Source organism: Coptis chinensis, chromosome 3 (assembly GCF_015680905.1).
Source record: "Coptis chinensis isolate HL-2020 chromosome 3, ASM1568090v1, whole genome shotgun sequence".
Taxonomy (NCBI): Eukaryota; Viridiplantae; Streptophyta; class Magnoliopsida; order Ranunculales; family Ranunculaceae; genus Coptis; species Coptis chinensis.
In genome coordinates this window covers 6,478,753-6,622,931 of record NC_141458.1, presented here as the reverse complement: position 1 = coordinate 6,622,931, position 144,179 = coordinate 6,478,753, and the positions used below count along the sequence as shown (strand labels likewise).

The 144,179-nt window shown below is 36.8% G+C and overlaps 9 protein-coding genes, 4 long non-coding RNA genes and 1 pseudogene across 26 annotated transcripts; 7 read left to right on the top strand and 7 right to left on the bottom strand.

The window, feature by feature from the left end:
- Positions 1-6,930: 6,930 nt before the first annotated feature.
- On the bottom strand, positions 6,931-7,554 carry LOC147507578 (uncharacterized). The gene has a single exon (XM_086596335.1). It carries the CDS (start codon positions 7,552-7,554, stop codon positions 6,931-6,933), a length of 624 nt encoding a protein of 207 aa, XP_086452461.1.
- A 6,342-nt stretch (positions 7,555-13,896) lies between these two features.
- LOC147507577 (putative F-box/LRR-repeat protein 23) lies at positions 13,897-15,723 on the bottom strand. The gene is made up of 3 exons (XM_086596333.1): positions 15,604-15,723; positions 15,044-15,494; positions 13,897-14,087 (listed from the first exon to the last, which is right to left on the bottom strand). Exons 1-3 carry the CDS (start codon positions 15,721-15,723, stop codon positions 13,897-13,899), a joined length of 762 nt encoding a protein of 253 aa, XP_086452459.1.
- Positions 15,724-16,004: 281 nt separating this feature from the next.
- On the top strand, positions 16,005-20,220 carry LOC147507576 (uncharacterized). The gene is made up of 2 exons (XR_015217708.1): positions 16,005-17,763; positions 19,749-20,220. It is a non-coding gene; the product is annotated as an uncharacterized LOC147507576 (long non-coding RNA).
- Positions 20,221-21,999: 1,779 nt separating this feature from the next.
- Positions 22,000-27,729, top strand: LOC147507574 (F-box protein SKIP19-like). The gene is made up of 2 exons (XM_086600295.1): positions 22,000-23,155; positions 27,471-27,729. Exon 1 carries the CDS (start codon positions 22,069-22,071, stop codon positions 23,041-23,043), a length of 975 nt encoding a protein of 324 aa, XP_086456421.1. The 5' UTR covers positions 22,000-22,068; the 3' UTR covers positions 23,044-23,155; positions 27,471-27,729.
- On the top strand, positions 23,150-27,458 carry LOC147507575 (putative F-box/LRR-repeat protein 23). The gene has a single exon (XM_086600296.1). The coding sequence runs from the start codon at positions 26,715-26,717 to the stop codon at positions 27,432-27,434; it is 720 nt and encodes a 239-aa protein (XP_086456422.1). The 5' UTR covers positions 23,150-26,714; the 3' UTR covers positions 27,435-27,458.
- A 34,477-nt stretch (positions 27,730-62,206) lies between the features above and the next one.
- On the top strand, positions 62,207-62,782 carry LOC147507573 (uncharacterized). The gene is made up of 3 exons (XR_015217476.1): positions 62,207-62,313; positions 62,489-62,540; positions 62,653-62,782. It is a non-coding gene; the product is annotated as an uncharacterized LOC147507573 (long non-coding RNA).
- A 3,562-nt stretch (positions 62,783-66,344) lies between these two features.
- On the bottom strand, positions 66,345-69,690 carry LOC147507572 (P-loop containing nucleoside triphosphate hydrolases superfamily protein). The gene is made up of 12 exons (XM_086600294.1): positions 69,149-69,690; positions 68,357-68,751; positions 68,141-68,220; positions 68,011-68,062; positions 67,890-67,931; positions 67,729-67,807; positions 67,554-67,585; positions 67,401-67,469; positions 67,235-67,309; positions 66,993-67,109; positions 66,849-66,899; positions 66,345-66,657 (listed from the first exon to the last, which is right to left on the bottom strand). The coding sequence occupies exons 1-12, from the start codon at positions 69,435-69,437 to the stop codon at positions 66,514-66,516; spliced, it is 1,425 nt and encodes a 474-aa protein (XP_086456420.1). The 5' UTR covers positions 69,438-69,690; the 3' UTR covers positions 66,345-66,513.
- A 7,201-nt stretch (positions 69,691-76,891) lies between these two features.
- Positions 76,892-83,765, bottom strand: LOC147507571 (cyclin-A2-4-like). Of its 4 annotated transcripts, none has more exons than XM_086600290.1 (12): positions 83,628-83,765; positions 81,698-82,033; positions 81,044-81,410; positions 80,682-80,809; positions 80,206-80,298; positions 79,584-79,717; positions 79,181-79,256; positions 78,221-78,297; positions 78,077-78,110; positions 77,836-77,985; positions 77,614-77,748; positions 76,892-77,390 (listed from the first exon to the last, which is right to left on the bottom strand). In XM_086600290.1, the coding sequence occupies exons 2-12, from the start codon at positions 81,971-81,973 to the stop codon at positions 77,331-77,333; spliced, it is 1,530 nt and encodes a 509-aa protein (XP_086456416.1). In that variant the 5' UTR covers positions 81,974-82,033; positions 83,628-83,765; the 3' UTR covers positions 76,892-77,330. The 4 variants fall into 4 exon arrangements, with proteins under 4 accessions (XP_086456416.1, XP_086456418.1, XP_086456419.1 ...); XM_086600292.1 differs by lacking the exon at positions 83,628-83,765 and adding an exon at positions 83,386-83,606; XM_086600293.1 differs by lacking the exon at positions 83,628-83,765 and adding an exon at positions 82,870-83,594.
- Positions 83,766-84,904: 1,139 nt separating this feature from the next.
- Positions 84,905-106,196, bottom strand: LOC147507570 (transcriptional corepressor LEUNIG-like). Of its 11 annotated transcripts, none has more exons than XM_086600279.1 (18): positions 105,860-106,196; positions 105,452-105,549; positions 105,260-105,369; positions 102,773-103,108; positions 102,587-102,648; positions 102,349-102,433; positions 102,195-102,270; positions 101,879-101,928; positions 89,931-90,239; positions 89,616-89,807; positions 89,187-89,429; positions 88,944-89,055; positions 88,695-88,804; positions 88,396-88,545; positions 87,360-87,515; positions 87,141-87,260; positions 86,002-86,208; positions 84,905-85,495 (listed from the first exon to the last, which is right to left on the bottom strand). In XM_086600279.1, exons 1-18 carry the CDS (start codon positions 105,889-105,891, stop codon positions 85,352-85,354), a joined length of 2,592 nt encoding a protein of 863 aa, XP_086456405.1. In that variant the 5' UTR covers positions 105,892-106,196; the 3' UTR covers positions 84,905-85,351. The 11 variants fall into 11 exon arrangements, with proteins under 11 accessions (XP_086456405.1, XP_086456407.1, XP_086456410.1 ...); XM_086600281.1 differs by having other exon boundaries at positions 87,141-87,257; positions 105,860-106,056; XM_086600284.1 differs by having other exon boundaries at positions 87,141-87,257; positions 89,187-89,414; positions 89,616-89,810; positions 105,860-106,029.
- Positions 106,197-107,400: 1,204 nt separating this feature from the next.
- On the top strand, positions 107,401-110,700 carry LOC147507569 (uncharacterized). The gene is made up of 6 exons (XM_086600277.1): positions 107,401-107,572; positions 107,950-108,108; positions 108,917-109,084; positions 109,190-109,344; positions 109,501-109,673; positions 110,274-110,700. The coding sequence occupies exons 1-6, from the start codon at positions 107,482-107,484 to the stop codon at positions 110,326-110,328; spliced, it is 801 nt and encodes a 266-aa protein (XP_086456403.1). The 5' UTR covers positions 107,401-107,481; the 3' UTR covers positions 110,329-110,700.
- A 1,763-nt stretch (positions 110,701-112,463) lies between these two features.
- Positions 112,464-113,179, top strand: LOC147507568 (uncharacterized). Its single transcript, XR_015217707.1, has 2 exons — positions 112,464-112,757; positions 112,911-113,179. It is a non-coding gene; the product is annotated as an uncharacterized LOC147507568 (long non-coding RNA).
- A 3,117-nt stretch (positions 113,180-116,296) lies between these two features.
- Positions 116,297-117,226, bottom strand: LOC147507567 (protein FAR1-RELATED SEQUENCE 5 pseudogene; annotated as a pseudogene).
- A 3,512-nt stretch (positions 117,227-120,738) lies between these two features.
- On the bottom strand, positions 120,739-125,681 carry LOC147507566 (casein kinase 1-like protein HD16). Its single transcript, XM_086600276.1, has 16 exons — positions 125,283-125,681; positions 124,853-124,978; positions 124,675-124,748; positions 124,507-124,576; positions 124,317-124,372; positions 124,140-124,211; positions 123,924-124,018; positions 123,764-123,830; positions 123,557-123,686; positions 123,217-123,435; positions 123,013-123,143; positions 122,668-122,842; positions 122,477-122,567; positions 121,981-122,138; positions 121,690-121,878; positions 120,739-121,228 (listed from the first exon to the last, which is right to left on the bottom strand). The coding sequence occupies exons 1-16, from the start codon at positions 125,679-125,681 to the stop codon at positions 121,169-121,171; spliced, it is 2,112 nt and encodes a 703-aa protein (XP_086456402.1). The 3' UTR covers positions 120,739-121,168.
- Positions 125,581-126,476, top strand: LOC147507565 (uncharacterized). The gene is made up of 2 exons (XR_015217706.1): positions 125,581-125,714; positions 126,336-126,476. It is a non-coding gene; the product is annotated as an uncharacterized LOC147507565 (long non-coding RNA).
- The last annotated feature ends 17,703 nt before the right edge of the window (positions 126,477-144,179 follow it).

Genomic DNA, 144,179 nt, shown 5'->3' with positions numbered 1-144,179 from the left:
ACAACCTTAAAGAGAGCGTACTGATCCGTGCCTCAGCCTACTTATATTCACTGTTTGTTCTTGTTGAAGAAATTACATTCCAATAATTCTAATTGGGACGATGATGAGGCATTTGCCATTGCATAAAGCATGCCTCAATTACGCTGTCTTAGTCTTTTCAAAACCACACTTACAAATAATGGGTTGCGAGCCATTCTCGATGGATGTCCCCACCTTGAATATCTTGATCTGCAGAAGTGCCATGGCGTTGAGTAGGAAGGGGATTTACTAAAGAAAAATTTAGAAAGAATCAGAGAGGTAAGGCTTCCAAATGATCCCCGTTCCTGATCGAGTTTCATAGTTGGTGTGTATAAGAATTTTAAAAAATGCGTCGAGAATGGACACAAATTTCTTGAGAAATTAACTTATTCTTAAGCATTAGAGCATATAACAAAAGAACAACCATTTCTTGTATCTTAGAAGTAGGGAGAGTTTAGTGCATATTGCATCAAATTAGATAACTTTTGTACTGCTAGTTGTTTTTCAGTTTTAATTGTGTGCTTGATTCTTTGTTTGTTTGATTATTCTATATTTTTTACTTTTTTTTTTAAGATTAAGGGGTTGTTTGTTTTTTTTTTTAATTCAACATTCAGAGCCTCTTAAACTTAAGTTTTAAGCATTCAAAGGCTCAAAACTTATTTTTTTTTTAGTAGTTTAAACATTCAGTGGTACTTTCACCATTCAGCACCAAAGTTTCTCTTGATTGCTAAATTCTAATACTTGAAACGAGGAAGTTCTTTCTTGCCCTTTCTTAAGAACCCAATCTTAAGAACCCATCTAATTTCTTACCTTAACATTTATGGCTTCAAAATAGGTTATTCAAAATTTGATGTTGGCGTCACGGGTTTTTTTATTTTTTGGGGTGAATGATATCCACTTTGTTAAAAATAGAATTACATATATATTTTCTGAATGTAAACAAAATATGAAAATAAACCGTTAAAATATATTTGTGAAGGCATATTTTAAATAAATTTATTTATCATTTCTTTTCTTCGATAATCCATCCCCCCTCCTCAAATATAATATATATTTTGTTTTACAAGAAATCAAGTTAGTGTTTAAAATAGATAGTATGGGTAAAATTGTCCGAATAATTTATATTTAGTTTTTTTTTTTTTTTTTTTGATATATTCAGCATTCAGAGCCAGGTTATTCTAACAGGAAACAAACATGTTTTTCAGAGTTCATCAATCAGCATTTAGCATTCAGAGGCTACGCCAGCATTCAACATTCAGAGGCTCGGAAAAACAAAGGACCCTAAGGATAGGAAGACCCGCGTCCTCTTTTACAATCTATATTGTCATTCATATTCGACGGTACAAAACACACACGATGATGAAGGCCTTTACAATCTATATCTGCAAAGGGAGCTTTTCCATATTCAACTTCCATAAGCTCAAGGAAGAAGATGTTGGGGATCTCCATATGGCTGGTTGTTTACCGTAGGCATTGATTGCAATATTCATATGTTAAATCCATTATCCCGGATCCAAATATCTTTTCCATCGCGAACCACCTTTCGATACCAATATGATTTTGATGCTGCTGGGCCTGAGCATTTATGTAGGGTGTTTGTTAAGAAATTCGCCTTGGCGTCCAATCCATGTTTTTTAACTATTCCACCTGCCCTGGAGTCCGACAAAAGTTCTGTAGTCATGGCTATTTATGGAGAAGGTTTTAGACTTGCCTTTGCTTCTCCAGGGGACGAAGCTTGGACAGATGTAGAAAGTCCGATTGGATGTTATGATGACATCATGTTCTTTAATGGCAGTTTCTATGCTGTTGATACTGACGGAATGCTAAGGATTTGCGTTATCACCACAACTCCTCCAAAAACAGTAGATATTGCCATGTCCCCCGGATGGTGTTAGGTCAACAGACTAGTTTTATCTTACTGAGATATCAGGGGATCTTCACTTGATTGCACGAGTTTTAACTGCTGATGATGACGCACCTGCATGCGAGTTCCATTATGATACACTATGTATCGGACTCTTCAAGTTTGATTTTCATGAAAAGATCTGGATTGAGGTCTTCTACTTGGGTGACCATCTGTTTATCGAATAATACTGGTTTTGTGATCTAAACTTCAGATTTCCCTGCATTAAAGGGTAATTCTATCTACTTCACTGATGACCGTTACGAATGCTACTGTAATAATTTCTGTGACATGGGAGTCTATGATTACAATGAGGAAACAAGTGAGTCATTTTATTTGGGAAATGAAGATGATATATTTTCCAAGTTATCTCGGTCGCTTTTCTTTATGCCTAGTTTGTATGAATCTAGTATCGAAAAACAGTAATAAGAAAGGAAGTAAAACTTATCACTGAGGATTGTGCTCGGCACAATTTCCTTAAGACGAAAAACGCCGCCGGTATGGTAGCTGCCAGCCTCAAGCGTACGTCCCCAGGATACAACAGTGGATGAGCGTGTCACCAGCCAATGACCAGCTCTGCAGGAACTCTCAGCATACTCCAGACCAGTTTTTAATCAGAGGAAAATAATGTTGTGTTCTCGTATTATCTAAAACAGGAGAGACCTTAGTTTTATAGATCTGAAAAAACGCAACTTCAGGCTATTGCCTTTATTGTTTGACTCGAATCAAGGAAAGATCTTACGGTTTCAGTTTGGAAAGAAGACCAAAAACGCAAAAAACAAGCCCGATGCTTTCGCACCCGCCACGCGAAGCCCATTGGGTGGATTTGCACCCCCTAGCGGCGGCGTGCACTAAGGTTTCGGGCTCCCACCTCCCGAGAGCCCCCAAACCAAGGAGGCCTTGTGTGCTTGCGAGCACCTCCTCCTATATCTCTACACTATCCCTCCATAAGGACACAACCAATATAAACTTAAGAGTCTTAAGTTTAGTAACCAATGTGGGACTAAAGCCCCCACATTAGAGTGTAGTAGATACAAAAGGTCATGGGTTCAAACCCATGAGGACACAAATTCATTCACATTTCCAACAATCCCCACATGAATGGAATTATTAAAGAAACGAAGAAAAGAAAAACAAAACAAGAATGTGCGGAGTATGAAGAAGTTATGAATGGGGTCAAGGTGTCATACGACTTGAACCTTCGCTTGGTGTTTGTTTAATGCATCGGGATTACTAGTTGACCCGGTGACCTTAGTCTTGAACTGTTCAACCTATATGTAAGCCTAGTCAACAGGTAACACACATAACTTCATAAATCATCATATAGAGTTCCCTCGGTTGTGCTCATTATAGCCATGAGCTTCCTGTTTTCATGAGTGCTCTAGAGAACAAGCCTATAAGTTCTCATAGGAAGGCGGCTTTTACTTCCTCACTCATATAGGTGCCTCTATCGAGGAGTGTAATCGTATCTTTACACCCCATTTGGAAAAACCAGCTATAGAAAGCATTAAGAGTATTCACTCATCCTTTAAATGATCTGAAGGTACTACTACATCATAGGGATGGAGTACGAGTTTTCACTCTAGGTGTAGTACCCCCCCACAAATCACGCAGATAACTTGTTTCCCCATTGAACCTTGATCCGGGATCTCCATTCCACGAAGGTTGGGTGTCGGTTATCGGTGATTTAATTAAATAGGCAATTAGTCTTTAATAGACTTTAGCCCCATCCCACTCGATGTACTAAAACCCGACTCTCTAGCTAGGCCTTTAGTTAAAGGATCGACTAAATTTTCTTTTGACCTCACAAAAGTCAATAGCTATGATCCCATCTCTTAACAACCGTCGCCAATGTTATGTCTTCGACGAATATGTCGAGATTTCCCATTATAGGAAGTATTTTTGGCCCTCAAGATAGCGGCTTGGCTATCCGCGATGAATAGAGAGCAGTGGGAGCGGGTTTAGGCCAAAGCGGGATATCCATCAAAAATTCTGATCCACTCTGCTTCCCTCACTAGCTTTGTCTAAAGCTATAAAAACTCAGATTCCATAGTGGAACGGGCAATGCAAGTTTGCTTAGATGATTTCCAAGACACTGCACCCCCTGCCATAGTGAACACATAACCACTAGTGGATTTAGATTCACGAGAATCAAAGAAATCCAATTGGCATCACTTTGTACCCCTCAAAACCTGGATATCCGCCATAATGAACACCATAATTTGAAGTATATTTCAAATATCTCAATACCGATAAGAGCATCCCAATGCTCATTCTTTGGGATTTATGGTGTATCTACTAAGTTTGCTTACGGCGTAAGCTATGTCGGGTCTAGTGCAGTTCATAAGATACATGAGACTACCTATAACCCTAGAAAACTCTAAAGGAGATACACCTAATCCAATATTTTTTGTCAAATGTATACTAGGATCATATGGTGTTCTGGCAGGTACACAGTCAAATTGATTAAATCTTTTAAGCATTTTCTCTACATAATGAGATTGAGACAAAGTAATTCCATCAGAATTATACACTATCTTAATGCCAAGAATGACATCAGTGATACCCAAATCTTTCATGTCAAAATGCTTACTCAAAAAAGATTTAGTCTTATTGACGGTCTCTAAACTGGTTCCAATGATCAACATGTCATCCACATATAAACAGATAATTACACCAGATTGTTCCTCAAATTTGCAATAAATGCATTTATCTGCCTCATTAATATTAAAACCATTAGAGATTAGCACACTATCAAATTTCTCATGCCATTTGTTTAGGAGCTTGTTTGAGACCGTAAAAAGAGATTTCTTTAGCCTACAAACTTTTCTCTCAAGGCCTTCTAAGACAAACCCTTCCTCGGGTGATCCATATATATCTCCTCTTGTAATTCCCCATTTAGAAATGCCGTTTTAACGTCCATTTGGTGAATTACGATTAGATTAATAGAAGCAAAGGCTATTAACATTACGATAGATGTAATCCTTGTCACGAGAGTAGGTATCAAAGAAATCAAACCCTTCTCTCTCTCGTTTATAGCCTTTTGCTACTAATCTCGCTTTATATTTATCAATGGATCCATCTGCCTTAAGTTTCTTTCTAAATAACCATTTATTCCCAATAGTTTTACAACCGGGGGCAACTTGAAACCAAAATCCCAAGTGTTATTGGTTATAATGGACTCATATTCACTTAGAATGGCCTCTCTCCAAAAATCGCATCGAGGAAGATGACATGGCCTCTGAATAGGTCCGAGGATCCTCCTCTACTAAGAAAGTAAGGAAATCAGGTCCAAAAGAGGTGTTAGTCCTAGGTCTCTTGCTCCTCCCGAGTTCAATTTCATCTTCGAGAAAGAATCTTCTCGAACTCTAGGAGCAAGTGTAGAAGAACTTCGGAGTCCCTCCCCGATCTCTCAATAAATGGGAATTTATCCTAAAAAAAGACAAAGATCCCTAGACTCAATAATGGTATTATCATCAACAAATTTATTTTTAGATTTGAAGACTAAAAACCTCAGAGGCACCTTTGCTATTACGTGCATACCCAATAAAGACACAATCTACAGTTTAGGGCCAAGTTTAGTCCTCTTGGGTGTTGGTATAGATACCTTAGCCAAACACCCCCACACTTTAAAGAATCTATAAGTCGGTTGTCCTATTTTTCCACATCTCATATGGAGTTTTATCTGTGTCTTTAAAAGGTATCTTATTCAGAATATAACAGGCCGTTAGCAAAGCCTCCCCCCATAGGTTCATAGAAGCCCCAGAGCTATTGATCATTGAATTGATCATATCTTTGAGAGTCCTATTTTTCCTCTCTGCTATCCCATTGGATTGGGGAGCATAAAGGGGCGATGGTCTCATGTACAATACCATTATTTTCACAAAATTTATTGAAAGGACCGGAATATTCACCTCCTCCTCTATCGGACCTAACTATTTTTATTTTCTTGTCTAACTGGTTCTCAACTTCAGTTTTAAAGGAAATAAATTTAGCTAAGCTATCATCCTTACTCTTAAGAAGATAAACATGACAGAAAACGTGAAACATCATCAATGAATGTAACAAAATATTTATTACCTCCTCTAGTCATGTAACCTTTAAGATCACATAGGTCGGTGTGAATCAATGCCAACAACTTCGGTGTTTCTTTCTACCTTTTTGAAAGGTTTCCTAGCATATTTAGATTCTACACATACTTCACATCTCTTATTTTCAGAAATAGTATTCTTGGATATGTTACCTAGATGCATCGGTTTTTAATTGAAACATTATTAACGTGTCCAAGTCTACTATGCCACGATCAAATGACTCAACCATATAATAAGAAGTAGATGCTTTATTTAAATCAAAATCAGTTACATTGAGCTTAAACAAGCCTTCATCTAAATAACCTTTACCCACAAAGGCTCCCCTTAGTCGAAACAAATTTGTCCGACTCAAAGACAAGTTTGAACCCCTTCTTACTTAAAAGGGAACCCGAAAACCAGATTTTTTCCTAATATCGGGAACATAAAGAACATCCTTCAAATTAAGAACATTTTCGAAGTGAACTTCAAATTAACAGTCCCTTTTCCTTCAACTCTAGAAGCGGATGAGTTACCCATGAACGGACTTTCTCCTTCTCCCGAGGAGGAGTGAAGGGCGCAAAATGCACTTTTAGTGCCACGGATGTGTTTGGTAGCCCCATCTCCCCCACCATCGATCATGTTACTCACCAAGTTAACCTCGGTAACCACAGTGAAAAAGTTACCATCCCGAACTACATTTGCTTGTGCCTTGTCTTTCTTCCCATCATTCGGACCTTTTTGAATTTACGATCCGGGCTATATGACCTCGAGATCCGCATTTTTACAGCAATGAATTTCGTGGATTGTAAGGTTTCTTTTTAAAGTGAGGTTGGGGCTGTTTATTCTTGTTCGCATATGGTTTCTTTTTGACGGGGAATTTAGTTGATTTAGACTTAGAAGAACTAGCAGCGTTACCTTCCACCAGGTTAGCCTTAGCCTTCATTTCTGAAGTCTCCACATTGAGTTCGACCTTCCTGTTATCCTCCCTCGATCCGAAGGTTGACGATCGAGATCTTCTAGTGTCATCTCTTTCTTCTTATGTTTGAGACTGTTTTTGTACTCCTTCCACGAGGAAGGGAGTTTCTCAATGATGGAAGCAACCTGGAAGCCTTTGCAGATTTTATAACCTTCCTGCAAAATCTCATGAATAATTATTTGCAGCTCCTCCACTTGAGAAACAACAGATTTCCCATCTTCCATCTTGAATTCCAGAAACTTTCCTACAAGAAACTTCTTAGAACCTGCATCTTGATGCATACTTCTTATCAAGTAAACTCCACAATTCAAAAGAGCGATCATTACACAAAGATAAACATCATACAAATCAAGGGAAAGACAATCAAGTATATAATTTCTACATAAATAGTCTTTCTTTTCCCATCTCTCCACACCACCAGAATGACCAGGTTCATCTTCATTTTCATTGTAAACGGGTTTCACAATCGAAATCCATTCAACCAATTTCAGAGTAGTCAGATAAAACCGCATTTTCATCTGCCAGCGCTTAAAATTTCTGCCATCAAAAATCTCAGGTTTGACAGACTTACCACTAGGTTTTTCCATCTTAGCAGTATTAACAACAACGAGCACAATACTAGATAATAACAGATCGTTATTAGACAATCGTTTTTTCGTCTTAAGATTGTATGAATCTAGTATCGAAAAACAGTAATAAGAAAGGAAGTAAAACTTATCACTGAGGATTGTGCTCGGCACAATTTCCTTAAGACGAAAAACGCCGCCGGTATGGTAGGTAACCTCAATTATTAGATTCTCGGGATAGGAATTGGATGAATGTGTCACCAGCCAATGACCCGACTCTGCTAACTCTCGGTTTACTCCGGACCAGTTTTAATCGAGGAAAATAATGTTGTGTTCTCATTAAGATCGCTAAAAACAGGGAGAGACCTTAGTTTTATAGATCTGAAAAGCGCAACTTCGGGCTATTGCCTTTATTGTTTGACTTCGAATCAAGGAAAGATTTTGAGTTCGGTTTCAGTTTTGGAAAGAAGACCAAAAACGCAAAAACAAGCCCGATATGCTTTCGCCGCACGAAGAAGCCCAATTGGGTGGATTTGCACCCTCACTGCCGGCGGCGTGTGTGGGCACACCGCAGCACTAAGGTTTTCGGAGCTCCCACCTCCCGAGAGCCCCCAAAACCAAGGAGGCCTTGTGTGTGCGCGAGCACCTCCTTATATCTCTACACTATCCCTCCATAAGGACACAACCAATATAAAACTTAAGAGTCTTAAGTTTAGTAACCAATGTGGGACTAAAGCCCCCACATTAGAGTGTAGTAGATACAAAAGGTCATGGGTTCAAACCCATGAGGACCTAAAATTCATTCACATTTCCAACAATCCCCACATGAATGGAATTATTAAGAAACGAAGAAAAGAAAAACAAAACAAGAATGTCCGGAGTATGAAGAAGTTATGAATGGGGTCAAGGTGTCATACGACTTGAACCTTAAACGGTGTTTGTCTCCGTCGGGATTACTAGTTGACCCGGTGACCTTAGTCTTGAACTGCTCAACCTATATGTAAGCCTAGTCAACGGGTAACACACATAACTTCATAAATCATCATAGAGTTCCCTCGGTTGTGCTCATTATAGCCATGAGCTTCCTGGGTTTCATGAGTGCTCTAGAGAACAAGCCTATAAGTTCTCATAGGAAGCGGCTTTTACTTCCTCACTCATATAGGTGCCTCTATCGAGGGGAGTGTCTTCAGATCTTTACACCCCAATGGAAAAACCAGCTATAGAAAGCATTAAGAGTATTCACTCATCCTTTAAAATGATCTGAAGGTACTACTACATCATAGGGATGGAGTACGAGTTTTCACTCTAGGTGTAGTACCCCCACAAAATCACGCAGATAACTTGTTTCCCCATTGAACCTTGATCCCGGGATCTCCATTCCGCGAAGGTTGGGTGTCAGTTATCGGTGATTTAATTAAATAGGCAATTAGTCTTTAATAGACTTTAGCCCCATCCCCCTCGATGTACTAAAAACCAGCTCTCTAGCTAGGCCTTTAGTTAAAGGATCAGCTAAATTTTCTTTTGACCTCACAAAGTCAATAGCTATGATCCCATCTCTTAACAACTGTCGCACAGTGTTATGTCTTCGACGAATATGTCGAGATTTCCCATTATAGGAAGTATTTTTGGCCCTCAAGATAGCAGCTTGGCTATCACAGTGAATAGAGACAGGTGGAACAGGTTTAGGCCAAAGCGGGATATCCATCAAAAAATTCCTGATCCACTCTGCTTCCTCACTAGCTTTGTCTAAAGCTATAAACTCGATTCCATAGTGGAGCGGGCAATGCAAGTTTGCTTAGATGATTTCCAAGACACTGCACCCCCCCCATAGTGAACACATAACCACTAGTGGATTTAGATTCCCGAGAATCGAAATCCAATTGGCATCAACTTTGTACCCCTCAAGCCGCAATTTGGATATCCGCCATAATGAACACCATAATTTGAAGTATATTTCAAATATCTCAATACCACGATAAGAGCATCCCAATGCTCATTCTTTGGGATTTATGGTGTATCTACTAAGTTTGCTTACGGGCGTAAGCTATGTCGAGTCTAGTGCAGTTCATAAGATACATGAGACTACCTATAACCCTAGAAAACTCTAAAGGAGATACACCTAATCCAAAGATTTTTTGTCAAATGTATACTAGGATCATATGGTGTTCTCGGCGCACACAAATTGATTAAATCTTTTAAGCATTTTCTCTACATAATGAGATTGAGACAAAGTAATTCCATCGAAATTATACACTATCTTAATGCCAAGAATGACATCGGTATGACCCCGAATCTTTCATGTCAAAATGCTTACTCAAAAAGATTTAGTCTTATTGACGGTCTCTAAACCTGGTTCCAATGATCAACATGTCATCCACATATAAACGGATAATTACACCCAGATTGTTCCTCAAATTTGCAATAAATGCATTTATCTGCCTCATTAATATTAAAACCATTAGAGATTAACACACTATCAAATTTCTCATGCCATTTGTTTAGGAGCTTGTTTGAGACCCGTAAAGAGATTTCTTTAGCCTACAAACTTTTCTCTCAAGGCCTTCTAAGACAAACCCTTCGGGTGATCCATATATATCTCATCTTGTAATTCCCCATTTAGAAATGCCGTTTTAACGCGTCCATTTGGTGAATTACGAGATTACGAGTAATAAACAAAGGCTATTAACATTCTGATAGATGTAATCCTTGTCACAGGAGAGTAGGTATCAAAGAAATCAAACCCTTCTCTCTGTTTATAGCCTTTTGCTACTAATCTCGCTTTATATTTATCAATGGATCCATCTGCCTTAAGTTTCTTTCTAAATAACCATTTATTCCCAATAGTTTTACAACCAGGGGGCAACTGAACCAGCTCCCAAGTGTTATTGGTTATAATGGACTCATATTCACTTAGAATGGCCTCTCTCCAAAAATGCGTCGATCAAGATGACATGGCCTCTGAATAGGTCTGAGGATCCTCCTCTACTAAGAAAGTAAGGAAATCAGGTCCAAAAGAGGTGTTAGTCCTAGGTCTCTTGCTCCTCCTGAGTTCAATTTCATCTTCAGCAGAAGAATCTTCTCGAACTCTAGGAGCAAGTGTAGAAGAACTTCGAGTCCCTCCCCCATCTCTCAATAAATGGGAATTTATCCTCAAAAAGACAAAGATCCCTAGACTCAATAATGGTATTATCATCAACAAATTTATTTTTAGATTTGAAGACTAAAACCTGTAGGCACTTTGCTTTATTACGTGCATACCCAATAAAGACACAATCTACAGTTTTAGGGCCAAGTTTAGTCCTCTTGGGTGTTGGTATAGATACCTTAGCCAAACACCCCCACACTTTAAAGAATCTATAAGTCGGTGTCCTATTTTTCCACATCTCATATGGAGTTTTATCTGTGTCTTTAAAAGGTATCTTATTCAGAATATAACAGGGCCGTTAGCAAAGCCTCCCCCATAGGTTCATAGAAGCCCCGAGCTATTGATCATTGAATTGATTATATCTTTGAGAGTCCTATTTTTCCTCTCTCTATATCCCATTGGATTGGGGAGCATAAAGGGCGATGGTCTCATGTACAATACCATTATTTTCACAAAATTTATTGAAAGGACCCGGAATATTCACCTCCTCTATCGGACCTAACTATTTTTATTTTCTTGTCTAACCGGTTCTCAACTTCAGGTTTTAAAGGAAATAAATTTAGCTAAGCTATCATCCTTACTCTTAAGAAGATAAACATGACAGAAACGTGAAGCATCATCAATGAATGTAACAAAATATTTATTACCTCCTCTAGTCATGTAACCTTTAAGATCACATAGGTCGGTGTGAATCAATGCCAACAACTTCGGTGTTTCTTTCTACCTTTTGAAAGGTTTCCTAGCATATTTAGATTCTACACATACTTCACATCTCTTATTTTCAGAAATAGTATTCTTGGATATGTTACCTAGATGCATCGGTTTTTAATTGAAACATTATTAACGTGTCCAAGTCTACTATGCCACGATCAAATGACTCAACCATATAAGAAGAAGTAGATGCTTTATTTAAATCAAAATCAGTTACATTGAGCTTAAACAAGCCTTCATCTAAATAACCTTTACCCACAAAGGCTCCCCTTAGTCGGAACAAATTTGTCCCGACTCAAAGACAAGTTTGAACCCCTTCTTACTTAAAAGGGAACCCGAAACCCGATTTTTCCTAATATCGAACATAAAGAACATCCTTCAAATTAAGAACATTTCCATAGTGAACTTCAAATTAATTAATCCCTTTTCCTTCAACTCTGAAGCCCGGATGAGTTACCCATGAACGGACTTTCTCCTTCTCCCGGAGGAGTGAAGGGCGAAATGCACTTTTAGTGCCACGGATGTGTTTGGTAGCCCCAAAGGTCTACCCACCATCGATCATGTTACTCACCAAGTTAACCTCAAGAACCACAAAGAAAAAAGTTACCATCCCGAACTACATTTGCTTGTGCCTTGTCTTTCTTCCCATCATTCGGACCTTTTTGAATTTGATCCCGGGCTATATGACCTCGAGATCCGCACACATAGCATATGATGAATTTGAGGATTGTAAGGTTTCTTTTTAAAGTGAGGTTGGAATTTGCTTTATTCTTGTTCGCATATGGTTTCTTTTTGACGGGAATTTAGTTGATTTAGACTTAGAAGAACTAGCGGCGTTACCTTCCACCAGGTTAGCCTTAGCCTTCATTTCCTCAAGTCTCCACATTGAGTTCACCTTCTGTTATCCTCCTCGATCCGGAAGGTTGACGATCGATCTTCTAGTGTCATCTCTTTCTTCTTATGTTTGAGATCGTTTTTGTACTCCTTCCACGAGGAAGGGAGTTTCTCAATGATGGAAGCAACCTCGAAGCCTTTGCAGATTTTATAACCTTCCCGCAAAATCATGAATGAATAATTATTTGCGGCTCCTCCACTTGAGAAACAACAGATTTCCCATCTTCCATCTTGAATTCGAAACTTTCCTACAAGAAACTTCTTAGAACCTCGTGCATCTTCAAGAGAGCATACTTCTTATCAAGTAAACTCCACAATTCAAGATAGCGATTATTACACAAAGATAAACATCATACAAATCAAGGGAAAGACAATCAAGTATATAATTTCTACATAAATAGTCTTTCTTTTCCCATCTCTCCACACCACCAGAACGACCAGCTCTGCAGGAACTCTCAGCATACTCCAGACCAGTTTTTAATAAGAGGAAAATAATGTTAAGAGGAAAATAATGTTGTGTTCTCGTATTATCTAAAACAGGAGAGACTGTTACAATTTTGGAAAGAAGACCAAAAACAAGCCCAGTACTCGCACCCACGCGAAGCCCAATTGGGTGGATTTGCACCCCACTAAGGTTTTCTGGAGCTCCCACCTCCCGAGAGCCCCCAAACCAAGGAGGCCTTGTGTGTGCGCGAGCACCTCCTTATATCTCTCTACACTATCCCTCCATAAGGACACAACCAATATAAACTTAAGAGTCTTAAGTTTAGTAACCAATGTGGGACTAAAGCCCCCCACATTAGAGTGTAGTAGATACGAAAGGTCATGGGTTCAAACCCATGAGGACACAAATTCATTCACATTTCCAACAGTTTCATCCTTTTGTCTTATGGTTGTTCAGTTTTATTTGGGAAATGAAGATGATATATTTTCCAAGTTATCTCGGCCGCTTTTCTTTATGCCTAGTTTCATCCTTTTGTCTTATGGTTGTTCAGTTGTTGCTTGCTCCTGATGCAGCAAGTTCTATACTTTTGAGTTGATTTTTTTGCTCGTTGGCTTGTAATCCTAGTTATATTTGGCGCTTCTACCGCCATGACTTTTTGTTCCTTGAATAAATGCATTGATAAGTTACCTTAGTTTTTGGTTACATTACTTTTGCTTTCATTCCACTATATCATATCTTGTTCGAGAGTATTTTGGTTAATTGTTTGTTCCATGTACTATTAATAATATCAAATTGATTTGTATCAGTTCATTGTTATATATTTAGTACTACTTTGCATTACTTGAATTAAAGATTATTATTGTTTACCGAGCAGCATTTGTATCAGTGAGAAAGTTTTATTGGCCTTACATGGGCTAGACGCTAGAGGCTGGGTAGATTGGCGCTTTTAGTGTGTCCAGAAATTCAAAGTGCAACATTCTTTATTAGCAGTTATCTATTTATTTATTTTCTCATTAAGCACAATTTTTGTAAAAAATAAAAATAAATAAATAAAATGGACGAAAAGAAATTGTACAAGAGTACAGGGGACACTTAGAGTCTACTAAACACAGTACCAAAAGTGATTAACAAAACCTATAGTAAACATTCCAAGGGACCTCCCATTTGGTCATCCATTGGGTGTTACAAGAACAGTTACAAACTGAGAACCTTGTAGACTGGCTACATGCTTTGCCAGTTGATCTACCGTGAAGTTGACCTTTCTCCAAGCTGGAGGTAACCTGCAGTAGTCCAGTTCCTTGATGCATCTTTGCCTCATCCACCATGGAACATTAGATTCCTCAAATGCATGAATAGCCGCTGTAGAGTCAGACTCCACCCAAATTATTCTCTAATTTCTCTGTAGACCATATTCTACAACCTCTAAAATAGCTAAATACTCTGCAATGAAATTAGTCTCATGACCGACACTCCTACAAAGCAAAGCAAGAGACTCACAGTTACTGTTTCTGAAGCAAGCACCATAACCTGAAGGTCCCGGGTTACCTTCATTACGTTCCCATGTACACATTGCATCTTGGTATGCTTTGAACATATAGAGACTCATTTCTATAGGTGTGATCAGTTGGCAAACTTTGAATTTTTTTGATCGATGTGCATAAATATGGTAACAGCCAACAGAGACCATTGATTCTATTTGTGATGTGTAAGAGGGCGAAAGTTCCGAAGTTGTATTGGATGGCCATGCATCTCAAATCACACTGTAATAATAATACGATTGCTGCAATGCCAAAGCTACTTTATTCAGAGGTTTGGAATTCAAATTGGTTTAGAAAATCAGTTTGCTCGTGTAGGACTAAATACTAGAGCGTAACAGACAACCAAGAAAAATATGCGTCTAAACTCTAAAGACATAAATGTCTCGAGCCTCAACAAATATGTTCACTAGCCTCAGGCCTCAACAAGTAATGTTGCCTTCCAGACGACACTCGTGAAGATCCTACTTTTAAGATCATGGAAATTGATGCTTATATTGATGACTTTGTAGCAAGTAAATTATGCATGTATGAAGGACCGCGTGCAGAGTAAAAGAAATAAATTGCAAATACCTATGAGTGGAATAGGAGGATGAAGGCCATTACCATTTTAATTACTGAAATAGAGCGTGGAAGATGTTTGTACGTATTATCAATGATGGTCCAATATCGCTAATTTTCAAAATCGAATTTACATAATAATAAGTAGAATGACTCAGAACCTTAAGACTTTGAATCTGTCTACACATTTTTTCAGAAATTCCCCTTCTAAATGGATACCAGAGCATTGTTGAAGATCAAGAAATTCAAGGTGGGGACATCCATCAAGAATGGCTTGCAATCCATCATTTGTCAGACTGTTCGCGAAGAGATTAAGACGACGTAACTGAGGCATGCTTTGTGCAATGGCGATTGCATCATCGTTACAGTTGTTTTTGTCGTTCAGATGAAATTTGTTGCTCAATCGAAAATACTTCAACTTTTGGCAATAGCGACCTACTTCTTCGATAACTTTTCCCGAGTAACAATACCAGCAAAGCTCAAGCTCTTCAAGTAAAGGAAGTTTTCTGGCAGCTACAATCAACCCAGCTTTAGATAGTTTGATGCAAGCTTCTAGACGGAGATATTTCAGTGAAGTCGATCGAAAAGCAACATAGAGTAAAAGCTCGTCAGTAACCCAGCCATGATAACAGAATTCCACCAACTGTCCAGAGCTTCTATTAATGACTTCCTTTGCGAATTTAAAAAGGATTATACCTTGTAAAGTATCCCCCCGTCCCACATAGTCTAAAAACTAAAGAACTAGGCCCTTTGACGAGTTTTCTCCACGAAGAACAAACCATTTGAGCATTTTGCAGAAGTTCAATTGTTTCGAGTTTCATAAAGATGAGAATTGTAACATCTTCAGGCAAATCAAGCCAGTCCCTCACTTCTTTCGAAAAAAAAATTCTTTGTATCATTGTCATAATACACAGTTACTTGAGTTATTGATCTCTTTAAAAATAAATTTGCCCACACATTGTACCTCTAGTTACTAATCTCATTTAAAACAGACTTGTCATTCAAAATAAAATATATATATATATATATATAGCTGTCAAAGGCAAAAGAGAAAAATAGGAATGAACCCGGCCTACAAAAGGAAGCTTCCTATGTTTGCAAGTAACTCATTTAAAAAAGGGCAACTTTAAAGCGTTTGGGTTTGGGATAAACATTAAGAAACACCCAAAAAAGGGCAACTTTAAAGCGTTTGGGATAAACATTAGAGGATTGCTAGCGTCCTGCTTTTTAATGGGGTAGGACGGTCCTGACCCACTGATTGCCAAAATAAGTTACTTGTTAACCTTTTAACTAAGCTTTTTCTTTCACAAAGAAAAAGAAAACTGAATCTCAATCACATTTGACTCCACTCATCTCTTCCAACGCAGCCAAGAAATCCTAGCCATCTAATTCTAACACCCCCAACGACACTCCACCACCAGCTACTTGATAGAATTAATCGTCGACAACTACTAACTCGAAGACGCCACTCATGACACCAACAGTTGTTTGGTTGTCGAATCCGATTTTGGAGTCACAACCCATCTTTTCTATATTCTTTTAAATTTGAAAAAAAAAAAAAAAAAAAGGGATTGAGACGTTCTGTTTTGGTGGAAACATAATTGAGAGTTGAGGCATTATAATTGTTAAGAAAATCATCAAATTCAAGCTTAAGTTGGGAAAACCAAAGTGGGAGAAAGAAGCATTTTTAGGAATCCATGTTCAGACGTTCAACCCTTAATTACTGGTTCAATATTTTCCATTGTTGATGAAAATTGATAAGTTTATGCAATGGATTTGCTAAATTTCATGCAAGAAGGGAACCTCTAGTTTATTTATTTGTGGATTGTCTGCAATTTAATTCTCTGGTTTTGCAAGGGGAAATAGTGATATTTTTTTATACTCGTCAAATTTCAAAATAAGTGACCGGTTTGGTCATTATCCTCTCACTTTATTTTGTCCATTATTGGGGTAGAACGGCAGCCTCTAAACATTAAGAAACACCCGAGAAGTTTCCTAACAAAAGAAAACTAATCCATTGGAACCCTAGAAACTGCACAGGGCCGTTGTCTTTTATTTTTCTACAATACAATGAAAGAAAAGAGTGAAACAAGTAACTGGCTTGATTTGCCTCGAGATGTTATGATAATAATTCTTTCGAAACTTCATACAATTGACATTCTCTACTCTGTTCAAAGGGTCTGTTCTTCGTGGCGTAAACTCTGCAAAGAGCCTCAGTTTTTTTGTCGTATTGTTATTCCAAGTCGATGGGAAGATTGTGCACGATTAGGTGCTGATGGTTTAGCTGAGTTAGTGAAGGTAGCCATGGATAGAAGTTGTGGAGAGTTGGTGGAATTTTCTTTGGAAACTAGAAAACAAGTAGTTCTCATTGACCTGTTATTCAATGTTGTCGAACGATCGAATACGCTGAAATATCTACGACTAGATACTTGTTTTACGTTCCAGTCCCGTAGTCTGTGGAAACAAATCGCCAGAAAAATACCTTTGTTAGAAGAGCTTGAAATTCACTACGATTCTTTCTCGGTGATGGCAATCGAAGAAGTTGGTCGCTCATGCCCAAATTTGCACTACTTCAAATTGAAAGGTGAATTGCCTTGGTATTCCCGAGGGGACTGTAACAAAATGGTGTTCGCAATCGCAGAAAGTATGCCACAATTGCGTCGTCTGAGTCTCATAGAAAATGGTTTGACAAATGATGGATTGCAAGCTATTCTTGATGGATGCCCCCACCTTGAATATCTTGATCTTCGAAAGTGTCTTCGTGTCAATTTGAATTTCAGTCTGCTGAAGAAAAGCTCAGACAGAATTATAGATGTAAGGCTTCCAAAAGATGCCATTGATGGCCGTTTTAGGACTCGTGGCAATCGTGTGATGGCAGCTTACAACTTCAGTTCCGTTTGATTTTATCTTGAAGAATCATTTTTTTGCTTTTGTCAGGGGTAAGGTGATTAGATTACTAATGCATTTTGCAATATTTACTTTCTACTTTTCTAGTTTTCTTTAATAGCATGTTTTTTTTTTTAGGGTAACTGCATTTTCTTTATTTATTAAACATTGCGGAGAGTAATGTTATATCATTGAAAACTAGATTAGCAATACTAGGTGGTGGTCTATTACACCATACAAAAGTATGCCCTAGAGACATGAGTTGTAGAGCGTCCGGCAAATTTGTTCGAGCTATCGTAGGTTGTAACCACCATTCATTACTCTTATTCTGAGTAGAGCCAAATTTTGCAAGACCGTCAGCCACAAAATTTCCATCTCTGTAAACCCATTGGAGGTTTAGGCTGTGTATGTTTTGACGGAAAGACTATGGAAAAAGGAAAGGAAAAGGAAAAGGAAAGGAAAAAAACAAGAGAGTCGAGAGAGAGAGAGCAACGCCCATCTCCAAAGCTACGTCCTCTTCTTCACTCATCTCTTCTCTGGTCATTCTTGTTGCTTGTTTCTCTTCACAAGCCAAGTTTTTCAGCGCTACAAGGTATCGATCAATCATTTGTTATACTATTTTTTTTGGTTTTTGGATTTGTATTTTTTTTTTTCTCTTCAAAGAATAAATTTTTTTTCGAATTATCAATGTAGAATTCGGGACTAGTAACTAAGAATTTGAGATATATTTCCTAATTCTATCAATTAAGTGACGTCATTCCTCGTATAATGGGAACATGCCTTTTTCTGCTTAACTATGGACGTATGAGTTTCTAGGGCTTTACAGACAATGAGGACATTGATTACTGTTGGTTAGTAATATAAATATGCCACCACATTGCATACTAATAAAAAGCAAACAATCAATTTCATTCAATGCACTAACTGTTCTTGTGAATTTTTGGTGTGGTTAGAACAATTAGACTAATGGCTGGTAAGTTTAGATGAACCCCTTATATCAATTTAATTTTTTTTTCTTGTAGTCCAATTGGAAAAATCACAATAGTATAATGGGGGATTAGTGTGATATCATAGTTCTTATCGTCTTACGTTAAAGCAGTCCCTCTGCCATATTGTTTTCTGTTTCACTTTGCTGTAAGAATGTCCTCGAGAATTCTGGTATGAGTTATAGGAACTGTATAGTCAACTTCTTGTATTATGCTACCTCAACTTTATTAGTTACTTCCTTACGTTGTCATATATTAATCTCGTTTTACTTTCGTTTATTGTGAATTATGTTATATCATGTCGATATCGCATACATTTTCATATATTAGTTAATATTATATTTGTTATTCTTAATATTTTATTTGTGCTTAATCTTAAAACAGTTTATAATACATTCTATTAATCATTGTATGTATCCTTGGTAGTATTAGTCACCCTTTATGTTTGCACAGTAAGTTACGATTGTTCTAGTACAAAAGGATTTATCTGACGATGTTCTGTGTTTGGTGGCATTTTGTGTATTTTCTGTTGGGAACCTGCTTTTATGGTCTGAAGGTTAGTTGTAGATAATCTAGTGTAGTTTCATACCCAATTTACCTTGTACTTATCCAAGTTATACAAAAAAGGTTACAACTGTTTTAGTATAGAGAGGTCAGCCAGAATTTTTCTGACGAAGTTCTGTGTTTACAGTTAGGTTAAGTAAATTTCTAAGTCGGATTCAAGATTTTGAGTGTGAACAAACATTGTAGAGCTTGGAGTGTAGTTTCTGACCCATTTGGATTTCTGTCAATCCAACCTATATAGAGAAAGCTAGGATTGCTTCAATACTGTGGTTAACCATAATTTTATTCTTGACTATATATATGTTGAACCGATTGATGAGTATTTTCCTTTACAATACGATGCTCGTTAGATTATTATTTTAAAATTGTGGCATGACATGTAGTTATAAAAGTGTTACGAAATATCTTTTGCTTTTGTGAATATGACTAACAAGTTTAACGGAAAAAAAAATATGACTAACAAGTTGTGTGTTGTTTTATGTCGTCAGGCAAACCCGAAAAGGAAAACCTATAAAGGTAAACCAATACCTAGGTTGTTGAAGTGCTTAGAGACAATATTACTTGTGGTAACATACAAAAAATTGGTCTTACAATAGATGAGGACGCTAGAGCGACAAGGATGGTGTTGAAAACATGAAAATGTTTTTTCTCAAGATGAGTACGAACAAGCGTGCTAGTTGGTTATTGAAAAAGCTTGCTGATAATTGGGTGGATCATTTCTTAAGACTTTTGTGGGTGTTTTAGATACACTTTAGGTATGCTTTGATGATGTTCTTTTTTCTTTTTACAGTGGAGTTCTCAAGTCTTTTTCTGGTGTTTTAGATGTATTAAGTGTTTTGGATGTTTGGGGATTATAGTAGCTTTGTACTGGTGCTCTAGTGAGTGCACAATGGTTACATGGTTGTAACAGGTCTCTACTGTTATTGATAGACAATATTATATATGACTTTGCAGGTGTCATAGAAGTGTTTGTACTTTATGTTGATAAAACATGGTAGTTTATGTCATTTTTTTTCTATATGCTAAATTTTTTTTTTTTTACAGCTGTCATGTATGTCAATATCCACGGAAAGGTCATGCCAATTTTTATTTTTATTATTTTATTATTATTATTATTATTATTTATCCCAAAAACTATGAGTTTGGAGAAAAATGATAAATAATATGGATGAAATATTCTATTTCAGACTTTCTTTTCCTTTTCACAGCTTTTGCATAACAAACATGATTATTTTTTCCCCAGTTTTACTTTTTTTTTCACAATTTACCAAATTGACACCATTTTAAAACTGTTTCCATTATTTTCTTTTCTTTTTTCCATTAGTAAAAATTTAACAAACGCAGCCTAATTGATAGCATGTTGTATTTATTTAATTTGTGGTAATATATGTGTATGGGGGTGATGGCTGGTAAAATTTTATGGAAAATTAGGCTAGAAGGGTTAGTTAAGAATATTTAGTAGTCTTAAGACTCGGGTGAAAAAAAATTAGGATTTAATACTTCAATTTGACCAAAATAGAAAACTGACACATGTCACATAATTTTACAAGAAGTAGACGAAAATATCCTCATATTGCAAACAACAAAACCGATTAGCTACTCAAAATGTAATAGTTCTACATAAAACGAAACCTTTTGAGATAAGAACAGTTACTAAATTTAGACAACTAAATTCTGGAACTAAAATTAAGCTTGTAAAGGAATAAAAAAGAGTAGTGACCTACTATTGTGACTCACTATTTGAATAACGTTGGTTTGTATTGCAATACACACTAATACATATTTCTATGTAAATAAATGATTATGACTTTTGACACATTAGGTCAAATAAGTCAAATAAGTGTCGGTCTAGTATTACTAAATAAAAAATGAGAAATATATCAATTCTGAAAATGTAAACAAACATTTTAAAATGTGAAATCATTATTCAACATTTTAAAATGTAAAATCCCTTGTCGTACTCCAAATTTAGAAATACAAATTTATATGTTGTTATACATTTAAAAATGCAATTCACCCATTTTGTATTTCATTTTAGCAATGACTCTGACTTTGATGATGATCCAAAATATAAAGTACAAAAGAAGATTCCAATACCAATAGAAGAAGATGAAGATTTCAATACTAGTAGAAGAAGATGTGTATGCCAACAAATTTAAACAATACAACACCTAATAAAATTTTAACAAAAGAATTGAGGTAGAAACACATATTCTATAGCAAAAAATAATCTAACATTTTCTTAGTCAATCTCCAACAATAGAATTTAGAAGTGATTAAGAGAATGATGATTGTAGAGAAAAAAAAAAAAAACATATAAAGAAGGAAACAAATATAGGGCGGTTTGAAATTTCTTATCTCCCCGTTACAAAGAGAATAAATTATATTAGAAAATAACACGTTGTGGGCAGGTGTCGAGTAAAAAGTCAAAAGATTAGATTTTCAAAAAAAAAAAAAAAAAAAAAAAAAAAAAAAAACTTAACTTAGGCAGATAAAAACAATGCATGGGTATTAATATATAGAAAAACGAGGGGTTGAGTGAATAGTGAATGTGCGTGGATGTAGGAGTATTTTGGTAATTATATATATATTTTTTATTAATATTTTAATTTTTTGAGGGGTAAAATAGTATTTTAAAATTTATAAGTTTAAAAAAAAAAAAAAAAAAAAAAAATCTATGGATCCCACGTGGTACCACGTGCACAGTAGCTAGTGGGTATTAAAACCCAAAAAAATTATTGATCCTGCCTATTTCCACACCATCAAAATCATTTCGTAGTTTCGTACCAAACCAAAAAAAAAAAAAAAATGGACACTGAAAGCCAACCAGCAATCACAGACCTGGAATTGAGGAACTGGCTCGAATTACCCCGTGACGTAATATCACTAATTTTGATAAAACTAGGAGCAATAGGCATTCTATGCAACGCCCAATCAGTTTGCTCCACGTGGCGTTCCCTTTCGAAACAACCCCATCTCTTCCGCTCCATCGATATGCGTAGTCATCGGGATTTCCCCGACGATGGTGATTACGAAAAAATGCGGAAATCTGCAAAGGAAGCTGTTGATAGGAGTCGTGGGGAATTAGTTGAATTCTCAATGGCACGTTTTGGTAATGATGACCTTTTACATTATATTGTTGATAAATCTAGTATGATCAAATGTTTACGTCTTGTTTCTTGTTATATTTCAAATGAAGCGTTAATTGAAGTTTTGAAGAAGACCCATTGTTTAGAAGAGATTGAATTGTGTTATTCTACGTTTTCGAAAGAAGTTATTGAGGAAGTAGGGAAGAATTGTTGCGAGTTGAAAAGTTTTAGATTGAATTGCCAAGGGTATAGGTATCCCCGATTAGAGAGTGATGAGGAAGCGTTTGCGATTGCGGAGAATATGCCACAGTTACGTAGTCTACATCTTTTTGGTAATAAGTTGACTAATGTTGGTTTAGAAGCGATTCTCGATAAATGTCCTTATCTTGAGTATCTTGATCTTCGAGAGTGTTTTGGTCTTGATTTAAATGGAGACTTGGAGAAAAAATGTGTGGAAAGGATTAAAAGTGTACGACTTCCTGATGACTCGACTGAGGATTATGAGTATGAGGAATATCAGTATATTGATGACAGTATGGATGGCTATGGGTCATATGATGATTTCCTTTCTGAAGCATACTCAGAGGATTACGATGGAATGGCCAATTTCTCTGAAGGCGACTTGTTTGATAATAATGATGATGATGATGATTTAGCTATTGATGAATGGGCATATTCTTTTAGCTTCTATTGATGAATGGGCCATTTGGGCATATTCTTTTAGCTGCTATTTTACTGAAGAAGATTTCTCCAACGGCTTCAGTTATGTCAGGGATTGCTTTGGAGTCGCAAATGGGCAGTCAACTGTAAGCTTATCATTGTAGCAAATTTATATAAAAATTTATTTTGTGTGTGAATGAATCATGTAGGCACTGCATACATTTTGTAAATTTTTGTTTGCCATATTCTGAATGTTGTCTGTCTTAAACAAACAATTCCTGAAAGTGATGTTTGAAAAATTGTTTGAATGTTGGTAATGTGAAATATGCCTTTGTTCTGTTTTGAGTTTTCAGATTCTTTTATGTTGAAACTTGAAAGCACTCTATTTGTGTTGTACTGTTGTACTGTGATGCTGTTTTTCAATATTCGCCTGGAAAAGAACCATTGGATTTCAATTATAGACGCCCTAGTGAGAAGATCTCGAGAGTTTTTTGGCAACTATTTGAACTTGAGTTTCTCTTACACCTGGAGTATAGGGCTTAAAGATTTGAGAATCTCGTGTTGAGGGAAAAACCAAAATGTTGGCTAAACATCTTTCAGTTTCTCTGTTTATGCAGTAGGACTATTTTTGTGACATCATTGATAAAATGTGGTTCTGTTGTGTAAGCTTGTATGTGTCAATATGTTTGTGTGTGCTTGCTCCTTTTTTTTGTCTTTGTTTGTGTGTATGTGTTTATGTGTCTGACTTCTTGGACACTAGAGATAGGGTAGTTCTGTGTAGAGTGTAAAATTAGTGTGGTCTGGAAAGTAGATTATAGAAGTGTTTCCAGTGTGAGCTGAACATGTTGGTGTGTGGAAATAAGTTGTACCATCAGTGTGATGAAGGTTACTTCTTGGATGGCCATGACAGGAACACCACCAGGAAGTTTGTTTAGAGCTTAGTAAACGTTATTTCTGATCTTCATCTTCTTGTATGAATGAAGTAACGACTGTCGAACCAAGATCTTCATCCAAATGTGAATTTTATTGGTAATCCATAAATAGAGATGTGAAAGAAGAGGAGAATTGTTGTGGATGAATATGTCTGGATTTATAATGTAATACTGAGCAAGGATAAGTGGATCTATTGCTATGTGTCAGTTATGAGTCTACTTCACCATCGTCACACGTGTTACACATTATATTTTGAATTGTCAGAGTGCATTTTGAAGTTTATTAGGACACTCCTAACTTTGAAGCATTCAATGTAGCTAAGTGCATAGGTTCAACAGTGATGATGTCAGTCTCTTTTTCTTTTTTGGCTAAATCTGATAATGTTAATATGAAGGGTTAACGAGTACCCCCAACCCCCAACAAACATGAGCCAATTAGGATTCCCCACCCCCCCCACTAGATGGGAAATTAGGGTCTCCCCCAAAAAAACTTATTTCCATCTAGTTGGGGGGATCCTAATTGGCTCATCTAGTGGGGCTAATACTCGTTAACCCTAATATCAATTGTGGTTTTCTCAGGAGCGTGGCTTTGATGGACTTAAATGTAAAATCAGTTCTTGGGCACGAAAGCCGAGTAACTGAAAAAGGTCTTGAGTTAACTGTGAAAATAAACCTCATGCATGTTCAGCATGCATCTCGCTCAAAATCATGTGGTAAGTTTTGGAGATCCCCAATTGGAATAAATGGAAAGAACATGAACAGGCAACCTCCAACTGTTCTGTTGAAGTGTCGACTGTACAATTTAAGTCACACATGCACTGAAGCTAGTTGCATCCAATCTGCGCAGAACCCATGCTCCTAAAAAAAATACTTTCCAAATAGGCCTTCCAAATATATTGTACTATCGAAGACATGCTTCGAAATATAGATTATCGAAAAAAAAAAAAAAATAAATGGATAGCGAAATATAAAATGAAGAAATTTTGTGCCTTTCGAATCTCACGATTTATAGCGGAAACTGAAAACTTTCTCCCAACTTCGAAACCTAAATTTCCAAATATGAGAGCATGAGAGGGCCATATTGGTACTATAAAATTTTAAGTAACGCACCGTGTTTTAGGGGCTATTTGTTTTTTTGGGTTAAGTTATAAGAGGGTCTTATAAGATCATGTGTTATAAGAGGGTCTTGTAAGATGGTCTTATAAAGTGGTTTGTTTTTCATTTTAAGTTTCTCTTACAAGTACTTGTAAAAATAGAAAAAACAAATACATGACATCTTATAGATGGTTATTTGACAAATATAACCCTACTTTAAATCACATTTAACTTGAATAGATTAATTTGAAACAAGCGTATAGTTTGATTTTCGATTTCAAATCAATTTTGATAATTAAAATATCGATTTTAGAAAACTACTTTAATTGGCGATAGTGGTAGTGGTCTTAATAGTACGGTGGTGGTGGTAGTGGAGGTGATGATATTGGTCTTAATAGCACGGTGGTGGTGGGGGTGGTAGTAGTAGAAGTGGTGAATGTCTTAATAGCACGGTGGCGGCAGTGGTGATAGTCTTAATAGTACGGTGGTGGTGGTGGTGGTGGTGGTGGTAGTGGAGGTGATGATATTGGTCTTAATAGCACGGTGGTAGTTATAGTGGTGGTTTTAATAGCACGGTGGTGGTGGTGGTGGTAATAGTAGTAGAAGTGGTGGATGTTTTAATAACACGGTGGCGGTGGTAATAGTCTTAATAGTACGATGGTAGTGGTGGTGGTGGTAGTAGTGGAGGTGGTGATATTGGTCTTAATAGCACGGTGGTAGTGGTGGTGGTGGTGATAGAAGTGGTGGTGGTTTTAATAGCACAGTGGTGGGTGGTGGTAGTAGTAGTAGTAGAAGCGGTGGATGTCTTAGTAGCACAATGACAGTGGTGGTGATAGTCTTAATAGTACGGTGGTAGTAATGGTGGTGGTGGTGGTGGTGGTGGTAGTGGAGGTGATGATATTGGTTTTAATTGCACAGTGGTAGTAATGGTGGTGGTGGTAGTAGTAGAAATGGTGGTGGTTTTAATAGCACGGTGGTGGTGGTGGTGGTGATAGTCTTAATAGTACAGTGGTAGTGGTGGTAGAGATAATGATGGTGGTGGTGATGATGGTGGCAGTAGTAGTGGTGGTGGTTTTAATAGTTTGGTGGTGGTGGTGGTGATAGCCGGTGGTGGCTAGGGCAATAGAGTTATTTGGAGAAGAAGATAATGAAAAGAGAAGAAGAGAGATAAATGAGACTAGAGGTATATGGACGGGGGTGTTTGAGTCATTTTTCAAGTTATAAGACTTTTAGAATTGAAGTAGATCCAATTTTGGTACTTATAGAATTGGAGCCTCTTATAAGACATTTCTAGTAGAATGTCTCTTATAAGAGGCAAAAAGCAAACCAAAAAAATGTCCAAAATCACTGGGCCACATCTTATAAGAGGTTATAAGACCTCTTATAAGAGGCAAAAACAAATGACCCCTTAGTTCCACAACAAAACCCAAGAAGTGAAGTAAAAAGTGAACGATTCGTTTCCAGAGCCTAAACCCCAACTCCCAAGTCAATGGATTCTGTAGTTCCAAAACCTGCAACCCTTAAAGCAAAAAAAGAAGTGAAAACTGGCTTAACTTACCTCATGATGTGATCTTTTTGATATTCCTAAAGCTAGGCCCATTCGACATTATGTTCAGTGCACAATCAAACTTCATGGCGATTGCTATCGAAAGATCCTCAGCTCTTTCGCTGCATTGATATGCATAGGCTGATTTGCAGACGCGATGAATCTACACTGACAAAACTAGTCGTCGATAGAAGTTGTGGACAATTAGTGGATTTCACATTGACAAATACGGCGGATGAGTTTCTTTTCTGCTATGTCATTGATAGATCCAATTTGCTCAAATGTTTTCGACTTGTAAGAAGTGAAATTTATGGTGAAGATGTAGCTGACGCTGCAAAGAAACTTCCTTCACTAGAAGAGCTTGAACTATGTCATTGTATGCTCGGCCGTAGTGATATCAGAGATATAGGTCGTTCTTGTACACAACTGAAGCATTTACGATTGAATGGTCACAGTGGCAAGGAAAGGCCATTAGAGCGTGATGAGGAAGCTTTTGCCATTGCGGAGAGCATGCCTGAATTACGCGGTCTTCATCTTTATGGAAATAAATGTATGACAAATGAAGGACTGCAGGCAATTCTTGATGGCTGTCCTTATCTTGAATATCTTAATCTCCGGAGGTGTACGGGAATTGATACAAGTGGAGAATTGCTGAAGAATCGTCTAGGGAGAATTAAAAATGTGAGACTTCCTGATGACCCAACTGATGATTATGAGCTTGACGATGTTGACCATGTGTCTGATCCTTATTTTGATGATTACCCGTCCCCGCCCAATTATGACGATGAAGGAAATTACTTGTCTGATTATGATTATGATTATGATTATGATTATGAGCAGTTATTGCAGTGAGGATTTACTCCAGTATGTGTTTCGTTTCTTTTTTAGGAAGAGAATGGGAGCTGCGAAGGTCCTTTGGATGCAGTAAGCTGTAAGCCTTGGTAGCATTCTTAATAAACTTTGTTGCTTGTTTCATTTGTGCACAGCAAAGCATATGCTTTTAAGTATCCGGCTTTGATTTTATTAGTAGTTCTAAAATAGTTGTTAGATTTGAATTAAAAGGTGCTTATTATATAGTTTTATTTTGATAATTGTTGAACCTGCTATTGTTGGAGATTTATCTTATGTATATTCTCAATTTCCACCATCGATTGGGGAGTTGTAGAATATCTTATAAAAGCAGAGTATATGTCACTATTACTTTCATTTTTTGTTTTCTTTTAATAATAATACAGATAAAACGTAATCAGTAATATGTAGATCCGGAAGTGAAAGGCAGAGGTGGAAGAATTGTTAAGGATGAATGTGGGTGGACTTACGCCATCTAAGAGCAATATGGAGCAAGATGACAATTGTTCACTTTAAGTAGATGCTACAACTCTACAAGTCTATCTCGACTCAATAACCTCCACTGTGAGGCATGATCTAAAACAAAAACAATAATAATTAAGCAAACAAACAAACAAACTATATTAATCCGAAATTGATATTCTCATAGTAAGGAGTTTTGTATCCACAATCCAGGATATCATTTCGTATTTTATCTCAAAGCTCCCAACTTTTTCTTTTTTTGGATAATTGACTTTCTTCCATTTTTTTAAAATCTCGTAAGAGGAGTTACAGTGCATATCTTGCTGCCCACTTTGTTAGTTCATGGGCATCTCTATTGGTATTACGTCTTATCCAAAATAACTCAGTATTGGACTCATTATTTATATTACAAACTTGAAATAAATTAAAGATTTTCTTCACATGTTTCTCAACTTGCCAGCCTAAGCTTTCTTCATTCCCTGCAAGCACTTCCATCAACTGAAGATTATCTCCCAAGACTATAGAAGCTCCCAACTTAGAATCAGCCAATGTAGGCGAGTCCATGCCCATGATGCCATACATTTTTAGGCTTGGGATATATATACTTGCCAATTTTCTCAGTTTCTGCTTTCCGGCGATATTTGTAAGGGATTCCACATTTCCACTCTGACAGTCTGACCCATTTCCCAGACTCCTGGTTTTCGGTATAGGAAACGATATTTCAGTCATGATTTTTCAGCCATCGATATCTACAAAGCCCTCCTATCTGGTCTGTCGTCACTTGGCGCCATGAAGCAACAAACATTGGAATCTCCTCTTCTGAAGCGTTGCATTCTTCTTTGGATGTTGGTTAAACTTATTGCAGTACTCCTTTTTTTTTTGGCAACTTGACGTTGACATATATGGTGCTGTATTAGGATTTTAAACTACTAATTTTTTTATTTCTTGAAACTTGGATATATTAATATCTAATACAAACTTGTCTAGTTGGATTATCGTTTGTTTATGTTTCACTATAAACATTTTGGTTGGTCTTGACTGTGGTGTATTATGTTGTCTTGCTTAGTAGTATATTATTAAGAATACAACACACCCTTGATGTATTCTGTAATGCAATCTGCAACTGTGGAAGCAGAAGTGAGAAACTGGCTTGAATTACCTCGAGATGTGATGTATTTAATCTTCCTAAAGTGAGGTGCGTTTGACATTCTCTACAATGCACATTATGTTTGTTCATCATGGCTATCACTATCGAAAGATCCCTATCTCTTTCCTTATAGCCGCTTATTTCTACCCTATTCGTGGCAGTTTGAAAAAACTGGTAAAACAAGCTGTTGATAGAAGTTGTGGACAGTTCTTGGGTTTCACAATGACATTTACCAGTGATGGTGAGCTTTTGATTTATGTCGCCGATAGATCCAATTCGCTTTAACATCTTTGACTTATTGGTTCTCAGAAAGTTCATGGTTATGATTTAATTGAAGCTGTGGAAAAACTTGTTTTTCTGGAAAGGCTTGAATTCAGGAGAACAAATTAAAGAAGTAGGTGATGTGGAATAAAAAGAGATTTAGAATAAAAGATGCGGAGATCTTTAAAAGGGATAATAGATTTAAGGAGGAAAAATATTGAATAAAAGAAGGGTCCTGTTAAATACACGGCACTCTCCGACCCGGGAACCAGTTTTGGTAAAGAGTAACCCAACCGGTTCACTAAAAAATTAGAAGGGCACGCTCCTTGAAACCGGTTGACTTGGTATGCAGGTTTTTTTTATAGGTTACTAACCGTGTAAGCCCTTCGACACTTTCTTTTCTCTCCTCCGCGCCTCTTTTTCCATTTAGATCAAGGAAACGAAAAATCGATGAAAGAAAGTGGAAGATAAACAAAAAAATGGGTTTTTGAGTTAGATGTCACTCAATTGAGTTGCAAAAAAACATCAGTTGACTTTCGTTACATTCCTTGAGTAACCTTAGTTGAGTTCAGGATCAAGTAAACAAAGAATTGGTTTACACTGCTCGTTGCAAACTAAATCAAGTGAGTTTTACTTTATACTTGAATGTTGTTTCCTTATGAGATTTTTCGTTGTTTGAATTTAATCATTAGAGATTGGTTTATGGATAAATTTCTAGCTAGCTTAATTACAAAAATTCAATTGCTAGTCATTGGATACAATGGTAGAGTTGCTGTCTTACTATGTTGTACCAAAATCATAGATATAGCGTATATGATTTTCGAAATGAAATTTAACTTATTGAATTGTTAAAAAAATGTGTTTTTTGTAGATCTGATGTTGACTCTATGCTTTGATTCGTATTTAGACAAGTGGGTATTGGAAATTTCCTATTCAATTTGAAGTTTTAAGTGTATGGTTAGTTTAGAATCACGTTAGAATACTTTAATTTAGCATGTTGAAGACAATTGAATAAGTGTAGTTGGAATTTTAAGTTGCTGGTGTTGATTTGTTGATGAAAAAGACTTATTTTTTAGTTCTGAATATTGTTGGAAGTTTTGTTGTCATTTGTGTTGTGTTGATGAGTGATGATCACTATTATTTAAAGTAGAAGTATATATTACATTGTGCTTGTTTGGATTATGTTTGTGTAAAGACGTAATAAACGACTTCGTTTTACGCCTTCATGCATGTGTTGTTGTTGTTGTCATTGATTTTTTTCTTATTAGGTTTAAAAGTTGCTAATTAAGTGGTAATAAGTGTTTAAGTGTTGTTGTTGTTGTCAGTTCAATTATTCAACTGTTGTGTTACGTCGCTTGAGTTCTTTTTCTCGGATAAATCCCATTTTGTGTTATTTAAGTTTCTTTGAGCAAGTGTTAGCGAATCTTTGCACCCTTCTTTAATTCATTCAATTTTAGTCTACTACTTGCCTATCTTAAGAAATAATAATATATAGCTTTTATTAGTTTGACTTTTAGGCTCGAACCTTTACGGATTTAGCATATATGTGACAGTGGCATTGCTAAGGTTCCTAATAAGCTTGAGAACTAGATTAAGTAGGACATCAAAGAATTTTTTCCATTTCATGATCCATGCATATGGTGTTTGGTGAGGCATTGTAGTGGGTTCAGTTTATTGCTTGTTTTGTTTTCAGCCTCAACTTTAACTATTAGTTTAGTGTTCATCTTATGATTATGTTACAAAGCACATAATGCCTTTAAAGTTTCCTTAAAAGAAAGTTGATCCTATTGGGTGTAGGTCCGGTTTTGATTTACCTACTACCGAAAGTGCAATGTGATTTGGGTTTGAGGACATTTTAATCTTGATGGTCCTTTGGTCGAAGTCGATGAAGTTGTCTTTGATTGTGTATTTTTTGCTTTGTCTATAACATTCTTACTTCCCAATCTACTCGACCTTTTGTACTTATTGGGTTATTTATTCATTTTCAAATGGGCATAGAAGAATTTTGAGCGAAGATTAATGTGTTGGAATTGCACCATGGAAATCCATCAAGGTCCATGTTGAGGAGCATGTCTGGGAATTTACAAACTGTTTTTCCAAGTTTGTCTTCAGTTGTTCCTTGTGTCATGTTGTAACTCTTTTCTGTAATGTTATTGTTTAGCACTAATGGAGCTTGAATTGGCATAGGTAGATTGACATATAATTGTCAGCTTCAGAGTTGTTACTTTGATGAATGTGTAGAATGTTCATATGGCCTATCAACTTTTAAGAATGTCTCCAGTTGCTATTTTTTTTAAGAATGTTAAGAATGGTATCCAATTGTTGAAAACTGCTACAAACTTTGGTGTTCAGTTGCTGAAAATTGTTAGTTAGTCAGGTTGTTTTTTGTAAATTGGTAACCAGTGGTTAAAACTTAAACTCGGTATGTAGTTGCTATTTTGACAAATGGTATCCAAACTTAAAACTTAAACTCGGTTTTGGTGTTTAGTTACTGAAAATTGTATTTGTAAAGCGGTAACCAGTTATTAAAACTCAATTTCGATCTCTCTAATTTGAGAAAATTGCTCAACATTTTGGTGTTCAATTGCTGAAAATTGTAATAGTAAAGCGGTAACCAGATACCAAAATTAAAACTCAATTTCGGTATCCAGTTGCTAATTTGATAAATGGTATCTAGTTGCTGAAAATTGCTCAAAGTTTTGGTGTTTAGTTACTGAAAATTGTATTTGTAAAGCAGTAACCAGTTATTAAAACTCAATTTCGATCTCTCTAATTTAAGAAAATTGCTCAACATTTTGGTGTTCAATTGCTGAAAATTATAATAGTAAAGCGGTAACTAGTTACCGAAATTAAAACTCAATTTCGGTATCCAGTTGCTAATTTGACAAATGGTATCTAGTTGCTGAAAATTGCTCAAAATTTTGGTGTTCAGTTGCTGAAAATTATATTTGTAAAACGGTAACTAGTTACTAAAACTCAATTTCGGTCTCCCTAATTTGAGAAAATTGCTCAAAATTTTGGTGTTCAATTGCTGAAACTTGTAATAGTGAAGTGGTAACCGATTCAAATTAAAACTCAATTTCAGTATCGAGTTGCTAATTTGATAAATGGTATCTAGTTGCTGAAAATTACTCAAACTTTTGGTGTTCAGTTGCTGAAAATTTTATTTATAAAGTAGTAATCAGTTACCGAAATTAACATAAGATTGGGAAGATTACAACATTCTACATTCTACAATTCCTATTTTTTTTCCTTCCCTTTAACAATAACTTTTGTCCCAAACCCATGACATATGTTGTCAACTTCCACTTCCACTTCCAATTCCAATGTAAGCTTTTAATCTGCTTAAATTAGACTTAAATTCAACAAAAAGGAAATAGTTAAACATATACCCAACTTAAATAAAATAATTAAAGTGGAGAAGAGAAGTCCTTGTAAGTGTGTGGATTGGGTGAGTTTTCTCCTATAGTTTTGAATTTTTATAAGTTTCTATATTAGGAATGGAGAAGAAGTGTTTAAAGAGAAGTAGATTTGAGGGTGGGGAAAGAAAGAGAGTAGAAAAAAGGCTAAAATTTGGGTTTGAATTTCAGTTTGAATTTGAGGGGGAAGCAAAAAAGTTGAAAATGAGTTTTGAGTTTGATTTTGAGAGAGAAATTCAAATCAACCTAAAAAGAGAATAAATTGATTTCGAAATTTCATAAAAACAATTGGGCAAAATATTGAAATAGTATTGAATTATTGAATAATTGGTCGAAATATCAAAATTGTTTTGAAATATTGAAATAATTGGTCGAAATGAAAACTCAATTTCAGATGTTGAGATATCGAAATAATTGAAATATTAAAATATCGAGATGTCTAACCTTAAACCATAAACCCTAAACTCTAAATTGGGAATATCGAGGAATCTCAAATTTTGATACTATTACAAATTGAAAAAATAATAATAAAATAGGTGTTAGATTAGATAATGAATATTAACTTCCAAATGTATTAGATGTTAGATACTAGATTCAAAATATAGTTAGAACTGTATTGATTTTTTTTAAAAACATTATTGTTAGAACAGGTTTGCTAAACATAAACATATCTACATATCAATTATGAAATCATAAATAATAACCAAAATGTTTTATTATGGAATGGAAAATAGGTTTAAATTATATCATTTAATCAAACTTTAATTTGTTGGTAAAAATTTAGATGTTAAATCGATTCAAATAAAATCTAGTTAGAACTAGGGGTGACAGTTTTGTACACGACCTGCTAACCCGACACGAATCCGACATGAAATTAGCGGGTTTGGATTAGGAAAAAAGGCTTTTGGGTCATTTAAGGGTTGACCCGCCTAACCAGTCAAATAAATGGGTTGGGGGGTCACATATGTTAACCCGAGTTACCCGTTGGTAGACTCGATTAGTTCTCGGGTCTAATGGGTCGGGTCATCAACCCGTGATATGTATAACCTGTTTTAAGACAAGTGAATTATTTTTTAAAATCTCATTATCCCAACAACTTAAAATAAACGACTAAAATGAGAAGGATTAGCTGTCATATTGATTCATTCGATAAATACATGTTTCGTTATTCAATTTTCATTGATATGTAATTGAATTATGAATGATTCTTGAGAATTAATTTTTTTATATATATTTTTGATAAATAAAATTGTGAAATACTAAATATTTTGCATATAGGTTGTCTGTGAATCCGATCCGAAAATGATTTGAAATTGACCCGTTGGCTTAGCGGGTCACCTGTTGGGTAACCCATTATATAGGCGGGTTGGGTTTGGGATTAACAAACTCGATACGATTAATAATTGGGTGATTTGGGTTTGCTCTCCTAACATGTGACCCAGATATGACACAACACGAATCCGACCCAACACGTACGACCAATTGCCACCCCTAGTTAGAAATGTACTGTTTCAAACCTTAAATCCTAAACATAAGTAAAGTTGCTACTAATTCTGAAATAAAAAATTACAATCCAAACGTTTTACTATAGATTGGATAACGGGTTAATTTAAATAATTATATCGTCTAATCCAATTTTAATATGTAGGTAAAGTTTTAAAGTGTAGTTAGAACTGTACTAATTCAAACCTTTTCCAAAATAAAAAATTATAATCTAAACGTTTTATTATAGATTGGAGAATGAGTTTAAATTATATTATATAATTCAATTTTAATTTGTTGATAAAAATTTAGATGTTAGATTCAAAGTCTAATTAGAACTATATTTATTCAAACACTAGAGACATGTATAATTGCTACCAATTCGAAAATAAAAAAATATAACCTAAATGTTTTCTACTAAGTTATCATCTAAAACAATTACAAATAAGTTAAAATATACTAATTATTAATCAAATTATTATCAAATAGATGATGAAATATTTAAATATTAGAATTTGACAACACAACAACAAGATACCGAATGGTTTAAGAATTTTCGGTATCTATTTGTTGTATCTTTACTTGGTAAATGGTAACCCAACACTGTAATTTATGGTTATGTTTCAGCAACCCGTTACCGTGGTTTATAATATTTTACGACAATGTATTACCGTTCATCAAAATAGCACATACATCAAGATTACACAAAATTTATTTTGAAATCTAAGATTCAAACTATCATAATTCATTTAGTTTCAATTCCATTAGGCAATTTCAATTACATTAATCTCCAATTTATTTATTTTTCATGTTCAATTGATTCTTCTAACATCATATGATCTTCAATTTATTCGACATTGAGATGTGGGTATTTGTAGTGCGATAAATCGTTCATTTGAGAGTTGGATAATGATAAATACTTTATTTTAGAGTTAAAATATAGAGGTATTGAGAATTGAGAAGTAGAGTAGATGGAAATTGAGTTGAAAAATTGAGTTGAAGGAAAAATTGAGTTGAGATAATTGGAGAAAATTGAATTTTGATGTGTATAATTGGAGAAAGAGAGTGTATTTTTATAGTGTATAGAGTTTACCACTATTTTTTTTAATTAGTTAGTTAAAAAAACAATTTTAAGAGGTTACCACTATTTTTTATGGAGAGTGCCGTTGGAGAGTGCCCTCTTAGAAATGGAGAGTGTATTTAAGAATAGCCTAAAAAAATTTTAAAAGTTGAGGGGAAAAGTATAATAGGTTTTGGAGTTTTGATAATTGATAATTGAATTTCTGATTTGAACAAAACTGCCTCTTCATATAGATAAGTCCTACTTGATAACCAAGAAACCTAAACTTCTATATTTAACATACACTTCTAAAGCTAATTAAACTCTAAATAGAAAATACTAATTATTTTAAATACCTAATAAATAACAATTCTAATTTGAAAATAATAATTTTAACACAAAAGAAGGAATTATAGTAAGAAAGAGAGGCTAGTAATCCTATATCAATAGGTCATTTATGTACACAACTGAAATATTTTCGATTGAATGGCCATTTAGTACCGCCAAACTTTTTAGAACGTGATGAGCAAGCATTTGCGATTGCTGAGAGCATGCCTGCGTTAGGGGTGGTCTTCATCTTTTTGGAAATAAATGTTTGACAAATGAAGGACTCCAGGCGATTCTTGATAGCTGTCCTTATCTAGAATTTCTTGATATTCGGGGGTGTACTATAATAGATTTGAGCGGAACATCGCTGAAGAATCGCCTAGAAGAATCAAAGATTTGAGGCTTCCAGGTAACTGATGGTTATGAGAGTGATGTTACTATGCGTGGTTTTGAAAAGTACCCGTCACCGTGTTCGTTTTATAATGGATATGATGATAGTTCTGAATTTTATTACTTGTCCGATTAGGAGAAATTCCCATGACATTCACTAGAGTGCTTTGTTTTGTTTCTTAGGAGGAGATATAGAGGTGTGAAGGTATGCAATCAACTATGCAGTAGGTCCATCTTGCTAGAATTTGTTAAAAACTCTTTGGTTTGTTTCATTTGAACACCAAGACATATAATTTTGGTTTTGCTTGATACCTATTGTAAAGTTTGATTTAATGATTTGTGGCCGTTTCGGCTACCACAATAGTGTATTCCATCACTCCCTGTTCCTGGAAAGTAGTCACTACCTGAGCCACAGAAGATGCTTTTTGCCCAATAGCTACATAAACACATATTACATTTTGACCTTTGTTTTCAAAGTCAGATAAATTATTTCATGTATGATTTATTGTAACAAAACAATAAACGGCCCGGCTAGGTACTTACCGAGATCTTGACCAGGCCGGGGAATAAAAAAAGCTTTAAATGCGAAATCAAAGAGGTATTCTTTACCTTCATTTATTTTTATTTTTATTTTCTATTTTCTATTGTGGGTATTCCCGTTATCTAAATGTAATTCAAATTAAATTGCTGAAAAACGGATAAAATTTGTATCTGTATCTATAGAATAAAGAAAGCCTTTTTCTTGGATGCTAAGTAACATATTTCCCTTGATTTGTGGCCAAGTGGCAACAACTTCTCCATGTGTCTGTGTCTTTGTGGCGTGGATATCTTTATGAATTTATGACACTGCCCTCTTTTATCTACTGTTGCTTTGTTAAGTGAAAATTAGGCGTTGACAGGTCTGCGTGCGCATAGTGCTCCTAGGATCCCAATGAGAGGATATCTATGCCAAACAGAGCTCTACCCAGGTCCAAATCCCAAATATTTCAAAAATTCTTCAAGATATAGGGTAACTTAAGTATTCTAACCAAGCGATCTGGTGCGCCTATATTGCCTAAAATATAATTTTTAGAATAGATTTCGCAATCCTATCTTCTACTCATTTCATTTTTTTCCTATTCTGGGTAGCTTCCGACCAACTGAGAAGAAGATTTTTGATAGCTTTCTGTCTATCTTTTTGATATGGCATCAACCTCCACTTCCCCCACCCCCTTCCACCTTTCCTTTGGAGTTCACTGTTCCAGAACTTAAACCCAACTTCTACAGCTACCACGTCTCTAAATAGTTATTCACCCATCATAGAAGATGGCGCTGCAGTTGTCCCACAAGATCTAATTGATGAAGGTATCAGTGAATAGAAAGATATATTGGTAGGGTATTTCTTAGATAAGAGAATGTGATTTTCTTTTGTTAAGAATACTCTGGAAAGAACCTGGAAGATCAAAAGTTCTATGGAAATAACAACGGACAGAGATTTGTTTTTCATCAGATTTTCTATGATTGACGATAAGCAGATGGTGCTAGAACGTGGTCCTATCTTCATTGCAGAGAAGATATTTGTAGTTAGGTCTTGGTCACCAGAGATAGAAGGGCAAAGGAACAATATAAACACCGTACCAATATGGGCAAAAATATTCAAAGTCCCAAAAGAACTCTGGACAAAGAATGGTCTCTCATACTTGGCCAGCTTGATCGGTGAGCCATTCTGTATGGACGGAGCAACTTTGGAGAAAAAAGACTTCGACTTTCGCGAAGGTGTCATAGAACTATTCCCTGTCTTTTGAATTTCCCAAATTGGTAAAACTCAAGCTCAGGAGTACCCATGGAAGCCACCCTCATGTACTATATGTTGTCGGTTTGGGCATGCAACAACCAAATGCCCTGCTACCCCCACCTCAGGTCTAGGTTCCTAGGCCAAGAAATGGAAGAGTTCAAGAAAGGACATCACCAGCTTTAGTTATGAACTCTGACAATTCCCACGAAAGCTCTGACTCACGAACTCGACCGATCTCCGACGAAGGCTGCTTGCTATAGTTGCTAGTCCTCCTGATGCAGATGTTGCTATAGTTCGCGAAGTTACGCCATTTCTCCCGCTTTGCTATAGTTGCTAGTCCTCTCGATCATATTTCTTTGCTATAGTTGTGAGCTCTGTTAGATGCAAGGAACTGAGGAGAAGCCCAACAACTACTGTTGGAGCAGGAGATTTGGTAGCGAGAGAGCATAGTATACCTACTGTATTGGATCTACCAATACAAAGTCACCAGCATAGAGTTACTCTTCTTAACCAACTCCCAAATAGTAGAGAAATAAACATGTATGAAGGGTTAGTTGTTGGAAATGAGAATGTAGATGACGATCTCTCAGAGAGTGAATTTGAGTTGTTTGGGGATATGTATATAGGGGCTACAACGCTTGCATTGCCTAAGAGCACATCAAAGTATGTAGCGCCTTCTGAGAATCAATGGACTACTGTGAAGCCAAAAAAATGCAGAAGGATCCAAGAGCGTTCTTCAGGAGAAATAGAGCCTACACTTGCAATGATGAAGAAAGTTAAGTCATTAACCAAAAACAAAAATATGAGATATCTTGAGGACTACACAAAAGAGTTTTGGGATGACACATTGGGACTCACTTATGTGTGTTGTGCTTGCGAAGGTTTCTTTTGTAACTATGAGAAAGCGCAGACTCATCTTAGGAAAAATCATCCTAAGATTGTTAAGGATATCATGACTAGGAAGTAGGATTCCTAACTCTACTTTCTTAGGGTACGATTATAGTATGTCTAGTGATCTTAGGTATGTTAGGCTTATAGCCTGTCGATTTTGCGTCTTTGTGTGCCTCCTTTTAAGGATCTAACTCATAGGGAGGTTTGTAAGGTTTACCCCTTTGCAATAAAAACCGGTGGGGTCTGCCTTAACCCCATAACTTTTTAAAAAAAAAATTCTTCAACATGAATGTGTTGTCATTCTCGAACAGACATAGGAAGGCTGATTCAACATGCACATCTCATGGCTGAATCAGCCAAGTACAATATTCAGTTATCTTGTAAATGCCTATGTCTGTGAAGTCAAGCTTCAGTAGAGTCCAAGACGATTTGTATCAACTTTTTGCTATATGCTGATGAAATGATCTGTTTTGTGTCAAACAAAAAAATAAGCAATCCAGCAGCAAGTAAACAAGCAATCTATCACTCATTCGATTAACTTCCATATCCATATGCATAATCTTCAGAAGATGAGTCATACATATAATATTCACAGGGAGATGAATCATAACCAATTGATGCATCAAGCGTACTCATAGTGCCAAAAGATAGCATTTGATGTTGCTCACATTACACAGTTTTTGATATGATGTAAACAAAGTCACAGATTTGTTGAACAAGCCAAAAACCTGAAATTTTTGGTTAAATTTTCTGGACTGCCGATGAAATTGATGCAAATCATAGCAACCAAAAAATATGGAATAGTTTGAAACCTCGAACTATTTTACATATGAATAACTTGTGACTACGATGTACATAATCATGCTCTTGGAGCCAAAACAATTGTCAGTGTCATTATCTACTATTTCACCTATGAAGAATTTGTGACTACGATGTACATGCGTGACGATCATGAATTTATATGAGTAGTAGTGTGAACAGAGAAGGAATCTCAGCATTTTGCTATAGAGAAGAACACTTTTAATTTGAGTTGCTAGCAAGTACTGAAGATGACGTAGACGAAAAGTCTATTGGGGGCGCAATTGATCAAGTGATACTTGTTCTAGAGACTCAAAAGCAAGTGGATAAGGAAGCTCAACACATTCTCAAGTGGGTCAAGGCTCGAGGGTGCCAGGGAAGAAGATGAAAGAGAATTCACTCCGGATGTGTCGAACAAAAAGAAAGCAAAGAAGGCCAAGAGAACTAGTGGGTGGAAGCAGTCCCATGTTTCACTACCGAACACAAGATCTATGCAGATAGAATAGCTATGGAGGGAACCAATGCTACAGAGTTGATAGCTAAACTAGATGAAGGAATCCCGCATTGGCTTGAAGTTGGATTTTTCCGACAGTGCATTCTTAGGCTCACTACCTTAACCACTTCATAGTTACTTACTACAGAAGTTAGCTCAATTAGCAAAAAAAGTGACGGTCATGCTCCTGGACCCAAAACAATTGAAAGTGTCATTACCTTGTACTGAAATTCACAAAATTCTTAGTAATTTAATTAACATGTATCGGTGCCGATTCTTTACATTTCGGCATAAACTTATATGCCGGCATTATTTCAGCAATTGATGCACTCCGAAGAGGCTTATCTCTATATATATTTAATAGTAGTCCCTTTTCCTGGTCTGTGAGGGTGTCCACGTAGGCAAATTTTAAGTATCTTTTTTACTCATGAAAAATTAGGAGAGGGAAAAAGTACAATTATACGGTGAGTCCCCCACAAATAAGATTCTAAACCCCACGAGTCCTCCGAAAACCTTCTTTCTTCACCTCTGAATTCACGTAGAAAAGCTCCAAATTGTGAATTCCCTGCGGGCAGTCTGTCCACATTCTTGGTGGAACTGAAGTAATTGCTCTACTTCAGGCCTAGCACCAGAAACTTATGATCTTTTTGATGATATTATTCTACTTTCAGACGGACAGATCGTCTACCAAGGTCCTCGGGAGAACGTGCTCGAGTTCTTTGAAGCCAAGGGTTTTAGATGTCTTGAAAGAAAGGGGGTTGCAGACTTCTTGCACTCGGCAGCATATTCAACATGAAAGTATAGCTGTTAAATGCAAAGCTTTTCATAATATGGTTATCGTAGATGTACTTATCTTTTACTCTCAACACGACTACTTTCTTTTGTAGAGGGAGTTCGAGGGTATTGCAAAACAGTTTCAGAGTCACCCTCACATTTGATTAACACTGAAGTATGATGAGGCTCTCTCCCATTCCATATATGCAGCATCTGACATGTTCATTATCCCATCAATTTTTTAGCCATGTGGTCTTACACATGTATAATCCATGGCTCCTTGCACTCTTTGGCTAAATTTTCGATAGGTTGAAACTGTATGGGTAAAGAACAAACAATAATAACAGTTGATGCATCATATCCTATGTGGTGCTTGAGTTTATTGGCGATCTGCACAAATAGTGAAATAGGTATTGTCCAGAAAAATATAATCCCATTTTGTTTTCACTGATGACCATTATGTTGGAGTTATCCCTCACATGAGGAGAGAAACAGAGCTGGAGAGAAACGGAGCGAATTCTACATCGAAAATGTCGAGGCTGGCGCCAGCATCATATAAGCGCGACCAGCTCGAGCTCCAAGATGTTAGCGCGACCACGCTCATATGGGGCGCGACCCGTGCTTAGCCTCCAGTGTTTTGGCGCGACCACCACCAAAGCGCGACCAGCGCCAGTCTAATCTTTGTGGGCTTATTTACGATAACACCAAAATTTGGTTTTTGGATATAAAAACCAAAATCAAGGTTTTGGAAAACCGATGACTAAGAACCAGACTAAAACAAAGAGAGAGAAACCCAATCTTGAAAGCTATCAAGATTGAGAGATAACCTTTACAGAGATACAACCCTGTAAAGAGATAAGAGTGATCTAGTAAGGTGAGAGACTGAAATGAGAGATTGTAATCTTCCTTCCCACTTTATAAAGAACTAGCTCTTGTGGAAGTAGGCATCATTGGCCGAATCACGGTATATCTTTGTTTTGTGGTTTGCTTTTACTGCTTTACATTATTATCTGTTGTTAATAGTTGTTTAGCGAGTTGGGCATGTTAGTATAGGTTCTAGTTGATATTTAGATTTTGTCCGGAGTTGAATTGTGTTCAAATATAAGTTATCTGTGTAGTGGGGGAATCGATTGGTATTGGTATAATCCCCAACAAGTGGTATCAGAGCCTTGGTTGGAATAGCCTAGGGTGTTATCTGAATCTTAGTCAGAAGGTGTTTGACGAAATTCCTGAGAGAAGATTTGAGGTTAAATAACTTGTAGAGATGGACCATTCCGTGAACACTCGCATGATGAGTCTGAATAGGAAGAACTACACCATCCGGAAAGCCAAGATGGAAGACTTGCTATACCATCCTTGGAATAGCCAAGATGAGAATGAGGGGAGTAAAACCGAAAAAAGATCGATGAGGCCGAAAGTGGAAAAAGCTTGACGAAAAGCGATTGGATACATTCGACAGTGGATTGACGACAATGTCTTTCACCATGTGTCCCAAGAGACTACAGCCTTCAGTCTGTGGAAGAAACTCGAAGACCTTTATGAAAGAAAGTCGGGTGGAAACAAAGTGCTAGTCGTTAAGAAGTTTGCAGACACGAAGTACCAAGAAGGTTCTTCAATGTCTGAGCATCTTAATGAAGTACATAATATCATCAATCAGATGCATTTGATGAAGATCAATTTGGGAGACGAAGTTGAGGCTTTGTTTCTATTAGGCTCTCTACCCGAAAGTTGGGAGACATTAGCAGTTTCTCTACATATAGCAGCCAAGGATGGAATTGTTACCATGGAGATGGCTACCACGTCTTTGTTGAATGAGGAGACTAGAAGGAGTGCAAGAAGCGGCTCTTCTCACTCGAGAGATCCTTTTCACGAGATAAACGGGGAGAGGTCGAAGCGAGAAAACCATCTCGTTCTAGAGGTGATGACGTAAGTAAATCTAGGGGTGAAGCTAGAACTCCTAAGGCGGAGGCAATGTTATTATTGTGCCACCAAAGGCCACTTCGGATATGAGTCGCGAACACGAAGAGGGATGAGAAGAATAACCGTGTACATGAAGACATGGTGTGCGAGGAACGGAAACACGGTGCGCAGAGATACTACCGCGACTAGTCGGCGACCTAGTGGGAATTGTGTAAGATTGTGGTGTGTGTTTGTCTTAGTACCTCATGTCGATACTGAGAGTGGGTGATAGATACAGGAGCATCCTATCACGTCACACCGCACAGAGGATTCTTCACTACTTACAGCTGTGGTGAATATGGTGAAGTGAGGATGGGTAACAGTGGCGTCTCAAAGATTATAGGCATTGGAGATGTTCATATAGAAACCAATGTCGGCTACACCTTGACACTCAAAGATGTAAGACATGTCCCTGACATACAGTTAAGCCTAATTTCGGCTGGAAAATTAGATGACGATGACTTTGTAAACTCGTTTGGTAACGGGGTATGGAAACTGAGCAGAGGTTCCATTGTAGCAGCCAGAGGAAAGAAAACTTGCTCTCTTTACAAAACACAGGCTAGTTTGTGTAAAGCAGAAGCGAATGCGGTAGAAGAAGAAGCTTCATCTGAACTGTGGCACAAGAGACTATGTCATATGGGCATAAAAGGGATGAAAGTTCTTGCTAAACAAAAGGCCGTGCCAGACATTAAAGGTACACATTTAAATACATGTACTCACTGTTTGGTAGGAAAGCAACATAGGGTGTCTTTCCAAAGATTCCCGTCTCACAGAAAGGACACTGTCCTTGAACTAGTGCACACAGATTTATGTGGTCCTATGAGAGTAAAGTCCCACCAGGGAGCTTCGTACTTCTTGACATTCATTGATGATGCGTCAAGAAAGATATGGGCCTATAGTTTGAAGACCAAGGATGAAGTACTTGGCGTGTTTGAGAAATTCCACAGCATGGTGGAAAGAGAGACTGGGAAGTTGTTGAAGTGTATTCGCTCAGATAATGGGGGTGAGTACATTGGGCCATTTGAAGAGTATTGCCAAAGTCATGGGATTCGTCATGAGCAGACCGTTCCCAAGACACCGCAATAGAATGGAATAGCAGAGAGAATGAACCGTACCATTGTAGAGAGGATGAGATGCATCCTATCTCACTCTAGGCTACCTAGAAGCTACTTGGGTAGAAGCAATGCGCATAAACCGTGTATGTGATCAACTTGTGTCGCCCGACAAAACCTCCGAATAGTGATTATCCGAGAGAGTATGGTCGGCCCGAGAGATGTTGATTATGGATACTTGAGGGTATTTGGATGCGGGGCATTTGTGCATATTCGAAGGATGAGAGATCCAAGCTTGATGACAAAGCCAAGCGGTGCATTTTTCTGGTTATGGAGATGAAAAGTTTGGTTACAAACTCTATGATCCGATTAACAAGAAGGTAATCCGAAGTCGAGATGTTGTGTTCTTAGAAGACCAAACCATAGCAGACTTTGAGGAGGGTGAGAAGCTACGAGGCTTTCACCAATGATCTTGTTGATTGAACAAGAAGTTCCCTCTTGTGGAACGTCGCGAAAGGCATTGAGAATCTGCAGAGAACCATGAGTTTGAAGCTCATGATGAGAATCTTATTGCTCATGATGGGATAGAACCTATTGGTATAGAAGATGCGGATGAGATGCATGAACCACCACTAGAGCAAAAGCGAAGCAAACCTCCCCGAGGCACCGGCCGATGGGGCAAGGAGGTCCGACGAAGGAGACTAGCTTCAACGGTATCCACCACATAATGCATGCGCTTACTATCGGATGGTGGAGAACCTATGTACTATCAAGAGACACTTGAAGGTACGTACAAAGAAAAGTGGTTGAAGGCCATGCATGACGAGATGGATTCTTTGCATAAGAATCACACTTATGAAGTTAGTTGAGAAACCCACGGGAGAAAAGTTCTCAAGAATAAGTGGATATACAAAGTCAAGCATGAGGAAAGAATCCCTCACCCAAGGCACAAAGCTCGCCTTGTTGTGAAGGGATTCGGTCAAAGGAAAGGGATTGACTTTGATGAAATTTTCTCTCCTGTAGTGAAGATAACTTCTATCCGGGTGGTATTGGGTATGGCCGCAAGTATGAACCTAGAGGTTGAGCAGCTAGATGTTAAGACAGCTTTTCTTCATGGAGACCTTGAAGAAGATGTCTACATGGACCAGCCAGAGGGGTTTGAGGTCAAAGGCAAGGAGCACCTAGTATGCAAGCTGATAAAAAGCTTGTATGGGTTTAAGCAAGCACCGAGACAATGGTACATAAAGTTTGACTCCTTTATGGCGAAGCAAGGATACAAGAAGTCTGCTTCCGATCATTGTGCGTTTGTTCAAAGATTTCCGGATAGGGGATTTCATAGTACTATTCTTTGTATGTGGATGATATGTTGATAGTTGACCCAAACATCAACAAGATATCCAAGTCAAGAAAGACTTGAGTAAGTCCTTTGAGATGAAGGATTTGGGTCAAGCAAAGCAGATACTTGGGATCACGGATCACTTTCGTGACGAAAGAGTGGGAAGTTGTGGCTTTCTCAAGAAAGCTACATTGAAAGGTGTTGAAGAGATTCAACTTGGATCAAAGCCGCCCAATCGGTTATCCGCTTGGTGGCCAGTTCCACATGACCAAAGAGATGTGTCCTAAGGGTGAGCATGAGCGAGTCGGATGGAAAAGATTCCTTATGCATCCCCAGATTAGGGCGGTTTGATGTATGCCATGGTGTGTACTAGACCGGATATTGCTTTTCGCCGTTGGGGTTGTAAGCAGATTTACATCAAATCCGGGTAAAGAACATTGGGAAGGTGTTAAGTGGATATTGAGATATCTCAAGGGCACTTCAAAATCGTGTTTGTGCTTTGGTGGAAGTAAGCCCTTACTTGAAGGCTACTACACCGACGCATGGCGGCGGTAATGTTGACTCGATGAAGTCCACCTCCGGTTATCTGGTTACTTTTGCGGGGAGCAGTTTCTTGGCAATCTAAGTTGCAAAAGTGTGTTGCCCTCTCCACCACAGAAGCCGAGTATATTGCAGCCACTGAGTGTTGCAAAGAGATGCTATGGATGAAGAGGTTCTTTGACGAACTAGGGCTAAAGCAGAAACAGTTTGTAGTTCTATGTGATAGACAGAGCTCCATCCACTTGAGCAAGAATCCGAGTTTTCATTCTAGATCCAAGCACATACACGTGCGTTATCATTAGATTAGAGAAGTACTCGAAGACAAGCATTTGTGTATCGAAAAGATCCATACCGACAAGAACGGGTCGGATATGATGACCAAAGTCTTACCAAAAGGTAAGTTTGATATTTGCTGTGCTACCGCCGGAATGGTAGCAGACTCCTCTTGTTGATTTGGAAATTGCATGGAGGTATCCCCCCTCACTGTTCGGGAGGGGGAGATTGTTGGAGTTATCCCTCACATGAGGAGAGAAACAGAGATGGAGAGAAACGGAGAGAATTCGACATCGAAAATGTCGAGGCCCCAAGCGCTGGCATATATGAAGCGACCAGCTCAAAGCGACCGCCAGCAGCGCCATCTAATCTTTGTGGGCTTCACAACAAGAATCAAAATTGGTTTTGGATATAAAAACCAAAATCAAGGTTTTGGAAAATCGAAGACTAAGAACCAGACTAAAACAAAGAGAGAGAAACCCAATCTTGAAAGCTATCAAGATTGAGAGATAACCTTTACAGAGATACAACCCTGTAAAGAGATAAGAGTGATCTAGTATGGTGAGAGACTGAAATGAGAGATTGTAATCTTCCTTCCCACTTTATAAAGAACTGGCTCTTGTGGAAGTAGGCATCATTGGCGAATCCACGGTATATCTTTGTTTTGTGGTTTGCTTTTACTGCTTTACATTATTATCTGTTGTTAATAGTTGTTTAGCGAGTTGGGCATGTTAGTATAGGTTGTAGTTGATATTTAGATTTTGTCCGGAGTTGAATTGTGTTCAAATATAAGTTATCTGTGTAGTGGGGGAATCGATTGGTATTGGTATAATCCCCAACACATTAAGCACCAATGGTGAGTGGATCCTATGCTCCACACCGTGTTTCTTGATCAATTTGTGTGTAGACGCACAAAAACAAGAACGCCACTTTTTGCACTAGTGAGTTGTCTTTGCTTTTACATGAGATATAATTTATCTAGAGTATCTTGGAAATCCTTTTGTATATGATTTCCATGAGATATGGAGCTGTAACTATTGCAAGAAAAATCGGTGGCTTGAATGATAGGTATATAATCATTGTGGCGCTCCCATTTATTCTGTTGTTGAATACTTTGAACATTTTTTCCTTTATAATCTAGATAAATCTTTTTCATTTTTCCTTTTTGTAGTGTTTTTTATGTTGACGATGATGCCATTCCGCTTCAGTTTTGAAATGGTTTTACCTTTGTGACGACTGATGAGCAGGTATCGTTTATCATTGGTCGATAATTCTTTATTTGATCTCTAGATTCATGATTGTACTCCCAATAACATGTTAGTACGTACAAGTCATTTTGATTCCTCTTTTTTCTTACATTTATTTTCTATTGAACTTTTTTTAATCAGTTGATCATTTTAGATCAATAATCAGTTGATTACCTACTCCCAAAAACACCTCTCTTTCTCTTCTCTCATCGCCATCACTGAAGAAAAAAAAGAAAGCCTCTCACACCTTTATCTCTTGCTGCAACTCTCTCAAATGGTTTCAATGTCGGCAAGTTTTTTCTCATTCTTCAAAACCCATTAATTTTCATCTCTGTAAGTCAAAGAAATAAACTAAAGTTTTGATTTTTATTATGCTTATTATTTTATTTGTTTGTGTGACAGATCTTTGAGCGCAATGGAAGTGCAATTGTTGGAAAAAACTGTTTCACAATCGTAATGAGATGTAGATAGAATTTACATCAATTTTGTTGAGCCTCCCTATACATTCTCCATGAAGTTCTTTAAAATTAGCAGGTGTTTTCTCATTTAAGTTATGTTGCAGTCTTAACAATAAAGAGATGCACAGATTTATAGTACAAGTCTGCTGATTTTCTTTTCTATCATGTTTTGCAGGCATCATTATCCCGAAATTGAACAAAAAGTATTTCACACTTGAAGCATGGGAATAAGGCGCATTCAATCCTCATCTTTCTTGGACATTGTATTCTTTGTTTCCAATATTTTTTGATGGATATCTATGGGCCAGAGTTAGGATTTTTGGTGTGAGTGCTTTAAAACCTATTGTATCCATCTTCCTTTGATTTTTTTTTTTATGAGTGCCTCAAGCCTGTACGTATGATTTTATCTGATTCAAGAAATATGATTATTAGTAGAAGCATGTGAAGTAAATGTCACTTTAATCTATGAAAGAGCATGACTTATATCTTCTTTTGCGTTTTATTTTGTCGTACCCTATTATTCTAATGACAATGCTTTGTCCACTATGAATGCTTTTGTACTTTACTGCTTGGTTTATTTGGCTTAGTATTGTTTCATTGTTGTTAGTCCTCATTTTCTACTAGAAACTGCGAAGCGGTGCAGACCGATATTTTTTTAACAACTTCTTCATGTGTTCTCTTCTTTATCTCTAATTAGTAATAGTTATTGATTGTGTTGAATTAAATTGATTTGGGGCTTTAAGTGTTTGTACATTGTCTCACTGAGTCTGTTTTCTCCACTTTAGCAATAAAATGGCCAGAACAAGTAGGCAGAAGAAGAAAAAAATATATATATCAATTTGAACTAATTGATACGTACTATGTCCGCCAATGTCTTCTACAAAGTGAAAATTCTTTCTTCTTCTACTTTTCCAGTAATGTATGCTATTAATAGATTAATTATTATTGCACCACCTAAACTTGACATAGCAGTCATTTTTCAAGCTCTCTCAGCCTATCCACGTCGACAGGAGTATTACGAAAAAATAGGAGAGCAAAAGAGAAGTTTACGTAGCCTTAACCCAAACAACCAACTTCGTCACAAATAAATAAAAAAAGATACTAAAAATTTGGAGAAAACCCAAACATCGGTGCACAACTAAAACTCTAAAGTTAACTCCGTGCACGCCATGTCGTATTGCAGAACAAGGGTATTCCTTAAACCCTTGGCGAACGGAACAAGGACGAATAACCTTTATAGGTATAACTACTTGATTTGTTGGTTGTTTTAAATGAATTTATCTGTTTTATGTAAATCTAGGTGTTGGGTTTGTTTGTTGTTGTTGTTGTTGTTGTTTTTTTTTTTTTTTTTTTTTTTTTTTTTTAATATTGATTACTTTTACCAACAATTCAAATTTGGATATGACAGTTAGATTGGTGGCAATAGTAGTTTAGTGAAATCTATTTTGTTGTTTGTGGGGGAGTTTCAGCTCATAATAGTTCGATGTCTAAATTCCCAAATATCATTTCTAAAGATTTCAGATTAGGGAATAAAACATGTTTAATTGCGTCGAGATTACTCTTCTACCTATACTTCTGAGGAATCTTATTTAATCGAGTGTATAATGTATAATAGGTCTGATCGTATTTCAATCTTATGTTATAGAGATTTTGTTGGAGCAAAGAGTCGAAGATAACCAAAGTCCTCGAATTCTACTCAGTTTTAGATACGCTAAGAGCAGAGCAGCAAGTTTTGTTTTAGCACTTAGCAGTGTAACAAAATGGATTTTGAGTTACTGCATACTGCTTAACTCGACAGATAAACAAACTTTGTCCTTTGTCCCCTTTCTTCACTTTTCTTCACTAAGTAACGTTTTTTTCCCCTATTTGTAACCATCACAGAAGGATATCGATATGTAAAATCCTGAAAATTGTATTCAATTGTTTGGTAGTCGCTTTTTTATTTGAGTGTTCAACTGTTTTTTATTTGATCAATGTAATTAATCAATCATATGCTACACCAATGTAATAAAAAAATGCACATTTTTTTCTCATTTTCTATATATTTTGTGACTGTCGCTTTTTTATTTGAGTGTTCAACTGTTTTTTATTTGATCAATGTAATTAATCAATCATATGCTAGACCAATGTAATAAAAAAAAATGCACAATTTTTCTCATTTTCTATATATTTTGTGACTTTTGTTTTGTCAAGTCAATCTATATCATTATTATAGAGTATGCGTAATACTTAAGGTTGTTAGTGTGTCCCGTAGGATAGAGTTCTTTGATCACTATGCTATCCTATTCCACATATACTAAACGAAGGATAAAAAGGTATCAAGATAGATGAATGTTTCACGCCTAGGCGCAACCACTACTGATGAGACTTAGTTCTTGAGTCTAAATATTAGATCAAATTGATCCTTTGATTAGAGATCAACTACCAATAGTCTTTTGATTATAGACTAAAACTACCTTTTTCTATAATATGAATTCAATTAATCGAATTAAAGAACAATCCTACGACCCTTATATAGGTCCAAACCCTAACAGTTTCCTACTATAACTAGGAAACAATATTCAACAATATTCTTTAAATAATAATTTACTTAAAATAAACTCTTAGACCACATATGTGTGTGATGCGCGTAGAGCTCTAGCTGTCTGTCTGGTGAATGGTCTGGCAGTTAGAGTTGGTGTCTCAACATCCCCGCGCCCATCAAACAAGGCTTGACCGCAAGGCTTAAGCTGAGGAAAACACTGCAGCAGTTGTGAAGAATCTTCCCAAGTAGCCTCGTCTGACGAAAATCCTTCCCATTGCACTAACCACTCTGTTGTACCTTCATTAGTGAACCTCGTCTCTAAAACTTGGTGTGGAATCCAAGTTGTACTGTCTGGCTGAACTGGTAGGTCATCTGAAACAGGTTGATTTTCCCCCAAGGACCTCTTTAATAAAGAGACATGAAAAACTGGATGAATCTTACATCCTGATGGTAATCAGAATTTGTATGCCAACGCCTCCAATTTTCTGGATAATTTTAAATGGTCCGTGAAACTTTGGAGATAGTTTAGTATATGCTTGAGAGGCAGTAGTTGTTTGCCGATACTTCTGTAATCTTAAGTAGATCCAGTCATCTAACGCAAACTCTCGTTCTGTTCGCTTAGTGTCTGCCAAAATCTTCATATGCTCTTGAGCTGCAATCATATTTTTCTTTAGAATCCTCAAGGTTTCATCTCTGCTACGTAGGTTTACGTCTACTGCATGAACAGCGGTTGTGCCTGGTATGTGCTGTAGAATCGAAGGTGGAGTTCTGCTATAAACTGCTTCAAATGGAGTCATCTTGATTGTAGCCTGATAGGTAGAATTATACCACCATTCTGCCCATGGAAGAAATGTAACCCAAGTAGACGGTCTGTCACCCGCGAAACATCTTAGGTAGCATTCCAAAATTCTATTTGTGACCTCTGTTTGACCGTCAGATTGTGGGTGATATGCTGAGCTGCGACACAACTTTGTGTTTTGTAATGAGAAAAAGGACTCCCAAAAATTACCTATAAATATAGGATCATGATCGCTCACAATTGACCTAGGAGGTCCATGAAGCTTGACAATGTCTCGAACAAAAATCTCAGCAATCTTGCTTGCAGTATAGGGGTGTGCAATAGCGCTAAAATGAGCATATTTAGAGAGCCTGTCAACCACCACAAGAATGACAGTTTTGTTGAGCGAACGAGGTAGACCTTCGATGAAGTCCATAGATAGGTCAATCCAAACATCTTCAAGTACTGGTAGTGGATTAAGTAATCCCGGAGGAGCCACGGATTCTGCCTTGTTTCTTTGACAAATATCACAACGAGCAATAAAAGCTTTAATTGAAATCTTCATTCCTTGCCAGAAAAAACTTGTTTGAAGTCGCTTGTAGGTCCTTAGAAACCCAGAGTGTCTTGCGGCAGGAGAGGCATGGAATTCTTCTAGCAATTTTTCACACCACTGAGAATGTGGGGCTACTACCAATCTTCCTTTATAGCGCAAGGTGTTAGCCTCATAAGTGAAGAACTTACGTGAAGATGGATCTTGCTTGATGGCTTCTATTAAGGCTTGCATGGCAGGGTGGAAAGAACATTCTATTGCTATTTCTGTCAAACTGTCCAGTATAGGGCCGGAGAGTGTGAGTACTGCACTGACTTGAGGGAACCTTGACAAAGCATTTGCAGATTGATTGTGCTTGCCAGGGCAAAAACAAATCTCATAATCGTATCCTAAAAGTTTGGATACCCACTTTTGCTGCTCTAACAAATTTAATAGTTGCTCGTTGAAGTATTTCAACGTTCTATGGTCTGTGAAAATCTTGAAATGTCATCCCAGCAGGTAGGGTCTCCACTTTTGTACCACGGCAATGACTGCCAGCATTTCCTTGTCATAGATAGGTAGAGATAGATTTTTCCTGCTAATGCCTTGCTGAAATAAGCAAGTGGCCTTCCCTTTTGCATTAAAGCTGCACCCAAACCATGTCCTAATGTATCGCATTCAATATAGAATTCCATGGTAAAATCTGGTAATGCCAACACTGGGGTTGTTGTAAGAGCAAGTTTGAGGTCGTTAAATGCAACAGTGGCGATAGGACTCCATTCATACGAATCCTTTTTAAGCAGCTGAGTGAGAGGCCGCTAATCTTGCCATAGTCCTTTACGAATTTTCTATAGTACCCTGTCAACCCGAGAAACCCACGTAATTCTTTGATGTTGGACGGAAGTGGCCACGAAGTCACTGCGTTAATCTTTTCATTGTTAATGGAGACACCAGTTGCATCTATAATGTGCCCAAGATAGGCAATAGAGGGTTTTCCGAACGAACACTTAGATGCATTGACAAATAGTTTGTGTGTCTACAATATTTCCAATACTTTGCGGAGGTGTAACACATGGGAGGACTCGTCCTTGCTATATACCAATATGTCATCAAAGAAAACCAATACGAACTGTCGAAGATAGGGACGAAACAACTCGTTCATCAAGCTTTGGAAAGTTGTTGATGCGTTAGAGAGGCCAAAGGGCATGACTAAGAATTCATAGTGTCCGTCATGGGTCCTAAATGCTGTCTTAGGAATATCACTGTCATGTACCCTAATTAGATGATAGCCAGCCCTTAAGTCGAGTTTAGAAAATATTGTGGCATTGTGAAGTTCATCCAATAACTCGTCCACAACTGGAATTGGAAAATGATCTTTGATTGTGATGGCATTAAGGGCTCTATAATCGACGCATAAGCGCCATGAACCGTCTTTTTTCTTGACTAGTAAAATGGGTGAAGAGAATGGGCTGGAGCTAGGTCGAATAAAACCTAACATGTGGAGTTCTTTAACAATTTTTTCGATTTCGGCTTTTTGAAAGTGAGGATATCTGTATGGTCTGACACTGACAGGTGAGGAATTTGGTTGGAGGGGTATGCAGTGGTCATGTGTTCTAGGAGGTGGTAAGCTCTGTGAAACTCCAAATATATCCGCAAATTGAAGAAGTAAGCTTTGTAAGGATACCTGATGTGGTTGGAGATGAATTTTCTGAGATGCTCCCTCATTCAAATAAGTAACCGGTGCGTCCAAGGAAAGTAGGTATACTTGTTTCTCTTGCTGGATTGCCTTTGTCATTGTTGGAGAGTCGATGAGCTTGACCAATGGGGAACCATTACCCATTATTGTAAAGACTTGGTTATTAGCAGAGAATTTCATGACTAACTGCCCAAAGTCCCATTGTATACAGCCTAGTGTACGAAGCCATTGTGTGCCAAGCACAATGTCGCAACTTTTGATAGCAAGCACTGTGAAATCCGTGGTGAAACTAAATCCTTGCACTTGGACTTTAACGCATGAACACACGCCTTTACTTGGTAAATATCCACCATCGGCGATCATTACTTGGAGTGTGGCATAACTAGTGATAGACAGACCACAACGGCGAGCTGCTGTCGGATGGATGAAATTGTGAGTTGATCCCGAATCGACGAGCACGGAAAGAGGAGTATGCTTAACTAGCGCTGAGGTGCGCATTGTGCTAGACCCAAAAGATCCCTCGAGCGCATGCAGAGATACTTGAATGATGTCTTCTTGGTTCGTGGACTGGTGATCATTAGTGAAACCCTCTTGGTCTTGCTCTGGTGAGTACGCATCCAGTAGTAGCAATTGAGTTGTCATACAACGATGGTCTGGCTTATAAATTTCGTCACAGTTAAAACATAGGCCTTTTTCTCTCCGTTCTTTCTGCTCAACCCATGAAAGGCGTTTAACTCCCATTGGCAGTGAAGGATTCGAGGAGTTAGGTTTAAGGATACTGGTCGGGTTGGGGTGTTTGGTATATTGGCGATAGGGAGTGGTTGTTGCATGGAACGACTTAGTAGCCTCTAGCGCGTCCTCTTGACACAATGCTAACTCAAAAGCATGGGACAAACTTGTAGGTGTTAGAAGACGGACTCCTGCCTGAATATCAGTTCTTAGTCCCGAAAGGAACATATTGACTTGGTGAGCCTCTTGTAAATCCGGAACCAAGTTAACCATTGTTTCAAATTGTAAGATATAGGTAGAGATTGTACCTGTTTGTACTAATTTAGATATTGCACTCATAGGATCCAGATTTTTTCTCGAACCGAATCGTTTACAAAGGGCCCTAGAAAATTGATTCCACGTTAAATCTCCCATCGAATTATGGAGCCACCTGTACCAAGGGACTGCGCCTCCACGAAGATGAATAGAGGCCATGGTGACCTGTTGCGCAGGAGGCATAGGATTCAAACTAAAAAACCGTTCCACCTGAAAAAGCCATCCCTCAGGTTCCTCTCCTTCAAAGCGGGGAAAATCCAAGCGAAGTGGTCGTCCCTGGATATTGTTCTGCTGTTGAAGTCGTTGATGAGGGTTTAGCGGAATAGGATTAGGATTATCAACCCTATCAAGCAGGCGCTGCATGTTTGTGGTGAGATCGTTGAGGAGGGTGGTGTGAGTGCAGAGCGTGGTGGTGTGGGTGGCGAGGGTATCCTCATGTCTTCCTGTAATCTCCTCAAATTCTTTTACCGTCATGGTGAAGAGAATTTTTTTTTGAGAGAAATCGACTGACTCTGTTACCAAGATGATGAGACTCAGTTCTTGAGTCTAAATATTAGATCGAATTGATCCTTTGATTAGAGATCAGCTACCAATAGTCTTTTGATTAGAGATTAAAACTAACTTTTTCTATAATATGAATTCAATTAATCGAATTAAAGAACAATCCTACGACCCTTATATAGGTCCAAACCCTAACAGTTTCCTACTATAACTAGGAAACAATATTCAACAATATTCTTTAAATAATAATTTACTTAAAATAAACTCTTAGACCACATATGTGTGTGATGCGCATAGAGCTCTAGCTGTCTGTCTGGTGAATGGTCTGGCAGTTAGAGTTGGTGTCTCAACAACTACCTGCTCAAAACACATGCTAATTGTAGTGCTTTATATGCGAGGAATTTATGAGAATTCGTTTCTTTTGGTTCCCCTTGATTCCTTATGTGTTTGCAGGTGTTTGATACATACTGTGTGGCCTGTTTTTTGCAGAAAACATGAAACTGGTAGACATTGGACTGACAGAGGACATGCTATATTTCATTAAGTTTGAGAAAGAAGGAGATCCTACGTTGAAATGTTTGGTTTATTGTCTTCCTTGAATCTCTTACTTGCACATTTGCAAATTGGAATCTTTTGCCTGCCACCATCTCGGTTCATTCTACTGCACAGCCATCCAGGCATGACTATGTTCAGGAAACTTCTCTTTGGTTCAATGCATATTAAGTCATATGACTGGGAAACTGATGCACCCCTCAACTCAAAGGTGTAAGTTCTTATTTCTTCTAAGGTTCCCGTCTATTTGGTGATATTGATTGAACTATCTTGCAACTTCCCCAAGTCTAAGGAGGATAATTCCGATAAAATACAATAGAGAAAATCATTAAATTAGGCATTAGAAGAGTTATTCTTAATGTCTATTGAAATGACGTTCAAACGAAATAGATGTATATCCAAATCTTAGATCATGTTTGGTAAGTCTTATTTAGCTTTGTGATTTATTCTTTTAATATGCTGATGTATATGTAACTTACATTTCTGATGAAGTGTTTAATCTCATATATTCAATAACTGTTGTAGATAAATTATCGATATAAATATATAATGAATGAATATATAATGCAGAGTACATGTTTATGGTAGCCTATGCCACTATTATACCATAGCTATTATAATGGTAAATGATGATCATCTCCTCATAGTTTGGCTTAATAATGCCTTTGATAGACTACATGTTTGAAACCTATATTATTTTCCGCAACATAACATTCTACTACATATTTTTTGTCAGTAAAAAACAAATTTAGGTAATTTATAGTCCTCCCCTAGACCATAAGCTAGCTAAAATATTGGAGATGGAATGTAAAAGTACTTTGTATTTGAGACCATGATCTATAAAGGTTGAGGTACCCTTAACCTCCCAACTTAAAAAAAAAAAAAAGGTATAACGGAGTTTATAAACATAAAAATACATTGTCTATTTTTTTTTTTAGTATTCTACTGTGGTTTTGCATTAACTTGACTGTGGACATTTATTTGATTAGTTGACTGTACATATACAATTAATTTTGTATTGGTAAAATAATTTATTATGGGGTTTGGTTTAATTATACATGACATTTTGACATGAAGATCCACATAGAGTTGATCATTATCTATGCCTTACCCATATTCAGTGATGCGTGGCTATTTTTTAACTGCAAAGCATTAGACTATGTATAGTTGATATCACTTTTTTGTTTTTGCTATGTTAATACCACTTTAGAGTATTCAAGTTTGTATATCTTTGATGTGCAAGGAATTTTGGTAAAGTCGCTTCCAATGGCTTCGAGTAAACCATCCGTTACTGAACAGTTCCTTCTATGAGGATTAGATTTACAAGAAGTCAACCTTAAAGGTATGTTGGACATCATTATGTCTCAATGATTTTCTATTTCTTTGATGTTTGGTGTTAAGAGGTTCGTATTCTAACATCTGAAACGTTTGTCTTAAAACCATAAAGGTCGAGGAAACTTGAGTATCAAATGTTAATATGAATAACTTTATAGGAGAACTTTAATTTGTCACACCTCCAAGAGCTTCTTAGTGAAAAGTTGTATGCATATATAACATATAAGGTAATAGGTTCTTGAAATCTCATTAAATATTTTATTTGTTTTCTTTTTCTGAAGGTACTAAAGAATTGGTTGAGAGACATGGTGCAATGAGGATGAAATACTTTTCATATAGATGCATGATTTTAATATAAATTTTTTAGGATTTTTTAATTATGACTATGTTTTTAGACAATGATACATCTATAAGGAAAAAGAGCATGCATCGAAGAGGAGCTAGAAGGTGATCAAAACTCTGCTTATTTCCATGCAAAAGCAAGAATCCGACAATCCAAATATTTTATTGAGGAGATTAAGACAGAGGAAGGCATCATTCTACAAAAGCAATGCCTCATCAAGGAATACATGGTACAAGCCTATATAGCCAAGTTTGAAGTCATATAACATATAAGGTAATAGGTCCTTGAAATCTCATTAAATATTTTATTTGTTTTCTTTTTCCTAAGGTACTAAAGAATTGGTTGAGGAGACATGGTGCAATGAGGATGAAATGCTTTTCATATAGATGCATGATTTTAATATAAATTTTTTAGGATTTTTTAATTATGACTCTATTTTTAGACAATGATACATCTGTAAGGAAAAAGAGCATGCATCGAAGAGGAGCTAGAAGGTGATTGAAACTCTACTTATTTCCATGCAAACTCAAGAATCCGACAATCCAAATATTTTATTTAGGAGATTAAGACAGAGGAAGGCATCATTCTGCAAGAGCAAAGTCTCATCAAGGAGTACATGGTACAAGCCTATAAAGCCAAGTTTGAAGTCATATAACATATAAGGTAATAGGTCCTTGAAATATCATTAAATATTTTATTTGTTTTTTTTTTCCGAAGGTACTAAAGAATTGGCTGAGGAGACATGGTGCAATGAGGATGAAATGCTTCTCATATAGATGCATGATTTTAATTTAAATATTTTAGGATTTTTTAATTATGACTCTGTTTTTAGACAATGATACATCTGTAAGTGGAAATTATCAAGTAATTGGAGATGAAAAAGAAGACCCTAAATTTTGTGAACAATGTGGAGTCGAATTTGTTGATTCTCAGGTACGAAGATATCAAATGGTCCCTAAAATGGACTATGTAATGTACTTTATCTGTTGGGTTACAGGCGGGCATTTTACCAGAGGTTTCTATTGTATCAATCTACCCCTATGTGATTCCTGTTGAAGTATATACTCGGGGGTGGGTGCAGGGTAGCTCTCTTAGGGTGTCCACGTTAGTTTTTTACTCACGAAAAATTAGGAGAAAAAAAAGAATATTACTAACTTACTTCTCTAAAACATATTCCTTTTGAGCCTTGAAAAAAAAAAACCTTCGGTTAAACCCTACACTGGAACTCTCTCAATCTTCGCCGGTTACTTTGAACTTCAAATTTCTCTCTTCAACCTCATTAAACTCTAGGGGTTTGGCAAGGAATTTTTCAGGTGAGATCTTTTGCTCTTTTACAATTTTTATTGATTGCTTGAGAAACCTACACTACAAAAGTCTCCATCCACCGTGCCTCAACAATAATTCTTGAAACTTAAAACCATCAAACAATTTCAAGCAACTATAATCGTGCCTTTCGAAGCTAACACCAACATATATACAGATTTATTATTGTGAGTTCTTACATGATTTCTTGCATTCTCTTAAAAATATGATTTCTTCCTTCCTCTTACAAGTTTTTCCTTTGTTCATTGGTTAATTCCTTTGTTCTTTTAGCTTAAATTAAAGTTGACAATTTGGCATTGTATGGAGTAAACATTACTGGATTCTGCTTCAAGTTTCCTTTGCCTATGATGCATGTTTTATAAGAAGTTTGAATTGTATCAAGGCAACTAACTTGATCGACACATGAATTGGAGCCCAAAGAAATTAATTTTCAGAGTTAGAAGTGGTGACTTAATTGAGCAAGCACACTAGACTTCGCTGTTCTATCATGACAGAGAACTAGAAGTGACCATAAGATGTTTGAGGTTTCCTAATGCTTATGTAAGTGCTCCATTACTATGATTAATAAAATAATAATGACATGTTTTCGACATTAATTGCTTGAGTTTAACATGTTATAGCAATTGTGAGTTTATCATCGAAAGCTTTGCATGTGTTAAATACCATATAAATTAAAGCATTGTTGGTGTAATGTGACTATTATTTAATAGACCCCGGGGGCAATTTTAAGCTTGAATATATAGACTTTATAGTATGTTCTCAACTTAGAGTGTTCTCATCTTTTTTCCAGTTTTAATCAATTGAAAATACACCAGTGATACATTTTTGTAATTTGGTTATGATCTTTGATGGAATTTTATTGATTTTGGTTTATGAACATTTTATATTCTTTCTTCTTTTTGTAGAGAAAGAGTTGTGATGAAACTTTGCAAGTCATCTTTAAGATAAGTTTCTATAAAGCCATGCCAGAAACTTAATTTGAAATTATTTTGTAGAAAAATGTCATAAAGTCATGCCATCTTGGCGGTCATACAAATTAGTTCAAGGTATTAGTTTTTGAAATTTAGAAGAATCAAGTTATTGTCAAGTAACAATTAGATGTTTGAAGTAGTTCATGTCTTTTAGATGTTGCCATAGCATCTTACGTTGATGTGGTTTTGATATCTTTTCGCAGATATCACCGACATGAAAGTAAAAGAGTAAATCTTTGTAGTGTTTTATGTTGTTTTACATGCATATATGCTGAATATACTAACTATTGAATCAGTGCATATCACTGAAATGAACACTAGCAAAATTAAAGGTGACCGGTTGATTTCCTTATGGAAATGTTTCTTGGCAAATTTTGTTTCTTTACTCAATTTTCAGTAGTAATAAGTGGCATCACGAATATAATTGACACTAAGCTTTCTACATAACAGACCAAGGGCAATATGGCTAGCACTGTCAACATTTGCAACATAGGTAACATTTCATCCTTAATAAACATTGGTATTTTTCTTTTCAAGCTATAAGTAGTTGCCTTCCTTGCAACGTTCTTTTCTCTCTCCTGAACATTACGAATCTCTCTCTCTCTCTCTCTCTCTCTCAATATTTGCCGCTTACTTATGTAAGCTTGACCACTGCATAAGCGAATCAGACACCTAGAGAAGTCCTTAATTTCTCTATTCAACCTCATTAAACTTTTGGGGTTTGGCTAGGAATTTTTTCAGGTGAGATCTTTTTGCTTCACACCCCACCCGGAACTCTATCGTCTCAAATCAAGATGTTGAGAAACCCTAAACACAACTTCCATGATCATGAGGTAAAATCAAGTTATTTTATTATTAATATTATTTTGAAGTTGTTCTATTAGGAGTGTTGATTTTTATTTTTTGGGTTTGGTTCTGAACTTCTGATGGTGAAGATTAGTTCCTCATATTCGTTATATATTTCCAAAAACGGAATTTGAGATCTCTGCAATCGAAGGGTTTCCAACACTAATTTTATTGTGTTCAATCTTAGAAATTTGGTAAGTTGTCTTTTCTTTCGTGAACACCGTGATTCAGTTATTATTAGAACTACACCGGTTTATTTTCTTTACACTGATTTTAATCAATGTGTTCTAATTTCTTAAAGCAATTTATCGTTTGTTAATTCGCCACACTAAACCACTAGAGTCTATTGAAGTGTAGTTGTGTGATGAGTCTTCAAAAGATTAGAAGTGAGGTTCACCATAAATTGTTTGGAGCTAAATGATTGGGAGTTTTGAATTACTACACAACTTTTGAATTAGTTTGTTGTTTCTAAATCAGTTTGCAGTGGTAGTGGGTATGTTTCCTGCATTTGATGAATTTGATTTTTTTTTTCACTTGAAACCAAGCCGCAAAGATATTACAAACCATATCCAAGACACAAAAATACATAAAAGCAAACCCTTTATTTTTAGCTTGGCAATTGAAGAAAATTTAGGCACCATAATCTATAGTAGAATATGCTTATTCATTAATATACAATAGGCAAGTTATGTTTAATCATGTATTATTAGTCTTCTTTTGTTCTTTCAAATTATTAAGAAATTTAACATATTTGTTAGTAGATAATAGTGATCTCTATGATGCAGGTCATTCAGGGGATCCGCTATGGATTTGGCTATAGAAATTGTGGTCACTGTAATGAGCAAATGGTCATTTGAGTGTGTTGGATTTCAAGATGTTTAGATTGTTATCTTTTCTGCTAAGTGTATCAAGTAGTGCAGCATTCCAGCCAAGAGCTCGAGAAAATCTAATATGCAAACAGGCAACTCCAAGTACTAATTATCTAGGTACACTGTTTTTATCTCAAATTTTTCTTACCATGTACCTTTCACACTGATCTTATTTCCTTTTTCTCATGGTTCTTCTATAACTTAAAATTTTCGAAAGATTATGTAATAGCTAATACCAGATGAGTAGTCATTAGCCTATAACATGGATATGATATTTAGAAAGACTTCATCCGTAGAGGGGTCATAGTCTTGCAGTGAGGATGTTTATATTGATGGATAGTACCAAAGGGGATTTTTTTTAAGGGTTATTTCAGCGTCTTATGTGTTGGGTCTCCTAATTAATTATAGGATCATACTTAGAGAAGAAGTCACCGTTCGAAGCTTTTTGACAATTCTTCTAGGAAATAAAACTGTTTCTACTTGGTTTATTGGAAAGATTGTTGATAATGACCCTGATGACTAAGCTTTTGTGTACTACGCTAATTATGGTGGTCATGGAGTGCTTGGTTAGTATTAAAATAAAATCTTTGATAAAACAAGTAGGAAAGAATAGGTGAATGATCTTGACCACGTAAAATGAATTGACTTGGATCCAGTTTTCCTACTCCTTTACGGTTGTTGATTTCCTATTTTAGTCGCGCTGAGCCGTTCTATTTTCAAACTTGAAACTACTAACTAAACAATTAAATGGTGTAAACCAATTTTAATTGTTCTAAATTATTGTTTTACTAATAGAATAAAAGATAAAATTGTGTAAATATGACTTCTCTATGGGTTTGGATGTAATTTGTAGAAGGGGTTATTTCTTAGTATGTGGTTGGGAATTTGTTGTAACGAAATAGCAGGAAAGCTTAGAAATATTTCTATTAGAAGATGATGTCACGCGAATTAGAAGAGTAAGGACACAAGTTAATACTGATCATGAAACCATATTAAATGGATTAAAGCGCATTAAAATTTTCGCTTGACAATATGCAACAATGCACATGATCTGCTAAGGTGCTTAAAAAAGGTACAAAAAGAGTATGAGACTTTCTATAGGACCTCTATTTTAGCATAGTCTAAGTATAAAATGCAATTATAGAACAACTACATCTTTCCTTCCTTTTTTTTTTTAATTCTAGCATCCAGTACATTATGATTTCTCTTATTGGTGACCAAGCTTAATTACTTAAATATATATTTGAGTCGACTTCATTATTGTTGATTGTTATATACTAAAAGAAAAAAACGCCTCACAACTTCCCAAATGGCGGATAGGGGCATGCGTCCAATAAACTCTTCCGAGGATCTTTCGAACCAAAAGAACCTTACTTTTGTTCCAGTCCAGAGATGGGTTGAACCTTCAACCTCCCCACTGGAGTTCAGGTACTACTTCAACTTCTTGCCAGTTTTTGTTGTCCGCTTATGATTTTTCTTGCATGGGTTAATCCATCTTAATTCATATAGTAATTATCTTTTCCTTCATAGTTGTGCATGGCATTGCTCCTATTTCTATTTATGTATTACTCATTGCAGGTTATTCCTTTGTCTCTATGAGAAGGTGTTGCTGCATTTGGACCCATGAGGAAGAATTCAATGAGGAGAATATAAAGGTGAATAAGATTGTTTTTGGTCTTTGTTTTACTTATTCTAAATATTCAATTTCTTATTCTCTTCAATATTTATTACGTTTTGTACTAACTCTCTTTAACGGTGTTAAATCAGGCAATTACCTACTTCAAGATTAAGTTTCCTCAAGGAATGAGATTTACAAATATGACGCTAGACATTGGAAGTGTGATTAGGGTCATTTTATGGGGTTTATGGGAAAGTTATGATCGTATACAATGTTGTGTACTCTATCTACTGTCTTTTTTTTAATGTTGTATTGAGGGCATACTTTGGCGGTTGCTCTTACAATGTGCCCTTTTTGGTACCGTCCTCACTTTTGAAACCAGGAAAGACTGTTTATGTGTTCTCTTTCTCATATTCTTTGTATTTCATTTGGTTGTATTGATGTCTTTCTATGTTTAAGTCTATTTAGATTATGGCGTCATTTTGGCATCTCGAATTACCATTGAACACATTTGTGCAGCTACGATGCCTGATTCAATGAATGAGAATTGTCTTTGCAGCCTTCTAAAAAATAGTGGAGATATTCTTTCCTGATTTCCTACTTATAATGATTTTCGTTTTTGGTGTTTATAGTTAGTGTCGAACGAACGTCGAGTTTATGTGTTTATATGTGGTTGAATGGAAAATATAATTTGATGCGCACTAAATATGTTTTTTGCAGTTGTTTATTTGATTTAATGTACGTATGTGCTATTTAATGTAGCAACTCCCAGTCACAAATTTGTGTAGTTTTACACAAATAATGGGTTTAATTATCAACGAAAAAGGGAAAAAAGTTTTGACAACTAAAATAATTGAAAGGCCCAAACCAATTTGAAAACCCAATACACCTTAATAATAGAATTGCATTTTCTTTTAAAATGGTTGGGATACTTCAATCAGTTGATCACCAACTATATATATGTAGCAAGCCAAAAGAATTACGTTCATAGATATGTGTGTTACGTACTAATGGTACTAATAAGAATTACATTGAGTAGATGGCCCTCAATTACTAAACCATAAAGAGGTGTTCTTGAGTTCTTTGGCAAATGGGTCATTGGAACAATCTTGATGGATTAAGGTACTCCACATTACACATATTTTATGTACTCATGTTTTTGAATATACCTGCAGCATCATAGTTAAAGTCACTACTATCTATCGTCTTTCAGATGTTCTTACAATCGCCCATTTTTTTTTAGACAATTATTGAACTAACCTCAAATAATAACTAACGGGAAATTGAAAACTAGATGAAAATGCATTGAACTAACCTTAAAGAAAAATTAACGGGAAATAAAAAATTGGTCGCAAATGTATTGAACTAACTTCAAATAATAATTAACGGGAAATCGACAACTGGATGCAAAAGCATTGAACTAACCTCAAAGAATAATTAACGGGAAATGAGAAACTCGATGCAACTACATTGAACTAATTTCAAAGAATAATTAACGAAAAATTGGAAACTCGGGCAATACAAATGCATCGAACTAACCTCAAAGAAAAATTAACGGGAAATCGGAAACTCAATGCGAATTAGGGGTGGGCAATGGGCCGGGTCGGGCTAGCCCGGCCCTAAACATTTAAAGCCCTTCAAATATTAGGGCCGGGTCGGCCTGGCCCTAAAGTCAGTATAGGGTTAGGGTCGGCCCGGGTCACAAGTCTAAACCTCAAGCCCTTACCCTACCCTAAGCCCTCTTTAAAGGCTTTAGGGTCGGGCCTATATATTTTCTTTTTTTTTACTACATCAGTTTTAAAACTCATTTATATTACAAAAATGTACAATAATCTACAAACTCAAAGTCCAACCAATCTAGTAATAATCCTGTATAAGTCCAAAAATTTAAAATGCACATCCACAATCTAATGAACTGAAGTACATCGAGAGTTCGGAATTTGTTCTTCTTTGTACTCAAACCTCACTAAAATTACATTTTAAATTGAAATACATAGCCAAATAATTATATTATCATTTTAAAAGAAGAAGTAATAGATATAAAGAAGAAACATAATAGTTTTAGTTAAGGGTTATGGAAGTTGTTAAACTATTTGTAATATTATAAATTATTTCTATAATAGATTCAAACAAATATAATATTACCTTTCTTCTAATTTAAAAGTGATTCAAGCTTTGTATATGTAAATGAAAATATTGGCTTTTGAACAAGTGATGGAGAAAGGTTTGAGATTACAAATGTCATTTTTCTGACAAAGGTTGTTTTTTGGTTTATATGTTACAAATGTCTGCTCTGTATTTTGCTTTAATGGTGTGGAAGGAAATCTTTAGTTTTAGACTTGGCTTGGATGTGAATAAAAATATAATTTATAAGAAATAAGTGAGAAAAGAAATTGAAATAATAAGTTATGGACTTTGACTTGATGATCAAAGGAATAAAGTCTTATTTTTATTAAAATTTTTCATTCATTGTTCACTTAAGTTGTTGACAAGTTTTTGTTATATAAGACAAGTTATTGGAAGTACCCTTGTAAGTGATAAATTAAAGGGACAATGTTATTTTAATTGAAAATATTTAACAAATACTTGGACAATTATGGTATATGTATTTATAGTGAAAGTGTGAAAACGAGGCGGTTAGGGCTTGGTTAGGGTCGGGCTAATGAGGGAATTAGGGTCGAGCCTATGTTTTAGAATCTTAGCCACTAGCCCTTTACAAAGCTGAGATAGAAGGCATTAGGGTATTTAGTCGGTGGCCGGCCCTAAACTCTGTGAGGGCTTTATAGGGCTTAGGGTCGGGTCGGTCAGGGCCGGGTTAGGGTCGTTAGGGCCAAATTCCCACCCCTAATGCGAATGCATCCAACTAACCTCAAAGAGTGATTAACGAAAAATTGAAACTATGGATGTAACTACATACACATTGAACGGAAAATTCTGGATGCAACTGGATAGAACAAACCTCAAATAATAATTAACAGGAAATTAGAAAATAAATGCAAATGCATCAAATGAACTAACCTCAAAAATTAATTAACGGGAAATCGAAAATTATATGTAACTACATTGAACTAACTTCAAAGAATAATTAACTGGAAATTGGAAATTTGATCATTGAACTAACTTTAAAAAATAATTAATGGGAAATTAGAAACTTGGTGCAAATCATTGAATTAACATTGAATAATAATTAATGGGAAATTCTTGATACAACTGCATATATAGAACTAACCTCAAAGAATAATTAACGGAAAATCAGAAACTAGATGTAACTATATTAAACTATAAATTCAAAGAATACTTAACGGGAAATTAAAAACTTGATGTAATTACATTGGACTAACATCAAATAATAATTAACGAGAAATTGAAAAATGAATGCAAATGCATCGAACTAATATAAAATAATAATTAACGGAATTTCGAAACAGGATACAAATGCAACAAACTAATCTCCAAGAATAATTAACGATAAATTAAAAACTGGATGCAACAATAACAAACTAATCTCAAAAAATAATTAACGGAAAATCGTAGAAATCGTAAACTGGAAGCAAATATTTAAGGAATAATTAATAGGAAATTGGCAGCTAGGTTGTTTCTTTTATGGGTTTTCACACTGCAAAAAAATTGAATGAGTGATCACTATAATATAACAGCACCCGTTCCTAAGACGGGTTTGAAAACTAGTTAATACAGATAGACCTCACGAATATATCCGTCTCTAATGAGTAATTTGTTGGCATTCATTCCTCCATCTCTGCTAACTGGCATATTTACTTTATGTTCACCAGAAATAGTATATTGAACAAGCTCATAATCTCACATTTACACGTTCAGGGGGTAGTAAAAGATCATAAGAAGCATTCATTTCGTATAACTTTATTTTTGCACATTTAACCTTTACATTTAACAAATTCTAAAATAGATGTTAAAATAATGCTCATACGTATTATAAAAAATAAAAAATAGTCTCCAGTTCTGACTTTAGTCTTCTAAGTAGTTGCTGTCAGCTAGTTTCCTAGGATGGGATTTCTTTCATCGTCAATATCAACAACTAAGAGATGCTCTGGATCAGAACCAAGCGGTCCTTCGGAGTACAGTGTGGGAAGATAAGCCTTGTATGCTGGAAAGTAGCGTGAAACAAAGTCCCTAACCTGCAAAATTTGCAGAAAAAAAAAGTGTCTTAAACCCTCCACAAATTAACACTTCCAAAATCTAGGAAGACAAAAATCCAGAGCAAGAAAGTTTTCAATCAGGTGATCATTGCAGCTTTGAGGCAATAACGTTCGGGCATTCATAATTCAATCAAGCCAGGACGACTTAAATAAAACAGTTGCAGACAGACCTCCTCATCGGACATTCCGGGTTTGCCTTCCTCTCTCATAGCAATCTCTGCCTGCAAAGTAACCACGAACTTATGTTCACAATGCTGAAAATAATGTTCCAATGCACAAAGGTTTCAATAAGTTTTCGAAGGATTTAACCATACCTGTAATCGCCATTGGTAGACGCAGCTTGGCTCCTTAATCTTGATAACTATCCAAGCATTAATGAACTTGTCCCATGCATCATAATAAGCTTCAAGGTTTCTGTTTACAACCTCCAGCTGGAAAGTGAAGCATAATTCTAATCAAAATCCATTTGCATTAACATGTTGAAAGTGTTCTGCTCCTATATGCACTAACACAGTAAGTTACTTTTAATGTCAACCTAATCTCAAAGACTCCTTACCTGTGGATCGACAGCTTTAACAACTTCATTTGGAACAGGTTTAAAACCAAGCATCCAACCTTCGAACAATACAACCTGAATTGACACCCAAAGAGCAAAAGATGTGAGCATAACAGGCATGATGAAATTCAAATTTACATACAAGTCTTGCATGTTGCTATCTTACTGTTAGTGGCCCTTTAACCTCTGGCCATGTTGAAGGATCGGCTCTGTCTCCCTTCCCACCATATGCAGACTACAGAAGAATTCACGAATAAGTAACGTTGAAATAATGTGTATCAATAAGCAAACAATAATAGTGTTGTTTGTTAGTACTTACTTTATTATATCGTGGCAGCTTCATCTTCATGCCTAAATTTCATAAGCATAGCATAGAGTTAATACTTGAAAGATCTGTGTCTATAAAGAAGATACCAGTTTGAACTTTTGTAATTGAATTAGTAGATCAGAACTAATGCGGAGTACATAATTAACAAGCATGTAGGGAGCATTACCCTTTTTAGTCATTTCAGTTAGACCCTGAAGTGTTTCAACTGATAATGGTAGATCATGGCTTCCAGCATTTCCTCGTAACTGAGAATGCAAATTCACATATAAAACAAAAAAATCATCACAGTTACACGTATACAAGGATTGAGAATGTTCATATAGATACCTCCAAGAGAGTATTTCCTGGATTTTGCTCCCTCATCTTAGCCTGCAATGTATACGGATTGCATTTAGAAAACAGAGACATAGAGAAGAAGAAAGTATATCAGAACTGCAAGTATCTTTACCTGATCCTCTGCAGTTAAATAAAAATCATCGATCGAAACTGTGGCAGACTTCCTGTAATACAAAGTTGTCAGAAAATCCATGGTTCTTCAAAAGAAAAGGAAATTAAAAGTCGCTAATTCTTCAACCTACCTGCCACTTAGTCTGAAAAGGTAATCTAAGGCAAAGACTAGCGTAGTCTTTCCACAGCCTTGTGGTGCACTAAATCCAATCTGCGCAAAAGGTTCAAACGTAAGTTCCACTTAACACAGACGATTTAAACACAAAAACTTAGCGAGACTACGCTGGTATCCTCTTCAAGTGAAAGCTAATAGTAGAAACTGGCAGTGTACTGAATAGTTAACATACCAGCAAAGGAGGAATATCTTGTCCATCTTTGAACTTTGACCTGTGTTGTGAGATTTGATCTTCACACCAGAGGAACACCGGTACATAGTAGTGAAAGAGCCTAGCTTTTTGCGCTATAGTCATGTTCAACTCATTAATTCTGAACAACTTGCACAAGTGAAGACCGCACTCTATCCACCTCTCAATGTTATCCTCCAACATCTTTGGTGTCAAACTAAGTTTCTCTATAAGAGGACCAGAGCATATATATTCATAAAGGTCCTCCACAGACGAAACCACCGCAGGCGCTGTGGGAAACACAGAATGCAAAGGCCTGCATCCACTATTAGTGCTAATGTTGTAACATGTAGAATTTTCTTGCATCCAAGAATTCCTTTGAGACAGAGGGCAGAATCCTGAAATTCCGTAGAACAAGAGAAACAAATTCGTCAGCTCTATACTAAAATAACAAATAGACCAGCGATGTAATTGTAAAATTCAGCACTCTAAGGTACAAATTAAATTTTTTAAATTTCCTTCAAATTAAAATTTTCAAGTTTAACCTGATGGCCTGAAATGTATGAATTTATTTGGAAGTGAATAAAAACATAGAGTTTTTAGACTACATTTTATATAAGGGAATAAGATATTAATAGATTCAAGAAGCCAGCTAAAAACAAAAGCTGGAATACTCGATATACTCAATGCAACAAAAGCAGAAAACTAATAAACATAAGTTTTGGAGAAACCCAAAAATATCTTTAAAAAAAAAAAAAAAAAAATCTTTGCCACTGAAACAGAAGAAGAAAATACCTGATTTAGTTGTCTGGGTCGGCATGGTAGATAGCTTAGAAATGGAAAACGAGGCTATAGTACAAGAAGAAGAAGAAATGAACTTGGAAAGTTTTTTGGTTGTTGTTGGTGTTGTTGGTGTAATGAAAGAAGGAGAATGAGACGTGTGGAACTGGTATTTATAGGGAAGAGAGAGTGAAGAAGATGTGGAAGTAAGAGAAAAAGAAGAAGAAGAAGAAGGAGAAGAAGAAGTCGGCTGAGATAAGATCATGGTGGAAATGTTGTTCAAAATCCCAAAAGTAGTCATCATCTCTTCTAACCAAGTAACCTTCCTTAGAAACTTCCACTCTCTTCTTTTCTCTTAAATTGCGCGCAAAACCAGCGCAAGAGTTTTAACGGTTGGGCTGACATCAATCCAACCTATGTGGTCTGTGGTCTCTGTTTTCTTTTCTGAGTTTACTTTTGTACCCTTTAACTTTGTTGCCAATTTTAGACACGTTTCTTTTGCTTCGTTTATAGGTGGCTTGTATCATTCATATCGCTATGCTACATTAATTGGTGGGAGAAAATTTTGAGCAGATGAAGAGTTATTAGTATGAGGCTTTTTACAGCGAGTGGTCCTATTCAATATTTCAAACTGCAAAGAGTGCGCCCGCCCTCAGAAGTGATACATGCAACTTGTTCTGTTATTCATAATAATTTTCCATACACCAAATCACCAGCAATAACACTATGAACCACATAAATTCATCTACCAGTTCTTTCAAGCAAGTGAATGATATTGAGCAGATTCAACGTCAAGCGTCTGACTCTCTACTTAATTGCCGGTTCACGTGCAATAGAAAGGCGAATTTGATGTAGACCTCAACGGTTATGAAAAGAGGATAGCATCTTCTATATGTCATAGCTGCGAAGGTCAATTTGATTTATCTTGATATCAAGTGGTTTTCCACTTGGAAGTTAACTGCCACCACTAATCCACTATACAGTATACACATACAATTATACAAATGAGATCACAGCAAGTGGGTTTTACTTTTACGTCCCTAGAAGAGTGATTACTTACAAAAAAAATTAGTCGAGTCTATTTCACGGTCATCCCAGGCCACCTAAATTCACTTACTACTAAAAGCTCGACAAAAAGTTGAATCGCAATGTTGCCGACACAACAGAAAGGTGAGCGTTCCGCTGCCACCTAACAGCATGTACCCAATATTGTATACATGAAGATTTTAACACAAGTATAATGTAGTAGTAAGAATTGATTTTTCTAATAAATATGCAAAAACTATTACTTAAACTTATTCTTTGAATGGTACAGTTTAGTCATTCAGAAAAAAGAATCGTTAAAATATAAACTCCCAACAAGCACTTATTCAAAGTTCAAACTTCAAACTTCAAAGACAGTATGGCAGATGGATTTGGGCGGCTCAATGGCTAACTACTTAGTCAAGTGGTCGTCAGCAGCGTTAGCATGAATATGGGTGGCCATACGCGTGTGACTGGGATCCTAACAATAAACAGATAAACATGAGGTCTGCTACAATATTCAAAGTTTATACGCTAAGAACACTAATCAATACTGTGATATAATTATCTATTAAATACTTTGTTCTTCCCACCTGGTAAAATGAACGCAACGTTTTCTACCAGGGGAAGGTAAGACTAGTAATATGACAACACGGTCACAAGAAAGTTGAGCCCTTCTACTGTTTATCACGTAAACAGTGAAAGCTGTGATGATGACCGAAAGTTGAAACCAGAACGAAAGTGGTAACCATGATGACAAAGCTAGGCAGGGTCACAGCTCGAAGCCTTCAACAATGTCGTTTTAAACTTGTGATCACCAAAGGATGCCTGATGGAAGTGTGGAACAGGGACCGTGATACATCAGGCAAAATCACCTCATGTTTCGTTAAACCAAAGCATTGTATATCTTTTAGCACCCCTCTAAAGTCTATGCAAAAATTGAAAAATTGTAGTTTCCAGTCCAACACTCCCTAAATCTGTGAATTTTTTAAATTTGTTGCCACTCTGCCCACTCACACTTCACTATCGGATTATTGGTTAGTCCCAGTAGGGAATCCAAACACATTTGTGAAGTGCCCGAACGAGGCATCAAAATCCCAGTTGACTAAGCAAAATGAGCGTGTTTAAACCAATGGGCGGAAAACAGTCGAGAGGCCAAATTAAGCATAAAAGTCTATCGTTACTGAAAGAAACAAACTCTGGTGTAACCACTGGTAGTATCTGACATCCAAGAATTACTAACAAAGTTTAAAGCCAAAACATAGATTCAAAGGCTTTCCAAAATAATTGGTAGTGAGAGTAAAGTTTAACGACCTATAATCAACATCCATAGCAAGAAGATTGACAGTATCACAAAAATGAGTATGCTCAATGTTGGGTTGTTGGAACCGTCGAGCTTTGCTCCGGTGTCCGTTCACCACTCTCCGCTCAAAACCGATGAAGAGGGATAAGAAATTGTAACCTATTGATGATAATAGAAGGAGAAAGCTTTAGGCCACCTAAAGGGCGGACTCGGCGCTCAAGCTCTATGAAGAACCAAGTATGGGGCGCTTCAGCTCATAAGCTCGAAATTGCGGAACATAATGTACACCTATAAAAGGAAATAGATTAGGGTTTTGAAGAACAACTTTGAGAAATTTCTAGGGTATTGTAGGATCTGTTGATTCCAGGCCTCTTCTTATTGATTCTTGATCTCTTGTAAACTCTCCAATCTTTGTTATAAAGGAAACTTCGGCTCTTTGTGTGGATGTAGGTAATATTTACCAACCACCTAAATCTTTGTGTCTCTTTGCATATTTACTTCCATTATTATTGTTCTATGAAGGGTGATGATAAGTTAGTGGTTTTGCTTTGTTGAGGTTGTTGTGATAACTACCAAAGTCTTGGGTGGGTGATTTCCTTGGTGTGAGCTCCAAGTTGAAATCATTTGGGATAGAAAAATAACTAGATTGAGGTGTGACTTTCTAGTGAAATCTCCCAATAAGTGGTATCGAGCACGGTTTTGAATCATTGGAACAAGGTGTGTGAGGAAAGTTTCCACCTTTAGCATTTGAGGCTAGGTGTTTGAAGAAATTCCTCCGAGAGAGTCTCCACCGTTGTGTTGGTTCAAGTGGAAGTCATGGCGGACAAAGGAAAGCTACAAGATAGAAGTTTGTGGAACAAACTTGGCTATTGGAAGATGCAAATTGAGGATGTTCTCTATCAAAAGGATTTGATGGAAACGTTGATAAGTGAAGCCCGAGGAGATTCCGCAAGATAAATGGGATTTGCAAGATAGAAAGGCCTTGGCCACAATCCGATTGAGTCTTTTCAAGCCTCGGTAGCCTTCAATATTAAGACCGAGAAGGCGGTCTCTCATGGAGGCACTTACTACGATGTATGAACAACCCTCGACGCAACAAAGTTTATTTGATCACCAAGCTATTTAGTATGAAAATATTGGAGGGACCTCCTTCAGGATCACCTAAATGAATTCAACCAAACTAAGGACCAATTGAGTCGGTTGAGATTACATTTAGTGATGAGGTGCTAACTTTGGCGATACTTGGACAATTGCCTCCAAGTTGGAATCTTAACTATGGCGCTATTAGTGGCTCTGTTGGAATGACCAAGTTGAAGTTTGAGCACGTTGTTAGTATGGTACTAACCGAGGAAACCGAGACGGATTGTCCGTCATCGTCGGGATCAACCGTGGTCGGCATCGAATACAAAGTAAAACAGAGTCGTAGTAAGAAGAAGTGGAGGGGGGAGATCGAAATCTCAAGCCTCCCAATTGCAAAGCAAACTAACAAACCTCGAGACATGAGTGAAGTGGTGTGCTATAATTGTGGTAGGCCGCCACTATAGCCCCAATTGCCCTAGGAAACAACAACAACATTAATAAGAACAGGGAAAAAGAATCAAGAAGCTAATGTTGTTGAGATGGTAGATGGCGCTTTGATATGTTCGATGGAGCACAAAAGAGTCTTGGGTACTTGATTCCGCGATCTTTCCATGCTACCTCACATCGAGAGTTCCTTGAGAACTACACGAAGGTGACCTTTGACGGTCTTTCGTCGGTGATGACCAACCTTGTGACATTGTCGGCAAAGGGTGATGTGCATATCAAGATGAATGGCTCGTCATGGTTATTGAGGGGCGTCGGACATGTTCGGTTGAGGAAGAATTTGATTTCCAATTGGCAAGCAAGGATTTGTTCTGATTTTGCCTGTTGATACTTGGAAGGTCTCGGCATTGATTGTTGCAAATGGTAAGAAAGATGGTACTCTACAACACATGGTTGTGAGATTGAAAAGAGGATCCGAATGTTTGGCAACAAACTTGGTCACATGAGTGAAAGGAATGAAAATCCTTCACTCTTTCGGTAAACTCCCAAAGTTCATGGTCGGTTGAAATTGACTTCGCGGAGAACTGTATTTGGAAAGCGGCAAATGAGTTTTCGTAGAATGGGTCGGACTCAAAGCTAGAAGGCTTGAGTTGATACATCTGAATCCATTGGCGGAAAGTCATATTTTGTGACTTTCATTGATGATTACTAGGAAGGTGTGGGTCTATTTCTTGAACAAGTCGGCGTATTTGAAGTTTCAAACTTTCCATGGTTGAGAATGAGACAAGCTTGAAAGTAAAGAATTTAGATCCGGAATGATTGGAATATGAGGATTCAGGTTTTAAGAAGAACTTTATCTTTAATGGCATCAAGATGGAAAAAGACTTTGCGAGGGGACACCTCGTTGAGGGGTTCATGAATAGAACAACGAAAGAGCTAGGTGTATCTCATCCATACAGGCTTGCCCCTGGCAATTCCGGGCAGAAAGTGTTAGCAAAGCATGTTTTACCCCGATCAATAGAGGACCATCGGTGCCTTTGGATTTTAAGATTCCGGTAAGGTGGGGCGGGAAGGATGTGAACCTTCCCATTTGAAGGTGTTTGGTTGTGTGTCCTATGTCCACATTAGTGACCAAGCTAGAAGCAAGCTTGATGCTAAGTCACTAAAGTGCACCTTCATCTCTATATGGGTGATGATTTTTTTGGTATCGCTTTTGGGATGATCAAAATCGGAAAATCATTCGTAGAGTAGATGTTGTGTTTAATGAGAAGGTGATGTACAAGGGCGAGAAGATGAAGCACAAAAGAAGGAATCGGGTACAAAAGAGAAAGTATGTTGAGTTGGAAGACTTTGATGTAAGTCATAAAGCCAAATCAAAAGAGGATGACATGTAGTGACTCGAGAGAATAATGAGGATACTACACCAAAGCCACCTGTAAATTGCGGAAGACATCCAGCCACATGTACCGAAGTTCGAGATATCCGCCCTCCACCTATGTGAATTACTTGCTACTTTCATGGTGGCGAGCCTCAATCTTATGATGAAGCATTGGAGGTGAGTGATGCAAGCAAGTGGGAGCTTGCTATGCAAGATGAGATGAAGTCCCTCATCTCTTGTGCACGTGGGGAGTTAGCCAAACTACCCATGGGCAAGAAGGCTCTGAGAACAAATGGGTGTATAGAGTCAAAGAGGAACATGATGGTTCCCGGAGATACAAGGCAAGGCTAGTAGTCAAGGGTTTTGAAAGCGATTGACTTCAGATATTCTCCCCATGGTGGCCGAATACTATTCGATGGTGTTGAGTATTGTTCATAATAAAGATTTATATCTTGGCGGTTGGATGTTAAAACCGCCTTCATGGTGACCTAGTTGAGGAAATTTATATCAAAGAACCCGAGAGGGTTTCATCAAAGGGTAAAGAGAATATGGTATGCAGCTCGAAAGAGCTTGTATGGTTTGAAACAAGCCCAAAAAAATTAGTACGAAGTTTGATAACTTCATGCAAGGAAATGGCTACTATAAGTTACCAAGCAACGACCATTGTTGCTACTTGAAGAGGTTCGACTCGGCTACATCATCCCGCTGCTATATGTTGATGATATGTTAGTAGCGAAGTTCGATATGTCGAATTGGGAGATTGAAAGAGAAGTTAGCAAGTGAGTTCTCTATGAAGGACTTGGGTGCGTAAACAATTCTAGGGATGAGGATCGAAGAGATAAAGGCAAAAAGGTATTGCGAGTTGTCTCGGTGAATATATTGAGAAGGTATTGAAGAAAATTTCGGCATGGGTAGTCTGAAACCAGTTGCACACCTTTGGCGATCCACTTCAAAGTTGTCGAAAACACTCTCCCAATGTTGTTGAGGAAAGAAACTTCATGGCTAAGGTACCATCGCCTCGCCATTGGAAGTCTTATGTATGCCATGGTTTGCACAATATAGCCCAAGCGATTTCGATGATTTTTATGTCTAATCTAAGCAACATTGGGAAGCCGTGAAGTGGATATTGAGATATCCGAGGAAACTACTGAGAAATGCCTATGTTATGGAAGGGGTGTTGTGAACCCGCAAGGGTATGTGGATCTTGCGATTTTGCAAAAGTAGATCCTGAGAAGAACTAGTGTCTTTTACAATAAAAAGTTAATTTCTTCCAACTGAAATTGTTGCTTTGTCTACCACGCAGGCGGTATGTGGCGTTCTGAGAGGCAAGCAAAGAGATGATTTTCTGAGGATTGATGGAAGAGCTTGGGATGAAGCAAGAGAGAAGTGTGTTACAATAAACAGATGATAGTCGAGTGCTATACATCTTGCCAAAATTCCGCCTTTCATTCTAGGACCAAACACATTGGTTGGTCTCGGTATCATTTTATCCGATCTGTTGGAGGATGAGGTTTTGCACTTGAGAGATCGATCGAGGGAGTGAGAATCCGGCGGATATGTTGACAACACGCCTCATGAAAGTTGAAGTTGTGTTCAACCCGGTTGGGTCTTCTTGCTTGAAGACCATGATGGATGGCCAAAGTGTTTCTTTAGTATATTGGATTTGGATTGAGTGGTTACAATTGAGATGTGATGTGCATGAAGAATCTCGAAGGTTCCAAGTGGGAGATTGTTGGGTTGTTGGAACCGTCGAGCTTTGCTCAGCTCACCACTCTCGTTTGCGAACCCGATGAAGAGGGCGACCAGCCATCCATTCCAACACCTGAGAAAGTATCTTTTAGCACGGACTCTAAAGTCAAGCTCTATTGAAGAGGCTTCATACAATAACTCTTCCTCTCGAGCTCAAATTGCGGCCCAAAGCCCATTTTACTTCCACTTTGTCTATGTACACCTATATAAAGGAAATAGATTAGGGTTTTGAAGAACAACTTTGAGAGATTCATTTCTAGGGTATTGTGGGAACTCTGTTGAGCTAGGGTTTGAGTGAGGCCTCTTCTTATTGATTCTTGATCTCTTGTAAACTCTCCAATCTTTGTTATAAAAGGAAACTTCGGCTCTTGTGTGTGGATGTAGGTAATATTTACAACCACCTAAATCTTTTTGTCTCTTTGCATATTTTACTTCCATTATTATTGTTCTTTATGAAGGGTGATGATAAGTTAGTGGTTTTGCTTTGTTGAGGTTGTTGTGATAACTACCAAAGTCTTAGGTGGGTGATTTCCTTGGTGTGAGCTCCAAGTTGAAATCATTTGGGATAGAAAGTAACTAGATTGAGGTGTGACTTTCTAGTGAAATCTCCCAATACTCAAAACCTCATACCCAATCAACGTGAAAGAAACTTAATTGAACATAAAATAAAAATACAAATCTGAAACATGATTATTCCAGTATGTTGGCAATCTTTTTGTGCTAATACTTTAGGTAGAGCTGAAGGCAATAATAACCTGCGTAAAACAATGGAGCACCCACATGTTGAACAAGATCAAATGATGTATAAAAAAGTAAATAATAAAAAATCAACGGAGTTTGGCGTGCAACGACAATCTTCACATTGTTTAGTGTTTACACACTGCTGCAATCCAACAAACTGATAATGGTCACCAAGAAATGACCTTACATGGATGAGAAATTACTGAAATAAATAAGCTTCGGATTTTGAAATTCCTAACTTAGTGCCTGGCGCTCCATTATGCACATATTCCCACGTTGAAAAAATAGGTCTGTGAGAACCAGACCAGTTAAATAGCTACGCTCACGGAAGCAGAACAGAAGGGGGAAAGGCAAAATAAATGAAAAAAACAATAAGGTTGTGTGCCAGAATATCCTCTTATAAATTACTGAAACCATAGGAAACTTCTATCCAATGATCATTGTTAGGAGCCTTGGCAAGACAAGACCAATTGGCATTGTTAGGGTTGAAAGAGCATCTGGAACACTTCTGGAGATGAAAGAGCTGCAACACTTTTGAACTGACAGCAATAGAAACATGTCAGAAAACATTAAATTATTCTGAAATGAACATCATACAAAATTGCAAATCCATGGCATTGAGGTTGTTGATTAGTAATGCAATTAGGTTTTAAACTGTTCTCCATTATGAACTTTTGGATGTATATCTACGAGGAGATAAGATCATTTGAAATCTATTGTACAATGAATACTGTCCTACATAAGATATTCAGTAGTTTTTACCTTCTCTTGTCTGTACTTGTCTCGTATAGCATTTAAAGGACAACCGCTATAATTCATTTGCAAATTTTGAAGAGCAGAAACGGTAGAGTTTAGATCTAAAGCCTTGTAACTAGTATAGTGCTCAAGAGTTGGATTCTGCAAAATATACAAACAGTATGAGGGTCCATCACATATAAGGATAGAACCAAATGAAGGGGAGAACAAAGGGGGAAGAACACAGACCCAGGGATGAGATGATTGATCTAGCGTCCATCTTGCAAGGAATATAGCAGATGCAGCGACGAGAGAAGGAAGAAACTTCAGGAAGGCATACTCTACCATAGTCAGCTCTGCTAGATAGTTAGCCAAATATTCCAATTCGACACTTGGTGCCTGCACTCCAGAGTAACTTGATAAGTCAATTCGTACCTAACCAAATAGAAATTCAAATCTTGTTCCTTCAACAAAACAAAATAAACTGTACCTTATAAGAAGCTTGCGCAGCACGAAGAAATCTCCTGCAGTAAAAAAAGTCAAGAAAAACAACAAAATTATGAACATCTTGATTTATACAAGCTGAGGAACTCTATTATTTTTAGGGAGAAGTTACACATAAAATAACTGTCACCTAACAAAGGTTTTTATGGTGGGTGTTGATATTTGAAATTCCAAATTATTCAGCACTTTACTCTCCATTTCCAACACCTGTAAGTTCAACCAGTTAGATGACTTCATACAATAATGTATTTTAGCAGCAGTAATACGATTAACAAGCACTCGAGCAGGACCTGATTAGACATATATATTGCATTCTTTCCTCTAATTGTCAAATGTCAGAATACTATTCGAACCCAGACGTCAGCATGTGAGGAATTTGCAATTTCACAAAAAAAACATGCTGAAAACTACGGATAAGATGCCGGAAATTTGAATGAGAATAAATCATTCTTCCAAATAGTAAAATCATTACATAAAAAATTGTATACTTGGTCATGACAATATACACGTAAGGAGGACCGAAATATCAATGATATCACAGAAACATTAAATCCTATATATCCTGGTTTGAGAGATGCTCGACACCAATTTGTAAATGTGTAAAATATACTACTATTTAGACTGTCAAAGTCATGGGGAATCAAATCACTTAAACTTGTTGAAACTATGAATTTCTTGAGAACTTGTGGATCTATTGATCGAACCACAGTCAACTTTGTTTTGAATCTTTGCAGATGAAGGTCATGATATAGTTTGTATAAGTGTGGCATAGTCTGCATAGATACCATCAACTAAATAATAACCCATATCGTAGTTATGATTATTTAAGTCTCCTTCACGTTTTTCCAATAGCGATCCTATTGATCCACTTCAGCATTGCTCAACTTTATTCAGTAACTTTGTTTGTATTGCTTCTAAGGCATATACAAAAGTAGCACAAGTAAATAAATGTACCAGTAGGTAATCAAGAAAGGCGAAAAAGTTAACATTTGTTTTAGTGTCTGTCTTTTTAACTAAAGTGTACTCAAGTAGTCAAAACGAAAGATATGGTTCATCCACCCAACTATTCAATCTACAACGGAGACTTTACCTCCATTCTTGTGTAAGTGTTGTCTGTGATAAAGCAAAAATCTTCCACACGAGGTGCACATATCTCTTCGTATTTCCTAGAAAAGCCACAAAAATTATATGCAATTAGACCTGTTTAGACAAATTAATGCAATACATTTTCCCTTTCTAAATATCATGACCAACTTGTTCACGGAACAAACAATTTGGCATAATTATAATTATTCATGGAACAAAAACTAAAGATAGCCAATGAGTGTTTTTTTACTGGTTAATGGTAGAAAATGAGTTGATCTACCTTTACCATGTCTAATAAAGATCTGAAATTTTGAATTTTCAAAATATCCATGGAGCAGGGGGAGTAGATGCTTCAAAAAGAAAATATGGTAGCACAAGTACCACGAAGCACAAACAGAAGAACTTACGAGGCAATCAGCATGCAAGTAATGCCAAGCAGCTGAAGTTTTTGTCTTACTATATAATTATGAGACAGAAAACGATCAATCAGATAAACTGTCAAGTAAAGGGTGTCTGAGGTAAGCTTATATTCCTCGGTGACCTGAAACCAACAATTGAAAGGATTAGTAGCCATGATTTGTGCACGAAATAACAATCTGTATCAATGAAAACTTTCCAACTACCAATTATACCATTCATAGGCCTTTAAATTTGTCAAGTTGCATATGTTACATTTATCTAATATTTAATGAGCAGCCTACAAAAGTTGAACACTTGAACTTGAACAAGTGATGCATGCAAATAATTACAGCATACTGCTGGAAGGAAAATTTTCAGAAAGCATCAGCAGATTGTTTCGAAACTATGAAAGAAAAACAAAAGGAAAAGTGGAAGCTACAAAGCGAAATATATAATTACAAAAGAAGGCCCTCTTCATAGAAAGAGTAATGTTGTTCATTAATTTACCAACCTTCATCTCAACAAACACGCATTTTTAATACTTGAGTCACATATTTTGCTCATGGCCATCAACAAATTTTCAAATAAACATTGAAAATTAAGCACATATTTGAAACAAACTAAACTTACTTCCACAAGCCAATCAATTAGTATCCCCCGCATGGTTTGAGTGATGTCTCTTTGCATTGTTTCCATGAAATTAGAAGTAGGTCTTCTGATAAGCTGAGGAAAGAAATGGATCAGGAGTAAATAAAAAGTTTTCTGTAAGTAATATAAACAACAACCAAAACAACAACAATAACACCCTAGTCTTAGCTGAGGATATAACAACTTTACAAGAAGTTCATTTTTAACTTTTAAGAATTTTGTGACTAGGATGCTAACTGTATGCATTGAACTTATAAAGGTGCATAAAAGCTTGCATCCTAATCATGAAAATGAGACATCCCAAAGCGACAGATAAGGTTCTTTTGTTGATGTGTGTACGGTGTACCTGACATTAGAAAATGGTGTGCAAAGCATGCATAACAAATAATGAAAATGAATGGTGAAGAGAAGAGTGCACAACTTCAGCGAGTAGTATGAACAATCTATTTAATACCAACCTCTGCAACACGTAAATTCTTATAAATATCAGGGGCATAAAGACTGCACATCAGGGGATCTTGGTGATCAGAATCGATGTTTATAATTTTCGGACCACCTTCCGGATTCTCAGAAAAATTGTCCAAATCTGCATTATCCAATCAAAATAGTGTCACCCTTATGTAATCCTATTGTCCAAAAAGCCAAATAGACAGTATCAAAGGATATATAGGCTCTAACTCTGTTTTAGCTTCACATTTTTTCTTTTTCTTTTCTTTGTTTGTGCACACATATCATATTCTTTTAGCTTTATGTTAAACAATACCTAACTTAGAAAAGTATTTACTATAATATTCAGAGGAAACTGAAAGTGAACACAGACCTTTATATGACAACACCAGGTTTTCTACAGGCTTCTCGGAGGCCTGTTTCCAGGGTTGAGTATCAGCTACATGGCATACTGTTATGCTATTTTTGACATTCTGCACTGGTAAGTTTTCTTCCTTTCTCACTGAGATCATTATTTTTGGAGACTCAACAATCCCCATTTTGTCACTTTCTTCAGCTGTCTTCATTTCCACATTGTCTTTATTCTGTTCAATTTCCACAGAAACAGCAGCAACATCTGTTTCTTCAACCTTCTCTCTTTCCCCCTTGTCTTTAATCTGTTGAGCTTCCTCAGAAACAGCAGGGGCCACTCTGGAATCCTTCTTTACATGACTTTTTAAAGCCTGCTTACAGTTCCGAGGCTGAAGACAAGCAGCATTAACAGAAACCAACTTTAGATTATGAAGCACAGAAGAATGACATATAACCTGAAACTATCAACTGATAAGATATGAAAACAGTAAGATTTTTTTAAAACACGTTAAATAAAAATAGTGATCAGGATGTTCTTAGCCTACTGTCAAAGTCCAAAACTGAGGTGCTTACTCGTTTAATAGTTTGGTTGATAAGCAAATGTCCCATTGTTTACATTTTCAGAGACAAGAGCTAAGAAAACACTCATAAGATAACCAAACAATGGGACTGCTACCTGAATCTTGGCTACATTCATACAGCTCTTGTATGAATTTTCACAGAGGACGTTAGTAACATCCTTCAGAACTGTCCTCCTTTTATTTTGCCCTGTGACAGGAACAGAAGAGTTCTCGTCCGAGGGAGGTCTTTTTGAATTGCCTCGCAAACCCGCCTTCTGAACTTGTCTTGTAGATGGTTTGGGAGGAAGCGCTATGCCAGAAGCATGACAGGCTGCAGCACGAGCTCGAGTAATTCGAACAGTAGGTTCAAAATCCATATTTTCTTTCCTCATACTTTCTCGCCTTGGAGAAGAGCTACTAGAGGCCTTAAACTCAATCAGAATTCATCAAACCTGCGCAAAAATTAACCATGAAAATGTCATTTACAAAACAGAACAAGCTCACAAGGTGAAAAATGGAGTCAGAAAGGCCATAATTCAGAAAGCTAATGGATCAGTAAATCTGTTAATATGAAAAAGCAACCTGAAAGCACGTAAAAATTAGTCAACCAAAGATAAAATAAAGTGGTCATTACAAAATGTCTTCCCAAGTGCATAATAATGAACTCCTCAAGAAAAATCCAAACCAAATGAAATCTAAAAGAGACAAACATCACCCAATTTGGAAATCAAGACAGATTTAGAGAGAAAGAGACTGACAATAAAACCACTTTAACGTGTAAAACAGCACAATGTGGAACACAAAAAACGCTCCATCAGATAGCTGCATCATATAAATGCAACATAATGGGGGATCCAACAAATATAAGCCATTCTGATAAGAATGTGATAGCGATACGGACAAGACATAACTATTACCTGACAATTTAAGCCGTCTTGACATACTTGAAGAGACAATCAAACCAATAAAGTGACTCTCAACCAAGTATTGTTAGCTTGTAATTATCGTATGTATAATTCCTTTTCTTTCCTATTGAAACTGATGGTGTGGAGAAACAATCTTAGCACACATTATCTTGTTAACGCAAGAGTATTCTCTTCTCCACATTCTAGTCTACACCGCAGTCTATCAAGTCAACAACACAAGCTTTTTCCTGGCTACATCAAATTCTCAGTTTTTTAATGCAACTAAGGAAGGTAAGGCTACCATGTAGACGACTAGTAAAAGCTTTATAATTCAAACAACAGGTATAACACACACATAATGTACGTTTTCAAATTGATTTTACCCTCTTACATCCTTGCATAATCACATTTATCCATTAAAGCTGGCAATGCCGGAGAAACGACAGATTCAATAGTAACTCAAAGCTTTTGAGTATAAAAATGACGAGTTCGAGTCAGCTTAGATACATAATAAATTACAATAACTAGGAACATTTTTAATTTAGATCTACTGAAAGATCTAACAAAACTGCAAAATCTAGCTAAACAATAAATAACAAAAAGATTTTGAAATTTCAAACATTTCCCCAAACACCAAATCAACTCAAAAATCCCAAAACGAAGAACACAGTCAGCAATAAAAAGCAAAGAAAAGAAATACAATTTGGGCACAAAACGTGAAACACTCGAATATAAAAAAAAAAAATAAAAATTTGAAACTAGTTACTCAAACGTCCCAAAACCAAATGAAGTAAATCAACACAGATCTATGTTCTAGAACTTGGAGATTATGACAAATCTGGAGGAGAAATTTGAAAAAAAAAAAAAAAAAAAAAAAAAACGGTAGAGAAGCAGCTGACCTTTGGTCTAATAATATATATAATTTGAGTGAGCTCGAAGACCTTATATGATTTTAATATATATAATATAGGTATGAAGAAAAGATTAGGGTTTGTTTTGTACAGAGAAACATTTGAAGAAGCAATTTAGTAAGTGAGGTGTGATGAGAGGTGAGCGGGCTGGTTTCACAGTTCAAACTTTGCGAAAATAATGAAAAATATTTTTTTGTATTTTGGAAATCAAAGTATTCACGAATATTTACCTCTCTTCTACTCACTTGACACGTGTTTGTTTGGCTGGGTGCGGTGAATAAATTGTTGTATGTGTGTATAAACGGATCTGTTTTTAGGGATGAAATTACGAGAGGGGGGTTTAAGGTTTGAAATTTTGAAGAGTGTGAATTGAAGTGGTCTAAGTTAGTTGTAAATGCATTTATGGCAGGATAACTCTTATATTTAAAGCATTTCACTCTTTTTAGGGGAAGAATACTTGTAATAGATAAAATTGGTATGTGTTCAGTGAAATTTCAAAAGAGTAGGCGTTAGAGTATTCCACATTTCCTGATCCAAGTTCACAGCACAATACAACACTCTACTAGGCAATGTGGGTTTATCACTGTGCATTACTAAACCACTCATTTGAAATTTGAGCTGCAACAAAATAATGTACAAATCTCGCACACATAACAAACTTGGTCGTATTACTGGCTTTATAATTTTTAACCTTTTAAGTAATTAATATATCTAAAATTAGATGCTACAGCCTACAGCAGTAGGTAAAATATATTTGACAACCAAAAACAAATATGTACATATTTGCTTGCGGCTTGCAAACATTTATTTGGTGAAAATAATTAAGAAAATAGCTAAATGGAAAGTGACAATTTCGAGTTGTGTTGAGTTGTCAAAATTCAAAAATACATAATCATGTGCAACCTGTCCACTCTGACAAGAAATTCGAATAGCTCATTGAGTACTGTGATTTGTATACATATATAAGTATATAACATAAGAATCTTCTCTTTCAGCTCAAATTCTGCTTTTCCACTTGGTCTGCTCCACCAATTCCCACATGTTAATGCTGATTGAGGCCGCATCATCTACGGCATCCTCATCCACACTGGTTCAATACACAAAAGAGGCCTTCACATTCGAGGTTCCACTTACTATAACGCAATGGATGCCCAGGAAACTAGGTTGATGCTTGTCATCAATTTACTTTTAACTGGGTAGACCAACAACTAGATGCAAACTGTATTTGTCTTCAAATATAAAATATCACAACATGGACTTCAATCTTCATATCGCCTCATTCCAAATTTTGAGGCCGAAAATCGTGCCCCTCCATATAAAATTCTTCATACAACAGAATATAAGTTCATTAGACCCATAAACCTACAGAATTCCAGTACATCGAGGTCGTACATAGGTACAAATGTACAATTGGACGGGGAACGTATGTCTTGCAAGTTGCAATCAACCACAGGACATCCGGAACCAAACAAAATTTCGGTAAAACAATGAATAAACACTCACAATGTATAAAAAATCAACCAAACACCTCATGTGATTACTAGTATGGTTAAATCCATGATATTAATGTAACAACAAAAAGGCTGTGAGCGTATGACGCACAGATCAAGTGATACGCATTTTGAGCAACAGTAAACAAGCGCCTGCATTGCGCATAAAGCTACAAACTAAACATTACAAAGTTCATGCGAAGAGCTTCCATGTGTTTTGACAAAATGGATGTTTCTGACGAGTCCCACTAATACAGCATAGTCAACTATGGCACATTAAAACTTGATGTTAGTTGGGTAGTTGGATCCAAAAGATAACAGAGGGGGGTCTAGCCATCCCTTTTCCCAGTCGGAATCTGCTCTCAATACGATTGACGACCACAGTGAAATGTCATCCCTGAATCTACTGGCACAAAAACCAATTCAGAACTTCCAGCCAAAGCATACAGCGCCTGAAACAAGAATTATTTCCAAAGCTTGACGAATCTGTCGTGACTAGCTGAAGCGACCAAACCTGTCACGTTTGACACTGCCAAAGCAGCGACCAGCCCATCATGTGCAGGTAGAGTCATGGTCTTGTTCTCGGCCATATTCCAAAGTTCAAGGGACTGCAGAAACAGCCACATTTCAAATACAACATAATAAAACAGCAAATTAGAAATCTATGTTGATTCAACCCGTGGACTAATCCTTGGACAAAGACACCAATTCAGACAAAAGTGGGCACTTCTATCGTATTAAATGAAGAAGCAGCTGGAAATAAGATCCTCATAGAAATAACATGATTAGGCTACACATCATCCAGGAGTTGACACCTTGGGTTTTCACAGTACTTCCCATTCTAGAAGCACAACCAGCATAGTCATACCAAGAATGGATGTAATAACAGGACAACCCAAGAACTGTCCTGGCTCAAGCATTCAAGACAGTCAATCAGAACTCAGAACCATTGGCACTATGATATAGTTGTTTGTCTCCCCATTAAAAACAAAATCTAGATTCTGAAGTTTATATCCTAAAATAACCTTCCCAAACTTCAGTGAATTTAAGAGGGATAATCGATTAAGAAAAAAAGGCTAGATATATAATTTAGCAACAGTAGTAAAGCAGGTACCTGGTAGCAGCCAATGACCAGCAAAGAAGAATACAAGGGATGGAAGGCACAAGAGTGGAACTTGTTGCCATTACAGTTCAACTCGTGAACACATTCTCCTTCGCTGCCAGAACCAAATGTCCAAACTCTAACAGAGTCCTCACTGGCAGATGCCAAAAGTTCACCTGAAGGATCCCAACAAACAGAGTGGACAGGATTTGTATGACCCTACATCCATGCCAACATGAGAAAGATGAAGAACATACAAATATAAAAGAGCCGGTGTGAAAGCATATAAATATAATATAACAAATTAACAACCATAAATTCAACAAGTTGATAATAATGGACTTTTACATGTCTTAGCTCGGTAACAAAAGTAAGGGAGCCATGTTACATAGACACCACAAATTGGTATCTGTTTCACGGTCAGACGCTTCGTTTATACAGTATCAATCGGTACATCAGCCATGTATTCATCATCATCATACATTCATACCCATGCAAAATAGGGAGGAATACAGCATCTGTGGTTCTAGTCTTCTAGACCCTGTGTGGAAGAAAAAAAACTAATCCATAATAGAGTTTCACCTCATACTAACAGAGAGTCTGTGATTAAAGTTTTTTTTTTTAAAAGTGCTTGAAATGTCATAGAGATAACAATGGTTGGTCCTACTGTTCTTTTGGTAAAAGATGGCTCAAAAAGTTACTTTTAAAACTTTAGCATGAATGCATTTATCAGGAAGTAAATATTGAAGGAACTTTCCAGTGGTTATCAACTATTACAAGGTTGTCAAATTGCCATTTGGTGATATTGTTATGATGAACAGTTTGAACCTTGTGTTGGTGTTATTTAGATGGAAAGGAAAGTAACAGGATACTCAGGTCAACTCTCGGAATAATATTTGCCACGGACTTCATCTTTACTCATTAGGACAAGAACTTCAAGGATTCATAATGGAACTAGATGCAGAAAGATTTTGATAAAGAGTTTTTCTGCGCAAATTATTCCTTCCCAACTAATACTTTTCTATGAACCAATTCACTAATTGAGAATTATCTAATGTAATACCAATGGTGCAGATAATTGCACTCTGGAAGTTGTTTTCACAATCATCCCCTGACAAGTAGGTGAGTAGGATAGTATAGCAAGAGCAAACCTGCAATGAATGTCGACAAGCTTGCGTTTCAACATCAAGTATAGAAACAAGATTGTCTGAAGCAGCTGCAAGGTATCTTCCCACCCGGGGTTGAAATCTCATTTGGGTTGTTCCTCCCTGCTACAGATTCATAAGACATAAAAATAAATACAACATGACACCAAGATACTTGAGATCTTTAATAGAAACAGATAGCAATCCAGAAAAAAGATTTTATACCTTGAAGACCCTCGCACAGCTACCATTATTAATACTCCAGTACCGTATCTCACCATCTCCATCACATGAGCAAAGAAGATCCTCTTTAATAGGGTGGAAGTCAAGCGACATAACAGCAGAGGAATGCCCTGTAAATGTGCGTAGGGAGTAGCCTGGCTGCACAGCACAATCATCAAACCATTGAAGAAAATTAAACCGATTTCGACAGAAAGAGCATACACAAATATAAAGGACAAGTTTACGTACTGTTACAAGAAAAGACGAAATTTGGGTTCTAAGACTAGTAAATCAGTAAACAGCATGAAGTCATTCACAATAAATAGAACACGGAGTCGCACACTAAAGTAGAACATTACATATGTGTCTAGCTCCTCCCAGTGTAATGATTACCCAATCTTTCAGTTGATATCAATTGCATAAAGAAAAAGACGGGTGCAAATTTCGCACGCCAGTGTAACTATTTTCCCACAGCTAATATGAACTTTCATGTTTTACTGGAAGATATAGGCGCCCTCTTTCTTTTTGATTCATCTAGCTTCTTGGGAAAATGGCTTCAGAGATCCAAGAAAGCGTCCAAGTTTTAAAAAGGCATCACAGGCCCTAAATATAGTTTAACTTTTGTGTAGAACTACACGTTCATTTGATCTTATGGTGCAGGAAAGCGGAGGTGCAACTGTTATCACCTAAGCTTTGAGAGTAAACTAACAGTCAAATGGGAAATATACTATGGTTTGCTTTTGATTGGATACCTGATGGAATAGAAACCCTTTGAAGACATTTTCTTCTTGTATTTCAAAAGCAAGTTTTCGAAATACAAGATCAATTAGTAAAGAGGGCGATCATAGAAATTCAATTGTAGGATGAACTCATATGAAAGGAAGTCAATCATCAGCCTTTGCTACTCTACAGAAATGATCTAACTAGACCTAGAGAGACAAATAAACTTCAAAGGTACCTAAAAAGTTTCAACATTTGGGAAATATCAGAAGGTCTTAAATTCAGTGAACCATGAAAAAGGTAAGCATGTTTCACTAACGTTATCAGCATCCCAAACCCGGACGGTTTTGTCAAACGAAGATGTAGCCAAGCGTGGCAGGCTGGGACTGAAACGAACATCAGTAATCAACAAAGAATGTTCTTCCAGAGAAGTTTTTTGCTTTAGAGTATCTGTGTGCCACAATACAGCCTGCATAATCAAGTTATCAAGCAATTAGGTAAGTCTTATTCCAATAATTATTTTAGAAGTGAGAAGCATAAAGTGATAAAAATCAAAATAAAAATAAAAACAAATAAAATCACCAGAATTACTTCTAATATAGCATATCCGGTTCTGACCTTTTTATCGTGCCCACCAGTGGCCAGAAGCTTTCCATCAGATGAAAAGTGGCAACAGACAACTTTATTTGTGCTCGCCCGAAAATACCCAACCTCGCTAAATGTGAACCCTAATGTTACACACAAGTCACATCTTCAATGCAAATAATATCATGACTATAGTCCTCAATTGAATGTGAACAAATTAACAGATTATACTTGCGAGTAGTTTGAATGTGCATGCAAATTTAACAAAGTGAAAAATCACACCTTTGCTGACATCCATTCCACGGCCAACCATGTCTCTAGGATCATTATCATCAGGAGCTATAAATGATTCAATGTTGTCATCAAGAGATCCATCAAGATCTTTATCATCCCACTGACAAAATGGAGTACAATAAAAACATGTAAGATCTTTGTGCTCTTGCAAACACAGATAACATGTAACAAGAAACATAGAATAATAAATTTTTAATTTATAAGAACCAAGCGAAGAAAGATCTTTCTCACCAATTGATTAGATGGTGATGTAAGAGTTCCAGTACCATCACCGAGTACCGCCAAGGGCTTTGATGAACTACCATTGTGCGGCAAAGTGGGCATGGAGATCACGTCTCCAGGGGTATGAGTTGAGGGTGTTGAAGGCGCTGAGCTTGGGGAGGGCCCAGCTGTGTTTGCAGTTCCGGAACTGTTGGCAGGACCTGAAGATGAGCCATGCTGCTTTCTCTTCCGCCCATTCTGATTTTTTGAAGCCTTAAAATGCATTAACAACAAGTTATGCAAACTAACCACAAGATAAAAAAAAAAAAGACAATTGAAGAACTACAATAATGATAAGAACTGGTTAGATTGAGCATTGAAAAGGAATGCACTGCAAGAAATAAAGAAATAAAACATAAACCTCAGTGTCCTTAGGCATGCAAAGGAAAAAGAACAGACCTGATCACATCCTCGCAAGGAATTTGACATGCTACCATCTGCTGTAATGCTGACAGCACCTGCAGCTTTTTCTTGCTGGTGAAGGTGGTGACTGGAATTTTGTGAATGCTGACTTGAAAGCCCATGCTGCTGAAGCTGTTGTTGTTGATTGCTGCTCTGCTGGTGCTGCTGCTGCTGCAACTGAGCTATTTTCTGCTACACAAAAAAAGTGTAAGGAAACTAAAAGTTCAATACCTCAATATGGGGTATGATCATGAGCAATTGCATATAGACTTGGTAATGCAGATAAGGAAACTAAGCGAAGGTAAAGTCCACCTTTATTAGCATATCCGTTTCACCACGTTGTAAAACGGGGCCTGCAGATTGCATTGGTGAACCAACATTTGAAACTACATCACCAACCAAACTCAGTTGGCCATCCTTCCCAAGACCCTGATTATTAAGAAGCATTCTCAATCTTCTGCTATCAACGTCACTAGCTGATGGCGACGTCGAATTTTGTTGTGCTTGAAGAAGAAGCTGGCGCTGCTGTGGTGTAAGCATTTGAAGCTGGTGAAAAGGCTGAGGCGATGGTATAAATGGCTTTTGCTGGTGAAGAAGCCCAGATCGTAGCTGATCAAGACCCTAAAAAATAGAAAAGTAAATAGATAATTGAGTACATTTGTCCAAGTCTATTCGATCATCATAGGCAAGCTTAACAATAATGGTACGATAAAATAGCACAGATTAGTGTTCAGTTGTTCGTTGGCCTGTCAACTCGTCAAGTGTAATAGCACGGGTTGGTGTTCAGTTGTTCTTTGGCCCAGCACGATAAATGGGTACCTTGTAATGGTAAAGGATATGCGGTCCTCCAATCTCCAGCTTAGCACCATCTACCCCACCCTCAAAGGAAACAAAATAAAAACCAGCAGTGGCTTGGATGACATTTTTTATTGTTATATTTAAGAAGCCATGTCGAAGTGATGTCCCAAGTGATCTTGTCCCCATATTTCACTACGGTACAATGGGCCCCACTTTTCAAAGAACTATAAATATCCTTGAAGAAATATGTATGGGGGTACTACAAACCTATATGGCGTTACTGCATCTACCCGCACGTGCATGAAAATATGTCTTCGGAAGAGTCTTCTCCTTAATTGCAAATGCTTCTCCACAAGGTGCTCTCAGCCTCTCATACTAACAACCTCCAATTCTTTCCCATACATTGAAAGTTATTTGACTAGTACGACTCCATTTGTAATGTGAATGCACTTTCCTCCGGTTATATAAATGATGAGAACTTGATTGAGATGCATATTGATTTTTTTTTTCTCCAAATCCAACTTGGGCCTTTGCAGTAACCTCTTGATATGATGTAGCTAAATATAGTGAGACAATAGTGTTAATAAAGGCATGTATTAAACCTAGGGGTGTCATTTTTTTCCAAAAACCCGATTTTTCCAAATTCCGATCCGATGTTTTTCCAAATTTGGCAAGGATATCTGTGTTCCGATATCCAAAATTCCAATATCCAATTTTTCCGAAAAATAATTGGATCGGAATTGGATGTGTTTTCAAAATCTGATCCGATCCGATTTCCTATTAATTTCCGAATTTTTAAGATATATTAGCCGTCTATTTCATAAAATTATTAAATTAAAATTACATATAGTTTACAAACCAAATAAAAACCCTAGAGAAGTAGAACCTTGTCTCTCTCACACCTTCAAGAAATCAAGATTGTCATTCTAGTACATGTCTCTCTTTCTCACATCTTCCTATTTATAGAATTAATGCATTAACATGACAAAAAATCTTACTGAATGAATACATTTCAAAATGATTGTTAAATGAATATATTAGCTAGATAAAAATGGTTATCCCTAAAAGAGAATCCGATTATATAATTCAAATTTCCAATTTACTTCCGAATTTTGCCGATTCTGAAATTCGATTTTCCGAATTCGGAAAATAAATTGTCATCCGAAAAATAATTGGATCGGATTTGGAAAGAATATTTCCATCCGAAAAAAATTAGAAAATTTTCCGAAATCCCTTTATCCGATCCGAAGTCACCCCTAATATTTAAACCATATTCCTAGAACTAGTACTCTTTAGAACGCTTCTATGACCAAAAATTCCCAAAGATAGTTGGCAAGCCATAAAAGCTAATTTGCATTGACACGGATAAGTGTATCTGACACGGATATGAAGTGTCTGACAACAAAATAACAAAAATTGAGGTAAATCACATACAATGTGTCCGATATGTGTCCGACACGGACACGTGGATATATATCCGACACGGACTTTTTTCAAAATATGGCGTGTCTGTTGAAATTGGAATGCAGAGAAACTTAAAGTAGCTGGAAGGAATCCATCTTATTTGATCAAAGTAAATTGGGGCTATTTATAGCTTTTACAGAAACAGAAATGAAATAACTAACCACGTTTTACAAGCCTCTAGATCCTCCTGAAGACTAGGACTTATCTACTAACTGAAAGACTAATTCAAACAATTATATCTAACATTCCCTCCCTTAAGCTAATGCATCTTACTTAGCTTACTTCAGTCACTCCAAGCATTCCACGAAGCTTCTCAAATTGCTCTAGCTTTATTGGTTTTGCCAAAATATCTGCAATTTGATCCTGAGATTTGCAGTAGCTCAGCTCAACGACTCCCTCGTTCACCAAATCTCTTAAGAAATGGAATTTTACATCAATATGCTTGTTTTTCCCATGAAACACTGGATTCTTAGACAACTGTATAATGGAGCTGTTATCACACATAATCATAGTGCTTGATTTCTCTTTAATTCCAAGCTTCTCCACCACCCTTCTTATTGTAATATTAGTCCTATTGGGCCTATACTTGGGCCCAACCTATGTACACTGTAACTCTGTTATTATAAATAGAAGATGGGTCTCCCTTTGAGACCTAACTTTTCTTGTCTCTCTTTCTACATGGTATCGAAAAAAAAGCGGGGAAGAGAGAAGTAAAGGAGATCAAACCCTAATTACCACCCTTAGCCACCACCCTAGCCGCCACCCCTTCCTTCTTCTTACATTGCCATTGAAACGCTCATTTGAGCGACTTGACTTTGCCTCCCTCTTGTTTTCCGGTAGGTTTCCGGCGTTATCCGCGGTTTTCGGTAGGTTTCCGACATTTATCACATTTTTCCGGCGGGTTTTCCTACGATTATAACTTTTTTCTCACATCAAGGTACTATTCTTTGCACTATATCCCTTATCATGACGGATAACGACTCTAAAGGTACGGATGATGTCTCCTTGTTGAATAATTTCTCTTCTTGAAGAAAATTACTACCGCTCTTCTTAATGGGCGAATTTCCACTCTTGGGCTCGTTACGTTTAAGCTTATTTTTGGGGGCCAAAGGGAAGATGGATTGGCTTGTTCCCAACAAGATGATTTGTCCATTAATATAGACCACTACCTACAATAGTTGGTCCATGACCAACCAGATGATTCTAAGTTGGTTGTTCAACTCTATGGAGCCTCGATGTCTATGAGATGTTTACCTTTTATGAGACCGTTGATGGTTTGTGGGGTCGCTCTCTCCGAAATGTATGCTACTACGAACAATGAGGTTCGAATTTATGAGCTCTACCGTGAGTTGGTCGTCGCCACCACGAGGCTCTTTTTTCTTAGCTTACTTTGGGTACTTGAAGAAGCTAGGAGGAGCTTTCTACTTACACTTCCCTATCCAAGATTCGGTATGACACCTACTATTATGGCCGCTCTTGAGCGTGAGGAGAAACAGAGAGTTCATCGGTTCCTTATTGGTCTTCACTCGATTTTTGAAGCCATTCGCACTCAAGTTCTCAATCTTGCACCTCTTCCATCTCTTGGTGAGGCATATGCCATTATTGAAACATGAAGCGTCGTGTTCGGATTACTTCTTCTCCGGTGGTTTTACGATGCACCGCCTTCGGCCGGATGGCGTTTGTTGCTACTACTTTCGACCCCCTGGCCTTCTCGGTGGCTTTTCGTTCTCTTGTTCCATCCGGAACACTTTCGTGGGCGCTTTTGTGATCATTGCAAGGCGGTGGCCACCTTATTGATAGTTGCTATCGGTTGCATCCAGAGCTTCGGCCCCCAAAGGGGGTCGAGGGGCTTAGGAGGCAACAAGCCTCGTATTGCGATTATTGCCGATATTTACGGTAGTCATCATTCGGGGGAGTTTCGGGATTAAGGGACTTTTACCCAAAGAGTTGATTGATCGGCTTATGCATGCTATGTCTCTACGTGGGGGACATCTAGTACTTTTGCCATGATCACGCCCGCCACAGTACACCCTCTGCGTTCCATATTCGTTCCCCCCTCCATCCGGTTGGGTCCTTGATTCCGGGGCAAATGATCATATGGTGGTGAGTCTAGATTATTGTCGATAGCACACCCTTTTCACATCATGTCCGCGCCATGATGGCTCATACACCACTATTACCCGTAAAGTCTTAATCGATTATCCCCTGCTATCTCTTTAGAGTCAGTCTTACATGTTCCTCACTTAGCACTTAGCCTGTTATCTATTAGTCGTCTTGCTAAAGATTATCACTGTTCTGTTGTTTTCTTATCCCATTCTTGTTATCTTCAGAACCTGAGTACGAGGCAGATTTTTGGCAGGGGCTATGAGCATGCGGGACTATACTACTTTGGAGATCCCCCCCTTGTCCCAGTGTTGTTCCACCAGTATCGAGTTTGCATGCTAGTGTGTTGCCTGTGTCAGGCCGTTATTTGTTTTTTGCTGAGTCTTTGAAAAGTTGGCATGCTCGGTTGGGCCATGTCAACTTCAAGTATCTATGTACTTTATTTCCTGAATTAATAAAAACATGCAAAAATACTCTTTTTCATTGTGATACTTGTTCTTTGTCTAAACATGTGCGTAATTCTTATATTCCTCACATTTCTAGATCTCCTTGTATGTTTGATGTGATTCATACGGATGTTTGGGGCCCTTCTCCTGTGACTACCCTCTCTGGCCATAGGTACTACGTGACCTTTATAGATGACCATACTCGGTGTACTTGGATCTATTTACCATAAAGAAATCAAGTTCTCCCTGTTTTCCTCGGTTTCTCAACTCATTAAAACTTCGGTTCAATATCGTGGTTCGCGGACTTCGGGTCTAATAATCGCGAAGGAGTATGTTTCAAACGAATTTGTCGCCCGCCTTAACCAACGGGGGTATCCTTCAAAGAATCGACTGTCCTTATACACGAGCAAAATGGTGTTCTTTGAACGAAAAAATCCGAAGTCTTATGGATGTAGTTCGGTGTTTGTTGCAAAGGTATGCATGTTCCTCGATCCTCTTGGCATTATCAGCGGTTCTTACCACTTTTACCTTTCGAAACCGCGACACCCAAAGTAGAAGTTCTTAATGGTAAGGCCCTCTTCAAGTTGTATACCCGATCGTGTTACGTTTCCCATTATTCCGGTTGTTTGGTGTGTTTGCTATGTTCATGATAAAAGTCCTACGCGAACCAAATTGGATGATAAATCCATTCGATTGTGTCTTTTCTAGGGTATTCCCTATGTCCAGGGGTATCGTTGTTATCATCCACCTAGTCGCCTCATACCTTGGATGTCACATTTGTCGATAGTGCATATTTTGGTCCTTATACATGTCAACCTTTGTCTTCCCCCAGCATCCTATTCCTATCTTTGATTTTCCCCTACTAAACCATCCTGTATACTCGTTGCGCTTCTCCTTGCCACTCTCGCCGACACCTCGGTAACATTCCTTCACCTTCTAGTGATCTACCCATGTATCGATTGCTCCCGTTGATTCTCTTGTTGTTGAGGCCCCTCCTTTCCTTCCAGACCGGGCATCCCCCAAATCGGTTTCCCCATTAACCATCCTATTCGCGAATTTGTCTCTTATCGGGGTATCTGCTTCCTATCGGACATATCGACTTGGTTTCCTCCATTCGGATACCGCGATCGGTTCGAGGCTCTGTCGGATCCACGTTGGGTAAGCCGTATCGCAGTGAGATGATGACCCTTGAGCGAATCGGACTTGGGAAATGGTTGCTTTACCTCCCAAGACTTCTTCCTGTTGGATGCAAATGGGTTTTACATGAAATACTTGGCGGATGGTACGGTTGAACAATATAAAGGCCCGTTTGGTTGCTAAAGGATTTACACATGCACGGACATGACTTTGGTGCGACCTTTGCTCCGTTAAGCTGTAAAATCTGTTCGACTTCTTATTTCCCCGGTCGCCTCTTATGATTGGCCTCTTCATCGGTTGGATGTGAAGAATGCCTTCCTTCCTTCCGATCCGGCCGGTGAGACGATTTACATGGATCCCCCACCGGCTTTTGGTGGGGGAGTATGCTAGGAAAGTTTGTCGACTCGTAAAGTCCTTATATGGGCTTAAGCGGTCACCACGAGCCCGGGTTCGATGGATTCAAATGAGGTTGTCTTCTGATATGGATTTACTAGGTGCCACTCGGACCATACATTGTTTGTTCGGCGAACTCGGGGCCGCACTTATTTGCTTGTATATGTGGGCGACATTATTATTACGGGAGACGATCATCGGGCATTGTACAAATTAAGGAATCCGCGGGAAGTCTTTTGAGGTTAAAAACTTGGGTCCTTTACGTTACTTTCTTGGCATTGAGATTGCACGTAGTCCCAGGGAATCTCTTTATCTCAACGAAAGTATGTTCTAGATCTTCGGACCGATGGGGGATCTTTGGGTTGTCGACCGGTTTCTACTCTATGGTGCCTAACAAATAGGTTAGTTCGCGGACGATGGACCATTATTGTCGGATCCATCGACCTTATCGGCGCCTTGTTGGGCGTCTTATTTATCTAGTTAATACTAGACCGGACATTGCCTATCTTTGTGAAGCGAGTTAGTCGTCGGTCATGCATGCTCCACGTCAATCTCATATGGATCGCGATGGAGCATATTCTCAAGTACCTAAAGTCTTGCCACGGGCTTAGGTCTCTTCTATCGGCCGGTTCACGGGGGTCCCAGAATCTTCTGCCGATTACGATTATGGAGGTTCTATCGACGATCGTTCCACTACCGGGCTTATGTGCTTTTCGTGGGAATCACCTTATCTCATGGAAAAGCCGGAAGCGATCTGTTGTCTCCGGATCATCTGGCGAAGTATCGTGCCCCTAGCTTTGGGCACTTGTGAGATTATGTGGTTCGCGATCTATTTTGGGAGAGCTTGGTTTTACCGCGATGTGGATCATCCGTACTTCAACGTGACAATCAAGCCGCCATCCATTTAGCCGATTCATCCTACATGAAGCGGACTAAACACATAGAGATTGATGTGCATTTTCTCGGGGAGAAAGTTAAATCTTTGGGATTGTCTCCCCGCCCTTTGTTAGGACTAAGGCACGATTGCGATACTCTTTACCAAACCCGGTGGGACCCATCTTGATCTTCGCTCTTCCATTGGCAGGTTTGGTCTATTGGATATCTTCGCACCAACTTGAGGGGGTATTGTAATATTAGTCCTATTGGGCCTATACTTGGGCCCAACCTATGTACACTGTAACTCTATTATTATAAATAGAGGATGGGTCTCCCTTTGAGACCTAACTTTTACTGTCTCTCTTTCTACACTTCTAAGCCAAACACACTGACATGCACCTGATGTTTTGCTATATACTCTGCTTCGTGATAGTCGAGAGCAATCACCGGTTTGTTTTCTTTGAGCACCAAGATCGCTCCGGACCCCAACATAAACCTGAAACCGGATGTACTTCTCCGATCATCTAAGTCACCGGCATAATCACTGTCTGTAAATGCCATGAGTCTCAAGCTGCTTTCTCCTTTCTTATAAAAAATCCCAAGATCAGTTGTACCTTTTAAGTACCTCAAAATTCTTTTTGCCGCAAGCCCGTTTGACATAATGGACTGGACATGAACACCTTATCAAACTAACACCATACATCAAGTCGTCTAGTTACGATCAAATACATAAAGGCTTCCAACCACTACTTGAATAGAGTTTCATCAACTCTAACTCCTCCCTCAATCCTTGGGCGACCTTGTACCTAGTACTATTGGATTCTTCAATGCATTAGCACCACTCCATATCGAACCTTGCTAGTAATTCTCGTATGTGATCTTCTCGGCCGGATGAAAATTCCATCATCGTACCTTTGTTTAACTTCTATTCCAAGAAAGTATTTCATCTTCCCCAAGTCGGACATATCAAATTCCAAAGATCATTGAATTTTTAAATTCATCAAACATGCTTCTATCATTCCCAGTAAAGATCAAGTCATCAACATAAAGACTTATCAGTAATATTTTACCTTCTTTCGACTTTGTGAACAGTGTGTGCTCACTGGGACACCTTTCAAAACCTTCGCGCACAAAATACGCTTCAATTATGTTGTACCAAGCTTGCGGCGCCTGCTTAAGGCCATATAATGCCTTCCTCAGTCTATAGACTTTCTCTTCTTCTCCTTTCTTCGTAAATCCCTCGGGTTGCTGCAGAAACACTTCCTCCTTGAGCTCCCCGTGAAGAAAAGCGCTCTTCACATCAAGTTGAAAAACCTCCCAACTGATTGAATTGAAAAGCGGCCACCGCAAATATCATCTGAATGGTATCAAATCTTGCCACCGGAGCAAACAACTTCATGTAATCTACTCCATGGCGTTGTGCATACCACTTTTGCCACTAGCCTTGCTTTGAACTTTCCCACATCCCCATCTTCGTTAAGCTTAGTTTTGAACACCCATTTAACTCCAATAGGTTTAACTCCTTTAGGTAACACAGTGAGTTCCCAAGTTTGGTTCCTCTCTATGGCTTCAATTTCTACTGACATTGCTTCCCTCCATTTCTTGCTTTTAATTGCTTCTTTAAATGAAACTGGGTCATTCTCAGTCACCATCATTGCATTCAAGTTTTCATCTTCAAATAATCCCTCCCCTGTTTCATAATCCGCCATCCAACTTGGTGCTCTTCTTCCTCGTATACCCATCCCTTCAGCTAATTCTCCATGTACATTAGAGTTTTGCTCATTTGGAGGTGACTCTGTCGGGCTGCTACTCAAACTATTGGAACTGCTGCTGGAATTGTTTGAACCTGTTCCACTGTTGCTTGAATTGTTTGAACCTGTTCCACCATTTGCTTCTTCATTCTGGTCATCATCTCCATCACTTCCATCTTCATCTTCCCATTCTAATATATCTTGCTTGATTTCTTCCTCCGTTCTGCCCCAATCCCTACTTTCTTCTTCTTCAAACACAACATCCTTGCTGACGAAGATCTTCTTTGAGACTGGATCATATAGTCTCCACGCCTTGGACTCATCACTAACTCCTAGAAAGACACATTTTCTGCTCTTATCATCCAACTTACTCCTCTTTTGATCCGGTACATGAACATGTGCTATGCATCCGAAGATTCGAAAATACTCCACCACTGGTTTCTCACCACTCCATGCCTCTTCTGGAGTCTAGTTTTCAATTGCTGCTGTTGGGCATCAATTCTGAATATGCACACACCATCTCACTGCCTCGGCCCAAAAAGCTTTAGAAACTTTTTTCTCAATTAACATAGATCGAACAGCATTCATAATTGTCATGTTCTTTCTCTCGGCAACTCCGTTCTGCTAAGGAGTAAAGGCTACCGTCAGTTGTCTACTGATGCCCTGTGATTTACAAAACTCTCTAAACTCATTTGAGCAGAATTCACCACCCACATGCGTCCTCAAACAAGTTATGTAAGCACCTATCTCCTTCCAACACAAGCCTTAAAACTTTTGAATGTAGCAAAAGTTTCCGACTTTTCATGTAAGAAATAAACCCAAGTTTTACGAGTGAGATCATCAATAAAGCTTAAGATGTACCTCTTGCCATTATTTGAAGCTGGCCTAATAGGACCACATATATCCGAATGCACGAAATGGGTCGTTTTGGCGCCTCCACAAACTCTTTCTCCGATGCGGGCATTCTATGTTGCTTGCCAGTTAAGCATATAGTGCATACCTTCTTTGGAAACTTCAGAGAGGGTAAGCCAACTACCATCTTCTTATAAGAAAGCATTCTCAGTCCGTTGTTGTTTAAGTGCCCAAAACGACAATGCCACATATGAACTTCTTTCTCCGATACAGCTTCAGCTTGTAAACACAGAGAATTTCCTGGTGCCATAGAAGTTGACAGATAAAACATTCTATTTCTACTCATATTAGTTTGCATAATCAACCCCCTCCTAGGATGAAATACTTTACAGGTTCCATCCCGAATTAAAATGGCTAACCCCTTCTCTTGAAGTTGTCCTATGCTTAATAAATTGTTTTTAAGCTCAGGAATATAATAAACATCAGATATTACCTGGGTTATGCCATTCAATTGCACCCTTACACTTCCTTTTGCTACCACTGCCATTTTCGTGTCATTCCCAAATTTCACTGTCCGACTGAAATCTTCACCCAAATCTGAGAACCATTCTTTGTTCCCGGTCATATGATTCTTTGCGGCCGAAGTCAAGGAACCATACTTCTTCTTTCTTTGTTTGATGAAGCTCTATATAGGACATCAACAAAAACTCATCTTCTTCCTCCAGCTCAGCATAGTTTGCCTTTTTTTCCCAGTCGGGACACTCGTCTTGAAAGTGTCCCAACTTATGGCATTTGAAACACTCGATCATTGCTTTGTTTAGAGGATGTCTCCCTCTGCCTCTTCCACGTCCTCCTCTAAACACACCTCGACCCCTTCCTCTGCCAAACCTATCTTCCTGAGCTACTTTCAACACATGTTCCTCCTCTTGGTGTCCCTGCATTCTTTGTTCATGGACAAGCAGACTTCCATGCAATTCATCAATGCTCAAAATACTTAGATCATTTGACTCCTCTATTGAACAAACAACATAATTGAACTTGGTCGTCAATGATCTAAGTACCTTACCAACCACTGTACTCTGCTCCATTTTCTCATCATTTGCCTTCATCTTGTTCACCACGGTTTGAAGTTAGTCCCCAAAGAAGTCAGTCTACCTTTTCTCCTTTCATGGCAAGCAACTCAAACTCCCTTCTCAAAGCTTGAAGTTGTGCTCTTTTCACCTTCGTGGACCTTTGATACTTCTGTTTCATTGAGTACCAAATTGCCTTTGACGTCCCCTTGTCAAGAATTGTTTCCAGGATTTCTCTACCAATCGCCTGGAACAAGTAGTTCTTGGCCTTCAGATCTTTGAGCTTGGCCTCCTCCACAGTCTTTCTTTGCGCTTCACTTGCTGGTGATGTCCCAATTGCTGGTGTAGAGATCCCTACTTCCACTAAACTCCACATCTCCTTGCTCCTTAGAAAGTTCTCCATCGTCATTGACCACCAATCATAATGGCCATCGAAGTACGGAATGGACAGTTTCATAAACTTCTCTATGGTTGACATTTTTGATCTCTCTGTGACACTTCTCACATACACACGCTCACACTCTGTTTCGCTCACACTTCTCACAAAAAACACACACTCACTAAAAAAATTGTTTCACTCACACTTCTCACAATCACTCGCACACACTCAACCAGGCCCCTTACGATAGCTCCGATACCAATTGTTGAAATTGGAATGCAGAGAAACTTAAAGTAGCTGGAAGGAATCTATCTTATTTGATCAAAGTAAACTGGGGCTATTTATAGCCTTTACAGAAACATAAATTAAATAACTAACCACGTTTTACAAGCCTCTAGATCCTCCTGAAGACTAGGACTTATCTACTGACTGAAACACTAATTCAAACAATTATATCTAACAGTGTCCATATACCATAATGTAAAAGTATAATTGAAACCATATCTCTCCCATAGTCCCATGTAATAAGAGTAAAAGAGGAACATATTCATGCTCCCATGACTTCACAGATGAATGTTGCTTGTCAAATTACACAAAACCATTTTTTATACCTTGATATAAGACTTGCAGGTTTAACCTACTTGCTTAGGTACAGATTGAGGTGGCTGTCTTTGAATGCAATTCAGCCTCAGGGAAATTGTAGACACAGAAGACATTTAACAGTCAACAAAAGACCTGTAGTGGCTTATTCTAGGAGCCTGAATATTATCTTTTCAGATTGAAATGCAACAAGTTTTCATGATGAATTATGGCACAGGGAACGATTACCTTATAGTAGCATTACACAAATGATAGCAAACACACAATAGGCAATGATTTAACTGAAGGAGAGGGAGTATAATATTTACTATTACTAATTATGGATGGAAAACGAACCAAAAAAATTATGAAAGAAGAATTTAAATTTTGACGTGTGTCATAGATTACTTACAGTAAGTGGCCATCCTTTCAAAGTCAAACTGTTACCACCTTGATTAGACCCTGCAACAAATTTCTCTCCACGTTAACAAGGGCTTGGTAATATACATTGACCTATGAACTCTAAATCGACAAACCTTATATGGATCAAACAATTGAACTTCTTTTACCTTTTGCAACTGAAAACTTTAATCAGGTAATATGGAAAGCTAAGGAAGAGAGCCAACTCAGACTCAATGGACCATAATTATCAAACGAAAAGAAGAAAGGGAGACAATAGAGAGAGAGAGAGAGAGAGAGAGAGCACATAGGTAGATATTACTTAATACCTGGAAGTCCAATCAAGGATCCATCAGGACCAGCGGCTCTTGGGTTCAATACCTGGTTCATCTCACTCTTTACGTCCTGTCACAAAGCTAGGATATAACCAACTTTCATTTCAGAGAAAGAAACAAAAATATTTCCATACTACACAACCAGTACCTGCATAGACCCCTGAAGATGCTGGCTTCGATTTTGCACTTGCTGCAGAGTCCCTGACATACCAGTTGTGCCATGCAAAACTTGCCTGAAGTGTTCCATGGAAATATATTAATAGCATGCAACTTGAGGGATGATAGTATATGAAGATTTCATTATCACGGTTGTCATGTACAAACGTTAATGTATTAAAGGGGCAATATAAAACCAAACTCTCAAACTTTGAAGAACAGAAAGATACCCAGAAGGCTGGCCAGCTGTTGCAGATGACTTCAGCATTGAGGAGTGATTTGCATCCATAAGCTGGCCCACATTTCAAAAAAAGCTTTGCTATTAGTAATTTATTTAGAATGTGTTATATTCAACAATAAATAGATGTATCAGAAATGACAAATTAGTACTTTTAAAGAATGGTGTAGAGGACTACCTTCATTGCTCCATCCTCTAGAGGATCTCTTTGAAGTGGGACCTTTAACTTTTCCTCGTACATCTTCATAGCCAAGTCATTTGCAGTTCCAGGGTTCTGTCTCACATGAGCGCCATCATTAACGAGCCCATTTGCAGATCCATTAATAAGGTGGGATCCCTCTCTTCGTTGTTGGTGTTGCTGCTGCTGCTGCTGCTGCTGAGCATGCCTCTGCATTAGAAGCTGCTGCACCTGTTGTTGTTGTTGCTGTTGGTGCTGCTGTTGTTGGTGCTGGTTTTGTTGGGGTATCTGCTGCTGTTGGGGCTGTTGTTGCTCCCGTGCTTTGATCAATTGAGTCTGCATTTCCAAAACCCATATCCCACGAGTTCACATGGATTCTTAGAAAGATAGGTAGATAGCTATCTCAAAACAGAAAATCAATGTAGCTAATTCTATGCAAATTATGCAATGATGACAGAGAGAGTCATGTCATCGATAATTCCAACTGAAAAATGAATAAAATTATCAACAACAAAAATACCAAAACAATGTAAAAATGAACAGTATGTCCTGGACAACATTCACTTTCAAGATAATGCAAACACATAGATCAGATGAGCATGATGGACTTCCAGACACACCTAATTAGCATAGTAACATCCTCCTTTGTTTGTTAGTATAGAATATGCAAGTTTAACCGAGGCACCAAGCTTAACATTCTAAGTCTCTTTGAATAGTGCCTAAGCACCTTGATATGATAAGTCGTTTTGAGGCTCGCTACACACACATGCCCCATATCTTGAAGGGTGGCAACCTAAACAAAAAATAAAATGACTCCTATGTCACCAAACAAGTGAATAAATATTGGTGCGACCCAACCATAAAGGTAGGATGGTTGCATACAACCGACACTTCTCAAGTTGGCCAGTGGGTTTGACTACCGAGCAAATATGAAATGGTCGCTAGCACCAACATATCATGTATGTCTCACACATGTACCTATTCGATCTCGGCCAAAAAGAACATTATTTTTCACATATTTTAACAGTATACTGAGGAAAAATGATGGTGGAGGTGGCTGGTCGGTGATCTTGAGGAGATGCAATTGATGAAAGAAAAGGAGGAGTGATGTAGGATTACTAGCCCCTCTTTCTTGCCAGAATTCCTTCTGCTTGTGCCAAAATTATTATATAGATAAGTCACACTTGATTAACAAGGAAATTCCTAATAAGTAATAATTTTAATTTGAAAATAATAATCTTAGCACAAGCAGAAGGAATTCTAGCAAGAAAGAGGGACTAGTAATCCTACATCAAGGAGACACACGGAACTTTGGAAAAGGAAGAAATTGGAAAGAAGGTGGTTGTTGCGGCAAGATCACAGTGATTAGAGGTGGAAGAATCCTCGTATTTTCTAGACACGCCACCTAAGTGGGTTTAGACAAAGGTTTTCTGAATCAAGTGGTGTGTCCTTCAATATCAATTGAGTCATGTTTGTGTGTGTATATTTATATATGGCGGGCCCTTAATATGCTTATATCATGTTGTGTTGGATCAGACGCATCAGTTATGGATTGCCTTATTGTCACTACAGACTTATACCATCTTGAAAATGATAACCAACTCATTATGGGTTCTATACAAACACAACCTCCGTGTACAGTTACCATCAGCCCGGCAAGTAAATAGACAAAAGGTTCCCAACACCTTGGGAGTGTCATCACACCTAAAAAGAAAGGGTGTAAAGTTTTAATATCCAAAATTTGTTTTTTCTTGTTATCCAAAATATGATAGACAAACTTAATTTACCTCCTCCATTTTTCTGTCAGTTTTTTACTTGTGCTGAGAATAGCAAGGGGAGTCCTCAAAATACTGTTCACATGCAGCAAAGAAATTAGGTGCTGCTAATACCAAAGCTTAATGTGTTTCCTTTATAAAATGCTTTCAGACTTCACACACTGGGGACACTCTAAATTTACCCTTTTTTCTTGAATTAAATCCTCGTGTATTCATACAACTGAACGTTGCTCTTGGATATCAGAATGAAGCACATAAATGATTTGTTGTCGTACTTAGATGAGAATAAAAAAGTCAAGCTATTCAGCAGTTCGGCAACATGACTGCTAAGTTATGAAATCTAAGCTCATAAAATCTCATAATATTGCCCTGATGTCTAAATCATTGCCAAAACCTATGAAGATCCTACCACAAGAAGAAAACAATTTGGCTGCATGAAGCAGATTCTACAAACAACTTCTCATTAATTAATATACTAATAGTATATGACCATGACGATAGAAGGGATCATGGAATGGAGGGAAGATGGTATTGTCAGGGTAAAAGGTTCCAGGAACAAAAAGAGCACACAAAAAATCATATCGGTTGAAAGAAAATAGAAAGGCTCTACATGTAAGAAGTAGGTACAAAAAGAACAAGAAGCACAATAAACTACTAAATGCCAGACATATAACTGGCTGGAAAAAAAAAAGTAAGAGAAAAACGAACCCACCTCAATGTAAGATGCAGCAACATCAGAGTGTTTCTCATTTGTCCTTGCAATAAAGATATCCCAAAAAACCGACCACCACTCGTAAAGAAAACCACCAGGAGCATCAATAGCTGTAAAAAGCCATGATAATAAGAATGCCATAACAAAATGAGACAATCTCCGCTTATTACTAATATCTTTACAAAAACTTACCAACAGGATCTGGAGACACTTTTCCTTCAGCTTGAAAAGCTTTAGCAGAAGCTTGCAAGTTCCTTTTTACTAAATAATCATGTATATACACATCTAACCTGTTTTCCAACAACCAAATGACAAAGTATTAGTTCAAAAAACAAAACTTTACGATAACTTTTCTACTGCCCCCAGCTCAAACTATGCATAACCCGAAAACTTCAACACATTAGTTAATTAGTTCAACTAGGTTTTTAGTTCAGTCAATAAAACCCAACCTAGAAAAACATAACAAAATAAACAAAAGCCCCATCATGAAATCTCAATAAAAATAGCCCCTTTACAAGCAAAAGTGATAAAAACTTATAAATAAACAAAAACCAGTTCAGATATTGAAGTAAAAATGAAGTGGGTAAGAAGGATGTTTACATTTTATCAGCTTCCCAGTTGGTTTGAGACATGCTGGTCAAACCAAAAATATTTCTCAGCAAAAGCTGAGAAGGAAATGAAAGAGAGCTTCTTTTTTCTTTGTTTCTCTTTAGAAAATATATACTTTGGAAATGAAAAAGGAGTTGTGCTAAAAACTAGTTCCTTAAATTTATCTGTGAGAAATAGACAAAAACGATAGCAGAGGCAGAAGCAGAAATGAATAAAATATTGTAGGAAATAATGTTAAAATAATGGAATTTTTTGTTTTAGAGTACAATCAACTAATCAAGTGTTTATGGGGAATTCTAGATGTTGACCACAAATATCTGTTCAGCGTGTACACGAGGAGTGACACAAACGCTTTTGGACTTTTTGCCCACCATTGTTTATGAGTTCGTGAATAAATATGGAACTGGGCTAAGGTTTCGGAGGTCCATGTAAAATTGAGCTAGAATAACAATTGGTTTAAGTTGATGGGATAGGGGTAGTGTTAGTTTCCAAATTCCTCTTTACCAAAAAAAAAAAAAAAATTTCAAAATTTCTATTTAGGACATTCCCAATGCAAATTACTATTAGAGGAAATCGAGAGTTTTTACCTTTGAATACTAAAAAATTGTTGCCCAATGTAAGGGTGACAAAGTTAGTGACTTGTAACTAAATCACAACGAGAGTAGCACTCGATACTGAGATTTTCACTGAGTTATGAGCTTCGGATGGAATGTTTTATTCTGTCTCGTGTGTTTTTTTTTTTTTTTTCGGTTTTTTTTTTTCCGAAAAGAATGTTTCATTCCATCTCGCGTGTTTTTTTGTTTTTTTTTTAAACTTCATATGGGATGTTTCATTATGTCCACACATGTTTTTTCGATTTTTATATTCATACGGAATCAAACATCCCGTCCGAGATTCAAAGTCACTTCTATATTGGACACCCTCACCTTATTTTTCACCAAAACGGTAGCAAATAGGATAAATTGAGCCTACGTGGAGGTGAAAAACACTTACTTGCATTAGGAATGCTCTTATGTAGTCCTACTACTCCTACGCATGCTGCATGCATGTTATTCTAACGCGACCATAGATGTGAGCAAATTTCTCAAAGAGACAACCATATTTTCTAGCTTCTCAGAGTATCTCTCGGTGGTGGCAAACAACAATTTTGTGCGTCCACGTTTGAAGACACGGCGCTACACTCAACTTGCCGCCTTGATCCTTTTTTTTTACTTTTTCCACTGTTTTGTTTTTTTTTGGGCAACTAGAATTTCTCTAATTTATTCACAAAAGTTGTAATTTGCTACCACCCCTTAGAGATTCTCAGATTCTCTTAGGTATCTGTATTTGTTTTTATTTTTAGGTTTTTTGGTAAACCCTGTATTTTCTTCCCCTCACCATCTACGATCTATCTGGCTATCTTCTCCTAAAACATATTAACACCAAATCCAACAATTAAAAGGGGGCCCAAGCCCAAATTAATCAACTACGCGTCATACACATGACCTGACTCCTGAGTCACCTGACCAACCAGACAGTTGTTCCAATGTCAACGTCATTTGTTTTTCATAGTACAAAAAGTCAAAACAACATTGTTAGTTGCACGGCCACCTGGCGTATTACAGAGAAAGGAAATGGAGAAGAAATGGCCAATTCAGCTGTTTCTTCTCTTCACCTTATCTCTCTTCTCTTTAGTCATCTCACTCCTCGATCTTCCTTCTCACGGTAAACTTTATTTTTTATTAGTTCCATTAGTTCGTTGTTTAACATTAATATATATAGCTTGAGTTGGTTGATTGTGTGTTGGGTTTATTCATGACTTTGCTTTTAACTTCTTAATGAATGCCATAATCATTAGGAAGGACATATGAGTTTTACACGTTGTAGTAGCTGGTTTATTAATTCTGGTCCTGAAACTCGGTTGGGTGTAATATTACTTACCAAAATATGGACTAGTGTGGCAGTGAAGTTGATGATATGTAGTTGATATTGCTCTTCGCTTTAGATGTTACTTAAGTACAATCAATATCTCCTGGATAGCTGACTTTTAGGTTATACCTATCTGTTATCTGATTGTATCTTTATTGACTACTAAATTTTAGGATGCTATTGGACTGAATCTTGTCAGAACAAATGGATTGGGGGATGTGGTGCTGGACATGTCATCATTGGTCAATCGGATAACTGCAATGGGCTTTGTACTGAGCCAGAGAACTCCCCTTGCCTTCCTTTCTATACACATTTTCAGTGCTGCAAACTAGGTCAGAATGACTCTTTTATTCCCGCCAATAACTGTTTAACGTAGATCTCTCTGTGAAATTGGAATATACTATTTGGTGCTCATAACCTTTTAGTCTAAACACATATGAGCAGAGTGAGAACATTTTCCGTAAGTATGCAAATGGTTTGGGGCATTGTTTGCACCCGGCTTTGAGATTTCTTAGGTTCAAAATCAACACAATAAGATGATTATAATTAGCTGGAAGGCGGGTGGAAGGCATACTACTTTTTTGAAGAAGTAGTGCTCTTTAGTTAGAATCCTCAAAGAAGCTACCTGTTTTGATCCTTTGTGTTCCTATGCTGTTAGCATCATCAATTTAAACTTTTGAGTTTAAGAAGTATCAAGAATAGTACTCGCAGATTTTATATGGCGTACATTGAAGTCAGCAACAGTTTAACTTGACCTCGAGCCATACATTTAGGCCAGACACATATGTCTTCAATCTTCATATATATGAACTTACTGCCTCCATTTATGTGAGCCAAATATTGTTTGCCTATCCATTTCCTAATGCTGGTAGTGAAGAGAAATATTCATAGGATATGTAGCTATGTTATTCTTAAGAATTCAGGCGATTACCAGAGAAGATAAGTTTTGAGGATAAACACATAAATACCATACCTTTTTGGCTATTTACAGTGTCCAGATAACAGTTCCCACCTCTGAGTGGTCTGTGCTAATGTTTATCTAAATATTCCATATAATGTTAGGAATTAGGACAAATGGAATTGTGGAGCATATTCAAAAATACCTTTAATATTTTGTCACTCATTTTCTCACCTATGCAGAAAGCCCAAAAGTCACAGATAGGTGTGCTAAATGCAAGAATAAGATAGACTATGGTGAAGAGTACATTTGTTGCACGGATTGCTCAGATCCGTCAATAGTTGATGGAAACACCAAGTTGGGTTATTGTGGAACTGGAGCGGAGCTAGCTGTGCAGCTGAAACCCCGAGGTTTTTGTTGAATATACTGGTCTATTGCCTACATAGTTTTACATAGTGCTATCAGTTGCTGTTTATAATATAGCTTATTTTCTAAGCGCTGTCTTTGGAGTACAGAACATTTCAAGTGGGTTGCTGGGCCATGGATGTCTTGTTCGTCTCCTTGTGACGGTGGGATCCGGTATCGTGACGTCGAATGTTATGGGCAAATTGAGGATAGGTCCATCCAACATTATCCAGTCGATGATAGTCGGTGCTCAGGGGAAGAAATGGTGAGTGAAACTTCGTATTGAACTCCAGTGTCACTGTTGAGTGGTACAATTGCTCTCTCTTGTTTATTTTACCCATTTTTTAAAATTTGTAGAGCAAGTCTTCAAGTAGTTGTTGTGTATGTCATGCCTTGCTGTCTTACTCGATTCTTTTAATAGCCTGTCAGACAGGAGTCCTGTAATTTAAGGAGCTGTGGAGAGGTGAGCAGTAAGGGCTCTCAAGCAAGACGCAAACATAGTGGTATGTCAACCTGGATGGTTACTTTGCTTGTTCTTCTTGGGGCTGTAGCCTTTGCTGGTCTTGGATTCGCAGGTTACACTTTATACCAAAGGTACTTTCTGCACTATAACTTCTTATCAGTAAATGTTAGGAAAAGAATGGGAGTTCTCTGAGAAGAGAACATGAGATGTTACGAACGGTGCAATTCACGAAATCTTCAGCACAAATGGAGATCCAGTTCAGTTATCAAGAAATTATAACTTAATGATATTAACCAAGACCATTCACAATAATCTAGGCTTTGTACGGTATAAAGCAAAAGGATGCTAGTGTTGGGCTTTAGAGGGGGTGGTACTCTGGTCAGGTCTTGGCATCCTCCCACCTCAAGTACTGGCAAGGAGTGGAAATCAAAATCTATTAAAGATTTGGCAGTATGGTGAGGAAGCAAAATTCTGATTGAAGTCTGCAACTGGAACGTTCTAATATACATGTCCAAAGCGAACACTTTAGCACCCTAAAGTTTGTTCTTTAAACTTATGCTTCTACCCAGCATCAAGCTGATACTCTCTGTATAGACCATATTGATAGATTCTAAATATTAGACCAATTCTACAAAAGGGGCTCAAGTAAAATTGAAAACTGTACAAAATACGTGTAGGCAAAAGTCTAATGATGGAAGAGATAATAATTATTTTCTTTGTTCTGTTTACAGGAGAAATTCAACTCAACAGGGCTTTGTGTACATCATGTTGGAAGGATATTCTTGAGAGATTGTTGTCTGTCTTTTTATTTGTTTCTTTTTGTTGTTGTTTTTTTTTTATGCACCACGACTTGATCCCATGACCAGCTTGTTATAGTCAACCACACTACCAACAGATCAATGGCCTCGTAGTAGTTATTTAAGATGATAGTTATTTATGATTGATAGTAATATGAGATTGATCTCATTGTATCATATTTAAGATTGGTAGAAAAATGAAGAAAGACTTGTCGAAAATCATTTGATATCTGCTCGTTCTCCCCTCTTCAATTCCCAGTGATATTGATCTCATTGTACCATATTGGAATCTTTGAGTATCTTGTAACTCAGTATGCTCGTGGACATTAAGTTGAATTGTTATTCACATTTACTTTGTTAATTTGTTTGCTGTATTGTTTGTTGAAGATCTCTTTCTCTAATTGGACTTTACCTAAGAAGCTACTGAGCTAGGAGCCTAGAACTCTAGAACTCTAGAAGTATATGGTGCTGCTTGATCGTGCATACGCACCCATAAATGACACCTACCGCCTGCCCGTAACTGAAGAGGAATGCTAGATTGCTAGCAGACAGTGTACTTTGTGAGTTGAATACATTATAGATGGCACCTCACTTTGAATACCCTTTTTTTTTATTCCCTAGCTATATGTTTTTTTTTTTTTTTGTTTTTTGATTGGCAAGCCTGTTTTAAATGAGATTAATAATTCTTTGATGCTGGCGGATTAGAGACTTCGACCCCCAGACCTCTGGCTGATATATACTCTTTAGTTGCATTTGAAATACATGCGTACGTGTATCCAATACTTTGTTAGTGTTAGAGTCACTAGTCAGAACTCAGAAATTTTGATATCCAATACTTTGTTAGAATCTACTTTTTCAAGTGAGATAGCGTACGTGTATGCCGCCCACAAGTGCATTGCCTGCTGGCTTTCCTCATAAATAATAAACCTACGCTTCTTAATTCATAAAGAAACTTATATTTGGTATGGTAGGAAGTAAGATTCATGCAACTCCAGGATTTCTGGTGCGTACTGCTAAGTGCTAAGCATGTTTCTTCTGCTGAGCTTCGAAATATTGGACCAAAATCCATGGGTGTTCCATATGGACAACACTTAATACTTGTGAAAACATAGGTCATATAAAACTGGTATATACAAAATTATCGCAGCTTTTGTCATTGCTGATTATAACATGACAAGTTTGAGTGCAAAATATTCAACTGGAAGGCTACTTAGCAAACATTAAGAAGTTGCACCGGTGCCCCTCAAGGCTAAAATGTCTTGTGAAACTCATTTCTCACATCCCTGTTTAAGGGACCTCCTACTCCAAACCGATCATAACCAACTTGATTCGGGCACTTGTCATTCAGCAATATGTCGTGACATTATCACTGCCATTTTCATTATTGCTATCATTAACATCAAACTACAGGTAGCACCACTATAACACTCTTACTATCATTACAATTTTGCCATCATTACACCCTTGACTTTATCCTTTATATGTCAGCCCAAACAACTTAACATTTATCCATACTAATACACATGTCGCGTCCGATGTACACTTTCAATACCTATAAAAACTACCCTCAAGAACGTGTTGTTTGATTCCAGTCTGGTTATTGATCCTAACCTAAGTTATTGACTCACACTTCATTACTATCTCCAATATACATACTAGATAGGTAAGCATTTTCATCCTTATAAAGAGCAGTCATTAACTACAACTAAAACCATCCCCTATCTCTATCTTAACCCAAAAGTAATAATCCAAAAGGATAATTTTAGAGATTTACACCTGTCATATCTTACCAAGAAAATCAGTGCACTTTGCAATTTCAGCATGGCAATTAGCAATTACACATTTACACTGACGCTGCATTTGTGAAACTCTTTTAGAGAAGCTGCTTACTTGCAACCAACTTCCACTCACATGAGCCATATGTTAAGCATTCCAGAAGCACTAAACTAATCAAAGACGGCTTTGACGTTTCTAAGTTTCAACACTACGTGTCTAAGTCAACAGGCTCATAGTAGTCAATTCCCGCGTCTTATTCGTGTACCTATCCTCACTTTCTTCGAATTTGCTAGCTGTTTTCATCGTAAAAAAAAAGAATTTGTTCCTATGTATGATTCTTCTTAAATCAAACGTTTCATTACCTTCATTCACTATATAAACAGAACAACACTACATCCCTTCCCTCATTCTCTTCTTATCAAACCAATTCTTTCAAAAAACTCTACTTAACCAATTCCGTTTCCTTTTCTATACAATATAGTATTCGCGTTGAATTTTATTTGTACTAATATCGAAAAATGGCTTCTTCGATGAGATTGCATGCCACGCCAATTCTTGTGCTGTTTTTCTTAGCGTTGTCGCATTTATGCCATGGTCAAGGAATTGCACCTTCACCAGCACCTGAGGGGCCGATCAGTGACGGTATGTAGTTTAACTTTAATAATATCAACGCATGTTCATCTTGTTAGACTCTGTAGGAAAATTTCAGATCAAATTATTTTATCTGAAAGCACTTTTTTTTTTCATTCTACTCTGTATGGTGATTGATGGATTTTTTTTTTATGTATTGAACAGGAAACACAATTGACCAAGGGATTGCCTACACCCTTCTACTGATAGCACTCGCAATTACATATATCTTCCATTGATACGCTCATAGCGAATCGAAGACTTCATCATGATTTAGTTAAATTATGTCCTAGGAGTAATCAGAAGGCTTGCATTCTTTATAGTAGAAAGATGAAAACGAATATCAGCAACACAATTTTTTTGTAAGCACCTTGGCCCTAGATGTATACATTTTAATTATTTAATGAAACTTGTTCGAGTTTACTTTGACGAAACAGTTGTCAATCACCATGCTGATGAATGTACATGCAATATGAAAAGAAAACGCATACGCAGTGTTATTGCCGACAGAGACTTACAGCTATATTAAAGACAAGATCTGCTCATCCAATATGTAAAGATCAAATTAAAATAGTAAATATGAACTTTATGAGTTAGCTAGTAATGTACTAATGTGCCACTTTAAACGCACTGGCGCATTGCTCTTAATCATGTATCCTTCTCTATGTTTTTCATCTAGCCCAGCAGCTAAAATATGTCAGCTAAAATCTGTTCGATCACTAGCAGCCTCATTTTCCGTTGCATTCGCATTATTTGCACCTGGAAATATTCCATCGAAACCGACCCACTCTGAACTCTTTTACATGTGAAAGCAACCACATGAACAAAATCTTCATTTTGGTTTGATCATGCGCCACCATGGTAGCTTCAGAGTTTGGCCCAAAAAACCAAAGCACGGATGGGGCGAACTTTGAAGTCTGAACAAACGTGAATCAGGGACAAGTGGACCACAAGGGCTTAGACAACTCTCTGTCTATCTGGCTTATCTGCAATTCTGCATATGACCTTCGGGCCGGGCTCTTATCAGATCTGTCCAGACTCCGGAACTGGATCCATAAATTATCGGGCTAAAGATTGTTAGGCCCGATCCAGCCCAGTGACTGCCATTGGAGGAACTAATGGTTACCAAAAAAAAAGATAAATAAATAAAAAAGAAAAAGAGGAACTAAGAAATCTAAAATTATATTTTAAAATCCACGCCCCTAAGCTACAGTCCAGCAATAGTGTTTTAGTATTTTTTGCTAGCGTCCTGACCCTATAAAGGGGTAGGACCATTCTCACCCGCTAAAAGACGAGAAAGAAAACAAGGGCAATGTTTCAACCCGTGAAATCTTTCCAAACTTAAAACTTGGGCTTAAAAAAGAAAGAGGAAAAAAGAAAAGAGATCGAACAGAGAGAAAAACCGAGTTATCTTCTTCGTTCTATTTTTTCAATTTTTATCTCCAAGACTATCGAAAACAGGGTTGCAAAGAAATAAATCGACAAATCGCAACTACCGTATTCCTTTCTTCTAGTTCTCATGACTTTGAAAGCATCTGCCCCCAATCAAATTTCATTTGGTATGTATTCGGATAAATAAATTTCTCAACAATTGATAGAAGAATTTTCGGTTGTTGTGACTTTGTTAAAGGTGTTTACTTTGCCATGTTTTTCTTCTTGTTCATTTTTTTTAGGTGAATTTCTTTGGTTGAGTTTTATTTTTGTGTGGCGGGTCTTTAGCTCAAATTGGAAGAGCACTTGAAAATTCAAGACGAACTTAAATATCTCAAAATGATGGTGGTTCAAATCCACCAAGACCCACTGATATCTAAACCATAGAACTCAGAACTTCTGAACACTATTTCACTTTGTACACAAAAAAAATCACAAAAGTATCGTTATCATTGATCATGAGAATTAGAGAATTAGTTTTTTACAAAATACTTAGTGTCCATATTGACATCGTCACAAAATGACTCTTGCACACTACAAAATTTACATCTTCTCACAAAAATATGTCGATTAATTGTATTTGTTCTGAGGTCTCATTTGTTCTTTCTTCTTCTTTAAGTATAAGGAGTCCATAAATCTTCTTCCAATCACCATTCACCAATCGTTTCGCCGCAACTTACTTTGCTATGTTGTAGTCATCACCATTTTCGGTTCATGAGAGCACTCGATGGTTGTTGTTGTTGTACCTACAAGATATTCAAATTTGAAGTAACAAGCATCGACTAACTAATAGCCCAGTGTCAATAAAAAATGCTATATAGAATTGTAAACTTGTCAAGGGTCTCACCTCTTTACTGACTCTTGATGTTGTGGCGGGTTGTTTACAATGACTGCACTTGTTTTTCTTTCTTTTCCTCGCTTGGCTCACTTCCACCCCAGTTTTGATTCTCTTAGATGGTCGACCTCTAGAACCTTGGATACGGGATCGTAATTATTACGGTTGGGCGTCATGCCTTCAACTTGATATCCATCTTGAACTTTTTGCGGAAGAACCCGTGACATTATCTAAAGATGACAACTTCTCATAATTTCAAAATCTGTTTTACAAGTATGTACTTGTCTTTGGATGTACAAGTGTACAACCTTCTTCAAGAAGTTTGATACAGCCCACACATAAGTCACTAAAGCATTTCGCTTTAAACTCGGATTATCCTCGTTTACTCTAGTAGAATTTTCATAAACGATATCCAAAGATTTTGCATCCTTACTCCAACGTTTGAAGACATAGTGAGGTGGGATCTCATACACACCTTTTGCAAATAGAACAACCATTGCGTTGTCGCAGAAAACCTTTGAACTTCATTATAGATGACAAATACAAGAAACGTTGGTTTTGAGTCATCCCACACAACCGTATTCCTTCGTTCTCTTTTTACCGTTTGGCTTCACTACCAACTCTTGCACTACATGTATTTCCTTTTTCCCCATCTAGCTGAACTATACACGAAGGAATTACGTAATTTCAATATTCCAAATGTGTATATAGATGCCATCCGAAGCTTCATAAAGCGACGTTGTCTTCAAATATGGGGATTTTTGGCGAGTCTCAAAATCTGCTTTCTCTTCATCATTGTATCTCTTTTGTAGAGCTAAATTGTATTGATCTAAACTCCTTCAAACAAGTCTTACGGTTTACATAATCATCGAAGAAAGAATTTATGCTTTCACTTTCGTTGAGACGTTGACATTCCCCGCAAAAAAGTATTATTCAAGCACAACCCCACCCACCAGTATGCGACATTCGAACAATGCTAAAAGCCATTCATGATCACCAAGCTCATATGTTTCAATCAGTTTTTCCACCGTCTTTCGAACTTCGTCGACTGTCAATGAATCATAAATGCACTTGTTAAACTCATACATGAAGGTCGGATTGGCTACACAAACACTTGCCCAATTTCTCGGTACTTTCTTCAGAATATGCCACAAGCAAAAATTATGGCGTGTTGTTCTGGAAAAACTTCTTTGATTCTTTTATCGCCTGGTCTTGATCCGTGATAATGGCTTTAGGAATTGCAATCAACCATGTTTTAAAGACCCAAACAAAAGATGGTATAGTCTCATCCGTTAGTAAAGCACATCCAAGCAACACCGATTGCCCGTTGATTAACTCCCTTTAATGGGGCAAATTTCATGGAATATTTGTTAGTCAAGTATGTAGTGTCAAAAGTAACAACGTCACCAAAGTGTGCATAAGCCATCCTTGACTTGGCATCTATCCAGAAAACATTCCTCAAGTGTCTCCCTTCATCTAGCTCCATAGCATAAAAGAAGCGAGGATTTGAAACTTGTGTACGCAGAAAAAATTCATAAATGATTTGCGCATCCCCAGTTGACATTGATTCTCTCTTTTCTCTGTCACGAAAATTTCTAAGATCCTTATCCGTGAAAGTCAGATTTTTCACTCCACCCGATTGCTTCACCATTGTTGCCATGATCTTCGGAACACCTACTCCTACTGATGAGAGAGTTCTAATTACGTTCTTTTCCGGTGTGTTAATCTTCTTTTGTGATCTGAAAAAGCGTGAACTATCCGGTTCCACTTCATGATTATGCTCTTTAACAATATCAAGCAAAATCCACTTTCCATTAGTGATTCTCTTCACCTTCATCATTGCCTTACAATCTGTCCTTGTGTTCGGTCGTGGGTTTTCAACTCCTTTTGCAGCACGTTTTTTGCCTTCTTTAGAACACACATAAGTCCTACCAATCACATCATTGTTCAGTTTCGAATGCTTCATGTGCTGTCTACGAATACTAAAGCCAATAATCTTCGCATAGTCATTGTAACATTTATAAGTTTCTTCTTCAGATTCAAATTCCAAACCAACATAGGGATCTACTAGTGCATTCTCATTTTCAGCGAACTCCTTGTCAATTTCACCGTTAGCTTCTTCCATGTAAACATTAGTCTCTTCACTTCTAATGCTGTCATTGAAGATGGACTTCTCCGCAACCACGTTTCCATCAATGTATATTGCATCATCCATTATTGTTTGTTCAAAACTCAAGTGTCTTGAACTATCCATGGCGTCAATGTAATCCATATACTCTGTTCAATATAGATAAGATTAAAAAATTTAGTAAATTATCTAAATTCTATTTCATTGATGATAAACTGAAAATAAACTTGCTAACTAGATACCTGATAAGCACAACATTGATTCAAAACAATAAAGTATATCATTGCTAACATTTTTTTTTGCTCAACCAAAACAAGAACAATGACTGCAATAAATTGTTCCTAATTAAATATGACTCAATTTCGATGAAATTCAATGGGGACACTCAAGGATAGGAATCTGGGAGGAAAACCCAAACAATTATCAAATAGAAATGAGAGTGCCATCATCCAAGTTAAAAGCCTCATGGCAAGAGCTACTAATTTGAAATATTTGATGACTAAATGTTCAATCTTTTTATCTCTGTAAAGTGGTGTTTGCTTGTCAAGGTTGCTTTGATATCCACTTTGCATAGCAATCCCAAGTTACCATTTAAAATTTTCTATAATGTATACCAGTGAAAATGAGGGAATACCTCATACAAATTACCTTTTTCCATCAGGTTGTCTCGTTTCCCGCCACTGGCTAAAACGCTCAAGCTTTTTTTTTGAGTTTCTTTTTGTTTTAAGCTTTTTTTTTATGAGTTTCACTAATTAAAATGGTAAACTTATAGAATAGGTCAACACGTATTTTATTTCGACATTTAGCGGGTGAGAATGGTCCTACCCATTTAAGGGTCAGGACGCTAGCAATCCTCCTCTTAATCACTTCTCCACTTTTATGATGTTTTTGCCCCTATACTTTTTGGTTATTTACACTCTCAATCACTTCTCCACTTTTTATGACGTTTTTGCCCCTGTTTTTAATGTAAATTACGATATTAACCTTCTTTGCTTGAAGCAAAATGCACAGCGTCTAGTATATATCTATAATATAAAAGTTCAGTTTTTAAACAAAGTTATAAGAGCTTAAGTGGTGGTCCTGATTTTCTCGGGATATGTGCTAATGCTTGAAGAGTCATATTTACATAATACTCTAATGCTTGAAGAATATTATCTACATAATACTCTAATGCTTGAAGAGTTCTATTTACCTAATACTATAAATTACCTAATATGCTTGAAGGACCCTATATGCCTAATACTCATTTTCTTCACGCAAAATCTTTAAAGAACTAGAAACTTAATAAGAATTCCCTTTTTCTTCACGCAAAATCTTAAAAGAACCAAAAACTCAACAAGGGTATTCTTCTCCACTACTCCAAGCCTCTTCAACAGGTATAGTTATTTCACATATTAAATTATATAATTGTTTCATTGTTTATGAAATAAACATTACATGAGAGTCAACTTTTCAACTTTTGAAATTGAGATTAAATAGACACTTTTAATTGTTATGCAGTTGCATACAAGTATTTAATTACTTTGTACTTCAGACAATCGTTGGTTTGTAAAAATAGTCTTGGCCACTAAGTTGCCTCTAGTGTTTTGCTATGCAATCTCCTATGTTCCGTTTTTCAGTTAATAGTTATAAGGTGGAGTCCAAAATAGTTATAAGCTAAGTTTTAAAAAAAAAATGGAAAAAATAGTTTCAACTATTACATAATCAACTATTACACCTATTTATTAATTCTTTGTAATATAACTCTTCTCCTTTTGTTAATTGAATACATTTATTACTTTCTAGCAATTTTAAGTGTGCATCATCATTGTAGAGACAAGAATCATCAGCTCATGAATAGTCACTCACCTTATTTGCTAATGTCTGCAATCATTTCCAATAAGAGAGCATTATGTATTTGTATAAAATTTTCATTGTAACCAAAGATTTAGTATCTAATTAAAATGTTGTTGTAGCTTGAGTCGCTTTTGCTAAGTTAATTTGGGCTATGATTATGATTCATAGAATGGTTTAGTATCAAAAAATTTGAATGTTGCTCACCGTTTGAGAAACGTGTATAAATTGAATATGGATTACACAAGAAATGAATAGTGAAAGCTGTCTACGTGCACTCTATTTTTTTTTTCCGATGCAAGTATACTCTATTTCTAGATGAAGTTTCTAGATGAATAAATTGTTCTCAATACATATACTCGGCCAAAATGATTTTCTAAGACATATTCAGTTAAGGGTATTACAATGACACTAACAAATTCAATTTAATGTCAAAGAAAAAAAAAATGATAATTCTATTGTAAAAGTTAAATTTACATGTATTCATTTAATTATGATTCGGGTGGTGTAGTCATAGATTAAATTCTAATATATATATATTTGGTCTATGCTTTGGCCCTTTTATCATTGGGATGATAATTATTATACTCCATCCCTTCAAAGCGCTTTGGCCCTTCTATCATTTTGATGGAATTATTCCTCATGTAGTTATGTCTATGCAGAAATAATGTCATGTGGTTTTACATAATGGTATTGGACTACTGGATCTCTCTGATTGACAACATCAAACTATTTGGAACGCTGTATAGACGAAAGAAACAGATCATAATAAAATCAAATTTAACAAGAACAAGACTGAAAACGATGATTTCCAAATTGAACAAACATATTATTTCCTTTTTCCGGTAGAGAATCCAGCATGCACGACTTCGAAATCTTTAATTCAAGAGTATAGAAATGTATGTTCATAGGTTGCGAAGCTAGTACAGATACAAAGTTAATGAGGATCGGACCCAAATGCATTGTTATACGCATCGGCTCGCAATTCAACTCTTCAAAACCAATCTACGAAGTTTAGCGAAGGGACAAATGATGAAACAGGTTAATGTCTCGATGTACTTTCTTTAGTATAATATAATCTATAAATTATGAAAACTTGAAATATGTGACATAAATTACTATGTTAAAAACAGTGACCAAGTTCAGTCTGCATTACAAATCTATACGACAAATTTTAAGCTCCCAACATCGGTCCTGTAAAGCTTTCCTACACGTATAAGTTGTCGTTTTGATTCTCTATATAGATCTATATTAATTGTAAATGTTAATAAAAACACCATTACCATTGAAAAACGTTACTTTAAGGAGCACGTCGCTTCAAATAAAATTGTCTGATATTTAGTACATAATAACAGCTTCCGGATAAGATAATTCATATATGGCAAATGATAATCTCTCTCCTTAGAGTTTTATTTAACAAACACGATGTGAGCAAATTGAGAGAACAAGACGAGGTAAGAGGATGAGAAAATAAACTTTCTTTTTTCTTTTTTGTTTGCTTTTCAACAGTCACGTGCTTGTCTCGATATTTGTGCATTTGGACGATTATAACCTTCATCAGGACTCTTCGGTCATCTGGCTGTTATCAATTCTAATAATTCATTCCCATATATGTGAGCCATATTCAATTTTCAGATCCAAAAAAATGACAACGTTAGCTACCTTATTCTTGTATTCAAATTATTAAAATTAGGATTCAACATTTGTCACCAACAATCTGTAAATGATGAGTTGGTTAGGGTTCTCCATCTTACTTGAACAAAAAAGAAAAGAACAGACAATCCATGTATTTGGGAAATCTGAGGGCAATGTTAACTCAAGAAGCACATTTGGTTACATTATGTGAAGTGAATAATTATACACCGCAGCAGTAATATAACAAAACTATCGAGGATAATATACAACTTTCTTTGTTGAGATCCACTTTCAGCCGACAAAAGGCCATTCTTGAAAATGGATGGTCGTGTAATGAACGAACAAAATATATGATGACCAATATGGCAATCCTCAAAATTAATTAACAAATTATCGAACAGCCAGTGGGAGAGCATTGAACAGAGGGGTACCTTGCATTTAGCTAGCATCAAGTTTATAGCACCCCATTCTGCGGGTCAAGGCTGTGTATATCTGACCCTCTCTGGATCTTGCACAGGCAGTAGCCTCGCCAATGGGCTAGCCCTTTAGCCTACCCAGCCCTCAAGATACGGTTCTCCCGTAGCATATGGAAGCAATATATAGATTCCTTGACCATTTATCCTACAACATTAAGAGTAAAACAAGTCATAATGCTGTTAAATGTAACGAAAAAGTATGCACAGATCATAGAACAAAATGTTTATATCTTGGAAAATTCTCCCCACTCAAATCTTGGGATATGCCATCAATAGTTCAACTACTGTCGGCAGACTGTGTTTTCTTCTCTAAAGTGAATCACATGTTGTCGATATTCCGAAACAGAACATCTGACACTAGATTTTACACATGTTCCATTGGACACAGGTTCTCTAATTCATGATATTTTGGGATACACAGATATTTCAGGGCATTTTGTTCTATTGGAGAGGAGGTTTCAAAAACTGTGGCAAAGCTATATTTTTTTCTCACTCGACAAGCATACTGAACCTCAGCTGGTTACTAGATATTATTGGGTATGATGAGCCAGCCAATAAAAGAAGCCAAGGTGGTCTGTGTTATGAATTTGAACTCACTCAACTTACCTTTACATGCTCACTGGGGAAAGCAGATGTACGCAATGTTTCTTGTGTCACATCCATTTTTTTCCTCTTTGGTACACTGAGTATGAATGCTGCTTGATCATTTGTAGCAGCAGTTGATGTAATACGGTATCCATTTTCCCATCTTCTATGAATCCCTTCACTTGGGTAAAGGAAATCAAGCTCCACAACCTGAGAAAAGAAACAATTTAACAATGTTGCTCTGCAGCATTTTTTTTTGGCAAGTAGAAGTTGCTCTGCAGCTTCTACTAAAGAAATTTGGACATGGCTCACCTGAGTGGAATAGCCAGCATTTCGTGACATTACGACACCCCATCTGCTACCTGCAGTGGTCATAGAGGTAACAAAGAACCCCTCTTTCCACTTCTTACTGATCCATTTGAAAGGAAATACATCACTGACTTTGTATGACTGTTGAGTGAAAGGCGTTCCTGCAGTGGCACAAAATGCAAAGTTTAAGTGTCGAAACTGTAAAAGCCTTCTTCAGTATAAAATAGCTCATTCCGGAATAATAGCCCCTATTTGACATGAGCTTGATAAACTAACGTTGTGCCACTTGTCAGACCACAGATCTACATCTAAAAAAAAGAGAGGTGATTCGCCATTGCAGACCATGGTTGTTCAAATTCAAACAACCCCAGTCGTGGAACGAATTCACAAGGTACGAAGTCCTGAGACACATCAACTACAAATTCTAAATGGAAAAAAAAAATTTGGATATATCACAGATCTGTAAGGAAATATAGAAAAAGCTTCAACGTCAACTAACCCTTTGACATAACTACCAATGCACTTCCATTGGATGCCCCAGCAACTGAAGTAATATAGTAGTTCTTGTCCCATTGTTCCACAATCCATTCCTAAACAAAAATAAATAAATGCACGAGCCCGTTTTACCATGGAAAGATGGAATGAAATACATGAATTCACAAACGACAAGTTTATAAATTCATGTATTACCTTGCGCAGGAATATGGGTGAGAGTTCATAAACCTGGGAACTGAATCCTGTCCCAGCATCCATGATGACAGCCCATAGATTCGATGAGGATGATACACAACTAATATATAAACCATCTTCCTTCCCTTTCTCCACATGCTGGACGAGTCGGGTATCCGTGACATTGTAGTGATACCTGTAACATCCAAAACATATTGCAAATTGTCAAATCAAACTCAAGGAAATAATTCATAGAAGAAGCTGGAGCTCCACTACTAGACATTAAAATCTGTCTCTAAGCTCAGAAAACAGACTGCATTGTGAGATTATTCAATTGAGGACCGTGCTCATAGAATTCTTGTTTACCTTTGTTTCATTGACGATTTGGAATTATACACTGAAATCCACTGACTTGCAGGAGTACCAAGTCGAACTTTTTTCCTATTTTGCAAATCATCTTCCAACTCAACAACTACTCTTCCCCTTTTCTGTCCCACCTATAATCAAGACAAACTAATCAGGAGATTGGACCACACACAAATTTGACTAGATTTTACAGAAGAGAACAACCTTCAAAGCACCATCAGTTCTAATTGGTCTCAGTAATGCATTGGATCCAATGCTGCGATCAAAGAGGGATATAAGCTTTGAGTAATTTGGTTCTTCATCAAATTTCATATTCGTCACCATCTCAAGAAGTTCTTTAAATGGATGTGGGCAAAAGTTGCATAGGATCTCAGGAGAAGTCGCCATTTTCTTCTTACAAACAAGAAAGCCTTTGTTTTCTCCCTACAGTTCCAGACACAAACATTTGATCAACGTTGAACAAGTAAAAGAGCCCTCCACGCAAATATGTAGAATATAAATTGTACTGTTTATTGAAAAATTATATACTAGAAACATAACTTACAAGAAAACCCTGCCAGGGAAGATTCCCTTTAAGAAGAAAAATGAGGGTATATGCTAATGATTCAAGGTCATCTCTTCTGCTCCCTGTCCTACCCAAATGAGCATGTACACTTGCATAACGCACTGTCCCCCTGTGATGAAAATTGCATGTCACATCGAGCATGTCTAGGTTTCCTTATGATGCAGTTCAAAAGAATAAATCACCAACCTGAAAACATCGGGCCTTTGGTCATAATCAACGTGTCGACCAGATGAGGCATCTTTCCACCTAGATGCTGTAGTACATGACGTTATTAAAGTTAGAAGTTTGCTACAAGTTACTTAGATATACAAAAGAGGATCTCTTGGAACCTTGATCAGATACATACCCAAACCAAGATCTACCAGGTAGAGCTTCTTCTCCTCAGGGCTTCCAGCCTGACCAAGCAGAAAATTCTCGGGCTTTACGTCGCCGTGCACAAAACTGGAGCAGAAAGTGAACAAACATGCTTTCAGAAAACCAAGGAAATGGTTCCCCCTTCCCCCTTATTTCGTTGTAATAATATTCTAACACGAACATGATGAACTAATAGTCAGAAACAAACCCTCTAAGATGAAGCTTCTCTAGTATCGATATTGCCTCCACTGCTATACAAGAAACCATCTCTTCGGACAACCTGTCAAAAAATAACAGGGTATCAAAGACAAAAGAAAAGGAAAAATAAAAAGGAATTCCAAATAAAAAAGGAAACATAAGATTACAGAAATACAATAATTTTTACATTTGATTGTGGGAATTCCAAACATCCCATAGACTCGGACCAAGCATGTCCATGACCTACAGAGTTGTCAGATAATAATTAATATAATGAACACATACAGAAATAGTTATGTCTTGACATAGCAGTAGCATTTAGAAAGGACTAACTAAAGTTCACTGAAGGGATTACACTTGATAAAGGCAGAACTAACCAATATATAGTAATCTCCGAGGCGGCCCTTGTGATGCACTGCGGGTATCCCATAACAACCATTGAGAGTACTTGAAGAAAAGGAGAAATTCAGAAATTCAACACTAGTCAGTAGGAAAAGATTTGGAGCTAGAATTAAAATTGACTTTAACTACAAAAAGCAGCTCACTTATAAACTTGCCACTCGTAAGGTGGGCCGTTACTGCAACCTTTACTATTTCGACGCTCAAATTTTAGAGCAACCTTCAAAAGAAGATGACATACCAATCGTAACGTAGTTTCAACATAAGTTCTAAAAGGCAATACAAAGCAGTAGAAAAGATGCAACAGGACATATTGAATAGTACCTCAACGGCGTTAGGTCCTGTACGCCCAATGCCACCTGTTACCCTTCTTCCCATGTAAACTTGCCCGAAACCCCCTTTCCCCAATTTCTTATCTACTTTGTAAGAAGGGGAATTGCCTAGCTGTACCTGGATATATGAACAAATTCACTAGCAAAGGTTATGATACTTCCAAGAACGCAGTTGCCAAAACAACTAATAGACTAGTTGAGCATACACCATATTCTCCAGTTTGAGACTAGGATTTTGTGTGTGTCCAGAATACAGCAAATGTGGACATCGAGGAATATTCTCTGAAGTCTTTCCTACTTATATATGTGTGGGTAGGACATAAGAGTTACCAAGTAAGAATAAAGAAAGTCAAATTTTTGGCCAAACATGTAATAAGTTTCAGAAAATGGTCATAATAACAAAACAAATGCAAACTTTGTACCCTTTCAGGAATTGGGAATGTGTTTGCATCCTCCTCAGTAACAACCATTTTCTTTTCACTAAGCTCTGCCACCTCGTCACAAATAGCAACCACCTCTTTCATGGCCACATCCAATGGGGTACAACCCCTGTCACCAATTACAACACCCAGACGATTACAAGGTGTATCTTGATCTGCAGCTTTTTGCCCTCGGCCTTTAGCAGCTGGCCTTGCTCTTGTGGGAACGACAGGATTAACTGGCTCACCAAGAGGTGACTTGAGTGGAAGATTAGAAGCCTTTCCTCTTCCAGTGCCACGCCTGGTTGTTCTTAATGGAATCACAACATTAACCGCCTGGACATCGTTAGCCTGCTTTGATCTTAAACGAGGCTGACGAACTCCACTTCTCAAATCCGGCATCCTTTTTCCATGAAAAAATTACCTTCTCAGTGTGTGTCCCTATAAATTCATCATACAATAAGAAATAATGAGACTTCAACATCTAACACAAAACCAATAACAAAGCTATCAAGGCAATATCAGTATACATTTTTCATTAACCGCCACTGATATATCAAAAATGCACAGACACACATAGCATTCAAAACTTTAACAAATCAATTTTTTTTGTAATGGCATAAACTAATTAACTTTATTTTGCCAAAATAAGCTTCATTTTAATCCAAGTTCAACACTTTATCCCCTTTACACATCCAAGCAACCACAATACAACTAAATCCCAATCATCCATTACTATTAGCTGATTAAAATCAGCTCCTATTCAAATCTTAATATATTGAAACACCACCTCCTCAACTCTTATCTCAAAATTTAAAATTTTGTAATCCAAACATATATCAAAGCACTCATCTGAACAGATAAAGCAATCAATCCCAAAACCAAAAAAAAATGAAATGAAATGGAAACAAAATCCAAAGTACAAAACTGAAACACCCAACAACAGATTCACAAAAATAAATGTACCCAACCATACAAAATTAAAAAAAAAAAAAAAAAAAAAAGACAATGATGGGCTAGATTAGTTCTTGGGCATGAAAAAAGAAGAAGAAGAAGGTACCTTTGAGTGAGTGAGAAGGAAATCTGAGAAGAGTTGGGGGAAAGATCGGTTGATGATGAAGAAGAGATATTATTATTATGAAAAATGAGGATGTAGATGAAGAGATTAAATAAGCAATGACGAATGCAAGAAAAAAATATATATGTCTTTTTTTTTCTTTTTTTTTTTGGTTGTATAAAAATTAAAAATTGTTTTATACGTGCTGTGTTGTGTGTATAACTATCTCTATATCTTATGCTATATTATGGCAAGAGATATGAGAGGAAACACTATAGCAAGCCAAAAACGTTATCTCAAAATTGCTTTTTTACTTTACATTATTATTATTATTATTCTTTTTATGGGTTTTATTATTTTCAATGTGGAAGTGTAGAACCAGCCAACTTCACGTGTAGGTGTTTCCACGTCGACTGCTCTTGCATTCAGTATCCAGCTCTTATCAGTATCCAGATACTTACTGCCGATTGATTATCAAGTTTAAGTCATGTATTAATACAAGCAATCTTGTAACTTGTAAGTCGGAAAGCTTGATATGGAATTGATTGTTGTAGTTATTGTCATTGACTAATTGTGCATATCCATCACTTTGCAGAACATTTTTCACATGGTGCAAGAACAGCTACGTAGTTCATTAGTCGTGTTTTTTTTGTTTCGATAAATCCGATAATTACGTATTCCATTATTAGTCTTGTATGGCTAATGGTTTCCTTTTGAATTGGCTTTAGATATTGGCTGATAAAATTTTCTCAGGTCATAAGAAAATATTGAAAACATGCAGCACGTACTTGCAGTAGAAGATTATAATGAACTTTGAGTTTTTCACTCATACCCTGCAATTTTCTTGGGTGGAAATGTGTGATATTTAAGTTAGTTGAGGTGTGTTTGGTATACCAACAAAAATTTAGGGTGCGAGTTGTGTGATTTATTCCTACACTCGTATAAAGAGATTTTAGGCAGCTGGTTTAGTTGATTTATTATAGCCTGTTTTCAATGCTCAAAATTTATAATATCAACCAATGTCTCCCACTCCCCCAATATAAAACTTCACACACACAACTACAAAATTTAAAGTTTTATCCTATCAATGCATTAAGAAGGAAATTCCTCACCAAAAAAAAAATCCCACAAATTGAACACACCCTTAGTGAAATAGAATAGAATCATATCGTGAAAAAATAAGTAAAACCAAAGTGCTTTGAGTACATATATTAGTTCTCTTTGTATGTACATCTAATCATAGGGTTAACTTGGGTATTTGGCTTAGGAGGTTTTTAAGTTTAGAAAGAAGCATTCGGGTAGTATAATTAAAGGCTGAGTAACATTGTTTAGGGTTGTTAAAAGAGACAGGTCGGGCTAGTTCGGCCCTCAAACCATAAAAGTCTTCGTGATTGAGGGCCAGGCCGGGCTAGCCCATTCATATTTTGTATTGAGGGCCTGGTCGAGTAGGGTCATGACATGAAAACTCAAGCTCATAATCTGTCTCTCAACCCTCATTTTTTAGGGCCAAAATGAGAGTCGGGTCAAATTATACTTTACTAGGTTTACTTAATTTTTTTGGTAATTTTTTATTTATTTTTATCATATTTGGATTATGTATATCAATTTTAGCTAAGTATACAAAACTAATTCTTATGTCTTTAGAAAAATAGAGATAGAGATGGTGGAAGAGATGATACTCTTAAAATATCTTCATTTTTCATACTCAACTAGGTTGTTAGATTAGATTTGCTTTTATGTATAACTTATATACATATCCTTTAATCAATTACTAGCAAAATGCACATACACTGCACATGAACGATACATAATTATCAAGAGGAGAGTTAAGCTGCTCCATATTTAACCATAGTGTCTTCTGTGAAATTTTCATAGATTGTGTCTTTTTGCATCTCAACGCCCAAAGTTTGTATAGATGTAAGTATATGAGTAATTCTCGTGTAATTTAAATGACCAGGTTAATTATGGTGTATTTTATCAATAGAGATACATAAAATATATATTGACACATCATTAAATTAAACTCTTTGCTACAGGGTGCATCTTGTTCAAAGATAGCCATCACTCAAGTTTGGACTTGCTATATACATTGGTGCACGCTTGAGGTTGCATTCCAATTCATCCCGCTTTGAATCTCCAAAGGATGAGAAAAGACCTATTCTTTGTATAACACAAAGAAAACCATTGTTAAATCAATGCATGATAAAAACAATTTATATACCTTTCAATAAATGAGAAACGGGTCTTACAACAACTATAGCAATTGCATTGGCAAGTAGTTCAACTGCTGATAGAACATATTAAGTAAATAGATCCTCGACTACTGATTTGAATATCATTATTACATCTAGCCCAGGAAAAACTCTAGCACATATGGAAAAAGAAGCAACATGAGCAGAACAGGCTAATGGCCATGATATAGTAAAATGAAAATCATAAATTGTGTATATTTGAGATATTAGTTATTGTTTAAGCTGCACCGAAACCAATAGCTACAATTAAGGAGTTCAAATTTTATCATCGACTCCATTTCCCAAACAAAAAATAAACCCTGTTCAATATGTGATTTTGAGTCAAGATGACCATAAACCATTTCTTATATTAGCATTAACTGATTGAATAGTTACTATACCAAAACCTTCAAACAAACCTTTTTTTTTTCCACTGCATTCGATGCCTATTCACAATTTTAAGTCTATATAACCAAATCAAACATAATTAAAAGGATTCGAGTTCTTCTTCCACTATCGGGAAAATCTTTGCGTAGTTCGAACGAAAAGGATAGGAAGTTTTTGTTAAAAATACACCCTTAAAAAATGTCAAGTAGAAAATCACTAACCAGTATATATAAAGTTGCTCAATAAAAATCCCCAGAATCCCAAACCAAATACTTGAAGCAGAAAATCGAAAACCTCAGAGACACCCAATAGTTAAGCCTCAAATGTAGTAATGAACACATAATTTAACTAAACTTTACATGAGAGACTTAATGCAACTAACCTTAAATTATTAAAATTGAATGCCTTAGAAGATAAACATCATCCTATCTGCCATTGCAACTATAAGCAAAAACCATTGAAGGAACTCAGCTTTGTGTACTCTTCAGTGTCATAATTTAGAAAAAGAATATAATACTTCCTATGTCAGTTGAATTCAAATTGGATTTATATTACATTTTACTATATTATGAACCTTAAGGTCGTGAAAAATTGAACAACATCAAAATGCCTTGATCCACCAAACTGAACCATGGATATCCTTGAGAAACCAAGATACCTTAGATCACAACCTCCTAATCCACAATAGTGTCTTGCATGCATTTAAACCAAGCAAGAAAATATCTTACCTGTTCGCCATTGTTAGACAGAACATATTGCTTTGACATTGTAGTTATCTAAGCATGTGCAGCTACTCCAACAACAAAATTCTCAAACTGCTCTTGCCTGTTATCAACATTAGTATACATATTACACTTCCATTGTTACTCATATTAATATCACGGCTCATATATATATATATATATATAACACATAATTTAACTAAACTTTACATGAGAGACTTAATGCAACTAACCTTAAATTATTAAAATTGAATGCCTTAGAAGATAAACATCATCCTATCTGCCATTGCAACCATAAGCAAAAACCATTGAAGGAACTCAGCTTTGTGTACTCTTCAGTGTCATAATTTAGAAAAAGAATATAATACTTCCTATGTCAGTTGAATTCAAATTGGATTTATATTACATTTTACTATATTATGAACCTTAAGGTCGTGAAAAATTGAACAACATCAAAGTGCCTTGATCCACCAAACTGAACCATGGATATCCTTGAGAAACCAAGATACCTTAGATCACAACCTCCTAATCCACAATAGTGTCTTGCATGCATTTAAACCAAGCAAGAAAATATCTTACCTGTTCGCCATTGTTAGACAGAACAGATTGCTTTGACATTGTAGTTATCTAAGCATGTGCAGCTACTCCAACAACAAAATTCTCAAACTGCTCTTGCCTGTTATCAACATTAGTATACATATTACACTTCCATTGTTACTCATATTAATATCACGGCTCATATATATATATATATATATATATATATATATATATATATATATAAGTTCAAAACTTCTTGTATTTTTATGTTCATTTTAGTCTTCCATATAGTTATGAAAGGATAGAAAGTTTAAGACAAAAGAAATACACCCTTAAAGAATGTCAAGAAGCAAATCGCTTACCAGTATAAACAAAGGACGCAAGAAAATTCAACACGCTTTGTAGAAGAAGACACATTTTTTATTATTTGAATGCTTAAAGCTAAAGTAGAAGTTTCATACACAAAACTTGTATAACTATTTAATCACACTGATTGTGCTACTAACATTTCATACCACTAAAGACGATCATAGATGCCCAACTCGTTGAGAACATGATAAAGTTAAGCAGAAAAGGATATAAAAGTTCAATGGGAGATAAATTAACACCAGCCCTAATTAAGCATACAAATATAAAATATGAACAAAATCAGCACGCTCACCTTACAGAGATTGGATGCACTTATTTGTAAGACATTTAAAAAAAAAAAAAGGCCTATTCGGAGACTGGGTGGAGAGATGGCTTGGAACAATTGCCATAACGGATCAAAAATTGAAGTGTCAAAGCTTAGGTGTTCAGGGAAAAATGCACTTAAGCGGAAAGGCAAACATTGATAATTTGATATATTGATATCACTATAATAATATTGTAGAGACACAATGTTAGACACCAAACGGTTCCGAAGTTAATGTCATTACATAGTTCGCAAATAACAATGACATATACAAAAGAAAAACAAATCAAGACACTATGTAACGGATGTGCCTTCTTAAGGTTAGCACAATACATACTTAATCGAATGAATAGCAAGATCAGACAAAAAAATGAGCTAAGAATACATAACCTTGTCAAGGGTTCTTGGATCATTGTCTTGTGTATGGACTTTTTGTCTTGTACTTGAATTATTGTCACATACTCCCATAGATCAACTTCAACCGTTCGCCTTGGGTCAACTTCTCTTTGCTAATTAAATAAGGCTAACACCATCAAGGGTTGCCAAGCTAGACAAAAAGAAAATGTTCAAAGTATAAATCATTCACGTGTTACTCATGTTAGTCATTATTTGAACCATGATTTCTAACATGGCCATTACTCTGTGTTTTTTTTAAGAAAGTTATTGGGTTAAGGAAGGCCAAACCCATTATTAAAGATTAAAAATTTTACATGGATTAGCCCTTGAGCATCCTCATTTACATAGTTGTGTAAAGTACTAATATAACATGCGACGTATAAATCACATAATATGATTTAAACAATTCTAGCACCTTTCTTGTGTTTTTTGAGGGGATATGCCATCAAAAGCCAAACTGAGCATCAAATACTACATAAGAGCATACTAAAATTCAGAGATGCCAAGTTTTTTTCGCATTTGACCACTTACAGATCATTCAATAATATCAAATTTGAAAGCCTTGATAGTTTTTAACCTTCAAAAGAGTTTCCTTCAAATCTGCTGCACAAAAGGTATAAAAGTGAATGACTTAATACATCATGTAAATAAAAAGTTGAGCCACAACGTTGGTAAGCACAATAACTTTAAGAGTTAATGTAGAACATATTGTGGGAGAAACCAACCTAATCATTATTAGCTAACACAATCAACTCAACTCAAAGGAATTTTGAATCTAGTCAAACATTAACATTTTGAGCCATAACCTTCTGGGATGATGGAGAGATGATAAAAAGGTGTACGAAAAGTCTAATTGAAAATTGATAGCAAACCATAACTCACAAAGATGTAAGTTTTGTCCAATGTCGTCGGGTATATCTCATTTCCAAGGGTTATCTGCTCAAAAGAGTTATAACTAATCCAACGGTAGAAGTAAAAACAATACAAACCAATTATAGAAACCACAATATCACTCAACTTATTGGAATTTTGAATTGCGTCAAATATTGACATTTTTGAGCCCTCGAAAATGGAGAGATGATAAAAAGTTTAACGGAACGGATAACTCATTATAGTATGAATCTATAAGAGCGTGTTTAAAAGATCGCTATCAACCGCTTAATCAAAAGAGACTGCATCGAGGAACAACAACTCTGGTCTAGTCCCTCTTTCATTCAACTTGTCTTGGAAAAAGTAATTTAATGGATTAGTAGGAATCGTCAACCGGTCATTCGAAATTCAAGCATTCAAACATATATACTTTATAAGAGGGCTTTTACAGAAGATAAAAATGAAAAGAATAAGATGCTAAGTTTTTCACCATGATTGAGACAACTAATCCCAGTGAAGCACGAGAACAAAACAGATCACAAACAATAAAACCCACATCCTTTACTTATCAAAGTCCCTGGTTACACACCCAAAATAGTTATGAAGCTATAATCACAACAAAAGTCGAAAACCTTGCATACCTAAATGTTAAAAAAACTCCCCACTTAAACACCAAAACCTATCTCGAAACAAAGGCAATCACAAACAGAACCTCGTCCAAACATAACCACATTTTACAGCAAAGTATTAAGGAAAAACAAAGTAAATATCAAAACCATACAATCTCTTGCTACTGAGTTTATGCTCTGGAGAAGCTTTAGAAGTACCCCTGGAGTAAGAGATGCCATTTTACCTTCAAACTCTAATTCTCTTAAACATGTATCTGCAATTCAGGCATGGTAGAAGTCAATCTAATTTGCATTTTAGAACTTGTGCTTGTAAGCATATTTCAAAATTATTGCTCTATATAATTGTAACAGCACGCGTGTCTACTACGGGAATGATGAAATAACATATACATAGCTTAGAACGTAGCAATGAAGATTCTGACAACCACTGTTACAACTTACAAATAACAACATTCAGTTTGAAAGAAGACATTGTCTGGTCGACTCTACCTGCAGTTCAATGTTCCATACTCTTAACCAAAACTTAGTGCCATATACCTTTGGGATCATTAATGGCTTTTGATTTAGCACAACAAATCATAAGAACCTGCTGCCTCAAGGATAATCTCAATATAGATGGTGAATCATGGTCATTTAATTTGTTGAAAAAAGACCGAGAAACCAATCGGTAGATATGACCATGACAAGTCCGCCCTGTCCTTCTTTTACGTTGCTCAGCCTACAACAAATCCTAGAAATTGATTAATCGGGTCTTCCAAGCAAATCTCAAATTGAATAATAAGTTCTTTTGGGTACCTGAGACTTAGATACCCAGGCAAGTTCAGCTAATTCCTTTTTTCTGATACTGTTCGAATAGACTTGTAAAGATCGACATGAATCAATAACAAATGCTACTCTAGGTATTGTGACTAAAGATTTTGTTATGTTAGTAGCTAATATAACCTGTGATAAAAGTAAAATCCATTAGAGAATTTCATCATAACCAGTGAAGTGGTTCATAATTTTTCACAAGTTTCTAGAGTTATGAGCCCTGCAACATTCAGTTCACTCTAAGGTTTGATAAGAATCTAATGGGAAAGGCTGCCCCAAGTACTGCTTATAATGATTCTGCAATAATTGCAGCATATATAATATGGCAGTCAACGGACTGGATAAATATTAAGCAAGTGTGGTTCCAGGTCCTACAAAGGTACTAAAGTAGTAAAGTGTTTGTATGAACTCAAAGATAGCATCCAAAACCGATCCAATTACAACCCAATCAAAAGCATTTATCGTGTGCAAACATATCTTCTTTCAAGTAAACAATTGTCCAGGACCTACCTCTATTTGTAGTGGGCCTAATCAAACTTCAAGGAGAGAAAGAATGGTTTACTCATAACCTCTCTGTTAATTTGGTTGGTGTCTGTTAACCAGCTTAAAACGATCTAGTAAATGCTTTGCATCATCACCATAACTTTGGTTTCTTAATAATTCTATTTCATGATTTTCCTCCATGTTCTGTACTCATATAGTTTCTAGCCATGAATTCTAGGAGGTGGAATAATTACGAATATAATGATAAAAGGATCTGGTCTAAGTTGCACTTTTCTTGCTAGTGTCCCTAATGATGATGAAAATGTCCAACATCACAAGCTGCATTCATTGATGATGAAAGGAATGAATTAATAACTCCAGTAGAAAACAAAGGCAATCTTAAATATTACCAGCTTCCTATCGTCTATCAATAAAACAAAACTACTTCTTATATATATATAGGAAGAACTCATATAGTCATATGCATTAAAGAACTCATATATATAGAAAAGCTTACCAGAAAGATACCATATACTAATTACTAAACTTTCTTAACTAAAAAAAAAATACTATAATTCTCAGAGTATATTGAATTCTATACAATAAAAAAGAAACTTGTTGAGAATCTCCAATGGTGCATTTTGCATATGATATATACTATGTGCCGTGGGATCTCCTATGGTGCTAGCTGGTCATTTGTAGTGTGAAGCGATAACTAAACACGACGATGTCAAGAGTGATTGAAGAGTTTTTATTCCTTGAAAATGCCATAGAGATGCTACATGTGAAGTTAAAAATAACAGACAAAAGATATGCGAAAGCATGAGAAATACCTTTGGTTACGCGTCCAAGCTCAGCTCGACGACTCAAGTAAATTACTCTATTAGGCTAAACAGAATGGCAGAAAGTGAACTACAAACTCATTCTTTGGCTTCTATTTGTATACATTGGATTACTTTCACAGATAATGAAAATGGCTTACTTAGCTGATGAATATTCAAAAGTTACATCCTCACTCCAAATAATCACTTGAAGAATATAAATGTGCAGTATTAAGAATTAAGATTTAATAGTTGCTTCGTACCTTTCTTTGGAGAAACCATGTAGCCACCAAAGAAATGAGATGGAATTTCTGTGCATCCAAATTGAAGTTACATTTAAGCCAAACAAAACACATATAAAATAACTCAACATCGATATGTATTACGTGTTTTTATAAAGTTTATAGAACACAATCTATTATATCGCCATCAAGGCGCTTCAAACAATGACAAATTGATCAACTCTCCGGCCAAAGCGAGAAAAAGAATGTGCCGACCAACTTGCGATTCATTATTTATGATCACTGGCTGATTAATTTAGCATAGCCTTGACTTCGAGAACCGAATTGGAATCGCCACAACTCTTATATAAATATATAATCATAAGTCATAACAACCGACATAACCTCCGAACATCCAGTTTTAGACACAGCTTTGTATGCGTAAATTAAGGTACTTTCATTTTAGATAATCAAATTCAATAAGGAGATTGAAGAAACATCAACCAATGACCAAAATGAGGAAAATATATTACAAAGTTCATCCAACAGAAATCAAATCTGAATACAACAAGTTACATGTCAAATTTTAACTTATTAGGTACCTTGAGCCCTCGAGGCATTAGTGAATAACGTTATCCTATGAATCATCTCAGATATTTCAGAAACCAGAGTATTTTATGAAGCGATTAGTCAAACAAATCAAAATTTATATAGGCTAATTGATGAGAATGAGAAGTATATCTCCACGTTCACAGAATTGGCATTCAATTATAAACACATACACAAATCTGATGTGAATGAAATCTACAACTTAAAAAATGAATATTTGGTATTATCAGATAAATGTATGAAGAAGGACATACTATCTTTGATTGCCAGAAGAAACCCAATCAGAGGAACAGAGTCTCAAGGATATCCGGATTTAGTGTTTGGAAACAAAAAAGCCTACCTGAATTGTATTGACTGAAGGCTTGGTTGAGATGTTCGATTATTTGTGGGAGAACTCTATTGGAAGAGAGAGAACGATGGCTGAGATTATTTCATTTTCTGTTTTCAAATGAGGGGAAGTCGTAAAGTGGAAGAGAGACGATTGGTTTCTCGATTTTAATTTCATAAAAGGTATTTATTTGGACAATCAATGCTGGGTAAGTCGCGAACAATTGAATAGGGGCGTATAGTTGACCTGAATTTACACATACGTCCTTAAGTCACTATATAATCTTAAGGGTATAGATGGTAGTAAATTTTGAAATGACTAAGTAGTCCTTCTTAAAGGCATTGAATAATTGATTTTAATATTTTATGAAGGGTATTTCATGGTAGAAAAAAGGTTGGTCCAATTTAAATGTCCATGTTAATTATGGTATACTCTACTAATCAATTATAAAAAACGCATATGTTATGTTTTAATATATCATCTATTGAAAACTAATTTAGTTATTTTTTTTATACAACTTAGATAATTAAAATATAATACACAAATGTAATGTAAAATAATAAGAAAACATACACAAGCCAAGTGAGAACTGATGAGGGTTTAATGAGGGCCGGGCTCATGCTTCAGAACCTAGGCTCTAGATTGCCCCTTATAGGTATGAGAGTCGGTTTGCCCTCAAATATGTGAGGGCCAACTTTTGAAAGCTTGAACATACAATTTTGAGAGGGCTAGGTTAGGACGGGTTGAGGGCCAAATTATCACCACTCTACATCTGAAACAAATAAACGTGGGTAATGTGGGTAATGGGTTAGGATTTAAGAAAAACTTTATGTATATGGAGGATGAATGATCTCATTGTCAGGGTGTCCCAAAGTTAATGCTAGTATGAAGTTTCCGACTTACCAAGTCAAAATCATGAGATTGAGATTGATACAACCATTCAGTCATACTGCAACATCTCTAGCCAGAAGATTAATAGATCAAAATCTCAACTAATACATCACAAAGCCATGCCACGAGATCTGATACTTCAGTTACATGATCTGCATCATGTACCTTGTACCACAAAGTTCCCGAATTATCTGGGAGTGCCATCCATTATGGGCAGAGCGTCTAGGGATCACTTTGCTCCTTTAGTCCAAAGATTTCAATCTCGACTTGCTGGATGGAAATCATCACTGCTATCAAAGGGTGGGAGACTGACATTAATCAATTCGGTTCTAACTACTTTACCAACTCATGTGATGTCGTGTATACGTCTTCCAACGTATATTATAGAATAATTGGATAGGCACATAAAGTGTTTCTTCTGGAATCATGATAGGAATCACCGCAAAATGCATTATTTCTCATGGTATTTGGCATGCAGGCCGGTCTCCCAAGGTGGTTTGGGTATAAAGGATCTTGAAGTTCAAAATGTTGCACTGTTAGGAAAACAAGCTTGGTCTCTCCTATAACCAAGCTCTATGTGGGCCACATACATGCAGGCCAAATATTTTTCAAATAAAATTTTTCTCAGAGCTCGTTGTCCTAAAAGTGCATAGATTGTGTGGAAGTCCATATATAAATTGAGGCATTTGTTGGCTCACGGCATTCGTTGGCAGATTGGGGATGGAATGAAAGTATGAGCATGGGTTGATTCATGGGTCCCTGATACCCCAATCCCACTAACTCTTTTACCTCAACCACCGGGATGTAATCTTGATCGAGTTGATGATTTTATTGACCCAGTTCAACGTTGTTGGAAACATGAGCTTGTTGTTAGTAACTGGCTTGAAAATTATGCTCGTAGAATCCTATCTCTCCCACTCAAATTCCAACCACAAGAAGATATCCGTTTCTGGGCACCGGATAAACATGGAGTTTACACTGTCAAGAGATCATATACCATTGTCATGAAGTCGATTCGAAATGATGATGTTCATTACGCTCCTTTTTATCAGAGATTATGGTCCATGAAGGTACCGTATAAGCTTCGTTTCTTCATTTGGCAAAGTACTCAAGCTGCTATTCCAACTGCTGATTTTTTGGCCTCTAAAAATTTCCTGGTTGATCCTATCTGCTATCTTTGTGCTCAACATGATAAGTCACTTTTCCATTTATTTGCCGACTGTCCGTTTACTTGGGCGGTGTGGTATGGTGCCAATTTATCTCAAGTTGTTAATTCAACTCAAAGACTCCACTTTAAGTCCTGGATGTTACATATATACCAGTATGTAAACCATAACAATGAGGCGGAGTATCTGCAAACACTTTTCGATCACTTCGATTATGTGGTTCATCTGGCTAGAGAGAAACAAATATCGTTTCCAGCCAATGGCGGGACCACCCAACCCTTTTGATCTGATCCAAAAAACAAGGAATTTTACAACTGATGTCACACCCCGAATTTCGACAGAATTCAGAAAAAAACAATATTTGTTCCCGACTCTTCGATCTTCGAGGTGTGACGCACTCTCAACTTCCAAAAACCCATAACAGTTTAAATATGCAAAAAATTAAAAACCAATAAGAATTTAACATTAAACAAAAGTCCTCTTCATTACAAAACTTCACAAATAAGATTAGGTTACAACTCTTCTTTCAATAACTATTTAATTAAAATTATAAATGAAAATACAAAAAATATTGTCTAGACTGAAAATCTATATCACCTCAAGGGAAAACAAAACATATCCTGAAATAATGTTGTAGTTATTGTCATTGACTAATAACTACAACATTATTAAATAAGTAAACTAATTGTGTATATCGATCGCTTTGTACCTCAAGCTCTTAATCTGCCCCTCAACCCTCATTTTTTGAGAGCCAAATGAGGGTCGGGCCAAATTATACTTTACTAGTTTACTTAATTTTTTTAGTGATTTTTTATTTATTTTTATCATACTTGGATTATGTATATCAATTTTAACTAAGTACACAAAACTAATTCTTATGTCTTTAGAAAAAGAGAGATAGAGATGGTGGAAGAAATGATACTCTTAAAACATTTACATTTTTCATACTCAACTGTGCTGTTAGGTTAGATTTGCTTTTATGTATAACTTATATACTTATCCTTCAATCAATTATAAAAAACACATATGTTATGTTTTAATCTATCATCTATTGAAAACTAATTTAGTTATTTTTTTTATACAACTTAGATAATTAAAGTATAATACATAAATATAATGTAAAATAATAAGAAAACATACACAGGGCAAGTGAGAGCTGACGAGGGCTTAATGAGGGACGGACTCATACTTCAGAACCTAGGCCCTACACTACCACTTATAGGCATGAGGGTCGGCTTGCCCTCAAATATGTGAGGGACAATTTTTGAAGGCGACATGCAATTTTGAAAGCCAGGTCGGGACAGGTTGAGGGCCAAATTATCATCACTATGTACATCTGAAGCAAATAAACGTGGGTAATGTGGGTAATGGGTTAGGATTTAAGGAAAACTTTATGCATACGGGGGATGAATGATCTCGTTGTCAGGGTGTCCCAAAGTTAAAGCCAGGATGAAGTTTCCGACTTACCAAGTCAAAAAATCATGACACGCAAAAAACTTAAAAACAATTTGAAATCTAAGCCAGACTAGATAAGGTCAATAAATTGCATTAAGTAATCCGTTTTTCACTACCATAGGCATTTTAATTATTCATCTTCACTACGAAAAGGTAACACCATACAAATCATGCCTAATTTAGGGGACATATACCACACTTCTTTCATCAGCTTACTTATTTTGTGGCCGGATTATCAATATTTATTTTTAGGGGAATTTTGACTTAATCCCCCAAAACTATGTAGCGTTTTGACTAAATCCCCTATTTTTAAAATTATTTGAGTTTGCCCTCCACTCTGTCAATTTTGTCTGTAACAAAATTGACCATTTTGATTATTTTGCCCTTATGATATGATAGAGTCGATGGATTTTATTGTAAAATTGACCATTTTGCCCTTATGATATGATAGAGTCATTGGGTTTTATTGTTTTAGAGTTTTTTTTTAATTTAACCCCTACAAATATGTAGCGTTTTGAGTCCTCCCCCTCCGTTCAATAGGTTTTAGAGTTTTGTATAAACCCCCCAAAATTTAACATCGAATTTGAGTTTACCCCTGGTCGGTTAACATCGGTTAAACCGTAACCTAGTTGGTTTAGTTCGGGTATCGGTTCAGTCCGGTTCGGTTTGGTTCTAAAAAAGTATAAACCGATAGGGTCGGTTCGGTTGTCAGTTTAGACCCAAACCCGACCCGTGCACACCCCTATATGGGAGAAACATTTTTTTTTCCTCAGTTTTTTTCTTTTCGATTTTGCTAATGGGGTAAACTCAAATTCGATGCTAAAATTTGAAGGGTTTATACAAAACTTACAAAACTATAAAGCCTATTGAACCAGAGGGGACCTTAAAACGCTACATATTTGTTTTTGTGTGTGGGGAGAGGGGGGATTAAGTCAAAAAACCCCAAAACAATAAAATCCAACGACTCTATCATATCATAAAGGTAAAATGGCAAAATGGTCAATTCTATTATAGACAAAATTGACATAGTGGGGGGGGGGGAGGGGCAAACTCAAATAATTTTGTAAAAATAGAGAGTTTAGTCAAAACCGACAAAACGCTACATAATTTGGGGCCGGGGGTTTAAGTCAAAATTCTCCTTATTTTTATCTTCAATTAACAAGGGGCTTTATCTTTTGGGCGAACCTCAATATTCGTTACAAAGGCCCATAAATAAAACTCAAATCACACCAAGCGTGAAAGTGCCATACTAACTTTTTAGTTTTTACTTATTTTTAGTTTTTTACTAATCTGCCATCTAATTTTGAGTTGGATAATCCTGTGTTTAATAGTCTCATACTTTCATGTTTAGACGGGACAAACTTTAAAAACGTTTGTTCTTCCACTGTTTGTTTCTATTGCTCTCTAAATCAGTAAATCTCATAGCTTCAGGCTTCAGCAGGGCCGACTTTCTATGACTTTTTTTTAGCATGTAATCTCACTTTGTGTTATAGATTGTATCACTTTGTGTATCACATCTTGAAAAAAATAAAAGGAGAGGAGAAACTATAGATAGATGGCATAAAAAACTGTGAGTCAAGATTTTTAGTATGTGGTCCATTAACACCAGTATCCTAAACAAACTGTGAGTCAAGATTTTTAGAGGACAGCTCTCCTGCGGCTTAAAGCAGCTACCCTGTTTTGTGTTTAGTGAAGAAACTCGATCTCCCTCAAGCTTGAGGGAGTAGAGATACCCTTCCTGCGGGGAACAGCAGACCTCTCCACTACCCCTTTCCCCTTCTTCTCCTTTAAACTCTCTTATCCACCTAGAGCTTACCATTCACAGCCTCCACAACCCAAAACTCTTTGATTCCAGTAGATCTACTAATTAGAAGTGATGAAGAAGAAAAAAAAGAAAAAAAGCTTCCTCCTTTCTGTTGGTATGTAGGAGAGTTTATATCAACCAACATTGGTCTCTATCTTCAGTAGATCTGGAGGTGGGTTTTGTGGTTGTCTCCTTTGGTGCAGCCACTTTCCCACATTTTGCAGATCTTGCACTATCTCAAGACCTTAAATAAGTTGGGTTTAGTTGGTTTTTGGTATGCAGCTGGTTGTGGTAGTTTCATTTTGGATTTCTTGGGTCCAAAGATCTCTCTATCGACGCCAAGGCCATGGGTTCAAAATTTTTATGTCCGGATTTCTGGTTTGGCATTATGATTTGTTTGTTCAAAGCCATGGCTCTCTCCCCCATTTCTACCCCTCTCGGATTGCCGGGTTTGGGGTTCTTGGTCAGTTGCCGCTCTAGTCGGGCCTTTGGTGGGGCATTCCAGTTTGGAATTGCTAATCGACTTTGTTGTTGTGGAGTATTCTCACATGACGACTTGATGACTTCGTGAGTCGTCACCATGGGAGATCCAACATGGTGGAAGAAGGAGCAACTATGAAGTGACCAAGAGAAAAGGATGGGGTTTCCAATGTGGTCGAGGTGTCACTGGGTGGTTGCTTGAGTGGTGGAGTCTATGGCGAGACTACCATATATTTACAGCCTTGGTGGTTTCAAACCGCTTTTAATTTCAGTTTTCTTTTCTTGTTTTCAGGTTAATGTTAATTGTTTTGATTGTAAGAATTTATGTACAAATTAATACAATCAGGGCAGTTTATCAAAAAAAGATGGCATAAAAAAAAATGAAAAAAAAACAATCAGATCTATTAAAAGAAGTTACATATCCTATAATATCCAAAGAAGTTACATACGGTAGTTGCAAGGCTACCGTGAAGGAGTTTCATATCAAACGACTTGAAATTGAAGTTGTATATATAAGAATTACCAAAGCACCTTTATATTGAAAACTAGCTTAACGAACATCATATATGACGACCAAATTCATCACATGTTTTTTTGTTTTTGTTCATCACTAAATGGGGAACAGTCGAAGGTATTACGATTTGTTCCTTACAAAAAGGACGACGCTTTTCTTTTCAGTAACTCAGTGAGAATAATCAGGGCCGGCCCAAGCTTCAGTGAGGCATTAAGCGAAACTTCGAACTTGAGGCCTTTTTCCAAATCAAATCTTAAGATCTTTTAGTATGGGATATGTATTATGTTTTGTAGTATCCAAAAATCTTTTAGTAAGATTCATTACCTATTTAGTAGGAATTTTATGTTGGGCATAGTACGATTTTTGTGGAAATTGAGGACTTTTTTCACTCAAGGCCTTAGGCAATCGCATAACTCGCCTTATGGACGAGCCGGCACTGAGAATAATCAATAACCTTTGAGAAGGTGTAGATGTGAACTGTCGAACTCACAAGCTCTTTGAACCCTTTTATCTTTTAGTGGGAAAATCCTAGGAACGATTCCACTCGGTAAGCGCACGGCCCTGAGTTTCTGGGGGCCCAAAGCCAATGATTAAAAGTGGCCCTATATATGTCCATTCACATGTCAAAAACAAAAATTGACGCATTTTTTACCCCGCGTTATTATTTGTTTTTTTTTCTCTTTTTAGTTGATTTTTTTTTTTTTTTTTTTTTTTTTTTTTTTTTTTAATGTAACAAATAAGATTTTATGCATCTTTTGGTGTGGTAATCTGTGAAGTAAAAAGTGGATTTAATACTTTCATTAGCCATAAACTTCAATTAAGCCTATAATTATATTGTTCTTAATAGTAAGGGGTTGTTTTTTTTTTTTTGAATTCGCATTTAGAGCCTCTTAAACTTAAGTTTTAAGCATTCAGAGCCTCAAAACTTGTTTGTTTTTTTTTAAGTAGTTTAAGCATTCAGCGGTACTTTCAGCATCCAGCACCAAAGTTTCTCCTGAATGCTGAATTCTAATACTTGAAACGAGGAAGTCACTTCTTGCCCTTTCTTAAGAACCCAATCTCAAGAACCCATCGACTTTCTTATATTGACCTTTCTATGGCTTCAAAATAGGTTGTTCAAAATTTGATGTTGGCGTCACGGGTTTTTTCATTTTTTTGGGTGAATGATATCCACTTTGTTAAAAATAGAATTACATATATATTTTCTGAAAGTAAATAAAATATGAAAATAAACCGTTAAAATATATTTGTGAAAGCATATTTTAAATAAATTTATTTATTATTTATTTTCTTCGATAATCCATCTCCCCTCCTCAAATATAATATATATTTTGTTTTACAAGAAATCAAATTAGTGTTTAAAATAGATAGCATGAGTGAAATTGTCCGAATGATTTATATTCAACCTTCAGAGCCAGGTTATTCTAACAGAAAACAAACATATTTTTCAGAAGAGTCCGGTTCCTCTATAACCGGGTATAGAGATTGATCTCTGTACCACACACACACATCTCGTATCTCGGAGCACACACACACATCTCGGAGCACACACACAGGTATCGAGGCACCCACACACATCTCGGATTCGGATCAATGACGAGATAACACGGTTACGGAAATGATCTCTGTACCGGTTGTAGAGATCTCGAGCCCTTTTCAGAATTCAGCAATCAGTATTTAGCATTCAGAGGATGGGCTGATTGCATTTAACATTCAGAGGTTGGCCCATTTAGCATCCAACATTCAGCATTTAGATCGAGGCTTAGAAAAACAAACGACCCCTAAGTGTATATTTTAAGGTGTGTTAAACTGT

Excerpts from the sequence above, each read along its gene's own strand:
- LOC147507578 (XM_086596335.1), bottom strand. The coding sequence starts at position 7,554 with ATGGAAAAACCTAGTGGTAAGTCTGTCAAACCTGAGATTTTTGATGGC.
- LOC147507577 (XM_086596333.1), bottom strand. The coding sequence starts at position 15,723 with ATGATACAAAGAATTTTTTTTTCGAAAGAAGTGAGGGACTGGCTTGAT. Across the intron at positions 15,495-15,603 it reads TTCTGCAAAATGCTCAAATG|GAAGTCATTAATAGAAGCTC; the intron begins GTTTGTTCTTCG and ends AAATTCGCAAAG. Across the intron at positions 14,088-15,043 it reads TGATCTTCAACAATGCTCTG|CGGCTATTCATGCATTTGAG; the intron begins GTATCCATTTAG and ends CTGACTCTACAG.
- LOC147507574 (XM_086600295.1), top strand. The coding sequence starts at position 22,069 with ATGGACACTGAAAGCCAACCAGCAATCACAGACCTGGAATTGAGGAAC.
- LOC147507575 (XM_086600296.1), top strand. The coding sequence starts at position 26,715 with ATGCATAGGCTGATTTGCAGACGCGATGAATCTACACTGACAAAACTA.
- LOC147507572 (XM_086600294.1), bottom strand. The coding sequence starts at position 69,437 with ATGATGACTACTTTTGGGATTTTGAACAACATTTCCACCATGATCTTA. Across the intron at positions 68,221-68,356 it reads AAGATATTCCTCCTTTGCTG|ATTGGATTTAGTGCACCACA; the intron begins GTATGTTAACTA and ends CCTTTTGCGCAG. Across the intron at positions 68,063-68,140 it reads CTTTTCAGACTAAGTGGCAG|GAAGTCTGCCACAGTTTCGA; the intron begins GTAGGTTGAAGA and ends TTTGTATTACAG.
- LOC147507571 (XM_086600290.1), bottom strand. The coding sequence starts at position 81,973 with ATGAGGAAAGAAAATATGGATTTTGAACCTACTGTTCGAATTACTCGA. Across the intron at positions 80,299-80,681 it reads AGAATTTACGTGTTGCAGAG|CTTATCAGAAGACCTACTTC; the intron begins GTTGGTATTAAA and ends TTCTTTCCTCAG. Across the intron at positions 78,298-79,180 it reads ACACTTACACAAGAATGGAG|GTGTTGGAAATGGAGAGTAA; the intron begins GTAAAGTCTCCG and ends TTGAACTTACAG.
- LOC147507570 (XM_086600278.1), bottom strand. The coding sequence starts at position 105,891 with ATGTCTCAAACCAACTGGGAAGCTGATAAAAT. Across the intron at positions 88,546-88,694 it reads CTGGTGGGCACGATAAAAAG|GCTGTATTGTGGCACACAGA; the intron begins GTCAGAACCGGA and ends TTGATTATGCAG. Across the intron at positions 87,516-88,395 it reads GGGTTTGGGATGCTGATAAC|CCAGGCTACTCCCTACGCAC; the intron begins GTTAGTGAAACA and ends TGTGCTGTGCAG.
- LOC147507569 (XM_086600277.1), top strand. The coding sequence starts at position 107,482 with ATGGAGAAGAAATGGCCAATTCAGCTGTTTCTTCTCTTCACCTTATCT. Across the intron at positions 107,573-107,949 it reads CCTCGATCTTCCTTCTCACG|GATGCTATTGGACTGAATCT; the intron begins GTAAACTTTATT and ends ACTAAATTTTAG. Across the intron at positions 109,345-109,500 it reads GGTGCTCAGGGGAAGAAATG|CCTGTCAGACAGGAGTCCTG; the intron begins GTGAGTGAAACT and ends TTCTTTTAATAG.
- LOC147507566 (XM_086600276.1), bottom strand. The coding sequence starts at position 125,681 with ATGCCGGATTTGAGAAGTGGAGTTCGTCAGCCTCGTTTAAGATCAAAG. Across the intron at positions 124,979-125,282 it reads CATTCCCAATTCCTGAAAGG|GTACAGCTAGGCAATTCCCC; the intron begins GTACAAAGTTTG and ends TCATATATCCAG. Across the intron at positions 123,687-123,763 it reads CAAAGGCCCGATGTTTTCAG|GGGGACAGTGCGTTATGCAA; the intron begins GTTGGTGATTTA and ends TTTTCATCACAG.